The following is a 137779-nucleotide window of genomic DNA, read 5'->3' on the forward strand; positions in this document are numbered from 1 at the left end:
AGGCTGCAGGGAGAGGAGCGGGGGCCCTGCACAGAGCAGCTGGCTCGAGCAAACCTGGGATCTTGCCAACCTGATAAGCAGGTAAAACACACCACTCCTGAAGGCTGCACTCATCCAGCTGAAAAAAGCACCATCTCCAGCTGAAGAAAAGAGCTTTTCCATGGACACCTTCTGCGCTTTGGTAGTTTTTATGATCCATTTCATTGTTCACCTGCCTGCGGTCCTTGATAGAGGGAGGAGGACGGCAACAACCTCTGCAGAACTCAAGGTTGGACAAAGGAGGCTATAAAAATTTCTTCCAAATCAGCAGGATGAGAGCACCCTCCAGAACCAGCCTACAAAACCATTCCAGGCAGGATACAAACATTAGGTGTTCCTCCCCAAACAGGGATGGGGATTCACTGGCAAGACAGGACTGAGCCACCTCTTGAGATCTCACCCGTGTCCACAAAGACCATCACCCCCTCAGCAGAGACCACTCTGCTTGCTCCACTCACATCCAGCCTTGAAACAAAAATCTCTGGACCTTTTCCCACTTCCAAACAGCAGATCAAGTCCCTCCCTCTCCTTACACCTAGATGTGAAGGAACTCTAGGAACAGCTTTATTTTAAATGGATTTCAAGAGAAGGCTGTTAACTACAGTTAACCTTGGGATCTTATCCAGCACTATTAGCCACAGGCAGCAGGCTGGCACTGACCATGCTCCAGCTCCCCTGCCTGTCTTGGAGCAAGGAGAGGTGGAGCAGGGCCCTGGGAAGGGTGAAGAGCATCTGCCACCTTCATGGCAGAGCTGACCCCACCGCTCCTGTGGGTGCAGATTGATGGGGGGGGGGGTCTTGTGCAGCTACAGCTGACACCAAGCACGTCAGTGTGACAGGCTGGTGTCCCACCATCCCCTATCTAACACCCCAGAGCACATCTCCTCCATCATTTCAGCTGCTGCAGACAGACCCCAAGCCTTGCTGCTGGCTTCAATTTGGGGAGGGCTGCCCCCGCCGTGCACAGGGTTCAAATAACAGCAGAAGCACCGGCAGGCTGTTGGGAGAAGTCCTCCCAAGGACAGTGACAGCCAGCCAAATACATGTAAATTCAAGTATTGCCCCTAAAGTCTGGCTGCTTATCTAACAGCTCCGAAAGCCACAGAGCCACCCCATCCACCCTCGCGGGGAGCTCTGGGGGTACGCAGAGAGATCCCCGGAGGGGGACGCAGGGAGCTGAGCAGTGCAGGACGGCTCTCCCGACCCGCCATGGAGCAGGGTTGTGCGTTTTCACCCCAGGCAAGCCCAGCGTTGGCAGGACGGGCTCTGCACCGATTCCCAGTGCCCAGCCAGCACCAGTTTTCCCTGGTCTGCTCTCTGGGTTGGCTGCTTTCCCTTCCCAAACCCTGCCTGCACCTCTCCATCCCAGAACAGGGAAGGAAGGAGTTAAAATGCTGTCACTACCATCACACTAGGGAGAGGACCGGCTTCTCCCTGGCTTCTCCCTGGCTTCAGCAAGGGGAGACTCACAGCTCCCCCATTTCACACGTCCTGCAGGCCATCACCTATTCACATGCATCCTTGCCTCCAGGGTCTCTTTTTGGAGAGAAGCTTGACAGGAGACACATGCACCGGGCACACTGTTCTTCGCTGGCATGGAGTTGGACACTTCAGGCGTCAGACCAGGCTTGGCTCTTGGGAAGGTTTTCCTTTCCAGCATACGGATAAGTTGGAAGATTCAAATCTTCAGCACGTGGACAACCGAGATGCAGCAGGGCCAGGCGCGTGGATATTTGAGTTTTACCTGCACAAGTACAGATGCTTTTTCCTCCCCCCAACATTCGCCCAGCGTGCTGTGCGTTTTAGTCGAAGCAGTTGCATTTATTTGCAGGCTCTGCTGATAACTTGGTGTGAGCTGTAGGTCTACAGCCGAGGGGAGGGAATGCAGCGGCAGCTGTGGAGGGATGAACATTGGTCCCCGCACAGAGGGGACACAGTAGCTGTAGACTACAGTAGCTCCAATTTCACCGAGGGTCAGGATATGCTGTTCAGCACGTCTTGGGGCAGCTCCTCCTTCCTGATAACCACTGCCCCAACCATGCAACACAAAGTCAGTAGTGAATAGTGTCCGATGAGGTATTTCTACAGATTTTGAAGCTTAGTTATTAGTTTCATCTGGAAGCCAAATCCTTTTTAAAAAACATACTTTTTCTCCAAGACCAAAACTGAGGCCAGAGGTGATGGTGAAGAAAGGGAAGGCATGATTTGTTAGCACCCTTCGTAGCAACACTTGGCAGAGGCAGACAATCAGAATTTTCCCAGGCTGCTTTAAGATCCACGCGACTGTATCTAATTCAAGGACATATATCATTCTGCAGGGCAAGACCAAAGTCTTAGCAGCTCCTGAGTGACTGCAGCCAGCTCACAGGGCACTGACCTCAGATCTGCAGACCCGGGCCACAGACAACATTGCATTTTCAGACCACACTGTTGCAGGATGGAGTGTTTCTTTCACTCGGGTTGAGAGCACAGGAACACTTGCTCATTTACATACAGGAGGAAAGATGCTTCTCCAGACTTCTCAGCATCACTTCAGCCAAACTTTAAACTTCACCATGAAATGCAAACTCTTTGCAGTTGCTGCAGTGGATGAAACAGCAGACCAGCATTTGAAAGGGTGGGGAGTGGGGTATTTCAGCCAGTGCCAAGCCCAGAAACACAGCAAGAGCTACCACCTCTCTCGGCTTTACTGTTTCTGAACTGCTGTGGTTCCGTGGACATCCCAGGGAGAGGAGGAAGCAGCAAGCAAGCTCGCAGAGATCAGATGCCGTTCCAGGAGAACCCTCAGTTATCTGCTCCTTGCTCTGAGTCTCCCCAGAGATGCCTCTTAATGCCCCAGCAACTCCTAATCAAGATCCTTCACAGCTCAACAGAAAGCCACTTCATTCACAGCTTCTGGAGACAACCAGAGAAAGGCTAAAAGTGCACATCCCACGGCTCTGCAAGACCGAGATCCCTGTAGCAACTACCTTTGGTCCATGGACTGCTGCAACAGTTACAGCAACAGCTTTGCCACCTTCCTTCCACTTATCACAGGGGTTCAGCAAAATCTTCCAGTGTTTGCTAAGGGAACGATGCCACCTCGGAGGAGCAGCCCTTGTTTCCCCAGTGCAGCAGCAACCATTCCCTTTGGCTGAATGCTCCATGACATCCAAATGGCTCACATGCTCTTCCTTCCTTGGGCCCAACTTAAAAGCATATAGGACCACCCTGCAAATCCAGTTGGAGAGCTCAGCTGCCCAAGACTAGGTTTGGCCCTCTTCTCCCAAATCCTAGAAAGCAGGGGAGCTGTGCAGCTGCCCGCTGTTCAGAGCTCCATGCTTCCCAGAGGTTATTCCACACAGCTGCACATCATTCTGGCTCAGTCTGCCTCCAAGCAGCTCTGCGGCTGCATCCCCTCTCAGTGAGGACCAAAGAACAGTCTTGCCATAATGCCTAGAGCAGATGATCTTCTTAGAAAGTCCCCTTCTCTCTCCCCACCTTGAAGTTTCCAAGGGAGGATAAAAAAATTCAGCTGATCATAAGACAGTATTTCTCATGCTGAAAAAAAAAAAAAAAAGAGACGACATCAAAAATAAAACTTTCAAAAAGTTGTAAATAGTGCCATGACATTCTTTGTTCTTCAAGGAGTCCATGAGCTGGGCTCAGCTGTCTCCGAGACCCCTCTCCCTCAAGGCAGGAGCTGAGGCTCTTGTTCCCATTCTGCTGTGCTTCTTAGGAGTCTTGAACCCTCTTCTCTGTACAAAAGAGCTTGAGAGCAGAAGCGGCACCGCAGAAGCAGGCTTCACCGTCGTGTGCCTCCTTCCCACCACAGCCTGACTTGGGCTACAGGATGGCAACAGTCAAATTCCTGGTGGGGAAGAGAGAGGGGAGAGGGATCAAACAGCCCACTTGATGTGGCAGGATCTGCCCCAGACTGCAGCTGGTTTGGCACGAGAGTGAGCACAGGTTTGTGTAGGCACAAATACGCACAAGAAAGTAGCAGAAGCCTTGTTCCCCTCCCCAAGGAAAGTTGGGCAATGGTAAAAGACCACGGAGTGAATAGCCATGACTTCTTCGGGAGGGTTTTGTGTTTTCTTTGCAACAAGAGGGAACAGAGTGATTTACGTTTGACCCCATGGGCCAGGGCACGGACCAGCGGCACACACGTACCATCAGTGACAGCAACAAGATGGGTGAGGCAGCCTCGCTACGTGGAGGATTCGGTCTCCTGCTTCTGTTTGGAGATGAGCTGAGCTTCCTTCAGCGACAGATACACCTCCTCTTGCGGGTCGTAGTAGTAGAACTTGCGGATGTAGGAGATCAGGGGCCTGGGGAAGGAATGGGCAGAAGCTTTAACCCCGAGCCACAAGCGCACCAGCCTCCACAAAGGATAACCAGAACCTCTCCCCCAGCCCACCCAGCACTGTCACCTCCAGCAGAAACAGCAGCTGGTACCCCAAGGCTGTGGCATGGGCAGATAACACCTCACTCCTGAGCTCGTCATCACTCCCGCACGCATCCCTACACACCACGGGACATTTATCTTGCTGTCCCAAGGCTGAAGAATTCAACTATTCCCTCCCAGAGCCCTTGCTACAGATACAGACACCTTCTCACTGCCTGCTGTGGCAAGGGTCAGGGAGGAAACCAGAGAGACTCATCCCCAGGCCAGTCCTCGAGACTTACTTGGGCAGCGGGAGGTCAGGGATGTGATCTATTCGGACCAACTGCCTGATCCGAAAGCGGCAAAGGTGCTGAAGGGATTTGACATTGCTGAACCTGGAGACTGGATACAGGAGCTGGACAGGCGTTGGAGGAAGACCTTTGGGAAAAAGCAATATTGGAGACAAGTGTTAGATTAGAAAGGAGCCACTGATTCAGAAAGTAAAAGCTGGCTCTCGGGAACAGGAGCTCTCTGCAAGGCTGTGTTTGACAGCACATCTTCCCAGGAGCCCGCTGCTTTGGAGTCGCTTGGGACTGGGGAGCCAAACCTTCCAGGGGCGATACCCCTTTGGCTGCAAAATATCTCCAGCCTTCCTCACAAGGCAACAGCAGTTCTGATGTCATGGGGTGACTGTGGAAAAGCAGATCCTGGGACATTGCAAGCTCCTAACCACCCCCCCCCTCTCCCAGGACTAGTAGACGAAGCATCACTTCATACTGGGAAGCAACAGGCTTTTGAAAGGGTGCAGAAGAAAGCCAAAGGAGAAGGCAGGCAGCATGACCAGTGCGTAGGTTTTGCTCTGCACAACCCTTTGGGTAGTTCTAGCGAGGCATTAAAAAGCTGGGGGATTTGGTCAGCTCAAGCTGTGCCAGAGTTGCTCATTCTTGGGGTCACGAGGCTGGGCACAAAGGCAGAGGCGGCAGCAGCTTCGCTCGAGCCAGCTCCCCACGCAGGGAGCAACCTCGCAGGGCTGAAAGTGAGTTGCATCCAGCTGTCGCCCCCCCCCCCGCCCAACCTCCTCCTCCCCCAAAGTTAAGAGCAACAATCGAGCCCACAGATCCAAGAGGTCGGCAGGAGCAGTAGGAAGGATCTTCGGGAGCTGGGTTCATTCACAGCACAAGGTTTTATCTGTCTTTACAGAAGGATTCAAAGCTAGTTACACTCTAACCCCCTCCTGCTGGCTTGTCTCTGAGGGCAATGGAGTGAAAGGAGAAAAGGGAAAGCTCTTCACACTAAGATGGGCTCAAAACTGCTCCAGGCAGCTCAGGAAGCTGTGAGCCAGCTTTTGAGAAACCAAAGAACAGCAATCAATTGAAGGCTGGATTCTCCCCCCCACCCTTATTCTCCTACCAAAAAGGAATTAGCCTCTGGGAGCTCAGCCAGCAACTACAGGGACGCAGCACGAGCTCTGCACACTGTGCTAGCCACATGCCTCACTGCCAGGAGCCAGATGCGAGCTGGAAACAGCCCCCTCCTCTGAGCAGCAGTTAACATTTCAGCAGGAGAAGAGCACTAACGAGCACACTGGGGAGATGCAGATCCTAAATGTTCTCCTGCTAAAGATCAGGCATCAGTGTGAGACTTTGTTTTTCAAGGATCAAGGCACAGCGACTCTAAGAAGCGCCCAGGTCCAATGCTGCACCCAGATGCAGAGGTGCAGGATCCAGAGCCAGCAGAACAGCTGGCTGGCAGCTCAGCGCGGGGACCAGGCAGCAAGGGACTCCTCAGCAGGTGCACAGGGCTGTTTGGGAGGGATATTTTCTTTTTTGATGATATTTTTCTAGAGCAAGTCCTTTCTAAGGTATTTGCCTGGAGTCCTAAGCCCTCAAAGCCCTGTTCTCATGGGGAAGAGATCTCAGGATCAGAAAGGTAAAGTATGTTTAAGTTGAAAGGATTTTTTGAAGGTAGGGTACATTGCAAAACCAGCTTTACATCCCTCTCCTCCCCAAAGCACAGCCACGTTATAAATCAGCTTTCCAGTTATTGGCAGTGTCTGCAGCAGAGGGCAACACTGAACAGATCTGGGCTGTGAGTCCAGCGCTGCTAGGAACCCTGAAGAGGGAACACCCCATCCCTCCTCCCCTCCAGCCTCTTCTAGACCAGAAACTCTTTGGGCTGAATCCTCTCCATGCTGCAGTGTCACAGAGAGGTCGCTGTCACCATCAGGGCCTGCAGGCATGATAGCAATATGGATAGGGAGCAAGTTTACTATAATTTCACTTGCAGATTTACCACAGCAATCCTCACGCTCTTCTCAGCCCTGCCCCTCTCTGCTTCACTGCCGTCACCCATCTCACCACGGCAGCGCTCCCATTCCTGCTCTGTTTTGTTCAAAAGCATCACTACTTATCTGCCCTCCAAATTCTGGCCCCCACTGTTGCTCCCTTACAAGTAAGGGGCATATTTGCCTATTTGGCAGACTCTTCCCTTCCTTTCACACTGGATTTTTTGACTAGCTTTCTCATACACCAGGACAGATGAGCGAAAACCAGAAAAAAATAGATACAGAAGATAATGGTCCAGTTGCCTGCCCAGATTTAGCAGGAGGGAGATGTGAGCCCATTTAAGCAACCAGAGTTTGATGGATGGGGAAACAAGCACTCTGCAATCCCAACAGCATGCAATCAAACATGCTTCAACAAAGCTGCACTAACACTCCCTCCTCATTTGCAAGCACCTGCCTGCTGATGGGTTCTGGCATCACAGGCCCCCCCAGGGACTCTGAATCTACAGTATCTATCCCTTGAGGCTCACTTTGAGCTCACACTTGGAAACGCTCCCACACACTCAGCTTAATGTCTCTCCCCCTGACAGCCCCAGGTGGGTCTCAGCTAAAGAAGAACTGAGAAACTACAAAGCATGGAGTGGTTCGTAAGAACAGCAGTACTGAGACTGGGGGAGGGAAGAAAGCAGGGTTTTAGTAGCCAAATAATTGCTTGTTGAGGGAGTAGCTTTCCAGTCTCCAGCTCCATTTGTCATAGTGTGAGATGGTATCATGTTTCCATGCTCCTGGGAAGAAAGGTTTGGGAAGTCTCATTACCACCACAAGTAAGTGGTGCTGCTGCTGAGTGAGAGATCTTCTCCGCAGAATCCTTCTGAGAAGTCAGTGGGCAAGGATGCAGACCAGGGCACTGAGCACAGCTGACCAAAGCCACATTAAACTGGCTCTCTGGGACAGACCAGCAGCTAATCACAGAGCAAAACATCCCCCAGACTCAGAGTGGGAGACTCACCTGGAACCCTGGATCGGAGAAAGTAGAGGAACTTTCCGTTTTTGGAGTGCATGATTGCTCTCTTTATGAACTCCACCACAGACTGGCAGCGGTCTTCAAACTTGGGATGGCACCACAGGCTGAAGGTCCCTTCCAACAGAACAGAAAAGGTTTCACATTATAGCAGCACTGGCGGCAAGAGGAGACATTTAGTCATGAGTCTGATATTCTCAAAGACCAGGTGAATGCCCCGGGCTGACTACTTCTCATAGAGTTGGGACAAGGCAGGGCACTAAGAGGAAACACCAGTGGCACCAGCTTGCAAGGATGCTGTTCCACTGGAACCAGTGCTCTCCAAGAGCTGAGGATACGCAGAAAGACATGACAACGTGACCACTGTAACCCAAGCATGGCCACAAGTCATGCTTGCCTGAACTTGTAAACAGCCTGCAACGACTGCTGGGTCTAAACTTAAACTATCAAAACATTGTTTAACAGAGCATTAGCAGATGCCACTGCTCCTCCGCAGTATCCCATCAACAGCACTCCCAAAGAAAGCTAGCACATCAGAGCAGTTAAGTCCACACATAGAGGTATGTAAAAACAGTGATCCAGGTGCTGAAGTCCTCTTCTGCAAGCCCTATGGCTGTCAAGGAGCGTTTATTTCAAAGCAGGCACGGGAGCAGCTTCATGTTCTTGCCATCTGTTTCAAACACCTTAATTCAAGTTGCTGTCAAGCTAGAACCAGGGTCAAGATACACTGACGTAGTCCTCCCTGTAGTGCCACTGGACACTACGTATGCTTTGAGCTCAAGTGGCAAACAATGAAACCAGAGATGGGCAACACAGGGAAAGCAGGCCCTCTAACCTGTTTACCGATCTCTAAGTAGGTTAAGTTTAAGCCTCAAGTCAGACCAGTCTCACAATCTCTTTGTGCTGCAACCAGACAGCCCCTCCTTGCACCAAAATGCAGCCATTTATCCCCTCTTACCTGCCAAAACGCTGCCTCCATCCCCCTCCATCCCCCCTGTATCTCTCTTTCTACCTGCAGATTTCACAGTGCTCTGGCGAGAGCCAACACAGAGTAGAGCTTCACTAGGAAGAGGAAAATGGGAAAACAAGGGCTCTGTTTAGGACGGAGCCCATGAGGAGCCAGACCCAGGCTCACGCCTGCAGTGGGACAGATTCCAGCAAGAGGTGTGGGACATCACTCATCTGTACAAGCACTGTAACCCAAAGCTAGAAAGGCAGCAGAGTGACTTTGAAAACACCCTGCATCCATGTAACAAGCTTGTGCTAAGGAGAAGGGATAGCCAAATCAGTGGTACCCAGTACATATTTCAGGCCAGGGAGTTTTTGGAGGAGCAGCTACCCCGGCAGCATCACAGGCTCCGCAGCACCAACCTGTTACAGAAAAACTAGAGGAAGCAGCTCTGTAGGATCTCCAGCACTCACAGCTTTCTGTAGGTTGGACAGCAACCAGCAATATAGGGGCTATATACAGCCCACAAAATTTAAACCACACCTCCTCTCCCCACAGCTAGGTCTGGTAGGCTTGACTGGGAAAAGACACCTCTCACCCCTGCCATGGGCCAGTTTGGGAGCAGTGAAGTGGGTTAGCACCTGCTAAACATCCAGGATCAGCAAGTACAAAAATAAGTAATTCTTCTTGGGAATCTCAGATCTGAATGAGCCCTTAAAACTGGCCAGTAGATAGATGCAAAGGACAAAGCACAAACACCAGCCTCCTCAGCTCACCTAAAAAAAGATAAAGAAATTCTGGTTTCTTCCTCTCATCTACCTGAAACCTGAAGGTCAAGCATTTATCTCTTTACCATTCCCTCAGCCTCACCATTTGTCATCTTCATTGGTTTATCAAAGTGCTCAGGTCTGCAGTTTTCCACGCTGCCGCAGCACATTCAGCACGAGGCAGCCAGTCCTGGGGGGAGCACAGGGCTGCCAATGCAGACCAAAGCGCTGCACCCAAAAATGAAGTCCTTGATGCTGTGCCACGCCTGGCAGCACTGCTGTAGGGAAGGTGGCAGCACCAACCTTCATCTGCGCAGCGAGGAGGACAGCTTGAGGAAAGGGAAGGACACCTGGCTAAGGAAGCTCTGAGAATGGACATATCCCGGCCCCAAAATAAGAAACCAGACCAGCAGCAAGAGAAGTTTGCTCCAAAGCTCAATCACGAAAAAGTATCCACTGTACAGGCAGCCTCACATCTCCTCCAGCTGCAAGAGCTTCTCGTAATTTCTATAACAACAGGGTGATGAAAATCCTTCCGTCTTACGCAATGGTCAGGGACAGGGGAACTGGCTCTAGACAGGCTAGAATTAATGCTGGGGTGTCTTTCCATCAGAGGGGCTCAAGACTAGAAGTGCTGCCAGATTTCACTAGCAGAGGTGGAAGACGACAACAGTGGCATTCCTTGGGCAAGGGCAAAAAGGAGAAAAAGATGAGTTTTGCTCTGAAAGGTTGCAAACCACTATTTTCTGCAGCAGGTCGGCTGCGAAGCCTCTGAACCCATTATTTGCAGGCACATTTAATGACAGGGCTCTACAGGCAGCTGTTATTACAGCTTGCCCACTGGTTACAGGGCAGCTTCCCCTCCGGCGCATTGAGCCTCTTGGGCATTTTACTCGGCCTGAGGACAGCTGTCCGTACAAGGGTTCAATACAGAAAACCACATGTGAAGATGAGCAGACAAAGCATGTGGGGTGAGGTGAGAAGCAGCCCATGCAGGAGGGTGACCACAGCAGGAAGAGAGAGCGTGAACAGTATGCCAGGAGTTCTCGGAATAAAAACCCACCACAGTGGAGCTAAAGCCTCGGTCTGGTACCGACCGCAGCTGGTACCACTGCCGAGCATCCCTCGGGTGGGGGCGGGGAGGGAACAAAGCAAGGTGACAAGCCGCGACATCAAGAGATCACTTCTCATTTCACGGGGAAGCAGGCTTCGTTTTGGGTAGCACTGACAGCTACGGATGATGGCTCTTGCTGTACATCATCTCTCAGTGACACGGGATCCCAAAGACCTTGCCATCATCAGTTTCTTTGAGTCCAGTTTTCCAAAACAAGGCCAGAGGGCAGGCACAGGGAACTCTTATACGCCCCAATTTTTCAGAGCTATAAGGACAGTCACTGCTTGAGGCACAAGGAGCAAAGTCAAATGCAGTTTCTAAGGCCTCTTGCAGAATCTCAACACAAGAGCAAGGACATGTTGCTGCTGCTTGCCCTCTTTTGCCAGCTCTGCGCCCAGAGCACTGTTTTGGGACCTTGAGATCAGACTGGTCCCCAGCCACAGGCCCCCGCTGTCAGCAGCATCCCCAGAACCGCCCCTGGCTCTTACCTCTGTAGTGCTCCATCCTGGTGTGATGGGTGATGCCCTGCGACCGAAAGCTGAGGCTCAGGATGTAGCGGGGGTCAGAACTGTCTCGGACCAGAAAGGACCCATCTGGCTTTCCCTTCAGCTTCATCTCTGCGTCCTCCCAGTTCATCGGTCCCCAGTACCATCCACACTAGGAAAAGAGACAGCCAGAACATCAGCAGATGCTAGCGAGAAAGATTTTATCAGCAACCAAACGCAATACGATTTGTTCTTATTAATTCCCTTTAAATGCCAAAATGGAAGTGCCTGGTTGTACCCACTCCGGAGTATGGATGGTTAGGACTCGTTGCTCCAGGATGAGAGCACACCATCACATCCCTTACCACCCAGAAGTGGCGTAAGAACAGATGAGACTATACCACCTCTTGCATGCACAACAAAATGCTTTTCTAGACTCAAAGACCTCACTGGGAGAAAGGCAGGAGGTTTTTTTTAGTCCTATCCTAATCTTATACTCCAGCTCTGTGAAAGGGATGATCAGTCCCCAAAACCAGAGCCTAGACCCACAGTCTTTTCCTTCTGTCTGCCACTCCCACCCCCTACGTTACCGTTACCTTCTCCAGCTCTCGCAAGCTGGCTGCAAAGCTGCTGGAGTCCGGGCGGTAGAGCGGACACTGCAGGTGCGGGGCGGGCTGGCCGGGCATCGCCTCCATCGGCCTCAGCGGGACAATCCGTGGGAAGGCGTCTGCAGAGGGAGAGACGGCCCGGGCCATGGTCACCCGCAGGGAGCTCACCCCAAGAACGAGTCGCCCCGTCCCCCTCGCACGGCTCTAGAGGTCAGGGCAGGAGGGGTAGAGCTGCAGCGTGGAGAAGGAAGCTGGGCTGACCGATGGAAGGACAACGTCCTTGTGAAGGACACAGCGGGAGTCACTACCTGGCTCTTCCAAGGTGACTAACTCAGTGCCTTCACCTGCTATTTCCTTATGCTAGCTCGGAGGGAAGGCAAGGGTAGTGCCAGGCAGCACAGACTGGAAGGAACACACATCCTGAAAAAGGGGCAGTTAAAGCTCTCTGGGTCCTGAAGGAAACCAAAAGCAAAAGGATAAATGCACAGGAAACATCCTCGTGTGCCATTCAGCCGGAGTGCATACCAGGCTCGCTGTCAAAGCTGGGGCTTCTGCACTGAACCCTGCTCCCACAGCTCTTTCCAACACTGCTGATGCTCAGTAACACGTTATCTGACGCAGCGCAAATCGGGGTGGGCTGCGCTTCTGCTGAGCCCAAGAGGAACCAGAGAAAACGGGAGATGCTGAATCGAGGATAAAGCTGGTGCAATCATGAGCTTCAGCAAAACTACTGTGGGCAAGATGAGCCACACCACATGGAAACCAGAGCCTTGACACAACAGTGCCTGTGCACTCAGCAGCGCAGGACCGCATGTCCCTGAGCGGGCAATGCAGGCAGCACTGTTGCTGTTAAAGCCCAGATTGCAGCCTGAAAGTTTACCAAGAAAACCCCCAAAGTCCAGATCCCTGAAGGGAAAGCCAGAGCCTTGCTACTAAAGCTAAGCTGACCTGGGGCATGGGGCGGAGGAGGCGGAGGCAGAGGGAAAGACTGCAGGGAGGAGCCCATTGGACCCACTAGGACAGATGTAGGCAGCGTCCCACTGATATCATCTAGGAGAGAACAGAGGCAAGAAAGATTCAGAAAACAGGAAAGCGAGCGAGCTCTGCGCCGACAAGCACCTGACAACACGGCCCGAGCAAACCAGTACTTGGCGCTGCCTGGAGAAGCAAAGATGGAGCTTCCCACGGGCAGCTCACCACCCTCCTCTCGCTTCTGAGTGCGGGTGGCTGCTGCTGCTTCACACCAGCTCAAGAGCCTCGCACACGCATGCTCACACACACTCATAGAGTGAAGGAGTCCATTTTCCAGCCCAGATAGCTCCTCGCATGCAGCTTGCAGCGCAAGACAAGCATTTACAGGAGGCTTCAGAGACCCGGCACACAGGACGTGCAGTTTAAAGTGCTGCTCGCTAAGGCTGACTCTACCCATCCTAAGATGCTCCTGCTCAGAGGAACCTCCTCCAGAGGAGGATGTGGAGCAGCTAAGCCAAGCCCCTGGTGCAGCAGCCTCCCAGGGAGCCTCCGCTTCCACCGACTAGAGCACACAGAAAGGAACCAGCCTCCTGGGCAATAGGTAGGAAGGGGGGAAATTCTCCAAAAGCAGCAGAAATACTACAAAACCAGCATGTTACCTCCCACCTCACATTGCTCCACCACAGCCCTCCCCTCCTGGTTGATCTAAGAGAAAGACTGAAGCTTTCAATGGACAGGAAAAAATCCTCTGCCAGGGAAGCGTGAGCAGGTATGTTACAGGGTCAGATGAGCAGGCAGCAAGCCCGCTGCCGGGGACCCTCAAGACGCTCCTCCGCCATCCCTGCAAGGGCAGACGGGCAGTTCCTACTCTCCCGTGGGGATGCATGGCAAAGGATGCTCTCCAGGACGGTACCTAGCAGGCTGAGGCTTCTTCGTGGTGGAGGTGGTGGAGTCGGAGGGTGAGGGGAGGTCAGTCCTCGCTGAGAGATGTCCACATCCACCAGTGACACTGTTTCACCTGGAGGTTGGTGGAGCAAGACTGTTAGTATTGCACTTTCTACAGGGCATGCAGAGGCTGAGCATGGGGAGGCAGGGGGAGAGGGGAAGGGTCAGTAACCTCTGCAGGGTTTGGAAGATGATCTCATTAGCTGTTTTCAAATCGAGTTTCCATGCTGCACTGCTTTGGAGACACTGATCAACTCCGCTACCACAGCCCAAAGGTCAGGCAGAAGGGAATGACACCCGTACGCGTGCCTGAACCCCATCTGAGTCCAGCACCAGGAGGACATGATGAGGAAGGCACTGCGTGACCTTTTCAGCAGGGATTTCACATATCAAGCAGAGCTCATCAATGGTGCACAGCGCTGGTACTTTGTATAACGCTTGGGTAATGGTTTCACAGGTCTGCGTTGCACCTGCTGGCACAGGACTCCAAGATAACACTCCTACTAATACCAGTCTGAGTTTGCCTACAAATGCCTTAGATAATCAAACAGAAATACCTTTTAGCCCAAAGGCCATGAGTGTACCAGCTCTTAAAATTAGTAAGAGGGAGCTGGACAGGCTTTTACATTAAATAACTGGAATTCACTGAAGCCTGAAGGCTTTGGATCCAGGATACTGCTTGGGGAAAATAATGACAAAAACTAAGATGTCTAACTTAAAACCAGAAAAGCTTAAAATTAGTCTGAAGTCATGGGAGAGAAATGAAGCCATTAAATCAAGGTCAAAGGATCAGCTTCAGTACTGGACTGATACAGAGTCAAAAGGAAAACACCTAAATCCCAAAGAGAGACCCCTAAGTGATGCTACCACAGCCAAGGCATTTTTTCCCCCCAAAAAAATCAGTCTAACCAGGCTCTGATGAACTACCAACACTGAAACCAAATCATCCCAAACACAAGGACAATGAAATCTGGCTGCCTTAGATTTCAATTCCTGTGGGCAGAGGAACTCCTCTTCTGCTCCAGATACCATACACAGCATCACCCACCTCTCGGTAAGTACCTGACAACATATTTACCACACATTACACAGGACAATATTGACTCAGCTTCCTTCTGCTTTTAAAAGTCCTGTCTATTAATAAGTGATGTGAAGAGGAGTATTTAGGGTTGGTTATTATCCGAGGTACCTTCTCCCTGGGGGACTTATGGGTGTGAGTGCACACACATGCGCACAGCCATTCTTTCATTTCCACACCCTAAAAATAAAGTAGCTGGGCTGCATTCATCTTATACAAACAAAAAGAAAAGACAACCAGACTAAGACGAGTTGCAGTAACTCAGCTTTCAAATCCTTCTCAACGCGGCAGGAGCTGCAACAGCAGGCTGTGGTGGACTTATGGAGGCAGCACTTCCGAGAGGTGCCCGAGGAGAGGTTAGGAAAGGCGAAGACAGCCTTCCCAAAGACCTTCGCTCACCCCACACACTAACCTGAAAGCAAATCACCAAGAAACTCATGCAAGTTGGGCCAGGCAGTTGAATTCTGGACCACTTTGGTGGTCCCAGTCTCAGAAAATCCCCTAAACAGCAGCCATTAAAGAAACCAAGACTTCAGCAGTGTAAGACTGGAGAAGTCAAGAGCAAACCAAAGCAATTAAAATCCAGATATTTACTTTGGGGACACTTCCATGGTCTTTGCAAAGGAAAAACTCCTATGAGGGCATTGCCGCTATTCCACCAACTGGCAAAAATTGACATAAGTAATTTTAAAAATAGTTAATAGGATACACTAACAATTAATCAAATCAACCTCCCAAATTTAAAGCAAAAACTTGTCACCTCCAGGTTCTCCTCTGTAGTTTCTTTTGAGGAAAAGCAGCTCTGCACTCACATCCACGTACCCCTATTAGCGGCACACAGAATTACGGTTTTTATACTCACAATTTCCCCTAGCAACAGCTGACAAAGCAGTAGAAGCAGCTTTTGCTTTCACCAGCCTTGATTTGCTAAATAAACACACATGACACTTAAAGGACGCCAGTCACATCACACAAGGAGCATGTTCTCTGCATGCTGCCCTGCTATCAGGACATCAGCTGAAGGCATGTGGGAATGGAGACAGAACAAGCATCACTGCAGCTGAATTACCCCCAAGTGACTCCACTTCTGCAAGAGCTGAATGAGCTACAAGAAACCGCAGCAGCAGATCAGCAGCTTCCAGTTACTAGTTTCAGGCAAGTCAAACAAATGCTCTGCCTTGAAGGTCACTTCTCTGAAATTTAAACCAGTTCTCAGTGCGACTTCACCACTGCTCTCCAAAGAGGGCTTTGCCCTACCCAGGAACACAAACCACACACCAGCTCCTGCACCGAGCTCTCCAGCCGCTCTCCACTATCAAACACGTACAACCAGCAGCAAGAGGAGGCTTTCAGCTCTACCCACCGGCTTTTCCTAAGGCAGCTATCACTACACAATCACATTTTGATTCCTTTGCTCTGCAATAAGACCCTCAACATGAATTTATTTTGAATCTGACCTGCATAACAAGCCACATAAAACCCCACAGAGCTGATAAATGCTCACTTGTGACCTGAGATTCCTACTCACTCAAGTCTTGAGACGGTATTCTTCCAAGAAAGCCCCAAGCCCTGTGGCTAGGACTGTTTTGACTATGAGCCCACACCACAGGAGGCACATGACCATGACTAGGAGCTTTTCAGTACTACAGCTTTCAGCCACCAGCAGAGCAGGACTTCCCCCTCACACCATTTATAAACCATCCAACTTCCAACCCCCAGCAGAAAAGGGAAGGTCAGAAACCAGCAGGATGTGGGGAAAGGGGGGAAACATGCAGAAGAAGAAGGTGGTGTTCCACAAAAGAGGTTTCAATTTCCACAGCTGTCATGCAGCAGAGCCGCTGACGTTGCTGTGCAGTCCAGGTGGGAAGCGGGGCTTGGTCTTAGCCCCTCTCAAACCACGGGAGGGGAACACCAAACTGCACTTGCTCTACAGGGGATTTTTCCAAACCACTTGGATGCAAACAGCCCTGCGTGGAGGAAGGACCTTCGCCTCCGAGAGCTCAACTCAAACTTGGGTTTCAACAGGAGGAATTGCAAAGTGCTGACATGCAACAGCCACGTTTTTTACAGCTCCTGTTGTTCAGGGTTTGAGGCCAAGCAGGACAGAGGAACTCTTCACAGAGATCCTGGTTTGCACGTGGAGGCAACATTCAGCATCTATCGTTAAGCACACACTGCTCTTTTCATGGCAAAGTTAAACACCATACTGTAAGTCTTTCAGATACTTACCTGTGAAGAGGGGGCTGAACACAACCGGGGAAAAGGCACTTTGAGTTCTTGTCAGTCTGTGTTTCCTATTGGAAATAAGAAAAACATCGTTAGTAGAGATGGGGAGACCTGGTGCATCCCCACAGAAGAAAACATGGTCTGATATTCTCAAACCAGGAGAGCCTTCACCATTCTTCACAGAAGCTCGAGACAGCTCAATGCCATGTCCTAGAGCACTCGTAGAGCAGTGCTTCGGCTTAAGTAGGGCAGTCAACCAGTAAAGCTAGGTCTCCGTCCTGCTACGAAGCAAATCTCTAACTAGGTAATTAATAAAGCCTTTGGAAGGAAAAACCCCAAGCAAGTATGGTAACCAGAGCCAAGAAGCTGTTTCACAACAGACGTCACGCTATTTCTCTGGATCAGGCATTGCCAAATGCCTTCGACAAACAGGTTGGGTCCCTGTGCAATTAGGGGTTGTGCCTAGAGCGAGCGCATCAAATACCCTCGCGCTGTGTTTGGAGGACACCATCTCCCCAGAGGGTTTCAAAATGCAGGTGAAGGGTAGGCGAGCTAAACCTGGAGCCGTCGAGATAGATGGAAACAGCTAAAAACGCACCTCTGATGAGGACCCAGGAATACCAGCAATTTCTGTGAAGCTTGCTTTCCAAACCAGCAGTTTTATAACAACAATGCTGTAGCCAGCCCTGTGCTCTCCCCACACAAAACCACTCCTTCCAGCACATTCTCTACTGCAATGCTAAAGGGCTTTACCCACGTCTTCGCAGAGAAAATGCTGGTAAACTGAGGCACAGAGTATGGCACCCCCAGGACCTGAATCTGTGGTTGAGGTGAGTAGAGAAATGCATCCCTGGTGCCAGAAACTCACTCCCACCTGAGAGGAGAGCACAAGAACAAAGCTGAGCACAAGCACAACTCTCATGTGCCACAGTCTGACAAAGGTCTTTCCAGCATCCACAGTATGTCACGCAACACCCATTCCAGCACTGGGCAGTCCATATCAGTCTGCAGGTCTGTACTGGGTCAGACAAGGTTACCCCAAATTAAATAGCGCAACTTCACTGTGCTGGCCAGAGAAACTGGTCCCGTTGCATTCAGGCAAGTGACTGCACCACCAAGATCTAGAGGAACTCAAAGGTCAGCTCTACTCACCACCCAGAAGAACACCCCACTCCCACTGCAAGCCAGCTGTTACAAGGCTGACACTGTTCCTCTTGGATGTCTTCCTCACTCTCCAACCTCCTCCCAGCAAGCGGTGGACCCTGAACCTCAAGCCTGTCTTGTGCTTCAGACCCCAGCTCTGCTCGCAGCCTCCTGCGAAACCTGGACAACGCTTCAGAGAAAACCAGCTCTGAGCAAGGACTGCCGCCCTTCAGGAAGGATTGCACCCAGCAGATGCAACTCAACCACCCCACAGGGAGAAGAAACCTGAGCTCCGGTCTCATATTGCCGTGCACTGAAGAGCCCTGGGAACGCAGAGCAGATGGGTGCCCTCAGCTTCTCACAGGGCAGACCAAGCGGTTCTCTTGTTTGTGTCCAGACACACCACTGGGTCACACAGCTGTGAATAAATGTTTAATACTATAAGTTTGCAAATAAACATACTAAGAACACTCAGCATCCTGATATATAAAACCCCATTAAAATGTTTGGAAGTGTTTAATTTTAAGTCTCTCACACCTATTTGAGGTTGGATTTTCTTCCCCAAAGGAGAACAATTTGCCAATTATCAGCCACACATGCACACACAAAATTACACTTCTGGACTAATATCAACTAACCTTATAATATAGTAACAGCTCTGTTCCCACCCACTAAGCCAGACGGAAAGGAGCATTGCTGGCATTTTGCGGTTACCAAAACAGCTACAGTTTATGCCAACATTTTACAGCCATCGATTTCTGAGATTTCTCATTTCTAGCAAGCTCACATCAGCAGCAGGGTGAGAGCAAGAAACGATTCACATGGACTGAATTGTCTAATTCCCAACTCAGTCTTCGCCAAAACAACGTACTTCCATACTTCTTCCTCCTGCCCTCAAGTTCTGCAGCATCCAAACAATGCTGAAACCCACATAGAAGTAATTATGTGTGACCGGTACGTGAACACTGCCGCATCAGATCGGCGCAGCCCTGCAGAGCTGGAGAAAGCCAAAGGTGGACACTGCTGTTCAGGAATGTCATGGACAGATTCTGCATGGAGTCGTGCACACAAAACTGAGAAACCCCTCGAGCTCCAGCAAATAAGGACTTGCAGGGTCAGTTACCCCCCAGTTCTGCAATAGCTGTGGCTACTGCCTTAGCAGTTGGTGCTTCCCATGGTGCTGCCTTCACTCATCCCAAGGCACTGTCCCGTTAACACTAATGCGAGTCTTACCCAGCCACCCAGGCTGGCTACATGCTACTTTATGCATGTAATACTACGGAGACACGTTAAAAACCCAAGGTCACCAACACAGCTTACTTACAAGACTTGGGTACCAACCTGGCAAGCGATCTGCAGCAGATGCCGGCTGCAGCTCAGATACGCCTGCGCCCGTCCATCTGCAGAACCAGTGCCTAACCCTGTCCCCTTTCCCTCCGATTACCTCTGCAGTACAAATTGCTTCCAGAAAAGAGCAGTTTCACTGATATAACCTTTAAATATCAACATCCAAGCCCTGGGTGAGAAGCCGTGCGTTGGTATCTCCACATTTAGTTTCTTAGCCTCTTGCAGCTCAGCAAAGCCCAACTATTGATTTTTAGATAATGGGGCTGGTTTCCTTCCTAACTGCTGCTGGAGGCAGGAGGTCCTCCAGGACTGGCAGCACGATGGGAAGCTTGGGCAGCAACTCCAAATACCAGGAATTCTGCTTCTTGCAGATGTTTAAAAGAAGAGCCAGACTAGGTAACACCCACCACAGACCAAGGGAGCACCCTTCACCACCAGCCCGCAGAAAGACTTGCAAGTCAGGAACAAGAGCTCGATAGCAAGATGAGCCATGAATTAACCCAAAAGTTGCTCTCGGCCCACCTCATCAGCCACAAGCGACTGCAGCAGCGACTCATGGTGAATGCCAGATCCATCCTATATTAATGGGGGCCACACATTGGGAGGCAACAACCTCCAGCTCTTAGCAGAGCCAAGGAAGGGTCGTCTGTCCTGTGTCCCCCCCTGCCAAGTCAACCAATGAAGATGGGTGCAAAGTAGCAGACAGCATTCACTAGCGCAGCATTAAGTCTAGCAAAGACCACGGCAGAAAATCGAGTCACTGCACTACTGCACTATCTCCAAACCAAGGGACCAGAACAACTGGGAGGAAAGGAAACAAAAAGCAGCATCTGCTGAGGCCAAACATTCCCTTCCCAGCAAGCCCAGCTTAGCTAAACTGTGTCTAACCTGCTCATGAGAGTATGGGCATCCCAGCATCCCGAACCACTCGTCCTCGCTGACAAGAGCGGGGCCAGACCTCTGGGGTCAGCAGGAACCGTCCCATCCACACGCCGCCTCCCGGCAGGAGAGATGCCAGCACCGAGCACACCCGCCCTGCATGCCACCAGCACAGGAGCTGTGCTCCACAGGAGCAAAAAGCATCGTTCAAATAATCCAGCCCTCGTCAGCAGGAGGGGACTCCTGGAACTGGAAGCAGCAAAGTTGTCCCTGAACCACAAGAGTTGCTGCATCAGGCACCTTGAAGTAACCTTTGTTAAAATATCACCTAATTAGTGTGGTGGAGTTGCACGAGAAGTGACCATTAAACTCCCTGACCAGAGGGAAGACCCGGGCAGCAATACAGTGCTTCTCTGCTCCCAACCTGCTAAGACATGACTGCCAACTCTCCATCGCCTAATCCCAGCGCTGGGAGGTCCCAAGGACTCCTCGCTCTTGTCAAGCGCAAAGACCGAATAAACCACAAGCCCATTAGCAAAACATTATGTCATTACAGGCAACTCGGCTCGCTACCGTTTGAGGCCCATTTAGTCATTTGTGGGGAATGAAGCCGTTGTATAAAACGGCTTCACCACCCCATATGCAAAAGCAAGGCTCCTCACGGGCACACGAGCTCTAGGGAGGACTCAAACACCCTGACCTGCTACAGGGCTGGCAGCTGACACAGGAGCTGAGGCTGCCCCATCTCAGAAGCCATCCTCTGCTCCAAAGGGAAGGTAATTTTGGCCTCTGGTACAGCCTGGCTGCCTTTTGGACTGCCAAAGTGCCCAGTGACCACAAGCCAGTCCTGTGGGTCACACCTGACCCAAGGTCAGCATCCTCAGAGCAAGCCTGGAGAAAGTTTCCTGCTCACCCATCAACAGGTCTTCAGCTGCACTGAGGACGCAACACACCCCAAAAGCCTTACACGAGGCTAATTAACCCCGCAGGGAAAGGACTGTGCTGTAATACTCGGAGTCCATTCAATTATTTAATGCTGCTCCCGGGCTGGCTGCACAGACCTTGGGCAGGCTCTCCTTGCCTCCTCCACGAGGAATTTCAGTTCTGTTGCTGGAAATGCTACAGAAAGTGGTTTCTGGAGCACAGGAGGCCCACCCCGACCAGAGCCTGAGCAGCGGGTACAGATCAGCCCTTTACTCTCCCCAGCTCATGTCTTCTGCTTAAACACGAGGCTGGAGCAGGGCAAGCAGCCAAGGAGTGCCGGAGCCAACAGAACAGGGAGCGGAGTGCGGGGTTCTCACACCAATAGGTCCCAGAATTTGTCCCTCCAGCCTAAAGCAAGACCCAGTCAACCCCTGGCTGCCAACGCTTCCCTCCAGCCATGTCCTGCCGTGGAGCACCGGGAGAGCACGGGGGAAGTAGAGCCCCTGCGGCAGCACCCACCACCACCGAGGCCAGAGCCTGACTGTGATGCTCAAAAGCCTCAGGAAATCATTCTGCAAGACACAGAAGGGCAAAAGGAAATGCCAGCCCCTTGGGTCTCAGCACAGTGTCACCAGAGGCTGCTCCCGGGGCACACCACTTCCTCGCTCGGCCAGCGCCTGCAGCATCCTGGGGCTCCAGCAGCTCCTCTGAGCCACCCGCCACCTCACCAGTCCTGCTCCCAGATGTTTCTCCACCATCTCCTTTCGGGATGCAGGGCCCAGAGCAGCGTGTTCCTCCTCTGCTTGCCTCTCCTGGGCTCACCAACCCCATGTGAAAGACGAGGCCTCGGCAGCCGCTCAGAAAAGGTCTGAGCCCACCTCTGAGCCGATGGACAGCCGCGGTGCCCACCTGCGGGACAGCACCCGTGCCTCGAGGCTCACCCTCCACCTCCAGCAAGGTGTCACGGCACCGGCACCCCTTCTCCCCCTGCACCGTGGGGCCACACCATTGCACACCCGGCTTTCACGCCGCGCTTGGCACCAACCCCAAGGTCTCCCGGCTGCCACCACCGCAGGCGGCTGTCCCCCGCAAACCCTGTCCTGCCACCCCAAACCCCCCCCACTCCCAGGCCAGGGGGGCAGCCCCCCCACCCAGCTCAGCCCCTGGGGCCGGGGATCCCCCCCACACACACACCCCTCCACCCCCTTCCCCGTACCTGCCCGCCTCCTGCTCTCGGCCGCGGGCCCCGCAGACGTCGGTCAGGCTGCCGGCGGAGACGGGCAGCTCCCCGGTGCGCCGGCCCTCGGCGGCAGCGGCGGCGGCGGCGTCCCCGGTGGCCGAGCCGCCGCTGCAGCTCTTGGTACGGAAGAGACGGCTGAGGCGGATCTTCAGCGAACCCTTCCTGGCGCCGGGGCCGGCTCCCCCGGGGGCAACGGCGGGCGGCGGCGGCGGCGCGGGTCCGGTGGCTCCTCTCCCGGCGGCGCGGGCTGCTCCGCGGCCGGGAGAACCGGGCTCCTCCTCGGAGCAGCTCCCGGTCTCGTCGGGCTCCAACGCTTCCAGCACCAGTAACGCGTCGCTGGTCTCCTCGGCGGCTGGCCCGGCGGGCGGCGGCGGCGGACCGAGGCACGGGCAGGGGCAGCCCGCCGGTCCCTTCGCCCCCAGCCCGGCCGGCCGCAGCCCCAGGGCCGCCAGCTGAAGCTCCAGCCCACCCGGCGGCGCGGTCCCCCACCTCGCCGCCGCCTTGGGCTCCAGAGCGCAACGGTGCCGCGGGCAAAGCAGCTCGCCGCCGCCCGCCGGGCCCCCGCCGCCGCCGCCGCCGCCTCCCGCCGCCGGGCCGCCCTCCTCGCCGGGCCGCCCCTCCGCCGCGTTGCGGAACACCATCAGCTGAGGCGGAGGTCGCGGACCCCGCAAGGCTCCGCCACCCGGTAACGAAGCAACCGGTAGCCGTCCGCCACCGGGGCCCAACGACCCAGCGACCGCCGCGCCGGTAACGGCACCGCCCGCCGCCGCGCCCGCCTCCGGGCCGGCCCCGTAGCCCAGCAGGCGGCTGAGCACCCGGTAGGAGGCCGCGGCGGCCGCCGCCGCCTCCCCTTCCCGCAGTTCGGCGCGTTGCATGGCTACGGTCGCCGCATGGCTCACCGGGACCGGACCGGACCGGACCGGGCCGGGCCCGGCCGCCGCCTCCCTCACAGGGCCGCCGCCGCCGCCACGGCGCCCTCCCTCCTCCGCGGCGACGGCCGCGAGCCGCCACGCCCCCCCACTTCCGCCGCCGGCCCCGGCCACGCCCCTCGCGCCGTTAGCCACGCCTTCCCGTCGGGTGTAGCCACGCCCAGTGCTGAGGCCCCGCCCCCCCCGCGCCCCCTCTTCCCCCGTCCACTTCACGTGGAGCACCGCGGCCGTGGGGATCCCGCACCCACGGGCGGCCCCGGGGCTGGCGGGGCGGGGGGGGGCACACACACGGTTGGTGGGGACGGTGGGGCAGCGGTGGCGGTCGGGGCGTCGGGAGATGCAGCCCCGGCTGCGAGGCAGGGGACTCTTTCTTCCCACTCCCTCCGCCCCCCCAGGGACAGCGGGGTGAGGTAGGGGAAACTGAGGCACGGGCGCCCGGCACCTTCGTCCAGCGAGCCCTGCATGGCTCTTGCACAGCTCTTGCACGGCTCTTGCATGGCTCTTGCACGGCTCTTGCACGGCTCTTGCACGGCTCTTGCACAGTTCTTGCACGGTTCTAGCACGGCTCTTGCACGGCTCTTGCACGGCTTTTGCATAGCTCTTGCACGGTTCTTGCACAGCTCTTGCATGGCTCTTGCATGGCTTTTGCACAGCTCTTGCACGGCTCTTGCACAGCTTTTGCAGAGCTCTTGCACGGTTCTGGCAGGCAGCACGCCCCACTGGAGGAGAGGGGATGGGGACCAGCTCCCCCCACACCTGCCTGGAGGCTGGTGAAGAGGGAAGTCACCGTTGCTTGAGGCGTGGGGGGACCGGGGAGTTGAGCAGCTTCCCGTGCCTCAGTTTCCCCCCCTGCAACCAGGACACCATCTCCCAGCTTGGGAGGGGGGGGAACGAGACCGTGCTCGTGCGCACCCCCTTACCGCACTCGCCACCCTCAGCCCCGCAGGGACATCCCGCCTGTGTGCCATCCACCCCCCCATTTCCATCCCATGGCCGGGGGGGGGCCGGGCACTGCGGGATTGAAAGCCGGGACCATATGGGGAACCAGCGGGTGACCTGCTCTCCCCCCTCCCTCCCTCGCCCCGGCTGCCGAGGGGGCCGCGGGGAGGGGGATGCCGGGAGGAAAATTCCCAGCCCCGTTGCCATGGCTTCCCATCAGGATGCGCTTGCATCACGGCCAGCCCAAGGGGGTCAGGGTGCGGGGGTCCCCGCGGAGCTCAGGGCGGGGGGCTCCCCGGCAGGGTGGCTCGCCCAAGCGGGAGCGCGGGGGCGAGCGGAGGACGGGGTTGGGAGGGGGGTGCTCTGGGCAGACAGCACCAGCAGATGAACACGTTTTGGAGCCGGTGACGTCTGCTCCGGCATCGCCGAGGGAAGAAAACAGGCGGCAGAGCGTGAGTCCGGCCCTGCGGAGCAGAGCTGGCTCCCGGCCGGCTCGGGCATCGTGCCCGCCATGCCTGACCCGGGCCGGCCGGTGGGGCCGCGGGGGGCCGGGGGGCTCTGCTGAGCCCCCGGCCATGGGGCCGTGGCGGTGGTCGCTGCTCTGGTGCTTACACGTGGCGCTGGTCCGCGGCACCGTCCTCGCGGGGGGCCAGAACTCGCGAGAAAGACCCCCGCGGCCGGCGGGATGGTCCCCGGCCCCGTCATCCTCCTGGGCACCCACGCCGGAGCCGGGATCGTCGAGGGACCCCGAGGGCTCGGCGGCGGCGTTGGCTTTCCTGCAGACGGGCGATGCGCAGAGGCTGGCCCGGGCCAACTGCAGCCGGGGTGTCGCGGCGGGGGCAGCGGGTCCCGGCCCCCCCCCCGGCGCTACGTTCCGCCTTGCGTGCCGCCCCCGAGGCGCTGGCCCACGCCGCCAATTTCCTCAACATGCTCTTCCAGACCAACGACATCCGCGAAGCCAGCGTGGCCGAGGACGTGGAGTGGTACCAGGCGCTGGTCCGCAGCCTGGCAGAGGGGCACCCGTGGGTGCGCCGGGCGGTCCTCGCCCTCGACGCCCACCCGCTGGCCGCCAAGCCCCGGCTGATGCTTCAGGCTACCAAAGGGGACGGTGAGATCCTGCTGCAGGACGTCTCCGCCACCGCTCCCGGCCTCGGAAACCTCAGCTGGGACAACGAGTGGTTCAACTCCTTCAAGTCCCAGCGGAACCCCGTCCTCCGCAAGCGGGTGCTCAGCAATGACCTGCGCAGCATGGAGACCCCCAAGTGGCAGCGGGGCGACAGCTACGTGGGGGAGCCGGGCCACGTGCGGTGGTCCCCCCCGTTCCTCGAGTGCCGGGACGGCAGGTTCCTGCCCGCCTGGGCGGTCACGCTCTCCTCCGCTTTCTACGGGCTCAAGCCAGACCTTAGCCCTGAGTTCAAGTAAGTGGTACCTGGAGGGGTTTGGGGGGTGGGTAGGGGGGGTGTAAGAGTGTTGGGGGGGGTACCCCGTGTGCACGCTGGGGGGTGCAGCGGGAAGCATCGCCCTGGGGCGCAGGTAGCGCGGTACAGGGTGTTGGCAGCGTGACAGCCCCCCGCCTGCGTCCCCGTGCGCGTGTGCGCGCGTGGGTATTTGCACGTCCACAGGCGCGGACCTGACCCCTGTCCCCCCTCGGTCATCGCCGTGCTGCCCACCTCGGGCTGCCACCCCCAGAACCCCCTACCACAGCCGCACCGGGGGGGGGGGGTGAGCTGCGCTGGGGCCCCTCCTCTGAACTGGGGGGCATCCCTGGGCTGGTGGGTCCCTGCTGCACCCCAGTACCCCCGCGGGAGGAGCCACGGCGGGACGCACTGGGAAGCGAAGGGGACAACTGGCTTTTGTTCCGGAGAGGGGACGTGACCCCATTTCCAAGGGGGAAGCCGTGTCCCCCTCAGGGCACCCAGGGAAGAGGGTTGGTCCCGCAGGGCAAGGGATGAGGGACGGCACGCAGGGACCATCCCAGCAGCTCTATTTCCCAATGGGTTGCATTAAAGCCCCTCTTGAGAGGCAGAATTCACACCCAGAGGCTGCTACCCCTGCCCCTGTCCCAGCCCCAACCTCCCCCAGACACGGCTCCAAGGGGGGACATCCCTGACCGGGGCTCGGGGGACGTTGCTGACACCTCGCGTTGCCCAACTAGTGCGTGTACCAGCACCCGCCACCCCCGTGGCTGCGTCCTCCCCCGTTGCCCGTCCCAGAGGCAGCGATGGGACACGGCGACGCTGGGTTGGGGGGGGGCACGGGGAGGCCCCCCCCGGGGCTGACCCCCGTCCCTCTGCACAGGGGCGTCGTGCGGGTGGACATTGAGCTGCGGGACGTGGCCATCGACCAGTGCGCCAGCGGGCCGGGCTGGTTCGCGGACACGCACCGCTGCGACCTCAACAGCACCCAGGTATCGGCCGCCGGCACCCTGTACCCCATCCCCTCGCCTGGCAGGGCTGGGGGTCCCCCGCACCGAACCGACCCTGTCCCCCCAGCCGGGCTGTCCCTGCCGCGTGTCCCTCCCTCCGGGCTGAGCTTTATCCTCTCCCAGCCGATCCATCTGCTTCGTTCAGCTGCTCTCGGCACCGCAGCCGAGGGGTTTATTGTGCAAATCTTCCTTCCCCGCTGCCAGCGGCAGTGTGTGACCTGGCTGCTCCTTGCCCGGGCACCGCGGGGACGGCCGGGCTCCAGGGGCTGGCAGCCGGTGAGCAAACCACCCTGACCAGTAGCCCCCAATGCCCTCCAGAGGTGCCCACCCAGGCGAGCCGGTGATGCCCGAGCGTGTTTCAGGGCTCGGCATGACCGGCAGCATTCCTAACCAGGGCAAACCCCGCAGCCCCCCATCTCAGTGCGGATTGGGGTCCCACCCTGAAGACAAAAAGCTGTCCCCAAGTGGGAAAGGCGTCACCAGTTTCTCTTTCCTGCCAGTGACCCACGGGCGATGCCCTCCGCAGGGACGGGCTCTGCTCCCAGGCATCTCTCCAAAAAAACAACAATACCCAGAAAAGCTGCCAGCCCAGCCCATTCGGGGCAGGATCTGGCCGTGGGGGATTAGGGCAGCAGTGCCCTGCCTGCCGCTGCCGTCACGGCCGGGCAGGATTAGTGCGCTCTGCTGCATTAGGTGTCCATTTAGGTTTTAGGGAGGGATTTGGGGGCCAAGCTTTGGCTTTTAATTCTTAAATGTTTAACCACTGATTCCTCCTGGGCGTGGGGGAGGACGGCGCGGGGTCAGGTACCCGTGAGCCGGGGGCTGCTGGAGCCCATGGTGCAGGGAGGGATGCGGGACCGCGGGGAGCATACGGGGTGCAGGATGAGCCCTCGCCCTTCCGTGCGTCTCAGCCTGTCTCCTTCAGTGTGTCCCCCAGGAGAGCCGTGGCTTCGTCCTCGGGAGGTACTTGTGCCGGTGCAAGCCGGGTTTTTACGGGGCCGGCGGAGCTGCCAGCGGTGCCCGGGCAGGTGGGTGCCGTTCCCGGTCCCGGGGTCCCCATTTCACCCAGTGACACATGGCTACGGGAGTGGGGTCCAGGGCCTTGGGAAGCCCAAGCACGTGCCCTGGCAAGGAAAGCACCGCCAAGCCTGGGACACGGTGATTTCACCTGGCCATCGCTCTGTCCCCAGGGACGGCGGGGAGCGCGGCGGGGGCGGATGGGGGGTCCCGGCTGGCGTGCCGGCCCTGCCGCCAGGGATGCACCACCTGCGAGGACGACATGCCCTGCCTGATCCAGGAGGACCGGGCGCTGCGGGCAGCCATCCTCTCCTGCCAAGCCTGCTGCATGCTGGCCGTCTTCCTCAGCATGCTCATCTCCTACCACTTCCGACGGAGCAAGGCAAGGCATCCCCGGGTCCTCCCCCTCCGCCTGCACCCCCTGCCCTGCTCCCTTCCCATCCCCAAACCCCACAGTCTCAGGGGGGGCTCTCAGGGACGGGGGGAATGTCACAGCAGCGGGAAGGATGTCACAGCCCGGCACGTTCGGGGGGATCTCCCTGCCCTGGCTCCATCCCCTCCGGGCACTGGCTGAGGCTCCCGGCTGCACCCTCACGCCTCTGTCCCTGCAGAGGATCCGGGCGTCGGGAGTTGTCCTCCTGGAGATGATCCTTTTCGGGTCCCTCCTCCTCTACTTCCCCGTGAGTATCCAGCCAGCCCTGGGGGCTGAAAACCTCTGGGCTGGGGTTTAAGAGCGTTTGCAGCCTGGCCAGCTGCCCCCCGGGTGAAGGCGTCGAGCTGGCCCCAAGGAGGTCACGGGCACAACTATGCCTAATTGTTAATTTTGCTGGCATGGCCCCCGTCAGCTGCGGTATAAACCTTCTCGGGAAACCAAATCCCTTTTCTCTTGCTGGCTGCGGGAACTAATCCCTGCCCAAATCCCCTCTCCCTCCCGCAAGAGCTGCGGCGGATGCTATAGAGCCAAGGGGGAAGGGCGGCAGCGGGGCTGGCCCAAAAGCGGGTGGTTTCCCAAGTCTCCGGTGTTTTGCCGTCCCCCCCGGCAGGCGGGATCCAGCCCCGTGCTGCCCGCCGAGCCCTCTCTCCCGCTGCCCCAGGTATTCATCCTGTACTTCAAGCCGAGCATCTTCCGCTGCATCGTCCTGCGCTGGGTGCGCATGCTCGGCTTCGCCATCGTCTACGGCACCATCACCCTCAAGCTGTACAGGTAGCCGGGATGGGGAGGGGGGGGGCTGGATTCTTGGGACCCCCAAAGCAGGGACCGGCTGGGGGCTCACCCCTCCGCACCTCGCAGGGTGCTGAAGGTGTTCCTGTCCCGCACGGCCCAGCGGGTGCCCTACGTGTCGAGCCAGCGGGTGCTGAAGATGCTGGGGCTGATCCTGCTCCTGGTGCTGTGGTTCCTGGCAGCCTGGACCATCGGGATGCTGGAGAACGTCGACAAGAACATCCCGCTGGTGATCCGCACCCAGACCGCCCGCGGGCTCCACTTCTACATCTGCGGCCACGACCGCTGGGATTACATGATGGTGATCGGTGAGACCAGCCCCCACGGTGTCCCGGGGGGTCCCCACAGCCCCAGGACCCCATCCCGTAAAGGCGGCGTGTGGGGTTTTCATTTCTTTGTCCATTTAATCTGCCTGGAGCCTGCAAGCAGGGCTGGGGTGCCTGAGCTGCCTCCCACCCTCTCCTCTGAGCATCCCCAGGACTCGCCCTGGCGCAGGGTAAATCACCCGGTGCAGGCGGCAAGTCCTGGTGGCCTTTAGGCAAGCTGTGCCGGAGGATGCTCTGCGCCAGACCCGGCTCTGATTGCGGCACGTGCCGACAGCAGCCGGGGTGAACGTGCTGGGCTGGATGCGCCCCAAGGCAGGGAGGTCCCGGTGCACAGCAGCACCCACCCCGCAGCTCAGCACCCGTCGCTGCCACCCAGGAAAACACGCCAACAGCAGGAGGGTGATGGGGCTGGATGCTCAGCATCGCTCTCCCTGCTCTCTCCAACAGCCGAAATGCTGTTTCTGCTCTGGGGCAGCTTCCTTTGCTACGCCACGCGCACCGTGCCCTCCGCCTTCCACGAGCCCCGCTACATGGGGATCGCGCTCCACAACGAGCTCATGATCTCGGCCACCTTCCACGTGGTCAGGTAGGGTGCGGGGCTGCGAGGGGGCTGGGAACCCAGATTCCCGTCCCCATCGATGCGGAGGAACCAGCAGCAAATCCCTGAAGCCAGCGGATTCCCTGCATGGGTCCCCGGGCAAGGTGGATGCTGCGGGGTCTGGAGGTGTGAAGGGGGGGCTGCGGGCTCCTCAGCAGGACCCGGCGCTGCCCTCCTCGCCCCTTCCAGGTTCATCATGGTCCCATCGCTGCACCCCGACTGGACCCTGCTGCTCTTCTTCGCTCACACCCACAGCACCATCACCATGACGCTGGCGCTGGTCTTCATCCCGAAGGTAACGCTCGGCCCGGGGATGCGGGGAAGAAGGGGCTGGGGTTCCCCGGCGTTTCAGGGACCCCTCGACGAACTCGCCCCTCACGACCCCCAGTTCCTGCACGCCGGCTCGCCGCTGCGGGAGGAGATCGCGGCCGAGGTCTACGAGGACGAGCTGGACATGCGGCGCTCGGGCTCCTGCTTGAACAGCAGCATCGCGTCCGCCTGGAGCGAGCACAGTCTTGACCCCGATGACATTCGGGTGGGTGGCACACTCAGGACCTTCTTTTGACGCTAGCTATGCAGCCCCGCGCAGAGTAAGAGGTGCCTTTTGCAATCTTTCTCTTGATGCAAAGCAGAAGGGGGGGGGGGAGAAGGGGGTGCAGGGTGAACCGCCACCGGCCACGGGGGGGGGGGGAAACCTGCTGCGTCCCCTGGGTCGGAGGGACGGGCAGCGCAGGGGCTTGGGGACATGGGGACAGCCTGGCTCTAGGGGCCAAGCGGGGGCTTTGTGGGGTCGTCCCAGCCGCAGCGCCCGTGCAGTCCCATCGTACGTGCTCTCCTCTCTCCCCTCTCTCTGCCGCGTCCCCCCCGCAACCCGCGGCGCGCAGGAGGAGCTGAAGAAGCTTTACTCCCAGCTGGAGGTGCACAAGAGGCGGAAGATGGCAGCCAACAACCCCCACCTCCCCAAGAAGCGCAGCTCCCGCCGCAGCTTGGGCCGCTCCATCGCGCGCCGCGTCGCCGAGCTGCCCGAGGCCGCGGCACGCCGTAGCGGCGGAGGGGAGCGGGCGGGCACCCCGGCACGCCGCGGTTCCTCGGCCAAGCGGCTCCCCGACGCCGGCGGCGCCAGCCTACGGATGCGGGATGACGGTTCCCGGCGCCGCGCCGCGGCCCCGCGCAAGTCCCGCGGCGCCGAGGGTCCTGCGCAGGAGCCCCGGGAAGGCTCGCCCATCCCCGGTCCCCACGGGGAACCCACGCCGGGGAGGAAGATGATGGCGGAGACGACCTCGGACCGATCCGACAGCGAGTCCCTCGATGCCGCCCCGCTCATGTGCAAGTCAGCCAGCGCCCACAACCTGGCGGGGCACGGGCAGCAGCCCCCCTCGCCCCGCGCAGCCCCTTTGCAGAAGTCGCTCAGCGTCGTCGCCGGTGCGCGGGAAGAGGCCCTGCTCGCCGCCAGCCGAGCTGCGCAGCAGGAGCGGTACGCCAGCCGGCACCTCTCTGCCCGGTCCTCGGAGCGCCCCACGGACCAGGGGGTCCCCGAGAAAGCCGAGAAGCCCCAAATCCCCGGTGCAGCTGATGCCCTCCTGCCAGCCAGCTCCAGCCCCGCCGAGGGATGCCCCCAGAAGGACGCGTCCACCCCGGGCGACGGCAAGGTGCAGAAGCACATCACCTACGCGCCCATCAAGAGCATCAGCATCGACGGCTCCCACCTCCCGGGGCGGGTGCGGGTGGCGGTGAGGAGGACCCCGCCGCCACCCCCGGTCCGCTACCAGAGCCTGGGGCAGCACGCCGCGCCGGCCGGTGACAGCCCGGAGCCAGCGGAGCTGCCTGCGGATTCCCCGGCACGGGCGGGAGAGCCAGAGAGGACACCGGAGGGATCTGCGGAGGAAAAGCTGGGGCGTGCGTCCCCCCCGGCGGGGAAGGGCAGGCTGGTGACCTCAGCCTCCATCCCGGCACAGGTCTGCCCCTGGGAGCTGGTCCAGGAGGAGATCCTGAGCCAGAAGCAAAAAGCTGCCGAAGCAGCAGACGCGGGGACCCCCGGTGACACAGCGGCCACCCCCTCCAGCCTCAAGCCATCCTCCCAGAAGACCTCCCTCCGGGGCTTGGGACTGGCCATGAAAGCCTTCAATCGCTCCAGGGGGAAAAGCATCCTGAGGGGGAAGAGGGAGGGTGAGGGGAGCCTCAGGAAGAAGGGGCGCGAGTGGGAGGGGGGCAGCAGGAGGGAGAGGCCCGGCCTGGCAGAGATGTCAGTTGTGTCCCTCGGGGGGATTAGCCGAGACCCTGCCGCCAAAAGCCCCGAATGGAGCAGGCAGAGGCCCGGCAGCGAGCCCACCGCCCGCCCGTGGCAGGGGGACGCGGTCCCCTGCCAGCACAACAACAATGCCGGCACCGCCTGGGAAGCTGCAGGCTGGGGGGACGGTGGGACAGAAGGACAGTGGGACAGCCCAGCCCCGGGGACAGGCGATGGTGAGGATCTGGCAGAGAAGCCCAGCGCTCTGCAGGGGGATGGAGATGCTGGTGGGGGCCCAGAGCCACCCTCAGGGGGGCACAAAGTCCTACTCGGTGTTGGCCGCCAAGAAGGAGCCGAATATCCCCAGGAAACCCCGGCGGTGGCCGGCAGTGGGAAAACACAGATATGTCCCCAGCCAGGGGCCAAGGTTCCCGTGGCAGAGCTGGGAAAGGATGCTCCTGCAGCCGTCGTGAGGTTGATCACACCAAAGGAACGGGGGGCCAGGCCAGATGAAGGGCTTGAGGAGAGCAGCAGGTCCCTCCATCCCCAGGACCGCACAGAGGTGGAGTGGCCACATGCAAAACCCATCGCGAGCAGCCCCCACCCGTCCACCACCGGTGTGGAGAGAGCGGCTGCTGAGAAGTTGAGGGCTGAGGTTTGTTCCCGGGAAGCCCCGGGCATCCCAGCGGGAAGAGGAGCCTTGCTGCGTCAGGAGGCAATTGCTTCCCGGGAGGAGAGAGGGGTCCCACCGGGCGAGGAGAGCCCAGCCAAGGTGCTGGAGAAGGGGAGCAGCCAGCCTGAGCCCCTCAGTCCCGGGGGGAGCTGGGGCACCGAGAGGGTCCCCCCAAGGAGCCGGAGCGCAGAAGTGGCCCCGGCTGCAGTGGGGAAAGCCAGCAGGGCAGCGGGCAGGCAGGCAGAGGTCTGTCCTGGGGAAACTCGGGCAGATTCCAGCATTAAAATAGAAATCTGCCCCTGGGAAGAGAGCGGGGGTGAGCACCGGGGGCCGGGCAGAGCCCCGGGGAAGGGCAGCAGTGAGGTGGATGCTGGCTACCCCAGGGAAGAGCTGGGCATGGAGAAACCACTAGCAAAAAGCCCAGAGCTGCTGAAAGTGGCTTTGGAGAAGTCAAGCAGTGTGGAGGGCAGGAGGGCTGAGGTTTGTCCGTGGGAGACCGGGGACGGGGGAAGGACTGTCAGAGCAGAAATCTGCCCCTGGGACGTGGAGGGGGCTCAGCTGGAGAAAGAGAGGCAGGAAGGAGAGAGCATCAGACCAAAATCACTGGGTTTGCTGAGAGCACAGAAGAGCCGGAGCAGCCTGCAAGTGCCCAGCCAGCCCTGGGGCAGCACCAGCAGCGAAGAACCCCCATCGAAACCTGCTCCCAAAAGCTCTGAGCTTTGCTTAGACGGAACAGCCTTATCCGATGCAGGAAAATTAGATGATGGTAAAATTTCCCAAATGAAGAAAGGGATTTCCCCGCAGAGAGCGGCCCTGAGCGGCACTGGAGAGACAGCTCTGGCTGCAGACAAGGGGAGCAGCCAGCGGGGATCTTCCCACCCCGGGGAAGGTGCGGAGCAGCCTGGCACAGGGCTCACAGCAAAAAGCCCAGCTCTGCCCAAAACATCATTGACGCAAGCAGGAACCATTGACAGCAAAAAGGCCAACATTTGTCCGTGGGAAGTGGAAGATGAGCCTCTTGCTAAAACAGAAATCTGCCCTTGGGAAGAGCCTGCAGCTCCACTGGGGAAGGAGAGACAGAGTCAGGACACACATGGGACTTCCAAAGGGAAAAACAAACCAGGATCTGGAGGACTTGAAGATATCAAAGCAAAACTGGCAGAGATGGGTGGCCATGGGTCAGAGCGCAGGGACACCGGGATCTTTGCAAAGCTCATTAGGAAAAGCCTAGAGAATTCAAAAGCTGAGTCCAAGAAATCCCAGAGCGTGGAGAGCATAATGGAGGAGGTCTGTCCCTGGGAGAGCTTGGGCACAGAGCAGCTCGCAGAAAAACCCCATGTCAGGAGCCCAGCGCTGCCCAAATCACCTTCAAAGAAATCCCAGAGCGTGGAGAGCCTGAAGGCAGAGGTCTGTCCTTGGGAGGTTCAGGAGGTTGAATCCACTGATAAAGCAGAAATCTGCCCCTGGGAGACGGCTGCACCTCCCTCCGATCAACCAAAGGCAAAGCTGGGTGCTGGGGGGGGTTCAAAGGGGGACAAGCGCATCACGCGCCAGGCAGCGCTTGCCAGCCCAGTGAGATCCCTGGAGAAGGGCAGCAGCGAGCGAGAGGCCGTGTGTCCCTGGGAGAGCTTGGGCACGGAGCAGCACCCAGAAAAACCCCGCGCCGGGAGCCCAGCGCTGCCCAAATCGCCTTCAAAGAAATCCCAGAGCGTGGAGAGCCTGAAGGCAGAGGTCTGTCCTTGGGAGGTTCAGGAGGTTGAAGCCAGTGATAAAGCAGAAGTCTGCCCCTGGGAAACGGCTGCTCCACCATTAAGTAAAGAGAAATCAAGACAGGACAAAGATGTTCTGTCCATAGCGAGCAAAAGCCCTTCTACAAGTCATGGCCTCTGCAAAGAGGTTGGAGACAGCACGTCTGGAAAGAAGGAGAAAGCAAGCAGGGACCATGAGTCCATCTGCCCCTGGGAGACCCTGGGCACAGAGCAGCTCCCAGCAAAACCCCGCGCCGGGAGCCCAGCGCTGCCCAAATCGCCTTCAAAGAAGTCCCAGAGCGTGGAGAGCCTGAAGGCAGAGGTCTGTCCTTGGGAGGTTCAGGAGGTTGAAGCCAGTGATAAAGCAGAAATCTGCCCCTGGGAGACGGCTGCTTCACCAAGTAAAGAGAAATCAAGACAGGACAAAGATGCTCTGTCCACAGCGAGCAAAAGCCCTTCTACAAGTCATGGCCTCTGCAAAGAGGTTGGAGACAGCACGTCTGGAAAGAAGGAGAAAGCAAGCAGGGACCGTGAGTCCATCTGCCCCTGGGAGACCCTGGGCACAGAGCAGCTCCCAGAAAAATCCAGCACTGGGAGGCCAGCGCTGCCCAAATCGCCTTCAAAGAAGTCCCAGAGCGTGGAGAGCCTGAAGGCAGAGGTCTGTCCTTGGGAGGTTCAGGAGGTTGAAGCCAGTGATAAAGCAGAAATCTGCCCCTGGGAGACGGCTGCTCCACCAAGTAAAGAGAAATCAAGACAGGACAAAGATGCTCTGTCCATAGCGAGCAAAAGCCCTTCTACAAGTCATGGTCTCTGCAAAGAGGTTGGAGACAGCACGTCTGGAAAGAAGGAGAAAGCAAGCAGGGACCGTGAGTCCATCTGCCCCTGGGAGACCCTGGGCACAGAGCAGCTTGCAGACAAATCCCGCGCCGGGAGCCCAGCGCTGCCCAAATCGCCTTCAAAGAAATCCCAGAGCGTGGAGAGCCTGAAGGCAGAGGTCTGTCCTTGGGAGGTTCAGGAGGTTGAATCCACTGATAAAGCAGAAATCTGCCCCTGGGAGACGGCTGCACCTCCCTCCGATCAACCAAAGGCAAAGCTGGGTGCTGGGGGGGGGTTCAAAGGGGGACAAGCGCATCACGCGCCAGGCAGCGCTTGCCAGCCCAGTGAGATCCCTGGAGAAGGGCAGCAGCGAGCGAGAGGCCGTGTGTCCCTGGGAGAGCTTGGGCACGGAGCAGCACCCAGAAAAACCCCGCGCCGGGAGCCCAGCGCTGCCCAAATCGCCTTCAAAGAAATCCCAGAGCGTGGAGAGCCTGAAGGCAGAGGTCTGTCCTTGGGAGGTTCAGGAGGTTGAAGCCACTGATAAAGCAGAAATCTGCCCCTGGGAAACGGCTGCTCCACCATTAAGTAAAGAGAAATCAAGACAGGACAAAGATGTTCTGTCCATAGCAAGCAAAAGCCCTTCTACAAGTCATGGCCTCTGCAAAGAGGTTGGAGACAGCACATCTGGAAAGAAGGAGAAAGCAAGCAGGGACCGTGAGTCCATCTGCCCCTGGGAGACCCTGGGCACAGAGCAGCTCCCAGAAAAATCCAGCACTGGGAGGCCAGCGCTGCCCAAATCGCCTTCAAAGAAATCCCAGAGCGTGGAGAGCCTGAAGGCAGAGGTCTGTCCTTGGGAGGTTCAGGAGGTTGAAGCCACTGATAAAGCAGAAGTCTGCCCCTGGGAAACGGCTGCTCCACCATTAAGTAAAGAGAAATCAAGACAGGACAAAGATGTTCTGTCCATAGCGAGCAAAAGCCCTTCTACAAGTCATGGCCTCTGCAAAGAGGTTGGAGACAGCACGTCTGGAAAGAAGGAGAAAGCAAGCAGGGACCATGAGTCCATCTGCCCCTGGGAGACCCTGGGCACAGAGCAGCTCCCAGCAAAACCCCGCGCCGGGAGCCCAGCGCTGCCCAAATCGCCTTCAAAGAAGTCCCAGAGCGTGGAGAGCCTGAAGGCAGAGGTCTGTCCTTGGGAGGTTCAGGAGGTTGAAGCCAGTGATAAAGCAGAAATCTGCCCCTGGGAGACGGCTGCTCCACCAAGTAAAGAGAAATCAAGACAGGACAAAGATGCTCTGTCCACAGCGAGCAAAAGCCCTTCTACAAGTCATGGCCTCTGCAAAGAGGTTGGAGACAGCACGTCTGGAAAGAAGGAGAAAGCAAGCAGGGACCGTGAGTCCATCTGCCCCTGGGAGACCCTGGGCACAGAGCAGCTCCCAGCAAAACCCCGCGCCGGGAGCCCAGCGCTGCCCAAATCGCCTTCAAAGAAGTCCCAGAGCGTGGAGAGCCTGAAGGCAGAGGTCTGTCCTTGGGAGGTTCAGGAGGTTGAAGCCACTGATAAAGCAGAAGTCTGCCCCTGGGAAACGGCTGCTCCACCAAGTAAAGAGAAATCAAGACAGGACAAAGATGCTCTGTCCACAGCGAGCAAAAGCCCTTCTACAAGTCATGGTCTCTTGAAAGAGATTGGAGACAGCACGTCTGGAAAGAAGGAGAAAGCAAGCAGGGACCGTGAGTCCATCTGCCCCTGGGAGACCCTGGGCACAGAGCAGCTCCCAGAAAAATCCAGCACTGGGAGGCCAGCGCTGCCCAAATCGCCTTCAAAGAAGTCCCAGAGCGTGGAGAGCCTGAAGGCAGAGGTCTGTCCTTGGGAGGTTCAGGAGGTTGAAGCCAGTGATAAAGCAGAAATCTGCCCCTGGGAGACGGCTGCTCCACCAAGTAAAGAGAAATCAAGACAGGACAAAGATGCTCTGTCCATAGCGAGCAAAAGCCCTTCTACAAGTCATGGTCTCTTGAAAGAGATTGGAGACAGCACGTCTGGAAAGAAGGAGAAAGCAAGCAGGGACCGTGAGTCCATCTGCCCCTGGGAGACCCTGGGCACAGAGCAGCTTGCAGACAAATCCCGCGCCGGGAGCCCAGCGCTGCCCAAATCGCCTTCAAAGAAATCCCAGAGCGTGGAGAGCCTGAAGGCAGAGGTCTGTCCTTGGGAGCTTGAATCCACTGATAAAGCAGAAATCTGCCCCTGGGAGGTGGCTGCACCTCTGCTGGAAGAAGGAGCAGCCCCGGGTAAGGCAAACCTCCCACCAAAAAAAGCAGGTGTCTCCAAACCACCAGAGAAGGGGAGCAGTGAGTGTGAGGCCATCTGCCCCTGGGAGAGCCTGGGCACAGAGGAGCTCTCCCTGAAAACCGCTACAGGGAAAGAGCCATCCAAGAAGTCCGACAGCACAGAGAGCAGGAAATCTGATATTTGCCCCTGGGAAGCGGTAGAGCCCACCGGCTCAGAGAAGGGAAGCTTCAAACCCGGTGTCCACCCACAGGGAGCTGACAGAGCATCCCCCATTGGGATGGGAAAGTCAAAGCTGGTGGCAGGAGCCAGCGCCGTGTCTGCGACAGTCCTGCTGAAAAAATCCAAGGGCAGATCTGACGGCGAGGCTGAGCACAAGCCCCTGTGCCGCATCCTGCCAGGCATCCAGCCCCCACGGAGCCCCAGGGCAGAGCCACTGCCTCGGGGAGCGAGCACGGCTCCCGCGGCGGGCAGCAGCCCCAGCCCAGGCGCTAGCGTAGCTGAAGTTTGTCCCTGGGAAACAGAAGAGGCTCTGCCAGCATCTGACAAGACCAACACAGACACGAGGAAAACCTCCGAGGTGTGTCCATGGGAGGTGGAGAGCATGGATCCCACCCCGACCCTCCACGGGCAGGGCAGAGCTGGGGCAAGCCCCCAAGATGGAGACAGGGGTGTGAGTGAAACCAAAACCGATATCTGCCCATGGGACCACGAGTAGCTCCCTCCGTCCGGCCACCAGCCAGGTGCTGACACAGCTTTCATGAACAGAAAGTCTCGAGCTGAAAGCTGCTGCCTACCTGCACAGCCTGGACAGGGACAGAAGTGTCCACCAAAGCCAACGGCATGGCCACACTCCCAGCAGGCTCCAGTGGTGGCCATCAACCAGCCAGGCTTGGGGACCAACACAGCAAGGGGACAATTAACATCTCCTGCCTTCATCAAAGCACTCAAGCCAGGCAGTAGCCAGCAAACGCCACCCATCATTTACCCACAGGTACTTGGTCCAAGCAGAGCACCCGAATACATTAAAAGACCCACGGTGCCAGCCTCGCTCGTTTCCACCAACACAGCAGACACAAAGCTGCAGCTTGCTAGCTACAGACCCTTGCCCACCAGCTCTCCAGTTGCATGTCCTCCTACCACGCTGGGAGGTTTGTGCCTCCAGCACAGCAAGGAACGGCTTGCCTGGCACCCTGAAATACGCAGTCCCGCAGCCTCAGCAAGCTGGACACTGAAACAAGGGGAGAGTCAAACTAAGGGCAGCAACAATGCGACTGGGAGGAAAACAGCTTTCCAGAGTTCCTGCAGCCCAGCTGATCTCCCCCAGCGCTGCTATCGCCTCCATTTTAAGCCAGGGTAGTTTCTGTAAGCACGGCTAGGACCAGGCAGGTTCCGAAGCCTGGAATAAAGAGCCATTGCTCCCAGCCAGCCCCACAACACATTTTGCTTCTTTGATACAAAGTCCTTTATTTTCAAATGTCCTCTGAAGTCACTGAGCCAGCTACAGGACTTCCACACGCGCAAAGCAAACCCTTCTGCTCCGTTTCAGTCCAGTGATGCCAGCCCCGTGCTTGAACACTGCGCTTTGGCGATGCCCACCACCATCTTTGTTCCATCACCCGACCTGGGTGGGATAAACCAACCTTCGGGCCACTCCACTGCTCTGCTTTTAGAAACCTCCGCATCCACAAAGGCTGAGATAGGTATTCCTGCTACTAACCTCCTCACTGACTAACTTCACGGCACTGCTACACTTCTAACTCTTGCAGCAACTCAGCTGTAAAGGTGTTTGTCTTAACTAACAATACCACTAACTTTTCAAAGCACTTTGTTGTTATTCGTTTCTTCTTCACTCGTACCGTGTGTGCATGTGTGTCTGTTCAGCACGTGTGCAAACATGCCCAGGGCTCACCTTCCCATCACAGGAGAGGTTTTTCCAACACTTCCACTGGCACTAGCAAACCTCCACTTTTACAGCCCATCTGTAGAAGCGCTGGATGCCTTTTGTCATCCCACATGTCAACTTCTCCCTGTATTTGCAAGACCCGTTCCTTTGGGGCAGAGATGCAAACAGACTCCTGTATGACAGAGAAGATGCTGAGATTGCAGAGGCACTACGATCTCCAGAGCATTGGACAGGGGTCCTGGTTTGCCATTACTCCAGCCCACCCACTCCCAAATGCACAAGGGAAGGGAAGCAGCCATAAGCATGGGGAGAAGCCTCAGGGTCAGGAAGGCAGCAGCTGGGAAACAACAAAGCCTCCAGCCTCCCCTGGTTCGTCCCTCTGCTCCACTTAGATGGAAGCAAATAAAAACAGCGACAGCAGAAGTGAAGGTTTTGGTTCTCACTCTGATCTCCACACAAGGCTGGGGCTCAGAGCTCATCCTGCCGTTCCTTTGTCATTTACTTCCACTCTCCTCAAAAAGTGGCGTTGCTGTAGTGTGCTGTCAGTGGTCTTCAGCGCTGAATGTCAAACAATCATCCAATTGTGTAAGTAAGTGTACATACAGAAAATAAAAAGTATTATCTACAGAGTGCACACTTAGCTGATTTATGGGGTGTGGGCAAGACACTAAATATGTTCAAGGAAGAGGTACAACAGAAAGCAGTGAGGCTGTGAAGGAAACCCAGGAACAGAAGTAGTTCAGCTGCAGAGGTTTCAATATTGGCAAAGGAGATGGGGAGCCACACACTGCTAGACTGGAAGGAAAGGCCATTCTCCCAGAAAAGCAGCCACGCCACCAGAAAACACCCTTTTCATTCAGAGCCAGAGCTGAAGAACCTTGTCCATAGGTCTTGGTTGAGGAGTCACATCCATACCTGCTTGTAAGCTGCCTCAGTCACACCAGACACAAACCAGGCAGCTCACACTAATTTATTTTAGCTCCTAGCCCAGCTCGCATATGCTGGAGCACTGAATCTCTCTTCAGCTCATGAATGAAGCGTAGGCAGAAGGCTCAATATAGTAGGTTCTTTCAGGAAAGGCAGACAGATTGTGACACCCCTCTGATTTCCAAAAAGATGAAAGGGATTCCATCACTGGCTCCTCTCCTAACGGAGCATAAAGATGATATTCTGCCCTTTCAAAAGAACATCATTCACAAGAAACACTGAACAACTCTGCAAGCATAAGGAGCCATAACTCTTTTACAGCACACTCTGTAAAATCTCTTTCAAGGAAGGAAAAAGACCCCACACTTGACTCTTGCAAGCTCTGGAAAATGGCTGAGTTAAAAAGCAAGACAAGGTTGAAAAAGAAAATGCTTTGGTTTTTGATGACTAGTATTTTGCTCTGTGACTAGAAGTAAATGGAACTTATCTGAGCAAAACAGAGCAAGAACAGATCAGCAGACTCACTGGCTTACTCCCAGCCATGGAAAAAGGCAATCTCTGTGTATGTTGTTTTCCCGACCCACACAGCCTGCAAAACCAGGGGACCCGATGCGAATGTCATCATGTCCACAGGATGGTGCCAGCCACTCACTAACAACATCCTATCGCTGAATCCATGAGCGTCTGTAACAAATGCACCAAAACCCATCAGCTATGAGAAATGCTGCCTTTCAAGAAGGCATTGGTTGACACGAACGCTGACCTTAGGAGTCAATTTTATTAAATTATCACTGCTGTGCTGCAGCCCCTTTGGGAAGCTTGGCCATTAACAAACACCCATTCAGCAGGAGTCCAACTGCAGTACCCACCCGGAAGAATTTTATTTAAAGCGTGCTTGCTGCTCGTCCCTGTTTTCTGTTAAAAAAAAGAAGCCTGGGAATCAGTTCAGAGATGGAAGGAGGATGGGAAAAGAAAGTGCCAACACCTACTGCTGCAAGTTTTAATGAAAGCCCACCAGGTCTATAACACTTCCCATGGAAGCACCAAATATCCCATGTCTGGACAGACTCCTGCTGCCAAGGACTCTCACAACACAAGTTCAGGACAGAGATTAGCCTAGAGGGCGGTCCTGAAGACAACAGGCTTCTCGTCTTCACAGAAACACAGAGAGGGTTAAGCTGCAGCACGCTAAGTCTACTTGGACAGAGTAAAGCTCTTCTCAGAGCTCATCTGAATCCCTGTCCCAGGCCCCTCTTGCTCCTTTAAAGACAACTTCTTAGTGACTGGAGTCCATTTCTGAAGCCGCTTTGTTTGTTGACTGCTCACTGGAAAGGCACAGTCATATCCAACCCGCTACCTCCCAGACATTCTCCACTTCTTCCCTTCAGGGTTGTTTGCACTGCTGCCTCTGTAGAGGCTCTGGAACTTCCTACTTTGTTTCTTCATACTCTTGTGAGGGATCCAAGGTTGGGCCAGGAATCATCACCGTCTGAAAAATCCAGGAACAAAATCAGCACGACGCAGAGCTGCTCTGAACTGCTGTAACAGGAATTCTTCCTGTTACAGAGCGTGAGAAAGGGTGAGCAGGGAGTTCTGGCACCGCAAAGGCCTCACACAGGAAGGTGACCAGATGGCAGCAGCATGGGGGAGGACACAGGGGGGGAATGGGATGACATGCCTTGTACTACACTATAGTTCTCACTTCCTTCGTCTCTAGGACCTGTTTTTAGTAACACAGGAAGACAGAGCACCTGCATCACTTTGCCAGGCTATGTGCAGGGAGCAGTAACCCCCTAAATTATCACATATGTGTCAAATGCCCTCAGCCTCCTATTACAGGCTGATAACACCACATTAATAAATAGGTCTGCTTGCAGATTAATCCACCATTTTCCTGTTACAGGAAGCTCAGCTTTGGTTTTGTCCAGAACTAACTAGGGATCTATGCTTCACAGGCACAGACCGCCATGCTGGTGCCTTTTCCTGGTGGCATTACCTTAACAATGGGGTCCTTCGGTGGAGCCCACTCTGGAACGATCTTGCCATGCATCCTCCATGTGCCATATGGGTTGACCAAATACCTCTCAAACACGACATACTCCAAAACGTCCTTGGGCACCTGCTCCCCACCATACATCAGCCGCCCAAAGCGGTCATAGATTGCCAGAATCTGTAAAAAGAGCCAAGAAATGTATCTTGGGCTGGAAGCAGGTTGGAGTCAGTTGGGAAACAGAAGGGGCATGAGGGGATGTACCTGCCGTGTGTGCATCCGCACTGTCACCTGGCCATACAGGTTGCCTCGATTCACAATGCTGTTGCATCGAACATGAACCACTCTTGGAGGCTCCAGCGACTCCACAAAACTCCACCGGATGGTCCTGTACCTGTTCCCACGGACCATTTCCTATAAAGAAAAAAAGTAAACACCAACTTAATTAGGAATGAATGACAAGCAAACTACTATATACAATGAAGCATTGATTCATTAGCTATTACTTAGACTTGTGCTTTCCCTCCCAGCTCTGTCTTTACTGTATCCAGAAAAAAATGAGACAGACAATCAGGTTTAGAGAGCCTTAAGGACCATGGAAGAGACCAAGGACACGCTACATGCAGATAAACACTTACCGGGTAGCACCGCTCTGTCACCAGGGAGTGAAGTTTCTGCTTGTTAAAACTGCAAGTGAAACACACCTGGTTACTTGAATACACATATTGTAAAGAGGCTTACTCACAAATTCCTGCTTCCCCAGAAGACACACAATCTACTGGCAAAAAAGAAAAAGCAAAATACTCAGCTGTGATCTCAGCACGAAATCAGAACGTGAACGCAAGCTGGCTGACAAAACTTCAGGGAAAGACACAACAACATCCTTTGGAAGCCAGTTATGACCCAAATGTTTTATTGATGTTTGGAATTGTAACCAAGAATGATGCAGTTTTGAAATCTGTTCTATTACTGGAAAGCGGAGCACGCCAATGGAGTATCATTTCATAGCCAAACAACTTCCTGCAGCGTGATTCTGAACAGCACCAACCACCCACTCATCTGCTGATAACACCAGTGGTGCAACAGCTCATCTCCCTTGCAAGTCAGATCAAGATGAATTTTCTGCAACCTGCTCTTCATTATCAAAAGCAAGAGGGTACTGACCAAATCTCCAGCAGTCTACTCTTCACAGAGACCAGGGGCAGAAAAAGATAAAGACCTTGTTGCAGAGGAGGTACAAGGATTAGAAAGACAAGGAAGAAAAACAGACCATATAAGCAAAGAGAAGCAGGTCCTACACAACTGCATCAGTCAGAGAAGGGGTCTTACTTTGCCAGGCAATTATGAGCTTCAATAAATATCTCCTGCGCCTTCTCTGGGAAGGTTTTAGTGCTGAAATCTGGATCATGATCTTTTACCTTCCGCAGACTGAAAAGACAAAAAGAGCTCTACAGTAAGTAAAGAACAACTTGGAACCATCTTGCATGTTTCAGATGATGACAGCGATCTTATCTGGTTCAAGCCCAGCTTTTACCAGAGAGCAACTGAGAACTGGAGACTCCCCACTGAGACATAACCTCTAGGTGCTCGTAAAACAGACAATAGTGCTGCAAACCCAGAGAATCCTCAAGAAAATGAGTGCACACTGTATCCATTCACACCAGGACGTGCCTTGCATTCATTCCCACACCGGGGACTCCTGATTAAGTGGTACAACAGCAACAGTGGAAGAAGCAGGTAGAAAACAAAACATGCCATCTCACCACTGCAAGACAGAACTGAGCAAAACTTCTGCACTACAGACTAATTAAAAAGGAGGTACGTACGCTAGCTGGGAGGCAGCAGTCTGCCTCAGCTTCTCCACCTTTTGCTTCAGCCCATCTTTGGACAGGGAAGTCAAGCGGGCATCGCCCTCAGGAGGGACATAAGGGTCTATAATATCAGCTGCAGGAGAGAGGAGAAAGGTCAGGGGGAGGCTCAAAAACAGCACAATGAAATAAACAAAGAGGCAGCACCTTAGCTGCCGGGGGCTGGAATAGTAGGATTCCTCACTGCAAACATTTGTAAGATGAAATATGAGCAGCCAAAGAATCGCTAGTCTAACACAGCCTGTCAGCAGTGACAGGTGCCTGCTATCTGCTCTCCTCGTCCATATGGCCCAGGATAGGAGAAGACAACATGTTCAGCAGCAGGGAACGTGACCTCCCTTGCTATTCCCTGTCCCTAGGTACGAAGGGGCCAACAGCCTGACACACTTCAAAGGTAAAGCAGGGCAGCTGCTACCCCTCACCAGCAAGCAGAGTGCATAGTTCAGTCTATTGCAGACTGCATGGTCACACCGCTTAGGCTAAGTGCTCCATGCTGCTACTTTGCATTAGTTTTGCCCTTGAGAAGAGACAAAGCAAGCTTTCTACCACCTGTGCAGGCCAAGTAGAAAGTCCGTTCTATATGTTCCTCAGGAAATACTGTCCCCGAAGACCTGAGTCTCTTCTCCTTCTCTTCAGGGGACAGTTCCCTGGCCCATTCAGGGACATAAAATCTCTTCTTCTTCGTTCTCACTGGGACAACAAGACAGGCCGGAGCCGCTCCAGCAGGGCGGAGCATGGACTCCGCAGTCTAAGGAAGAGAAATAACAAAGCCACGGAGTTAGCCCAACGGCCAAGAAACACCACCAACATCTTGATTTATTTCCCTCCACATCTCCCAAACGCAGAGCAGCCGTACACCTAACGCCACTACTGGTAGCCCTCCCTGTCCCAGGACCCTCCCCATATTCCCTCGTCCCTGACTCCCCACATCCCTTATCCCGTAGATCCCCAGCCCGTTCCCCTCCGTCCCTCCTAACCCCGCTCCCGGGCCCCACCTGCCACCACACCCGCAGGCCCAGCCTGCCCCAGCCCGTCTTCATGGCGGCCGCCATCTTTCCCACCGCGCAGCCCGCCGGGATGTGGGAGGGGCCGAAGAGGGGAGGGGCGGGGCCGAAGCGTGCCGCGCGCGGAGGGGGCGGGGCCGGCGGGAGCCCGCGCCGCGGCGGCGAGTGGAAAATTCCATCGGCTGCGGAGCGGGAGGGGGGGGGGGGGGCCGAGGGGAGGCTCCGCCCACGAGCGCGCGGCGGCGCGGGCGGCGCGCGGCGGGGCGACCGCGGCGGCTGGTGCAGTGCGGGGCGGGGGGGGGGGGGGGGGTCCGGTGTCCTGCAGCGGGCTCCAGGACCCCCCTTCGTGAACCGAGAAAGGGGGTGCGGGGTCCCCCCCCAGTGCCCACATGCGACAGGCGAGAGACCCCCCCGCACCGCCCCATGCAGGGGGTGCTGGGGGGGGTCGCACCCACTTGTGTGCCCCCCTCCCCAGACCTGCAGACCCCCCCCCCCCTCCGGTCTCCCCGGGGACCTGCGCAGCCCCCCCGGTAGCTCAGCTCGGCACCGGGCGCAGCAGCAGTCGGTGCCCGATGCTTTTGGTGTTGCAGCAACACGCGGGGGCTGCCGGTGGCGGGGGGGGGGGGGGGGGTGCTCGGGGACGAGGGTCCCACCCGAATGTCCCACGGGACAGCCTGGCACAGCGGGATGCAGCAGCTCCGGGGGTGGAGCACCGATGTCCTCAAACAAACCACACTTAGCCCAAATCCTGTTCCCTTGAAATTCCAGCTCCCGGAGCCCCAGGGACACCCCGGGGGATGCTCAGCACCCACCCACGGCTGCAGGGTGAGGCCCTGCTCCGTCTTGCAGCCCCAAAGGCAAACACGGCATGGGGGTGCGAACCCCCGGGGTGGCCCCACGGGAGCGGGGGGCTCGTTGGGAGGCTCCGGGCTTCGCTCGCTCCGCCTGGCCGTGCTCCCAGTTTGCTTTGGGGACTGTTGATCTTGGCTACGAGGAAGCGTTGCTCCATCGGACAGCTTGGTTAATGTGTAGTGACGGCTCCACTGTGCCCGAGACCGTTGATCCCAGCCCACGCTGTTATCTGTGAGCAGGGCGAGCCGGGAGCGGCCCCGCGGGGCTGTCCCGGGGGGCACGGGGGGAGCCAGGCACCCCTGGGTGGGGGGACTGCATGCACATCCCAGCAACGGCTTCGAAAGTCTGGCATGATGCTCGTGGGGGCTCAAAAACAGGAGAGGGGGGATCCTCTCCCTGCTGCACGCCCGGGAGGAAAACTGGAGCCGGTTCCCCCTCTGGAAAACAGGGCTGAAGCCCCGGGGCCACGGAGCCGGTCCCGGAGCAGCCGGGGCTGAGTCACTGGCCCCAGCACCCCACAGCCTTGGTGCTTTCCCACGGCTCGGGCCTCGTGGGGCTGGATTTTCCCAACCCGTCCGGCTTTCCCGGCTGCAGAGCTGCCCCGTGATGCCATCTCAGCCGGTTTTACCACCGTGGGCAGCCGTTTCAGGGCTCTGGCAGCCCCCTGGGGCCACGTCCTCGCCATGGGGGGGGCTGCTGGGGAGCACAGCCCAGGACCATCCCTGCCTGCTGCGGTTTGGGATGGGGCTCGCCCCAGCAGCAGTGGCCTCTGGAGACATCACTCGATGGTGTCCCCAGCCCGCATGTGATCTTCCCCTTGCAAAACCACCACGCGGGGATTTGACACGTCGGAGAGCAAGATCCAGGGCTGGGATTTGGAGGGACCTGAGCATAAGCAGAAGTGGGACGTGCTCAGCACCCGCCCAAAGCTGAGCTGTCCGCACCAGCTCCAGGCTGGGGCTTGGCCACGTTTGCCTCCATCCTTGTGCAACTCGCCCCAGGTACATGGCGAGGTGGGAGGGCGACGGGCAGACCTGCACGCAATGCGTCGCCATGCAGCGAGAGGGGGAAGCGATGCAAAATGCCTCCCAACCCCCCCCCAGGAACAGCCCGTGGAGCAAGAGGCCCCGGGAGCCACTTTGCAGCTTCGAGCGCGCCGTTGTCCCTGTGCTCCCGAATACCAGAGATTCCTGCCCTAAGCCGCCGGCCCAGACCTGCGAGGCAGGATTAGCCGGTGCCCTCCGGCTGCTCCCGCTCTCGGCAGGAATGGCAAAAACTCTGGCAAAAGAGAGAAGAAAAGAAAAGCCTCTCTCGGGATCTTTCTTTTTTTATTCCCCTTTTTTCCCCTTGTTTTCCTAATTAAAATGGTGCACTGACAGCGGTTGGTGGCTGCAGAGTCTCTGGGCTAATTACAGCTCCTGGCTTCCACCCCGTCCGTTTGTCCCCAGGCCCTCCCCAGTCTGGCACTGCAGGAGAACCCGGTTTGGTCGGGACACGGCGGAGGAGGCGGCTTCCCCCCGGCTTTCTCGGTGGAGGCTCGCTCTTTCTTCCTTTCTTTCTTTCTGGATTCTTGCTGACAGCAGCATCTGTCATCTAACAATATCTCTCGCGCGGACCAGCAGCCGCAGAAGGCACCCGGAGACCTTTTCCGAGCACGAGCCCTGCGGCCGGCGTGGCCACGGAGCCACCGCGCTGCTCCCAGCGCCGGGTGCGCACCAGGAGGGCACCCAGTGACCCGCGTAACCATCGGGAACGGGAATTAAAGCTCAGAAGAGACAATCCCCTCCACCTCCCTCCCGCGGTGGCGAGCAGCTCTGCTCCAGGAATAGGTTTATCCTGCTCCTGACCTTGCTGCTTGCCCAGCCGTGGCTTTGCCCGAGGAGAATCACCCGTGGCCACGAGCTGTGCCAGGGCATCGAAAGCGGAGGCGAGGCAGGAGGAGAAGGGCTTTTTGCTCCCGTGAGGTCTCTCGGCGTGACTGTGGCACGGCTGACCTTCTTCTCCCCGCCGGCCGGCCGCGGTGGCCTCGGGGTATCCCCAGCCTGGCACGGCCGGGCTGAGTCCTCCTCCCTCCAGCCTGGTTGGAAATCACGTACGGAGGCTCCCGACCCAACCCACGCCGAACCGCGGGGTCACCGCTCCAGCCCTTCCCTCGCTGCGGGGGGAGACGGGACTTTCCCCCCAGCACCCCCCGGGCATCGCAGGCGTCAGCTCGCTTGCAACAACAACGATGAAACTTTCCCAGGTCCCAGCACCGACACGTCCCCATGTGGGGCTCGCATCACCCCGTCTGCCCGTGTCCGCGTGTCCCGCGGGGCTTCGCACCCCACCGAGGCGTTGGGAAGGGATGGTGGCGGGAGCAAGGGGAGGGCGGCAGCTGTCGGAACCCCCCCTGCGCGGCTCCAGCTGTTTCCTTGTCTCCCTTCCCCTCCTCGGGGCTCTGCAACACAATGCGGCCCCGCAGAAGCCCCAGATGAACCCAGGCTCATCAGCCGTTTGGTTTTTATAACGACGTGCTAAGAGCTGTCTGTACTTTCTCCGTGCCCCAGTTCGTGCTGCCGGCTCCTCCAGGTCTCAGCGAATCCCCGTTCTCTCTCTCGCTCGGCGCTAACTTATATTTTAAACAGCGAGGTACCACTTTTAGCAAAAATAAATCTCTTTGGGGAGGGGAGAAAAAAAAAAAGGACCAATTGCCTTTTCTAGTGGTGGAAGGCAATTAATGATTTCCTGCCTCTGCAAGCTGTGCTTCCTTCTTAAAACAAGGGAGGTTGTGGGAGGTTGTGGCCCCCACGAAGACGCAGCACGCTTCCTTTCGGGGGGGCTGAGACTTAACCGGGTCCGTTTTTTCACGCCGTATGGAGCCAGGCAGGAGGCAGCGGCTGAGTTGCTGGATCTCAGATTGCCGCCGCAGGTCCCGGGGCCGAGAGCAGGGCTGGGCTGTGGCTCTCACCCCACAAGCTGGGTGCGGGGAAAGCCACCGTGGCTGCCGGCGCAGGCTCCCCTCTTCCAGAGGAATTCAATTTTTCGCCTTTCTTTTTTCCCATATAAAGTCTTTATTAAGAATTTTTAAACTTCCTGCTGGTGTTTGTCACAAACCCAAACAGCCATCCAACATCACCCACTTGGGACATTTATTACCCTGTAAATACTGTTCGCTGTATTGTGTACATAGCTTTTTAAGACGGATTCCTTACATAGCATCTTTCACGAGCCCCAGCGATGCTCTGCAGCGCTGCTGACCTCGGGGCGAGCAAGAAAAGCCCCAAAGGGCTGCAGTACCCCGGGGTGGGCAGCAGCGGCTGCTTGGCCATGGGAAACGGCAGAGGAACCCCTTTCTGCTCAAGAGCTTCAGAGGTGTGGGTTTTTTTTTTTTACTTACGAGGATGTGAGCCTGGCCACGAAGGGCTGCACATGTGTCGGCAGCCCTGGGGTTTTACCGGGAGCCCTGCAACACCCAGGTTTCACCTTGATGCTGCGGTTCAAGCACAAGGAGGAGGAGGAGAGCGGCCGTTAGCTCAGGGTGAGGAGAAAAGCAAGCCCACGTAGCTGTCCGGACAGGTAAACGAAGCCTGGAGGACAGGACACCTTCTCTCCGCTCCACACGTGCACATTGCTGTCTTCTCGGCTGCAAAGTCCGAGAGGTTTAAGCTGATCTCCCGATTTTTTAACGCTGGAGGTTAGCGATAGTTAGACCCCAAGCTCCGCGAACAGCCGCTGCCTTATCTGGACATGGGGAGCACAGAGGTGACCAAACCCAGGGAGAAAGGGACCTGCGTCCTCCAGATACAAGGGCCACATGCTGCGCGGGTGCTCGGAGGACTGGACAGGGCGAAGAGCAGCCCGGGAAAAAACCCAAATTCGCACGGTGCGCACAGCGTGCCGCTGGCATGGGAACTGCCGGCCGCTCAGTGCTGGGAAAAAGTAATCAATAAAAAAAGTATTCCGTGGAGAACTAACAGAAAAAAAAAAAAACCTCAGGACACAACATATCGGAGCTCGTTAAACATTGGCAGAGGCGAGTCTCAGCTCGGATCTGGGCTGCTGCGGGCGGTCGGGTGCTGCCGCGTAACGCCACGGAGCAGCAGTGACAAGTCCCACGCCGGAGGCCAGCTCTGCGGCGGAGAACAGCCCGGCGGGATGCGTTCCTGGAAAACGTGGGACCAAACAGACTCTGGATGGTCTCTGAGCCGTGAGGAGACCGGGCCCTGTCCCGCCGGCGGGGGACAGAGCTGCCGCCGTGCCGTGCCCTTGGCACCAGGGTCTCGCTGGACCCGAGCATGGGTGACCATGCCAGACCCCCCGGTACCGGGTGCCCCCGTTAACGCGGTGCACCGTGCCAGACCCCCGGTACCTGGAACCCCTGTTAATGGGGTGCACCGTGCCAGAGCCCCCTAGGCTGGGTGTTGCGGGAGCCCCTAATTAACGGGGTGCACCGTGCCAGACCCCCCCCGGTACCAGGAACCCCGTTAACGGGGTGCACCATGCCAGACCCCCCGGTATCGGGTGCCCCCATTAACGGGGTGCACTGTGCCAGACCCCCCGGTACCAGGAACCCCGTTAACGGGGTGCACCATGCGAGACACCCCCGGTACCGGGTGCCTCCGTTAACGGGGTGCACCGTGCCAGACCCCCCCCGGTACCAGGAACCCCGTTAACGGGGTGCACCGTGCCAGACTCCCCGGTATCGGGTGCCCCCATTAACGGGGTGCACTGTGCCAGACCCCCCGGTACCAGGAACCCCGTTAACGGGGTGCACCATGCGAGACACCCCCGGTACCGGGTGCCCTCCGTTAACGGGGTGCACCGTGCCAGACCCCCCCCGGTACCAGGAACCCCGTTAACGGGGTGCACCGTGCCAGACCCCCCGGTATCGGGTGCCCCCATTAACGGGGTGCACCGTGCCAGACCCCCCGGTACCAGGAACCCCGTTAACGGGGTGCACCGTGCCAGACCCCCCCGGTACCGGGACACCCCAGCTCGAGCCCCTCTCCCCGCACCACCCGGCGCACGGGGCGGGCGGGGGGGGGGGTGTGGGCGGAGCCAGGCGGGAGGGAGGGACGGACGCACGCGCACTGCCCCGCGCCGCTTACGCAACGCGCTCGCGCCGCTCTACGTGCGCGGCCGCGTGGCGCCGCCGCGCGCACGCGCACGCGCGGTTCCTCCTCCTCCTCCTCCTCCTCCTCCTCCTCCTCCTCCTTTCTCCCACCCCCCCCCACTACCACCACCACCCCCCTTCCTCCGCTCACCCCCCCCCCGCCGCCTCGTGCCGGGAGCGCGCGCGCGCGTCCCCGCCCTTCCCTCCTCCTCCTCCTCCTCCTCCTCCTCCTCCCGCCGCCGCTCGCCCGCTCTCCTCTCTCTCTGTCTATCTCTCTCTCTCTCCCGGTGTGTCGGTTGTGGGGCCGCCGCGTCGCCGGCAGGAAGCCTCCCCGCTCCCGCCTCCGCTCCCGCTCCGCCGCCCCCCCCCCCTCTTCTATCCACCCGCCCCCGCCTTCCCCCCCCCCCCCCCGCCCCCGACTCCCCCGCCGCCCCGCCGCGGGGGGGCGCAGCCCCGCACCCCCTGCCGCCGCCCCGCCATGCCGGAGAAGCGGCCCTTCGAGCGGCTGCCCGCCGACGTGTCCCCCATCAACTACGGACTCTGCCTCAAGCCCGACCTCATCGACTTCACCTTCGAGGGCAAGCTGGAGGCCGCCGTGCAGGTAGGGCCCCGGCCCGGCCCCTCCTTCTACCCCCGCCGGGCCCTGAGGGGACCCTTCCCTCAGCCCGCTCCTCCCGCCACCGGGCCCTGAGGGAGCCCCGTCAGCCCGCCGGGCCCGGCCCCCGCCTTCCCTCCCTCAGCCGGGCCCTGAGGGAGCCCGATCCACATTCCCCCCCCCCCCCCCCCGCCCTTTTCCCCTTCCCCTCCTCGCCGCCGGGCCCTGAGGGCCTCCCCCCTTCCCCGTCAGCCCGCCGGGGCCCGGCCCTCAGCGCGGTGGAGCCGGCCGGGCAGGTGCAGGGAGGCCGCTCGGAACTGCTCCCCCCGCCTCTCCCCGCGGTCTCCGCCCTCCCTTTCCATTCAGCCTATACATATATATGTATATATACCCCCCCACACACACCCCCCTCGAGGCCAGGCGTCGGGGAAGGGGCGAGGGCAGCCCGCGGGCCCCGCCCTGCCCCGCTCCGGGCCCCGGGAGGAGCGGGAGCGGCCGGGGAAGGGCTGGGGGGGGGCCTCGCCCCGCCGCTGCGGGCCCCCCCCGGCTCCCCCTCGGGCTGGGGGGGGGGTGCCCGGCCCGCTCCCTCCCTCCCTCCCGCCCCGGCTCGGACAGTCGTCGGTTCTTCTTCCCGCCTGCCCGCTACCAAAAGTCTGTATGTGGGGTTTGGCGCGGAGCGGTGGGAACCGTGGATATCTATCCCCGGCTTCCCCCAAATCCGTAGTGAGCACCCTGTTCCTGTTTTCAGCCTCCAGCGTGCTGCTTTTATCTATATCCAGCCATTCAGATGGCTCGGGATTTTGCTGGAAAGACAAACTACCACATATGCCATTAAATGAGAACTCCCCCGGTGTAGTACGGTAAGCTGGTAGGCCTCAGTGACATGAAAAGCTTGAAGTCAGTGAAGCGAGAGGCTTGATTAACAGTGGGAAGGGGTGTGCAAACTAAAACCGGCGGGTCTTCTGCCTTTTCTGAAAGGCAAAAGCTTCCCCATGTTCGTGCTCCAAAGCCAGAATGTTTGATGAAAGCCCTGAAGTCTCATAGTCATTCTCAGGCTGCTGTGCCAAGATTTCCTGAATTTGCTTTCATGTCTTTCCTTGTGCGATGATTTGAAATAGATACAGAACTGTAAGGGCTTACTGGACTTCTTCTTAAAATGGGATGACTGTATTGAGAGCTCAAAAAAATTTGAGGGAGATTTTAAATACCGAGATGTGTACAGATTTAAATCTTGGTCTAAAGAGGTGGTTAAAACCTTGTTTTAAAATGAGGTAACATCAGGGCAATAAAACTGCTGCATCTGAAGCACAGGTACAGAAGAGAGCGAGTGCCTCACTGGGCAAGCGTCTGGTGTCTGTGGAAGTTGGGGAGGGCAAAAGGCTGTGGATGATAGTGAATCTTGTGACTTTTGCGACCTGGAGGAAGATAACCAGAGATGAGTAAGTTTGTGTCATGTGGAAGAAATATTGAACACGTAAATCGCCTTGCAGATTTTGTTCTAGCTCGTGTCCTCAGGCTGCTGCTGTCCTTGGGGTCTCGGTTTGATGGCGCATCAGCCTGGGTGAAAATGCTAGCTTGAGAAATTCCCAGTCTCTTCCGTCTTAATCCTAGCCACCTATTCCTGTCTTCGCACCCAAGTTGCTGCTCCTCAGTCCCGTTACAGCTGTGGGGCTGTGCTGCAAATGGGATCACTGAAATCATCCAGGTTAAAAATAACACTCGGGGGGAGGGGAGTCGTGGCTTTTTAAGCCAGCATTGCTACCGAGGAGAGAGTCGTATTGAACGGCAGCCTTGGAAAATTCATTTAAATCCAGGAATAACGAGGATTGAGCTTGTGGAGATGGTAGTTGGTTTGCAGATTTTAGTCCTGTTGAGATGTTTTTAATAACATTTGCTGTTCAGGGGATTGCTCAATTAATTCCTAGAGCAATGGATAGCACCTGACAATGCGAAATTCTGGACTTTCCTACCGGCTGAGGGCATGTGTTAAGGAAGAACACTGATCTGGCAGGGTCAAGGTTGTAAAAAACTCTTGTTCACATCATGGTGAGCTGATCTGATGTTCTCGTGGTAGAGAGAATTAAAAAAATACAGGGCAAGGTTTTTAAAACATATCTAAAGTATATATCTTTATTTTTTAATAACTTTTATCAACCATAGACCAAAGAATCATGAGGCCAAATCCCAGCTGCATGCAAGCAAGTACAGGAGAGGTGCAGGAAGGTGTATGGGTGAGTGTTCACGTGCTTGTCTCGAGTTGGCAATCTGGAGAAGTTTGCTGTGGCTGCCAGTGTCCAAAGCGTGGTAAAGGCACATTACAGAAAATTAGAGGGTAACTATTCTGCACCTTAATGGAGAGAAGAACAACCAGCTCGCCTACAGTACTAGGTGGACAGGATACTTTTGTACAAGGGAATGGCTTGCTTAAGAATATGCTAACATTTACTAGTTGTTTGTTATTGAGCTGGGACTGAATCTAGAAAATAAAAAATAATTTGTGTGCTTTTGGATCTAATTGGTTCAATGGACCTGTTGGCCATTTCTGCTAGCAGCTTGTAATAAGGTGGAGTGGAGCTCATCAGAGGCATTCTGTTTTCAGCGGCTTTGGCATACATTGTACAGTCGTCGAGGTAAAAGTGATTTTATGTTAAGACACAAACTTTGGATTTTCCAGATTTTGGGTAGGGAAATACATACACTGCCTCCTCTTGAAGATCCAGGTATCATTTTTTATAACCAATCAAGAATAATTATTAGTCCCTCTGCTCCATTCCAGTATGATAATGGCTGGACAAGCAATAATCCACATCAAGTACTTAAACCAGTGATGCTTTCTGACCTGCAGGGTGAGTACTGAAACTTTGACACCAGAATAAATCACGATTAACCACAAAATTAGGAAAATTTTTCATTATGTACATCAGAAGTGTTTGTTTGCTTTGTTATTTTTGCATCTTTACTAGCAAACTGGAATCAGTGAAGGCTGTGATATTTAGTCAAGATACTACAAGTAAACACTTGATCAGTCAGTTTGTGTTTCTCGCTCACAGCCATTAAATAGGATTTGGCAGCCCTCTGTGTAGAATTTTGGTAAGTCTTTCGACTTGAGCACCAAGCACTGAAGAAATGTTAAATAACCTTGCAGTCCTGGCTTTGGGGCAGTACACTTGTGTTGGCTTTTGTACATTTAAGTAACTTAACAAAACATTTTGTCTTTATGCTACAATAATAAATGTTACACTTATATGGCTCCTTCAAAGAAGCTTCTGAGGATAAAGCCTTTTATGATTAAAAAGATAAGGCTGTTGCTTCAGTGTCAGCAGTGAGCAGGTGGATTTCAAAGCCTTAAAAAGAAATGATACGTGTTTGTAGTTTATTGTGACACTTTTAGATTTCAGGTTAGGGAATTGGCCCTCTGTCTAGTATTTGTTGTTTCTTGATAGAGGAACGATACTGAAATCTGTCTCTTGATAGTTTAATTTCGTAACCTTTTGAAGTTGTGCTTGTTGAGTATCTGGTAACCTATACATTAAGTTTTGTCTGGTTACTTGAGATTTTCAAATAATGTAATTTGTGGTCATATGAATATTTTTGAAGTCTGCAGAGTTGTGTAACAATTATATAAACTGACAGTATATAATTACCATTTATCACAGTTAAAAACCCAAAAGTCCTTAAATGAACTATATCACAAGGAACCCTTATCACAGCTAGGACAAAACATGGTTGTGGGAGAATCGGGCGCTGTGTGTTGGTAGCAGATCTGGCACTGAAATAGTCGCCTGCTCACAATCCTGTGATCACTCTGTCAGTTGTATCATCTTTTAGCATTTTAAACTGTTGATTTGTTGGGTGTGTGGGCTTGTTTCTGAATGAGCACAATTAAGGTTGGTTTTTTTTTTTTGGTGGAAATAGTTCATCTACTTTATTCATCTGTTAGCTTGAGATTTAATTATTATAACCCTGATTCTCAGGGTCTAGTTATCAGTGCAGTGCACTCGTATTACTCAGTGTCTAGGTCAACTTTTTTCCATTCTGCTTTTGACTCCTGGGAGGCCTAACCGAGGGCTGGAACAAAGAGGGGATGTGTGGCCGTTCTGTTCTTCAGCATCATGCTGAAAAGGCAAACATGAGTAACTAGCAACAGAAACAAACATCTGGCTCCCAAAGTTCAACAGTTGTTTTAAGCTTCTAAATGGAAGTTCTTAACGCTGTCATGGCTCCAAACGATCACCTGTGCGGTGCAGGGTGTAGGTGCAGAGCTTCAGGAAGGTGCATGGTTGTCTTCTAACTTCCTGGTACTTACCTCTATATAACTACCTTCTTTGAAGCCTGTTGTGTGGTGATTCATTTCTTTCATTGCAAACTACAGTGAGGGGTTTCTTGGTTGCAAAGCAACCTATCTTTACTTTAAAGAATTTACAGCCTGAGGTAGATGGCTCTTAAACATCTTTCACAGTCCCTTTAATGTCTTAAGGATACTGTTATATTTAGCAATGTTTAACCTGTATCTGTTGCTTTTTATAGGTTAATTACGCAGTATCTGCTAGACTAAAGAAATGTGTAGTCGTCTGATCCTGCTGCATGCCAGTTAAAGATTAATTGTGACACTCTTGTATGTAAACCTTGAAAAATTAAGCTTAATGGGTGTAGTATTTGTGCTTAGTATCTCCTGGGGGGGGGGGGGAAGTTGTCTAGTGTAAATATATGGTCATGTTACCTAGCATTGTAACTTAAGTTTCCAGCACATCTGAATTTGAGTGTTAAAGGCACCATGCTGAGTGTTCAAGTCTGGTGCTTCAAAGTCAGGACCTTGGGGCTCTGTGTACCCTTATGCCACCAGCTTCAAAAATAGGAATGCCTTTGCTCTTCTCCCCCACAGAAAGGCCTCTCAGTTCTGTAATTCATAAGGCTAAGATGATTGCATTGATCATAGCCACAAAGGGATTTACTTGTCTGTGTGAATTTGACACTTCTGAAGTATGTGTGACTGCTACCGATGAATGTAGTTGGATGCTCTTTGGAATGAAGTGAATTTTTCCAGTGGGCCAATTAGTCGTGGCATTGGTAATTTCACTACTTGGCTACCATAATTTGCTCGATTAATAGAAGTCTTTATTCCTTTTCTCATTGAAGTTTTGAATTCTTTTTAAAAAGATACATCCTAGAACACGACTGTAGTAATTTTAGTTGTCTATTTTTAGAGAGTAAAATGCTAAAAACATACATGCTTGTTATAATGCTACATTTAGGAAAGCACGCTGAAGCCGAGTGACAAGATTTTAATTATCTAGTCTTATAAATGGCTCTAGAGAATTAGTTTTGACTATAGAAGATGTCTTTTGGTGTACCTCATCCTGTATTTCAGGTAGGCTGTCGTTCTGCTGAAGCCATTCAAATTCTTGTTTCTAATGTCCTAAAAAGGTTTTTCCACCAAGTCCTTTCCTGCTCTGATAACCTCTGAAAATCAAAAGCTTTACAGCATCTTCGCGTCCTATTTGGCAGAGCCAAATAATTAGCCTTTTTAGCTCTTCTTCCATCAAATGATGTTACCTTGGAGAACTTTTGGGGGGAACTTAAGCTGTTATCTCCTATTGGGTGAGATTTTCCTTCCAGAAACAAACACTGAGCATGAATGTGGATGTGTAGGGGGTTGGGAAGTGTGTGTCATCTTAGTCTAACGGCAGGTTGCCAACACAGTTAAAATGTCTTAAAAGGTCTGCTGTTTTTTTGCAGAGCAGACCTCCTTGTGGTATCTGTGTCTGGCTAATCTCAATAGGTGTTTGAATTCTGATTAATGTTAGTAGAGTTTCATCAAAAGCAACAGGTTTAAAGTTTGGAAACGTTCCTTCGTTCTGGATATTGGTCTTAGTTCATCTGCTGCTTTTAAGCATGTCACCCTTATGGCAAAGCTACTTTCATTGTGGGCATTTGTAGCTTGCTCTTGCCTTGATTAGCCTCTTCTTGTTGAAGAGTAAATTTATTATATTATAGAGCAAGGTGAAGCAGGGTGACAGTTCGTGTATATACTGCTTTGTAATTGTTATACCTTACTTGGTGAGATGCTTCTTTTGCCTTTTAATATGATTGGATTCATGAAAAGCACTGCATGAGCAGAATATCTGTCTTCCAGAACATAGTATTAGCAGAAACGTAAAAGCAGTTTCAAGGTATCGCTTACAGTAAAACACATTCATTCATCTTCATGATATAGGTAGAGTCGGTAAGCATTAGGCTACAGGTTCTTGTGAGATAAAATGGTCCTAAGTTAAGTATGCTGGATGGCTTACAGTTTTGGTTTTGTTCTTACAGGTGTGTCTGTACTTCATTATTTTTAGTGGATCAGAGGGAGGAGGCTTTCATGCTAGAGTCTGTGTGCCAACATGAAAACTTTTTTTTTCCCTCACTGAATTAAATTATGAGCGCCTCAGAAGTGTGCTGTACAGTACACTGTCAGTATTCATATCAGTGAGCTGAATTTTGTCCTTCATTTTTTGGGAGTTGGAGGGTAAACGTTTTTTAGCCTACTGGTTCACTCAGTCCCTTTAAATGTTTTCTAGTATGTTGCACTCTTTTGTAAAACTGACTTGATATTTGTAGGAGGTAAGAAAAAAAATAAAAATAGGGAATTGCCTTTCTAAGCAGCCTCTGAAATTGTCTCTGCTTAAACCTAAACTTTCTTATTTTGTGGGCACAGTGCTACACTGAAAATTCTTCCGTCCTCAGAAGACGTTGTTTTTTAAAGATCAAGCCTATTGTTAAACCCAGTATTGTCTGCAATTTGGACAGCTCTTTATGCATCTTGGATTTGTAGATTGAATAAAGGTCTCTACTAGACATTTATAAAAAGCTTTCTCATTCTGATTTTTCTGTGTTTTAGAAGACCTTGAAAAACCCCAAACCCTAATATTGTGATGAAAATTGTTGAGCTTTGATCTTAGGTTTTGGGAAATGTTGTAATCCTTTAGTTTCATGTACAGCAAATTGAAAAAGAAAAAAAGATTTCAGATTGTATCTTTACTAGAAGCATCAAATCTAACCTGTGTCACTTTAGTTGTTACATTTGCTCGTTTTATGCTTTGCAAACATGTTGTTTGTAGAATCAGGTTAAGTTTATTAGGTAACATTGTTTTGGTTTTATTACCATAAAGAGGCAACATGGTGAAAACAACATAGCTCTTCTGCACTGTTTTGTAGGACACACTACTGCAGGGTGACTGACAAGCAGGATTTGGAAAGGTTCACTAATAGTTACTCTTGTCAAAAAGTATAAGCCCTTACGTAATATTTATTATACAAACAATTCTGTTAATAGGAATAAGCCGTAGACATTTGCTTCAGAAGCAAAGTTGGTGACTAAGGTTGGAAAGAAACTTCTGAGTTAGGTTTGTCTTGTGTTAACCATCCACCATGGGGGTTGGCTTTCCTTGGATTATCTGGTATTAGCCCTTTGGTTAACAGATTATTAGACTAGATAGACCGTTCTTGTGATGTGGGTATGCCTATTAAGTTATACATTTAAATTTCTTAAACCTCTCTTATCACTGACTAGACTTGAATTTGTTTTTAATGTACACAATGACTAAGGAACCATTCCTTCAGCGAGCCTAGGTAGAACGGCTTAGGACTGAATATCTGCTTCTGTTTACTCATCTTGTATAGATACCAGCTCCTTTATGGCAGAGTGGTAAGTGTCTGCTTCAACTGTGACACTTCAGCTTATTATTTCGGCTTTACTTGTAATAAATGCATTTACACTCAGATGCTTGAATGGTGAGCTGGCATGCACATGCAGAGCACTTAGCTGATTTCGCTACAGGGGTGAAGGAGCTCTTGATTCCTGGGAACCAGTTTCCATCACAAAGAGGTCCAGCTGGTTCTTGCTGCGTTCAAACATGGATAGCTAGAGTGATGGGTACAGGTGTTAATAGGGCATTTTGGGGTTATAATAGTGAAAAACCAATAAAGGCATATCAGTCCTTATGCTTTAAGAAACTTACTGTCTGGGGTAGGAAGCAGTTCCTTTGTACATATGTTAAACCCTAGCTGGCTGTTATAGGAATTCTTGCTCCTTTATTTAAAGAACTGGTGTTGTCTACTGTCAGACATTGTATCCCGGACTAGCAGGATTACCAGCTTGATCCAGTGTGATGATTCTAGTGGTTTCAGCCGTAAGTTTCTAAATAATTCCTAGTTTAATTCCCAAATATTTTACCCCTTTGTAATTAATTGATATTTAATTTGAATTCCTCTGTATTCAAGCTTTTGCATCCAAATAGAAAGCTGGCACAGTGAGACAGTTTATTACTACGCTGGGAGCTGGCCACTTGTTAAATAAAGCAAAGTGTGTGTAGCCAAGAGCTGGCAGAAGGAAAGCTTTCAGGAAAATGTAAAGGCGAATTTCTTGGCAGATGTTTTTAACCTAGGAAGTTCTTATAGTGTTGACAGTTTAGAACACAGTACTGTAGGTTGTATTTCTGATCATCTCTGAAAGATGTAAGTTTGCGTTCAAAGGCTTTGACTATAGTCTCCTGTAGGTCATCTCTAAAAGGAAGCTTACAGGCTCTCTATCTATTTTTATTGGTCTTGGATTCCCAGGCATGTACAAGGGCCCTATTGTCAAGCTTTCATACCAATTTTTAACAGGCAGTTCATTCCCTTAAATAATTTACAGTGTTGATAAGTAGGCCTAGATGGCTTGAACATGATTCAAGTACGCATGTTCCGGAACAATTGAGAGCATCAGTGGAATACCTTTTTCTTTTTTACCACTCTTAAACACTAAATTTTACTTCAGACACTTGATGGTGGAAGGGGTTTTAGATTAAAGGGAGGTGGGAATGCCTACCTACCTAAGGGAGCTCAAGGGAGTAGGGAACACTGTTTCTTCCTGATGCTCATAAAATTTCTCTTCCAGGTGAAACAGGCAACCAACCAAATTGTGATGAACTGTGCTGACATCGACATTATTACAGCTTCCTATGCGCCAGAAGGAGACGAAGGTAGGATTGCTTTTTCACTAGAGTTTTTACGTGTTAATCCATTTCATTTCTGACGTGAGGTGCTCTTGCCAACAGTTAACTTTGATTGCAAAATTACGTAATAGTTTGATAAGCTAACCTACCCCTAGAAGCACAAAATTAATTATCTAACCTTTATTCTCTTCTCATCACTATCATTTGCATTACATTTAAAAAAGTTACCACAGGCTTCCATGAAATCTACGTTCTACTCCATCATGCCTAAGTGTTGTAGGCAAAAGGATGTTTGGCTGTTTTTACATTATTATTTATCTTTATACCAGATAACTGTGTAAGAATATGATCTGTAGCTATGGTCTTCGCAGTATTGACAAAATCTCTGACAAGGGTTTAGATAAGGAATGCATCAATAATGGCCTAGAGTAGGAAATACTCATTGGGAAAGGATTTGGAAAAGTACAGAAGACACTTAATTGACATTTAGGAGGATGTTCCGAGTGTAGGGCAACGTGGAAAAAGGTGACTGTGTGGAGCAGACAATGACTGGGAATCCAGTTCAGTGAAAGGCTGGAAGTTAATGGAGAAATCAAAGCAGCAGTACCTGTTTGTAAGGCACAGTTATAGTAGTTGACGTCTTCCCCAATTATATTTTGAGGAGATTTAGCAGACACAAAAAAAACTTTTAGCAACTGAAGCATGAAATGATTGAGGTGTGGAAAATAAGCTCCTTGAAACAGAGCGATGGTCTAACAGTGTGCAAAGCCTTTGTAGTTTTCTTATGGAGCCTTTGCTGTTTCACGCACAGTAGCTATTTGGTCCACTGTGTACGACTGTTTCTTAAGTCCTTCGGACGACAAAAGGGACAACAAAAGGCTCTGCGGAGCCTCCCTTTCTATATGGAAAATGCCACAATGATGTCATGAAGCACTTTGTTGAAACCATGATTGTGAATTAAAGGAATGATCTCGATGAATAGGAGAAAGGTGTTCCTTTGATTAGGTTTAAACTTCTCTAGTATGCTTATGCAACAGCTGAAGGAAGTTGGAGAGAAGGGCTGTTTGTGCGAAAACCTAAAGAAGAAAAGAAGTCTTAATTTTCTGGACTGGATTTGGTAGGGACAATTCCAGTTCATGTTGCAGTGATGTTATCCTATGGCTAATAGATTTGTATGTGGCAAGTGGAATATCTGCAATGAGTCTTTGCATTTAAATTGGTTTGACTTTTTTTTATCTTTAATATAGTATTAAAGAAACCAGAGGGCTTCTTAAATGCAGTTGAGAGCAGCCAAGCGGTGCTTAGGTGGATGGGGAGCTCTGTCCTGAGGAAGTAGCATTTGGCGGGTGTGTTGTGGAAAAGTAGAGCTCACTGCAGGAAGTGCAGTCACAGCGAGAGAGGGCGGCAGAGAAGAGTATTATTACCAAAGAGCTTGGAGTCTGGCCACTGAGTTTCGATAGTGAAAGAATAGAGCGCTATTTCCTATGTGCTTGATTCGGGCTCCTGGGTTGTACCCTGGCGCTCCATTCCTGCGTGCCTTTCACACGCTGCCGTTAGTGATCTTTAGCTGATTGGATGCACTGTGTTGCTAAGCACTGCTGGAGTTATTTCTTATACTGAGTAATGAGGTGATAACAAGAGTGGTAGTAACAGCAGAGTGTGTATGGAGTCTGTTCCACCTACCACCCTGCCATAGGGCCAAACCACCTATCAATTTTTTATTTTGTCATTGAGAAAATGAAAATAAATGGAAAAGGTACCTAGGAATAAAGTTTCTTTCCAGTCAAATCAGGAAAAATACATTAGAATAGAGAGGATTGTATCGTAACTGTTGTATCATAAATACTTGAGGTGCAGTTTTATTGCATGTTTACTATAATTAGACTCAGGCTTCATGGGGTTAAAACATATCTTTCAGTTTGGTAAACTGCCAACTAGTATAATGGCTTTGGAAGTAAAATTGCATGAAACTGGCAGGCTATTTGCTGGCACCTGTTGATACAGATCAAGTCGGTCTTACTAATGCTTCTATTGTGCACAGCTTTTGGATGGTAATTGTATAACTGGTCTCAAAAACAGAGTACAAAATATAGTCCAATGAACCAACAGAAATATCAGCCAGATCGTTTGGATTTAGTTACTTAAGCGAGCCTTGTACCGATTGCCTATATAGTATATTTGAAAATGAGTGAGACGTTAGTGGTGTTTTCTCCTTTAAAGGCTCTAGTGAAGAATTGTTACCTCTTTTAGTTCTGTACCTCAGTGGGGAAGAATTTGTCTCACGCTTGTCTGTAAATGTGAGGCAAAAGATAATCAGTCACTTATCTTCTTTCAAGTGTGGTTCTGTTCCGAAAAGTAGCTGTGTGAAAAGGAGACCTCCTTGTTCAACAGATAACATTTCCCTTGTTTATGGAGCTGATCTGTTGACTTTTGTGCAGAATAGTTTATTCTTTTCCTAATAATTCTTGTTAATCTTGAGTACCTACTACACTGTGGCTTGTACAACAACAGAAATCTTAGCTAGAACTGTGGGCCATGTTTTCCCTCCGCTTGTATTCACTCTTCTAAAGATGGATACAGCAGAGGGTAGAACTTGGTCTTTGGAACTTTAATGCAGATTTGCAGGGAAATCAGATTATTGCCCAATATTTGACAGGAAGCTGAGGGAGGATCTCTGAAGCTTTAAAGTCAAAGTAAAAAATTTTGCTGTGTAATCCACAATTGAGTGATAGTGAATAATAAACCAGGAGAGATTGATTACGCAGTACTTTGGAGTAGAAAAATTCTGTTTCAACATAAAACTAGTGTAGTGATTCTAACTGGAGGTTGTGGATTTGCCGTTTGTGCCAGGTATGCTGTAATGGAACAAAGCTACTCAGAAGACTGAGTTTTTTGTTGCTGAAGTTATGACTGCCTCTTCCCACTAATCATAATGAGCAATTGTTTTGTTTTTTCCAGAAGCTACTTTTTAGCATTTGTAGTCAAATGTTTATAGTGCAGCCTTAATGTTTAGGGGTGCACATACTGTACTAGCATCGTCCAAATGGTTGACTTTGCTCAGCTAAATGAAGAACTGAAACGGCATTCCTAAGCAAGTTGGTTCTTAATTTAAATTTTAGGGGATTGAGTTTCATACTTACAGAATGCTAAGTCATTTGAACTTCCTGCGAATCTCTCTTTAAGGAGTTGTGAAATTGTAATGGAGTCATAATCAGTGAATTACATTGTCTTTAGCTTGGAAAGCTTTTCAGTTACTGTGGCATCTAAAGCAGCTTCTTGAATTTAGAGATGCTTGGAGGGTAGTAGTTGGCAATTTTGCATAGAAAATTACAAGCAACCATAGTGATGTTTGTTTAGCAGACATAATCAAGTGAACTTTGATTTGTGCTTCAACCTTTAAAAGGTTTTAAGGCCAGAACTCATTATTTTAGTCTTTTCCTTCCTAGCATGGTAGGGACAAGCTTGGATGCTAGTGCTAGATGCTGGTTACACCAGAGCCTCAGCTGATGTTTGAAAACAACAAAAGACCACTAGCACTTATGGAAAGCTAAGCAATGTGACGCAAGTGTATCTAAGCAGTGCTTTCCCTTGGCCTGGGAGCACTACAGTTTCATGATGATTGTAAGGCAGTCTTGAAGTCATGCTGCTGTGGAAAGGGGCAATGACGCTTGTCCTCACTCCATTCCTTCTCTTGGCATTCATGTTTGTACAGTTGAGCAGCCATGTAGATCAGGAAAATGCACTGGCTGAAAACTGCCTCTACAAGGCGGGAAGAAAAAAGGCAGCTTGGAGACAGATCGTCTTCCTGATCCTGATGATTGTATGTGAATGCCAGTGGAAGGAAGGGAATGGGAACATGCAGCTGGGGCCAGGTGGGACAAATGGGACTACTGTCTCTGCCTGTAGCAGACTAGATTTGTCGAAGCCAGTTGTGAAACCTTTCTTTGTAGAAAAGCTCATCTTCATCCTTTCTTCTGGAGACAACTTCATGTTGACAGAATTTTTAATGGTAGTTTTTTTAAGGAGGCCTGGGCTTCATTGGCATGGACAGTTTGGGAATATCTGGTAGGCAAGAATACTCAGAAGACTCCTTTAAAGGATTTTACAACCACTGGTTTGAAACACATGGAAAGATGTGAAAGGGCTTGAAAGCATTAGCATTCTCAGGAATTGCATCGGCATGGTTCAGTGGCTAACACCGAAGGAGGACAGTGTATGCTGTGTCAACATGTAGATGTTTTAAGCTAACGCATTTAATTTGCAGGTAGAGTAGGCAGAGTGCACACAGTCACTGCAGCTCAGTTGATGACCGCAAGTTCATTAAGCCACCGTACCTTAATTGCCTGTGACTTCCCCATGCCACGGAATGAGGGCTACTTGAAAAAATTCCAACTCTTGCACTTGGCTTTGTCTTCACTTTGAAATGCATGCACATTTGACATTGCTTAAAACCTTTGGCTAGGTTCCACGTTTATAAGCATGTAATACAGAAATTGGGATCATTAATTGATGTATCCATCTGGTTTACTGTGCAATTTCAGGAAGTACTCTGTAGAAGGACTGTAGTTTATTTAAAATGCTATTGTAAAATTTGATATGTAGTGCTTTGAGTTTGGGAGGGTTGCTAGATCTGATTTTTATGCCTTTTTTCCAAAGACATGGAGCACTAGCAGCCTTTTATTTTCTCATGCAACTTGGTCCAGACTGTGTACTAATGTGCTAGTGATTAACTTGCAACCTTGCAGTGCCAAACTCTCCAAAGTTAGTAGGCTGCCAAAATTGTGTTGTTCTCTTCAGGAGCTTTTGTATTCAACACTGTTAGGAATTCAGACAGCCTTTTACTGCAATTACATCTTTGTTATAAGCAGTTCTCTTAAACTCTTAACAAAAAGTATTGTTGATGGTTTTCCATGGTTCTTTTGCTCTGGATTAAATTATTGGCACTGAATAGTTAGTTTAAAAAAAAAAAGTAACTTTGAATCTTTCATTTATATTCTGCTGTTTCAGAAATTGATATATAAGCAGCTGCTTTGAGAATTACAAAAAATTGCGGGAGTTGAGCACGGAAAGACGCTCTTCTAGATACCCAATTCCGCAATGAGTACATGTCTTGTGAAACTGTAAACGAATATTACCTTTTGTTTGAGATGTACTCTTGCCATTGCTTTTAAGTGTTCGTCAGAGGCTAGTTGTCACGGCAAGTGGGGCAGTCCTGGGGTATCACAAGACTCTCGGCCTCCTTTAGTGGAGATTGTGATCAGTGTGTGCTGGGAGTGCACCGCATTGCTCATGAGATGGCTGCTTCCAGCCTATTTAAACTATAACTTGTTTAAACATTGTTTCTAACCTTAGGGTAATTGGGATCTAATACTGTAAAATTAAGGTTGAAAAGCTCTTTGAAACAAGGTTGCTTTCTGCAATGTGTTAATATGCTTTCTCAGGCTGTTGCAGGGGAAAAAAACCTGAGGGTCTTCACCTTCTTCTACCACTGGTAATGTTTACCTGTGTCTTTCCTATGCCTTTACTAGTACAGGTTAAAAAGGTTATAAAGTAGCGGAGCTACAGATTCAAATACACTTAGGAGGACTTCACATTTGGGAGAGGAGGGGAGGGAAACTTGATATTCATTGTCAACTTTTGGCAGAAGATCTGCATAACATGCATTCTTCTGTATTTCTCAGTTTCAGTAGGTTAGAACTATGATCTTGAAGTCATGGTATTGTTTGTCTCTGGTATCAGATTGTTTCCATTAGAAGTTGTAAAAAGATAAAAATGTTTTTGGTTTGCTGTGGTCATTTTAAAATGCATGGAGGGGGGGAGTGTTTCTGCATTCTTGTACTGATCTTTATCAGACGTTTCTCAGGTTTTCATTTAGCCTCTTGACCACAGGCTGACAGCTCAGCATCTGCAGGTTGTTCAGCAGCAGGATTCCTCCCAGGCAGGCTAACATAAATTTCCAACAGGTATTCAGCCCATCCTTCCCTCTGACCGAGGTCACTAACATGCTATTGCAGAACAGCAGGTTTGTTGTCTGTTGGACTCTAAACGGGGTCAAAATTCATTGGATCTAAACGATGTAGTCAGCAATCAGCTCCACACTGTTGCTGGGAAGCCCACTTCCAGACTAGTATGTTGCATGTTAGCATTGTTCCCCTGAATATCTTCTCTCCAACTCTCTTATAATGTCTGCTTTTCTGCCTCTATTCCCCAGAGTTATAAGAAGAAAAGCTAAACCTTTACTTCTTGTTGCTCATTGCCCAACGCTTGCTGGCATTTTGATGTCCTTGGCATGTGTTCTATTTAAATGGTCTAACTCATCCCTTTTACAGTTGATTTTAAAAATCTTGGAACTCCTCAGTGCAGACTAGTAGTGTAAAGTTCTTCTACTTGATCATGTAAAGAATTTTTTTCTTGAATTTGTTTCTGTACTGTATTTTTTCTTACAGCTAGAATTGTTTTATTGTAAGCATTTGTGTATTATGTACCCTAGCATGGTGGTTAACTCTGATTAAATGCTGAGCAGAGCACTGTGAAACCAGTAGTTAAGACTAATGCATTCATGCAGTTTCTGCATTTATGTTCTCTGTGAGCAGAGGTTGGTATTAACTCTGACTTAAGGCTGAAATCATACTATTCCAGAATAAATAGCACTTTCAATTTTATAAAAATAAAAACATGTCTCCAGTTACTTTTGTCACATATGGAACAACTTAGCTGAACATCTTGCAAGTGTGCTTAGGCTGCCTATGAAACCGAATACCTGGATTCTTGTAGTGATACTTGAGCATGGAAGACAGGTCATTCTGTAAATTAAATAGTTGTTTCAAACAAGCTTTGTCATTCAGAATTCCATGTAATGAAGAAGTTGGTATAGTGATACATTTTTCCTTTAGGATGTTCACCTCTATGTATCACAGCACTTCCCAATATTCTTTTTTGTCCTTTCTTCTGTGACCATTCAAAACTAGTACAGTAGATAACTGAAGCTATTTACTGAATCTTTCTTCCTAGGTCAATTTTGAAAGTACCTGAAAAGGTTGCTAGACCCTTGCTAGCATTTCAATCTCCTATGTGTGTTTCCACTTCGATTTAAGGGATGTAAGTGGGATGGGACAGGCAGCTTGTGCTAGGAATGGTGTTAATTTAAACCGGTCTGTGTGTTTCCCATATCTTTCAAAACTATACTGAATTGCCAAGTGTTTATTATATTTATAAATCTGGAATTGTACATCAGTATGTCTGCATAGAAAGGTGTAGTGCTTACCAAGTTTGGTGGTTCAGGATGCTGATGTGTGGTAGAAAGCATTGCTAATTCGTTTTGGTGCAGATTTGCATTTCTTAAAGATAGCTGGTTATTGTGGTGGTTGAGTATAGAGTGACAAAGGTAGCAGAACTTGCAAAGTGAGGTCTTATGTAGCTATTTTAGATTTTTGTTGTTGTTGTTGTTGTTGTTGAAGGAGCATAGATGTACATCACTTTGGATGCAGTGAGTGGGACTTGATGAATTAGGAAGGAAGAAGCAACACCAGGTGTTCTCTCTTGGCTCTGCTAACTCTAAGCTCCAGGACAGTTTTAATTCCTGTGTACTGATTCCCTCCCCCCATCTATCCAGCTTGGCCTCATAGTTCGGATGTTTGCATCTACAAATAGATCCAATGCTATGTAAATGCCATACTGCTTCATATTCTGGTTGATTTTGTATGCCCTTGCTGAATGGTATATAAACTCCAAAGTGAGGTCCACAAATTAGTTAAATAAATCATAAGCATCCTGTTTGGAATAATTAATAAGAATCCTGCTGCAGTGATGTAAACATTTAATATTGAGGGGAAGTTTTGTGCGATTTGTCAGGATTGTAGTAGTTGTTACCAGCATTGCTGGTGGTGTACAGGATACTGCTCTTGCTTCAAGTTTGCAATTTTAACAGTACAGCTTTCATTACTTGGCACAGCTGAAGACTTCCCTGCCATGTACGAGTGCAACGTTCTGATGGACAGGATGTATGGCAGAGGTAGAAGGAGCACGGAGGTGGTGCTTTGAGTTTGTGGCTGTATAGTCTGATGTAAATGTGGTAGATTTATTTGTCTGAAGCAAGATAATATAACATGGAACTCTGACAATGGGTGGCATTTCTTTGGTTGCTTGCATTTATACCATTCTAGATTACTCAGTCTTCATTGATTTGTTCAGTAACTACAGCATGTTGTTGGATTCAGCCGATTCAGTTAACTTTAAATGTTCATGAGTTACAAAAACATCTCTGGTGCTTCTTTCGAACAAAGTAGTCTGTTTTTCTGTTTCAGAGGTACATGCCACAGGGTTCAACTATCAAAATGAGGATGAAAAGGTTACTCTCTCCTTTCCCAGTACTCTTCAGAAGGGTAAGAGCTATTTTCATGCCTTCTGCTTGCTTCAACCATGTGTTTGAGACGTTTGCACTTGAAAAAGCTGGAGTAGGACAGCTCTGTCTTCCCTGAGGTTTCTGACTGTGAATGTAGTGCTCCCTAGGGAGTCTGTCCAGTATAAGTCATTTTGTGAGCCTCTGGAATTGAAAATGTTGTTTTGCTAATGGTGATGTTTGCTTCCAACACCTGAGGTGACTCTAATTATTTACCTGCTATTGGGAGTTAGGCTCAGAAGCTCTTTATGTTAGCTACTGATGATCTGTTTCCCTCTTACCAAGAATGAGCTAATCTGAATTACTGCAGTATTTTCCTAGGCATGAATGTACTAATTCTTCTGAAACTGCTACAGCTTTTTGCTCTGAGGAGTTTGTTGATTGAAACTCAGATCCTCAGTTTGAATAAAGCAGTTTTATTTCATGTTGACAAATACAAATATAAAGATTCTAGGGTGATAAAACTTTAGTGTTTCATTCTGTGGGATATTGGCATGCTGCCTCTCCGATCAAGATCAGGTTTCCCCTTTTGCACTGAGACATCAAGGGCAGAATAAATCCTGAGACTAATTGACTTACAAGCTTGAACGCAGCCAGTGCTCCATCTTGGCTTTTGTAGTAGGTTATTATTACTTAGTAGCCATCCTATATTTTTACAAACTTTACTCAAAGGTAAGGATTGTAGGATCGGACTTCTCAAACAGCTTAAGGTAGGTCTGTCTTGGTTATTGCATTGTGTTTAGAAGATGAGAATGAATACTGCAGCAGTCTCTGATCTCCGATCAATGCTAAAATGCTATGGTGAGTCTGGCTTTGTGTGCATTGGTCTGCTGGAGCTTATTTTATGTAAGCAGGGTGAAGGGTTTGAGGGAGGCTGGCAAAAAAGTGATGGGTGGAGATGAATTAAAGGGACGCCTTATTTCAGAAGGGCAGTGGGCCAGCTGAGTAGCCTGGCCTGAAGGTCCAGACCAAATAAATGTTCTGTTTGGCACATGCCAATAACAATGTCCCATCTGTTTCTGTTACAGGGACAGGGACGCTAAAGATAGACTTTGTAGGGGAGCTGAATGATAAAATGAAAGGTTTTTACCGAAGTAAATATACCACCCCTACTGGAGACACACGCTATGCTGCTGTCACTCAGTTTGAGGTATGGGCTATATTTTTGTTTTGAGGGAATGTCATTCTTAATATAGGATTTATGCTTAGAAGCAGCAAAGACACAATTTCCTAGCTTTAGCTATACCCTCTGGGTAAATTTCAAAAATCCGTATTTATTTGCTTCTTGCTTTTAGTGTGGATGGGTAATACTAAAAGCAGCCTTTATATTGCGACTTCAAGGTCAGTAAATTCTGGATCTGGCAAATTCCCCAGCCAGGGATCATCCTGATGTGTGATGCATCGTATATATACAATAACTGCCATGTTTAAGAACAGCTATTTATTTAGATGTGGTCAAATACCTCTGTATAACTTTCCTTCATGAAGTGTATTAATTTTTTTAATAGGACACTCTGCCTTTATCTCAGTATCTTAATGACATCCAAAATGTAAGCCAGATTCTGTCTCAAGTATTATGTAAAGCCTGGACATAATGACAGAATTTTATACCATATTGTAATTTCATAGTTATCTGCCTGGTTACGTAAAAACATGGAGTACTTACCTCATACAAATAGAACATTTCTTGAGTGCAGTCTGCTGATGGAATATAAATAGGTGGTCTTGTGTGTATGGTCTGTGAACGCCTGGGTGCCCTCTCTGTTTTCACATGACTGAGCTTTGCTCCTGTCATGACTCTGCTAAATTTTGCTCAGACTGTAGAATTCCATCACAGCACAGAGTGCTTTTCAGCTGCATTTTTTTTTTTTTAAACCGAGAGTGGAATAAGTAAGAATAAAATGCTCTAATGCAGAGGTCAAGAGTGCCAGTGAAGAGACTCTACACCTGACTAGTCATCATTCATCCAACTTCTTGCCTGTAAAATATGCTGAATTTTTGTGTGTGTTTTATTGCCACAATCTCTTGTGATTTATTTGTTTAATGCTCTTACTTTCTTCAGGCCACTGATGCTCGCAGAGCTTTCCCTTGCTGGGATGAGCCTGCTATTAAGGCAACATTTGATATTTCTTTGGTGGTTCCTAAAGACAGAGTAGCTTTGTCAAATATGGTAAGTTCTTGATGTGTGAGTAAACACTGTTTTAAATAAAGCTGTAATAGCGCCAGCTGATTATTTGATAGTTAATAGTGTGCATCGGTAACACACAGAATTAGGAATATAGGCTGTCTTGCTAGCTATTCCTAAGCATCAATAAATTGAGAGAGCTTATAAAAAGATGATATTGTGATGTCAGATACTAGCACAAAACCTAAACAGGTTGTACGAACCACAGTGGTGGTGGTTTAAAAAAAAAAAAAAAAAAAAAAGTCTTAGCATATGTCAAGCCACGTGCTGCTTGATTAAGAGTGACTGGGAAAAAAAATAAGCCTTTGTGTGTTTATATAGCTGTTACAGCTACATAAGCACTTGAGATAAATAAGCATGTTTTCTGCTCTAGAGAATTTCTGACCAGAACTGGGATAAAATGTGCAAGTAGAAGTACCTCTGCCACAAATACAAGTGGGCATTTTCAGGTTGCTACTTTAAATATGGTGCACATATTTCTAGATTATGTTGGTGGAGAAGAGCAAGTCAGTTTAAAAACAGACTTTTTATTCTAGTAGCTAACTCTCATAGTTAACCTGTAAAGTCTAGCATTGTCCAGTGACCACATGGTTGTGGTTTCTGTTTCAGAATTTGAAGTGAAAACCTGATGCCTTACTGGGATGTGGGTAATACTGTCTTTGAAGGACAGCAGCTGATAGCTGATGTATTCAGCTGCCTTTGCAGTAATGGAATGTAACTTATAAAAGTACACCGCCATGTGTGATAGGGCATTTTTAGTTAGGAGATGAACTACATTGTGGTCTGTATTTTAAAATCATAAAAGAAGTCCTTTCATTTTAAATGCATGACTCGTAATGATGGAATAGTTAGCCAAATGTATTGTGTAATACAGTTTCACTTCCATGAAACTAACTGATTCCCTTTCATGTTGAAAGAATGTCATTGACCGGAAGCCCTACCCAGATGATGAAAATCTGGTGGAAGTGAAGTTTGCTCGCACCCCTATAATGTCAACGTATCTTGTAGCGTTTGTGGTGGGAGAATATGACTTCGTAGAGGCCAGGTCCCTCGATGGCGTCTTAGTGCGTGTTTACACTCCTGTTGGCAAAGCAGAACAAGGAAAGTTTGCGTTAGAGGTAAATGCACTCAGGGTGACTTCGTTATTGCTGTAGTGATCTCCGAAAGGCTGGACATAGCTGACTCCTCTGTTCAATCACCTAAATCCATGCAAAGCTTGTGAGGCTGTTTTTTGCTTTAATGGCTTGGAGAGACTGGGCTTGATATTAAACAGAATTTCAGTTGTGGACACACTAATGTCTGTAATGACAAAAACATACGGGTTAATTCAGTTCTGATTTGGTGATACAGACTTTGGTCCAAAGATGATGAGAAGTACTGAAGGGTAGGCTACAGCCTGGGAGAAAAAGGGGATGGGAGTCTTCCAAACCATTGTGCTCTGGAAGCTGGGAATGGGGCTTCCAGAAGAAATCTTGTGTATGCTGCTTTCTTAGGCTAGTGTCAGTCATAAATTTTCAAGTTTTACCAGTTGTTCCACGTGAACATAACATTTCTCTTCTTATTTCTTACAGGTTGCTGCTAAAACTCTGCCTTTTTATAAGGACTACTTCAATGTTCCTTACCCTCTTCCTAAAATTGATCTCATAGCTATTGCAGACTTTGCTGCTGGTAAAGTAACTCACTTTATTGATGAACTGTATTTTATTTGAATTTTAAACATTTAGGAAGAGGTGTGTATCAATATCAATAAACCTTTGTATTTATTTTATAAAGGTGCCATGGAGAACTGGGGCCTTGTTACTTATAGGTATGCTGTTAAAATACTGTCTTTCCCCCTCTTTGTTCACTAATTCTTGGAAGTAATTGGCTTAGTTTTAGGGAGCTGTAATTATTGGGTATCATCCCAAATAAGACTGAGTAAATACCTTCAACTCTTGCTTCGGTTTGGATAATTTTGACTTCTGCAGCAGCGTGCATTATTGTACAAATCTTAGGAAGGCAAGAACGAGCTATTACAACTACTGTCCAAGGGCGTGAGATTTTTAAGTGTCTGGCAGCACTGCCTGTTCTACAAGAGAACTTTCTTGGCCCCTTTTTTCCCCTGTAAAAGTTACATGCTTACTGACACAGCTGGAAGAGTTTCTGATTTTATGTTGTAGGCAAGTTGGTAAATTTAGCAACCACAGTATAACCATGTGGATGTGAGTAAATAGAAAATATTAACTTGCCTTCCTTTTCAGTTTTTTTTTTCTTCATCTGATCAAGCTTTTGTACTTTTGCTTGATATTATTATATTATCTGTGCTCATTGTTAGAATGTTTTTCCTTCATTTTGTGCAACATTGGTCTTGTAAGCTTTGGACTTTAAACCCTGAAACAGTTTCTGCTAAACTTTTAATTTGGCCTTAAAAAATTGAAACGGAAATTTGAGCCCAGGTTTAAAATCTACTTGTCTGCTTATCGCAATTCCGAAATCTGATATTTTACTCCCTGTGGAAAAAAAATATTTGTCCTGGATGAGTAGAATTTTTGGAAGCCTTTCTTAATTGTGCTGTTAATTACCCCCACCCACCCTTATGCTCAGTTTGGCACGCTTGCTTTATCCCTTTGGGGACAGAAGGCTGGCATAATCTGCAGGCACCATCTATGTTTTGAGATGCACGTTTTTCCCCTTTGAGTTGCAGCAGTCCAGAAGTCCTTTCTGACTGACCCACTAAGTCCTGATCGTGACAGGGGTGTTCATAGCAGAAGGTTGTGTGCCTGACCTAGGGAGCACTTGTTGTGTGTATGCGTGTGTGCACGTGTGCCCTGTGTGGAGAATCTTGTGCATCCGCAGTGGCGAGTGTAACACAGCTGGTTGTGCACTTGGAAGAGTTGGAATTCTTTTGGGGAGGAGGGAGGCAGAGAAGAGTTGCTGTGCATACATCATGAAGTGCAAAGGGAGTTACAGTTAAGGTTCCTAGATTATGTAGGTGAGCTATTTTATAAATAAAGGATAAACTTTCTTGTTCCTGCCTGGGTTTTTGCACTTGTCTTCTTGCATGCCATAAGGAATTATTGCTCCAAAGCATTCCAACAGCTGTGGAACTTATCAAAATAATTTAATGTCTAAACTGAAATAGCTTTTGATTTTTTTCAGTTGTACTGATCACCTTTTAGCTTGCTTAGGTAATTTAACCTGCTTTTGATTGTGTTTTTTCCGTAGGCATGTACCACTCTATTCAGTTATCTTTCTCTCTTAAATACAGGGAGACTGCATTGCTCATTGACCCCAAAAATTCCTGTTCTTCTTCTCGCCAATGGGTTGCTCTGGTTGTAGGACATGAACTCGCTCATCAGTGGTTTGGAAACCTTGTGACCATGGTATCTAACAGTTACAAGTTATTCTAGTTTTCTTTGACATGTGCTTCATATCATGTGTGTGTTCAAGTGCCCCTTAATAGCAGGCATGCTATCTTTAAAATAAAAAATTTAAATAATTAAGTAGTGCTTTATTCCCACTTTCTTCTTTACTAGTGTGTTCTTTAGAAGTTTAGAAGTCCTAGACCTTGTTCTGTGTGAAGTAATGTTCGGTTGTTTGAATATAGTCCTAGTTAGAGTTGAGCAGGTATTCCATGGAAATGATTTTGGCTAGTCAGCTTACTTAGAAGAAATAATCCACTGTTTTCCTTTCAGGTGGGCATGATTCACTCATCAGGCTTTTATACCAAGCAGGCCTATCACTGCCAGCTCAGCATTGCAAATTGTTCTAGTCCAGTAGCTGAAAAGTTGCTCAGTAGTAACTCATATGAATTACTTCGGATATATGGGGAGCCAGCTGTCTGAATCGTTTGATATTTAAGTCATTTTGGTGGGAATAAAAGCATATGTGAGGCAGCAAGACTGAAATCTGTAAATAAATTCCATTTAGTGCTAAAAACTGAAACCTGCATCTGTCAGAGCTTCTGCTGTTAACAAATGGTTTCAGCTTACTCTGTTAATTAGATCTGACATTCCTTTTCCCAAAACCCTGCAAACAGATGCTTGAATCCAAATATTTCACAGGTTAAGAAGTTACTTGTATTCTAAGAAACCAGTGTGTTTGGTGAAAAAAGCATGGCTTCTGGAGCCCCAAATCAACATTGTTCTGGTCTTTTGGCTGCTTAAATTAAGTGTGAGTGGATGAAGGAAAAAAGCCAGTGTAAATATTAATTATAACACTAAACAAAGTTTGTCAAACTTTTCTACAGTGCTGCGCCTCTTAAGATCTAATCAGCTGTGTCCATTCCTGTTTGTGGTAGCACAAGTAGCTTCCATGTGAGAGCAACGCAATATTTAAATGCAAAAGTAATATTAAAGTTGTATATTTTTAGCTTTTAGTACAGTTGAGCAGCTGGAGGCAAGGAGAGCTAGCATCATGTGGCTAGACAACACTGTAGGATGCCAGCTAGTGCCTTAGAGACCGTTAGTGACCCACAAACCATTCGTGGTCCTTCTGACCGTTGAGAACTGTGGCAGTAAGCTTGAGAAAGTATCATTTACAAGAATCTCTAAAATTCACATCGAATTAGCTTTTTATTTTGCTTTTGAAGTTCTAGGTCTTCCAAAAATTTTCTTTGGTTATTATTTTATATTCTGTGATGCAAATGTGAAATATGAAAAGACATTCCAGTGTTACTTCTCAATTTCCAGAAAGTCATCTTTTTCTCCTCTATAATCTAAGGTGCATGCAGCCCAGCAGAAAGCCTCAGTAGCATCACTGGTTTAGTTTGCCAGTACTAGATCTTATTGGCTGGCACAATATGGTAGTTCTTCTGTAGCAAAGATAAATGAAATAAGAACACTTCCAAGGGAAGAAATAGATTGATGAGCAATTAGGTTGCCGGAGGAATAAGGGGGAAAAACAGGGAGGTGAAAAGATTTAGAAGTCCAGCCTAATTGCCCAAGAATCTATTTTGCAGTTGTATTAATCCTTTGGCACCAATCTGTACGTATTGGAACCTTGTCTTGGAAACAGATGCAATCAGAAATGTAAAAGAAAATTGGATAGTCTCCACTCTAAAAATAAAGCGGGCCTTATCTGTGTAGAGTTTCAGTAACAGCGTTCCTTATTGAAATTCCACCCTCCCTGGGGTAAATGTTTCATTCATAGTAGAAGCAGTCGTTCTTTGTAGAACAGCTTACTGGACCGATTCTACATCCTGTTCAGTTTCTTCTGCTTAAGGGCCCATATCATCATAGCCATGCTCTTCTGTGTTAACCGCCCCATTTACATTTAAAGAATGGTTGGTAAGCGCAGTTATGGAAAAGGGTATTTTCTTCCTCAGTATCCATAGCTTGTTTCCTTACCTCTCCTACTTCAGTTAAATATTAGAAGTGAAAGGAAGAATTTTAAAATTTCAATGTAACATTCTTATCTTAAAAAAACAAAGCCCACCTTTGGCTGGTGAGAAACGATTTTTAACTGTTTACTAGATTTCAGGTTTCCATAGTCTAAAACACTTCTTCAGATTCCAGGTTTTCTCCTTTATGTAAGCATACTCGTTAGCAAAAAAAGAAACCCAAAAGCAAACAAAATCAGTCTTCTGCAGCTGCTGCTATTCAGTTTGGAAAAGACAGTGTTGTTGTGTTGCCCACAATTCTGCTCTTTACTGAACCGTGGCCTTGCATGTCACTGACTCTTTTCCCTAATCCAGGTAACACTCATGGCTGTTCCCTCAGTGGCTCTGCTCTGACCTCTAGTCTAGTCTCTGGGAATTTCATTTGTACTTGATGCAGTTCTCCTCCATGGAGAGTTTCTAAAACTTAAGACAAGGGCAACACAGTTATTGAGTGCCGATTCTTCTTGGGCTGATGACTTTATAGAGAGGTATACTTACAAGTATTACCTGTTTCTCTGGTTTGCACTAAACTAGGCCATTAGCAGCTTATCTTTCCTGCAAACTTATTGTTGATTAAGTGAAGCTGTTGGAATTTTGTTCTTTATTCTGCCTTCTTATCTTTCCAGGAATGGTGGACCCATCTCTGGCTGAATGAAGGATTTGCCTCCTGGATTGAGTACCTATGTGTAGATCACTGTTTCCCAGAGTACGATATTTGGACGCAGTTTGTTTCTGCTGATTACACACGAGCTCAAGAGCTCGATGCCTTAGACAACAGTCATCCTATTGAAGTAAGTTCTGTCTTTGCTTTTGATTGTCTCCTTTTTTTCTTGTCAGCTGTGTGTAAGCTTTTTTCCTATTAAGAAAAGAGAGGACTTTGCAGTCATTCCTGATGCAAAGGAAAATCTAAGGTTGCATTTACACTTTGTGGATTTTCCTCTACTTGAATTAGTATCTCAGAAGTGAGGTTTGAGGGTCTGATGATGGCTCCTTCTGGAGTTTTTCTGCTCTACTGACTTGAAAGGGCAAAGCTGTGATCAAAACTCATCATTATTTGTGTTTTGTTTTGGTTTCTGATCAAAGCGGGTAGTTTTCTGGCCCTTGAGCACAGTGAAGTAGCACTGACTTACTCCAGTGCTCAACAACATAAACCAAAGTGCAGTATAGCCCAGAGCCCAAGCTACCAAACTTTGCTGGGCTTGTACTGGTTTCCATCTGAGGCCACCTTAGGTATCTCTGCATCACACTCACAGTTCTGGGAGTATGATACAGACAGTCTTGAAATAAGTAGGATCTAGCTGGGCTTGCTGCTTTGGAAGCAAGACAGTAGTTCAATGATGAAGAGAAGGCAGCAGCAGCAGCAGCAGTGAGCTCAGTTACAGAAAAACTGGGAGCTGTGCTAAAAGAAAACTCCCTTTTAATTTCTAGAGATCACCATGGCCAAATTTTCCGATGGCTTAAGAAATGTTTGATGTAGTAGGTGTTGGGAAATTATCTTGCTTTGTACAACAGGTCATTTTAGAGTGACTTACTTGTTGAGTGCATTTCCTGAGTATGTATTGTTCACTGTCCCAGAATTAAACAAGTTCCACTGGTTTTTTTGCTTTTGGGTAAGTGTTAACCAAAGGATTGATGCAAGATCCCCAAGTCTATTTGATTAAATATCAAAACCTAACTTTGACCTATAAACCAATTCTAACCCAGCCATATGTCAATAAGTTTAATTGGCTGGGTGCAGAGATTCCACTAAGACAGTTTAGTGATGGATATGCATGCACTTTCTTCAGTGAGAGAAGTCAGCTTCTTAAACACTAGAACAAGCGAAATCAAAATCTTACGGCAGTTAAAATTGTTCTCACTGTTAATTATCCTGTTTACCACAGGTTAGTGTTGGCCATCCATCCGAAGTAGATGAAATATTCGATGCTATTTCTTACAGCAAGGGAGCATCTGTAATCCGAATGCTACATGACTACATTGGTGATGAGGTAAAAAGATAGTTGTTAAAAAAGCCAGATGTAGATTGTCAAATCTTTTTATAGTTAAAAATACCGTTTGTAAAAAAATTTAAATCTGTGTATTCTATATTTTGAAAACTTTTTCCAATTTGTATTTGGGCTCTGTTTGAACTTACCTAGGAGAAATAAGATAGTGGGAAAATATGGAAGGAGTTACAGATGTACATATTGATCCTAAGATTCCTCAGCCGATTCTTGAATATAAATGCAGCGCGGAGGGAGGATAGGAAAGACCTCCTTTCTGGTGCCATTACATATGTATGTTGTATGTATGTTCCCAGGACTTTCGGAAAGGAATGAATTTATATTTAACGAAGTTCCAGCAGAAGAATGCCGCTACAGGTAACTGGTGGTTATTATATGCTTTTAAGAAAAGTAATTTCTGGAGGCAAGCTTGTTAGTGCTAAAGTGATGGATTTTTAAACAGCTGTTTTTCCACTTGAGATAACTGAAATGCAAAGAAATAATTGGCTTGTTTTCAGTTTCATACAATGTGTCCCCTGCACAGCCAAAATTCAGCATCCTCTAGGGGTTCTCTATCTCAGGAGTGTGTGGCTGAGGTAATCTGAAATGGCTGCATTTACCGTTGATAACCACATCTGTGTAGTAATCTAATTTAGAAATAGAGTATGTTGATTTGCCAAGTAAGCCTTTTGCAAGCTTCCTTTTGCAGTATTGATTGCCTGTGTGATTAAACAGTTCAAAGTCTTGTCTGACATCTCACAGTGCTTTCTTAAACCTTTTTTGTGTATCAGGCATAAATGTGGAAGTGGAACATTATGCTCTATCAGCCAAAACCAGTCCATGTTGTTCGGTCAGCCCTTTTGGCATAATATATGAAAAACTTAAGAAGATTCTTCTGTTTACCATTTTGAATATTTAATGCTAATTTTTATTATACTTTATCACAATGTGTATTGATTGCATTTTTTTAGTAGTGAAGAAGCTTTCTTCTCCCCCCTCTCTTTCTCTCTCTCTCTCTCTCTCCCCCATGAGCGGTTTAAACTATTTCCTTTTTCTTGCCTATCATCTGTTACAATTCAATAAAAATACATCCCTAAACATGAAGGGCAAACTGGAGTAACAATACAGCCTCCCACCCTCTAGTGCCCATATAGTGTCCTTAATAGCATCTGACATGTCAAGATTCTGGGAGTCCTTAGTCAGGCTTTTCTTCTACAGAGGATCTCTGGGAAAGCCTGGAAAAAGCTAGTGGGAAGCCTATTGCTGCTGTGATGAATACATGGACCAAACAAATGGGATTTCCGCTCATTTATGTGGAAGCTGAACAGGTAAATATATAACTGTGTGTTTTTCAGCACTTCAGAAATTCTGCCTTTAGCTGTGTTTTAGGATCATATTTAGTAGTATCCAATTATTTTAAAAATTCTCTTTGATCAGGAGGCAATACAATGGGTTGTTTTGTTTAGTGACAGTTCTGTTTCTGAAGGGAGGGGAAGTGCAGCTCACTTGAGGAACCTAGTGCAAAGCGATATGGAGTTATTCCACAAGCGCTCTAGATCATGTGCTTGGAGTTTGCTGACATAGGCCGTTTGCTCTTTGTGTGTGAAATGTGTGTTGGGGGGAGGGAATATCTGACTTAGCTCCCCTTGCCACACCTTTTGCTTCTCACTCCAGTTCAATTATGCTTATTCTACAAGATTGCAGGGTGAGTGAGGATTACTGGTCTGACCTCAGCTTCTAGCAACAAATTCAGATGAGAAATAGGGCATGTCTGTTTTAACAGTAACAGTGATTAATGCATGGGAATGATTCTTGAGGTGGCTCCTTTTTCTGGAGGAGAATACAAGTTACTCCATTTAACAGAGGGCACATGAATGTATTGTGATATACAGAAGCTGAGATTAGCTGTCTGATAATTTCTCTCTCTCTCCCTCTTCTTCTTCTTCCCCCCCCCCCCCCCCCCCCCCCAGCAAGAAGATGACAAAGTGTTGAAATTAGTCCAGAAGAAATTCTGTGCCAGTGGACCATATACTGGTAAGATGAGTGCTAAGAGCAGGAATGGAGTGTTTGTTGATTTTCATGCAATGGCAGCAATTTTGAGAGATGAAACAGCTGCACTGCAGAGCAGGCAGGTGTTCTGCTTCGATTCAGGTTTTTAAGTATTTGTTAAAACTGTAGAAAATCTAAGGTTGAACGCTCTCACACATGTGGTTTCTGTGTCCTCCTTGCATGGAGAACGGCATTCGTCTGCAGTCTTTGGCTCAGTTTTCATACTGAGATGCTTCTCTTCTGATGTCCAGTTTAAGGCCAGTGCTGCCATCTGAGGAGCTCTGTAAACTGCTGGTTTTATAGTAGTGCTGGAAAAAAATGCCTCATATGGAAGCCAGCTCTATCTTAAGACAGATTTCACCCATCTTCCATGCTTACAGAAATTATTTTAAATGTTTGGCTTGAAAGGTGATTTAGAGATTCTTGGTTTTTTTAACTCTAGAACTGCCGTTTTCCTTCAGATTTGTGCCTTTTTAAATTTAAGTAGCCTTGCTTAAACTGCTGCTGAAACTTGATTGAACATCAGGCAGATCTTCTGAGTGTTGCATGCATACTTCTTTTTCCTTAGGCCTTCCTTTTTACTGTTTCTTCTTTTAGGGGAGGATTTCCCCATGTGGATGGTCCCCATAAGTATTTGTACAAGTGATGACCCCACCTGTGCCAAAATGCAAATATTGATGGACAAACCAGAGCTCACCTTGGTTTTGAAAGACATCAAACCAGACCAGTGGGTGAAGGTGAGTTGTCACAAAGGAGAACATAATACTGGGAATAAGTTTGATTGTCACTGTAATGTTCCCTTGCATTTAATTTTCCTCTTTTTTTTTTTTTTTTTTTTTTTTTTTTTTTTTTTCTTTCTTCCCCCTCCTCTCCTTGCAATATTGTATTTCTTATGGAGGGGCCTCTCTGTGCTGCTATTGAATATTGGCTCCTCTCTATAATGCTTGCTTAGTGCAGCCCTTTGCCTTCCAAGAGTACTCTAGACAATGTAAACTTGAACCTTTTAGGAGTCCTAGCTTGGAAAAACCAGTGTGCAATTAGAGGCAGCTTTTGAGTTGAAATGTGGTGGCTTTTTTGGTATCCCATGGCAACCACAGTTTAGTTAAAGTCCATCCTGAGCAAAAATAGTCCTGTTTATTTTTCATTAGTGTGAAGGTTTTCTACTGGCTATTGCCAGACAAGTACAAATCTGTAAGTGAAAAAAAATCACTGTTGAGGTCTACTGCAGACACCAGTCAAACTGAATTTAAAAATTGAAAGACAGCAACTGGCTGGGACTATTGCTGTATGAGCTACTGAGGTTGAAGAGTAATTGTTTCTAAGCTGGAGCTGTATTCTGAGATGTGACTCTGTGAAATAACATTAAGGGTTAGTCTCTCTGAATATTAATCAAATCTTCCCATTTAACAAACATGGGCATTCCAGCTGTCAGGCCTGCATATTCTCTTGAATCACCATATGTATCTGGGTCCTCCCTGGTAACGAAAAGGGGCATGAAATGAACAATTCTGAAAATGCCCTGTCTAAATGAGGGTAAAATTTGATATTTCTGCCTGAGAAGGCAACAATCCAGCTCAGTCCAAGGTGAATTTGTAGGACTGCTGGCCGTGAAGTTGTCAGTCTGTGAGGTTTTGAGTTAGTGCCACAGTCCTGAGGATTGGTAGTTGGACCGACCAAAACCAGAGCAGCAGCAAATGGGGTGACTTTCTGATGAGCTCAGCAATGTTTTTGTTTTATGTCAGGTACTATTGTTCAATCAGCCACAATATTTGACCATGTACACTAAAATGCTAGTAGGTAGTAGGGTGTAGCTAGTGTAGTTAATCAAGCTTACTGACCATGACTTGCTTTTATGCTGGGCAGAGGTGCTTGCTCCCCTTTCTTAAGAAAATGGCTCTATCAAAATTGAATGGAGCAGGTTGTGGGAGGCAAGTTACAAAAGTTAAGATTCTAGCACCTGCAGTCTCCTGCATTTTGTCGTCTTGGTGCATGACTACCCTTATTTAAGTTAGGATTTACCCCTAGAAGAGAAGTTTCTCTTTTCTCCTTGCTCCTAGTTTTAACTCTAGCCTCTGTTTCCTTATGCCAGCTCGCTCCTGTCTTCCATACCTCTTAGAGAGCATTTCTTCTTTGAGATCTTTAGTCTTTCTCCCTTATGATTTGTTTTTTCTTTTTATTTAAATGATAGTGACTGAGCTGCAATGCTTTGAGAAATTTCTAGTGGTCCAAAAAAATAAAAAGCATTTCCTTATTTGTTCCTTAGTTTTAATTTTTTACTCTTTTGGTACTTTTCAGTTAAACCTTGGAACAGTAGGGTTTTACCGTACTCAGTATAGCCCCGACATGCTGGAGAGTTTAATACCAGCCATCAGAGACCTCTCCCTACCCCCTGTGGACAGGCTTGGCCTGCAGAATGATCTTTTCTCTCTGGTAAGCAACCCTTTGCTATTCTGTCTAATGATGAGAGCTACAGTAACTGCAGAAATCGGTGTCTGAAGAGTCAGTCTCAGTTTCTGGAGGCAAAGTGCCTTTGGGATTACTGCATACATCTAGCTATTAATTAGCTTGACAAGTTCTAACTTGTATTACAAGACTTAAAACCTATGGAAGCAGTCTGCCTATAACTCCTGTCACGCTGTTCTCTGTAGGGGTGTTTTATATATGTATATATATACAATTTTTTACAAAATTGTTTTGAGAACTTGCTTTCTTTTTACTTATCAAAATAAGGGTATTTTAATGACCCCCTCAGTGACTTTATCAAATGCTATCAGCACCATGTGCTTTATTCAGTTGGGCTTGTTATAACTGTCCTCCACTGGAGGAGGTGGCTGTTTGGGATTCTTACTGTTTAAAAGCAAGGGATTACCCCCAAAGCAGTTGTTGCTAGCCCTGAACAATTAGTTACTGTACTCTGTATTTCAGATTGTACTTTCTTATTCTTGCCAGTCAGCAAGTATATGGAAACTTTTAAAAATGTGGGTTTGATACCCTGCCTCACTAGCTTCAAAGCTTGTAACTCTTGTCATGGCTTTGTTGAAGGGGTTTGAAACTGTAGCCTAAGTCATTTCCCAAATATTGCAAGACTAATGGGACAAAAAAAATTGAGCAAATCATGTAAGAACATTGTGTTAAGACTCCTGTTTTGATTTCAGGTTTAATCATGTTTTTATCACAGGTGAATATAGCTTAGATAATAAAAATTGATCTTCACCTCTTTTCCGGTACCATAAATTACTGGTCTGGTTCCAAATTAACAAAAATCTGAGCAATCTGGTTGGAGATACCTACTGTAGCTATTATCAACTGCACTAAGCACAGAAGTATTTTCATGACACTGTGAAGCAGTTAATATAAAATTTTCCTGGCAGAGGTGGAAAGGCAGTACTTCTTATACTAATCTACGGGAAGCAGGAAGCAGAAATGACTTCTGCAGTTTTACACTCTCAATTTAAAGAGCAAAAATTAAATCTCTAAATCTTTACAGTTTTTAGTTAAAATAAGATTTGGGTGGGTGTAGTATCTGGCTGAGAATAACTCTGGGGGTTTGCTTTTTCTTGCCAGCATTGCTGCAATTTTGTTAAGTCACTTAATCTCCTTGCCTGTTTCTTGTTTGCAAAATGTGCTTATAATTATATAGCTGTCTCCTTGTAAAGTGCTTACCTGTGTGTAAAAAGCATTGTGTGCCATGAGCAGACAGCTAAGGTGCTTTGACTAGTGTTAACTCACCTTGGCAGAGCCCCACAACAGAGAAAATAGTTTATATGCAGGCTGTGCAAACTGAACAGGGAGGACTGTAAAATAATGTGATGAGCCATTTATTAAATGTCTTAATTCTGTTTGGAAGTAAGATTAATCTGTGTCTTTTCCTCTCCCAGGCCCGAGCTGGAATCATTAGCACTGTAGAGGTTCTAAAAGTCATGGAAGCTTTTGTGAATGAGCCCAATTATACTGTGTGGAGCGACCTCAGCTGTAACCTGGGGATTCTTTCAACTCTCTTGTCCCACACAGACTTCTATGAGGAAATCCAGGTGTTCGTGAAAGATGTCTTTTCACCAATAGGGGAGAGACTGGGATGGGATCCCAAACCTGGAGAGGGTAGGAAACTTATGCTGTGAAATCCAGTAGTGGGTTTGGAAAACTCACGTGTAAATAAGCCATCAAGATTTTGGGAAATGGGAGAGAAGGGAGGAAGAGGAATCTGAAGTAGGCATTCAGGGATATTTTTGTATTTAAAAACAGACAGACAAACACAAAACCGCCAAACAACCCTCTGTTATCAGGCACAAGTTAAAATGGTAAAACTTTTCCCTACCTGGTCACTTACTGATAAAAATTCTCTGCTTTAGCTTTGCATCTATCGGAGTGCATGAAACTTATTAGACTACAAGGTTGGAAAGCCATGTACGTGCATGTTTACTTGTCCTAGTCAGTCCTGTTGTGGACGCAAATGGTTAATATTACTGACTTAGCTCAGGTTACAGGCCTAGCCTGTTGTGTTTGGGCCAGAATCATCTTCTCCTAACCCTCTTGCTGTAAAAAAAAAATCAATGTATTCTCCAGCTGGCACCAAGGAGGGTGAGAAAAGGCCTAGTTTCTCTAGATACGCTGAAGCATGTGGAAGGATTGTTATACAGCTCTGTCCTGATCACTCTAGGTGGAAGAACACTTAAATTAATTGCTGAATTGTGTCTCCAAATAATTATTCTTTTCCTCCTACTCGCTGATTAGGTCATCTAGATGCCCTTCTGAGAGGTCTGGTCTTGGGCAAACTAGGAAAAGCTGGGCACAAGGCAACATTAGAAGAAGCCCGACGCCGATTTAAGGACCATGTGGAAGGAAAACATATGCTGTCAGCTGATCTGAGGAGTCCTGTAGGTTACTGTAAATTTTGGTTCCCAAAAGACTGTCCCCACTCACTTAGCACTGTGTGCACTGAACTCTTGTATTTCCAAGAATAGGGAAGCCAGTGTCAAGGTATGAGACCGACTGGTTTTGGCAGAGGTGGTGGGAGCTTGGATAAGTCCAGTTATGAAGAAAATGATACTGGGGAGCATGGTACAAACATCTCTCGGTTTCTTGAATCAAGTAAGCCTCATCTGTTGTGGCCAATACTTAGTCATAACTAATAAGCTCAGCTGTACACCCACTTTGACTGCCACAGAACAACTCTGGTCTCTAGATTGTTTTGGGTTTTCAAGACTATTCAAGTGCGGTGCTGAACCTGAGCTGATGTCCACTCATTTACATCCATCCGTGACCAGTCTATGTCCTGCAGGTTTAAAAGCACTGTGGTAAACTGCAGGGATTGTGGAAGAGCTCTGCAGGTGTCAGCTTGGCCCTGCAGAGCACAAAGTCTAACTATGGTAGATACGGATTGAGTGTATGTGAAGTATTCACTAGCTGGGTGTTGTGTGGTACAAAGATTTCTTGTTCTGGTGTTTTGCTGTGGTTGAAATTACCAAAATTATGCTGAAATTGAGGAAGAGGTAAAGGAGTTGATGCATCTTTAAAATCCAGTCTTAAAACATAGAAGGGATCAGTGCTGGTATCTTCCAGATCTGTTCACTTGTCTTAAATCTACCCCAAATATGTAGAAATTGACTGTTGCACTTCTAAAATTGTGGTTTTTGAAGGACCTTGCTTGTTTATGCTCTATCTTAGGTATATGTAACTATTTTGAAGCATGGAGATAGTACTGCTTTAGACACTATGCTGAAGGTGAGTCCACACTCCGTTGTTAACACTGCCATCTTATGCAATGAAAAGCTAAATATTCCACCCTACAAGTTCCTCTCAGACATAGTTTATCTGCACACTGGCTCAATCCGATGTTTTACAGATTATGTGAACACTAGGGCTTCATTGTGTTCCTTAGTCCGTGGGTAGTGTGAAATTGCCACCTAGTGGATTGTTGCATCTCTCATTTTGGGATTATTTTTCACTGCTTGGAGGCACGGTCCTACTTGACCTTATATAAACAGTGGTGAAGATCAGTTTATTACTAATGGTACTTTCTGCTGATGTACGTGTAATGAGGTCCCTAATGTGGATAGCTGCAGGTTGATTCATTAACAAGTTCAATTTGTCACATATTGGGCTTGAAGACTAATCTAGCAGCTCTAACATATACAGCAAGCTCAGTAATGCTAGGTAAGAAGTCAGCATTTAATACCATGCGTTAATATTATTCACTTTGGTTTTGAAGCTTCACAAGCAAGCAGACATGCAGGAGGAGAAGAACCGAATTGAACGAGTTCTTGGAGCCATCTCTCAACCAGAACTGATTCAAAAAGTTCTCACCTTTGCACTTTCAGTAAGTTATTGGAAAAAGCTGCTGCTTCCTTACCTTGTGAGAATGACAAGTGCGCACAAATAATGTGCTAGAATAGGAGCAGTAGTCTTAACGATTAAATCTTTGAGTTGTATCTTAAAGTTTGGAGGGGGCGGAAGCTATCATTGACAGATTCAGCATAGAAAAGCATAAGGCAAATTCAGCATAGAAATGTATAAAGCCAACATGCTATATTTGTTCAAACAGTCTTGAATACTTGTCTACACTTTCCTCTTCAGGAAGAGGTACGTCCGCAGGACACGGTATCTGTTATTGGTGGAGTAGCTGGAGGCAGCAAGCAGGGGAGGAAAGCTGCTTGGAAATTTGTAAGGGACAATTGGGAGGAACTTTATAATCGATACCAAGGTGGATTCTTAATATCCAGACTAATAAAGGTACGTGCAGCTGTGAGAAAAGTCCTGTTCACATACATGACCAAAACTAAACTCTTACATATGAAATGCTAAATGCTTACCCTTGGTTAATATTTTTTTCCTTCAGCTAACAGTGGATGGATTTGCAAATGATAAAATGGCCTCAGAAGTTAAGGTAAGAAATTTTAGTTAAAGAAGTGATTAACATCACCTGTGACAAACATTGTATGCTCTAGACTGTAAGCACCTAATGGAAGAGCCATGAGTTTCTATGAGGCTTTTGTTTTTGAACAGTGGCTCTGCCTCTATTTTGACTGTTGCCTAGTCCCTGAATTGCACTGCTTTAGGTTGAGTTATTTTATTGAAATGTCTTAAATTAGCAGTTTCACAAAGTAATGTGCAACTTCTAGTGGTTTCTGTTTCATTTGTTTCACCATTTAAACTTTTGTAAACTCCAGCACAGTTTGTGGCAATGGTTTTGAGACTCCCCAAGAGACAACCTTTAAAGATAATTGTAGCAAAATTTGTAGTTGTTACAACTTCCATAGTAAGCTGAGGCTTTTACACCACCACTTCGTTCCTCCCCAGACTGATATGGCATGTTTGGGGCTGACTGCACTAGCACCCAGGGACTCCTGGGGGAATTAATTGGCTAAATTCCATACTATAGGTCCAAGTTTTATGTGGTCATGTGTGCTGTGTACTAAGAGCAAGACTTTGATACAAGGCAGGTTAATGTGTTTGGAGAGAGTCTGTCTTGAAGTCGGTGGCTCAAGATGATGTGATTTCATTACTGCACTCAAGTATCCCCTCTGACTTGGGAGTGTAGGCACTGCTCTTGGTAGAGTTTTGAGAATGTGTGTATGTTTTTTTATTTACTCTTTGCCTGCACTTTTACAGGGACTCCTTCTTGGAAGAAGAAACTTAAATATATGGCCCTTAATTATCACTTTCCTGTTAGGAAAATACTTGGGAGGAATTCTTATTTCAAAGATAAACTGAGCCATGAGCTCTATCTATCTTTTTATCATCTAGTGATCTCTTCTTAGAAAAGATATAGTAGCATAAGTGATTTTACAGAGAAATCCTGCACTGTAGTTAATTTTTTTTCTTAAAGAACACTTTGCAAAACTTTTACCAGAACAATCATCCCTAACTAAATCATAACTACTTTCCAGGAGAACTTCCTGAGACAGTATACCTAGCTTTTATCTGGAGTACTTACTGTGTCTGAGTGTCGATGTCACCTTGTAGCATACATCAGTGTGAGGTGATCTGCCAAATACTGGGAAAAACCTGCTTGTATGAAGATGGGGGATGACTCCCTGCTATGCCGGTTTACTCTACCCTTTAACCAATTGTGAAGTGCAAAGTCACAGGAGCCTCTGGTGCAGTTTCTTCAGCTTCAGCTATTTGCAGGGGATCGATATTGTTGATTCTGGAGGAAGAAATGTGAGACTACTCAGCAAAACTCTTGAGTGCTGTTGGTGCTTGGAGGTCATTATGCTGCTTGGAAAGAGGCCTAGGTAGAATGCTAAGAAATTTGATACCTAGACAAATGCTTTAGCAAAATGGCCTTAAGCTTCTGTTAGTGTCTTCTTCCAAGTATCCAGAAATACACACTTGATTTGCTGCTTGTTTGTTGCCTCCCAATGAGGGACTGAATGCATCTCTTCAAGTGCCGCTTGCTGTCCCTGGCAGCAAGGACAGTACAGGACAGGAGGCAGTGTTTGGGCTAGTTCATAGAAAGCTACCGTGGCTTTCCTTTAGCAGAGAAATGGAGGCATTTTGCTGTTCCCACTCTGTACTTGGGATTACACTTCTTGCAAACTCAGCAAGCACCCTACAAATTTTTCAGGGTCTGTGATGTTGGTGAGAGCAGATAGCAGGAACTGTAGCCAGACAAGGAACATAATTCACCAAAGCATTTCTATTTAATCTAGGGAATCTGGCAACTTAAAAATATAATCTTGTCTATGCCTGTTTATACCCTTATGGATGGTTGTGTGCTTTTTATACAGGCCTTCTTTGAGAGTCACCCAGCTCCATCGGCAGAACGCACTGTCCAGCAGTGCTGTGAAAATATTCTGCTGAATGCAGCTTGGCTGAAGCGGGACGCCGAGAACATCCACCAATATTTTCTGCAGCGCAAGGCCCCACCAGCCATGGTGTGAATCTGTGCATGCCACTGCTGCAGTCCTGCTGCCGCCTCATGGGGAGAGGGAGGAGCTACCCAACAGCTGATTCATATGCCAAGAATTTGGAGTCTTTTTCTCAAACCAATGGGGATTGGACAATGAATGTAGTTAACTGGTTCCTGCTCACACTCCAGATTTAAATTCTATTAAAATTATCAGCAATTCAGCAAAAAAAAAAAAAAAAGAGAGAAAAATCTGTAAATATGATAGTAATAAAATAGAGCATAACAAAACTGTGAAACTTCCTCAAGCCTTGTCAGTGGTTAAAATATTTAACACCCCCCTCCTGACACTCTTATTGACAGATGTCTGTTTTTTACACCTTCCCCCAGCCCTCCCCAAAAAAAAGGAAACCAGTGGTTTCTAGGTCAGTGGAATTTTGTGGAGAGTCTGGGGCAAGAATGGGTTAATGCCTCTGAGCGTTGTGTGGAACAGGTCACTTGGAAAGGCAGGTAGCTGGTATAACATAGAGTCTGTGCATCATTCTAAGTGCAAGGTTTTGGGGAGATGTTCCTGCAACCCCCCCCAATCCAAGGATAGTAGGTCCCCTCCCTTTTGTGTTACCTCTCAGCAAAAAGAAAAATGTTCTGTTGCTCTTCGGTTTTTCTCCTTGGTTCCACTTGCTGATGTCCTTCTTAGAGATAATGGAATTGTAAGGAAACATCTTTCATAGCCACATTAAATAAGAGAAAGATTCATGCAATTTTTTTTTTTCTTACTAAATTGCACCCTCAAAATGCATGCAAATGAGGAGATAACTACTGTGTGACTGGTTCTCCTGGCTGCTGTTAGGGCAGGTCTCTTCTATTCAAGACACCGTTATTTGTCTAAAAGATCCAGCTTGTTCAATCTCCTCATGGCCGTAGCAACACTAGCTTTTCGTTCCTTTCTGTGATGTTGATGGTAATTTGATTCAGAAGCCTTAAATTAGTGATGACTGGCGTGATGATGAAGTCTAAGCTGTGTGCCATCATTTACTTCACAAAGCAGTGTGGTCTACTAACCAGACACAACACCCTCTAATACAAAGGTTGGAGTTCCATATATATATATATTTTTTTTTTCTTTAACAGGAATTCGTATTTGGTGTGGCTTAACTGTATTTCAGAAGGTCATCAGACTAACTGTCAGACTGCTTCCCTGAAACATTTTTGTGCTATTGTTTAAAAAAAAAAAAAAAAAATTAAAACAGTTGGCGTTAATAAAAATGTCAATGTGAAATTCATGTCCTGATCTTGTGTTCTGTTTGAAGCCTGAAAGAGTGTTGCTGCTTTCAAAGGACCTAAACCTCTGAGGGAACAGCGGAGGTCACGTGTCGATGGTGTCTTTAACAGCCCCAAGGAAACCCTTGTTCTCAGCCTTCTCCTCTTCTGCTATCAGTGCTAGGTCTTAGGGCAGCTGAATGAGCACATACCGTACTGATCGTAAGTAGATTTTGTGTAATCTGAATAAAGATTGTAGTCAAGCACTAAAGAACTAACCAGGACAGAATTTTGAAGGTAAAGGAAAGGGAAAATAATTGTGAATAAGCAAATTTCTATTAAACGAACACCTGAAAAGTTGAGGGACTCTGCAAGTGGAAATAGTATTGTGCAGATGCTGCTGATGCCAACAGCGATGAGCCAGGGCCGGGATACACACCAGAATGGGCAAGTTTGTAGTTAGCGGAGGCGCAGTGCTCTTGAACAGTATCGCATGGGTTGGTATCCCTATGGCTAGTGTGGCTATGTGGTCAGAAATGAGACTGAAACAGGAATTCTGTTTGTCCTGAGTCATATCTGTTAACTTGACTGATGTTTTTTCCTGCTGTCAGCACTGCAGAGCCAATGTAATTTCAGAAGAGTAAGCTGGTTTCTCTTCTGCTTCTTGCACATTGACAAAATAACATGCAAAGTTGTGATTCCAGCATGACTGGTGATGTATGAAATGAGAAGTACTGTAGCTGCAAGTTGAGGTGATCTTGTTTTGACTTTAAACAATGCAAATGACATGCAAGCAGTTGAAGGAGAGCGGCAAAAATAACAAGCTTGTGGTCAGTGAGCAAACTGAATAGTCTCAGCAGACTGACTAGTCCTAGTCTCTTCTGCATGCAAAGAAAGTAGATTTTAATTCTTCATGAAAGTAAGTTTGGGATTTGTCCACTTAATGTGAGATCTTTTTTTTCCATTGGAGACAAACTGATGCTCAGGAAAGGGTCAGGACAAGAACAGCAAGAGTTACTGTGGATGAGGAAAGAGATGAAATGGGGCTCACATGATGATTAGCAAGGATATTGTCCGTAAGAATTGAGTGTATTTGCTAGGGCTGTTGAGGGTGCAGTGTCCCAGCACACATCAGGGATACCTAAATGATACAGAAGCTAGCTTTTAACAAGGACTCCACTGTATCTATTCAGGTTAAGCATGTTTGAAGAAATCTTGATATATGCTTTCTTCCCTCTCAGGCAGTTTCATTGGTTTCTGTGTCTTAGATAAAGACCTAAACTATGTAGGTAATAGTGGTGTCCTTTATTCCTAGTACAGGCTTATAATGGAAATAAAAGCAATATAAGTTTTCCCAGCAGCAGTAGGAGGAGTTTGCCTCCATGTCTCTTCTATCACTGTCAGGCGTAATGAGATGGTCCTGCCTGGATGAGTCCTGGTGATTGAGTGATGACAAAAGTCTGCATTGAATCTGGCTCACAAAAACATTGGTGTGAAAATCTCCTTCAACGTCTGGAACAGAAAGGTTTTCTTAACGATTAAACTTACTATGTGCACCCACTTCTTCACTGAGAGGGTGGTCAGTCACTGGACCAGGCTCCCCACAGAAGTGGTCACGGCACCAAGCCTGTCAGAGATCAAGGAGAGTCTGGATGATGCTCTTAGTCATATGGGTCAGTTTTAGGTAGTCTGTGAGGAGCAGGAAGTTGGACTTGATGACCCTTATGGGTCCCTTCCAACTTGAGATACTCTATTTGTTGCTCCTTTAACTTACTTTTTTGATACAATGCTAGTACCTGGCTTTAATCTTGGCACTTACAAGTGAGTAACCTTGTCCTTTTGCCTTCTGTTTGCCTCCCTATGCCCCCCTCCAACAAAACCACAAAAAGCTTTCTTTAGTGAGCATCCTTCTGCCTAGGAGGCAGCACAGTTGTTCCCAAATAGACAATGTGTGTTGTTGTTACCTTGCCCTTCTCTTGTTCTTCATAGATTTAGGTAAACTTATGGAAACAGTACTTGTTGCAGACCTCTGGTTTTTGTTGCAGACAGGTTGGCTGTGCTGTGTCCAAGGTACTGCCTTCCCATAAAGCTTCCCCTTTAAAGAAGTAGGAGCTTGATTCCTGCCAAGGTGGAACATTGGTCTGATGAAACATGGATTGATACAGCCAGTTTGCAAGTCAGGCTTTTGCCTGGTGAGCTGTCTTACTGCTGTGCCAAAGCTGTTCGCTTGAATTTCAGGTGATCAGGCTTGGGACAGCTGCTGCCCTTACTGCAGGGGCTGCTTCCTGCTCATGTGTCAACTGAGGCAGTGGTTTATGAAGAAAAATGTATTAAAGCAATGTAAATTTCTTGGTCTTGAGCACAGGATGCATGAGTGATTCGTGCAATGTTCTTTTAGCCTTGAGATTAAAGGGTTAATTCATATTTTAAAATCATTTCTGAAACAAATCCATGCTGCAGATTGTTGGGGGCTTGGAGGAAGGGGGCATGGTTGGGGGACAGTTCATTTTTTACCTGTCCTTTTTTTAAATTGTCTCCCTAATCATCTTGCCTTGGTTGTGATTAGGTGTAGCAGCCTTGGCTAGGTGGATCTTCAGTTTGAGATGTGTCCTTTTTTCCTACCCCATCAGTCTTAGATAACTGAATCTGAGTTTTAAGGAAATCTCAGCATGTTCATTTGTTTGCTTCTCTTAGCAGGGGCAGTAAAAATAATAAAAGCAGTTGAAATCTAGTCGGTGTTGGTTGCGACTGGAAGCTGATACAAAGCCAGTTTGACACTGAGCCAGTATGGAATGGTCAGGCACCTGCACTGCGTTTGGCCCCATGACACTGAAATGCGGAGCTTCAAATAAGCTGGAAATTGAGTTTTTGAAATTGTTTTTGGGAACACTTACAGTGGGCGGAGAACTGGTGGCCTCCTGCCCTGCCATTGCTGACGCAGATCCAGTCCTGCCACTGACACAGCCAGGTTTGCTCGGAAAGCGTCCCCTCCATTTAAAAAAATAGTAATCGCACGTGTGAACTCTCCAAAGCAATTTGGAAAAGGCAAGTTTTGTAATAACAAAAATATACATTCCTATATATAGTCATTGCTTTGATATTTGCAAGACTTACACGTGGGATAGAATAATATTTAGTCTGTCAGGGAAAAAGGCACAAGCTTGCCAGGCGGATGTGGAATTAGCTGGGAAAGTTTCGGAATCCAGTTTACTCTCCAAAAATACCCAGGTTTCAGACCAAAATTTTATCTAGCGTAAGGGGAACTGCAGCATCTGGAAAGACTTATTATTTGCTTCCCCAAACACCAGGCTCTCTTCCCAAACATACTTGCATTAAGAATATGCTCCGTCTTTTAAATTAGAGTAAAATTAAATGGTGTACAGCAAAAAAAATAAGCCTGTGAACCCTTTGAAAAACAATCAAAAACCCAGCAAAACCCTAAGCTTGACTTCCCAAATCCTTCTCCAACGTGTACCTACTTGTTTCTGTACAGGGTCATAAGATGCAGTGACGTCTTGGTGTTATCCACCATTGACTGTCCCTGTGATTAGTTGTTACATCGCTGTGTTTCAGCGACTTTACACCCATGTCCTTGTTAAAGGTACCTTAACCCATGCAAAATACCTGTACGACTGAAAATGCTCTGTGACAGGCGATGGATAAATGAGTCTTGGCCACCAGGATCAGGACAAGGCTCACGGCAGCCATAGGATTGATACCAGCTTGAGTGAAGCCGCCTTGTATTGCCAAGTGGATTCTGGTTAGTGAAGGAGGATCATGTGTGGCTTGTCCTTCAGTGACAATGTCAACATGAGCATCCTTCCACCCCCCAGTGAAGGAAGGACCAAGCAGTAACGAGCGATCAAAAATCGGGCTGAGCAGTGGCTGGCTCAGTGAGCTCCATTTGGGCTCTTTCAGACTTTCAGTACAGGAGAGCTCCATTTGCTGTGCTAAATTTGTGGTTTAAGGTTAAAATTACTCATGTTCAAGTGAAAATGTGTGGGGAAAATACACGTATGTGCCAAAACTCAGAGCCAAAGAGGATAGTGTGCTGTGCTCCACCGTAATCCTTTTCACTGGGTTGATGTTGTGGACTCATTAACTTTTCTTTTACAGGGACCCAAACAAGGAAAGAAAAGTGAGGTTATTTTAAGACTGAACATAACCAAAGTGCTTGGAAATAATTCCCTCTAAGCAAGGAAGACCAGGTGAGTGTCTCTGCTCAGCCTTGTGTAACTTAGTCATCTGTGCCGGCTGGATTTCATCCAGGCTTTTTTTCAAAACTGGATTTCATCACCTGACTGTTAGGAAAATGCATTTTTTCTTTGCAGCACCTAAGTCAGCCTTTGGGCTGCTCCAGCAGGGTGAGATGGAGCGCACAGAAATCCACCATATTGCTGCAATTCAGGATTAGAGAAGCGTGGAGTGTTAAGCAGCCTTTAACGTTTTGCTTCCTACAGCGGAAGGGCCGCACCTGGGGCACGTGTTGTCCTTTCAAAGCACATGTGGTTGCTCATGTAAACAATCTTATTCTGGATTCCTGTGTAACTTCTTAAATCTGGTGTCATCTAAACTCTGCTTGATTTACAGTGGTTCCTTAGAGGTTTCCACTGAACTCCAAGCTCTGGACATATATAAAATCACAGATAGTTCCTGTCCCTTGGAATTTCTCTGTATGTAGGATTTTCTGAGAAACCTGAAGGTAGTGAGCAGCCTCGATAGACTCGGGAAGGGGAACCTGGTCACCTAGCTTGTTCTATCTATTTCGCTTGCCGAAATAACCCCCCAGTACCCTGTCTCTAGAGTCAGCAGCTTTTCAGCATTTCTCTCCCAGTTTCTGTAGTCAGTTTATGAAAACAGGAGATGATATAAGCCTCTGTAATGTGAATGCTGAGTATGCCATTTATGGCAATGAGGAGAAAAACAGTGCATCTAGCTCAAGTTTACAGCTCCAGCCCAGGCACTACCAGAGCGAGCTGATTCCGCAGTCTCGCTTATCCTGATTTTACACTGGGTTTTCGGGCTTTCATTGCTACCAAGGCCAGATTTGTAGAAAATTCTTTAGTCCTTCTCTCTCTCCCTGTCTTTCCTATGGGAGCAGTCCCCAAGGAAAGTCATCCTGGTCAGCAACGTGGAAGGGTTGCAGTGGTCAGTGAAACTGCACTTGCTGAAGGACTGCACGCTTCTGGGTTGCGTCCTAGAGCTTAGGGCTGGGGAGGGGAATAGGGAAGCAGTTTGGAGCAGGACAGGGTTCAGCTAATCCCAGCAGCAAACTGCAGCTGTGTACCAGGCTCCTCTGTTCCTGTCTGGTCTCCTCCCTGCTGGGGATTAGCTGCAAGAGAGTGAATTTCACCTGATTTCAACCCAAATGCTGCTCAGTGAGTTGACTTTGATCTGCTAGCGGAGGCGTACTACAGAGTGACGAAGAGGGCTGTACATGAAGTGAACTCCATTACTTCAGGCTGAATAACGTGTCCGTTCTGTTCCATGAGTCAAGCTGTAAATAATAATTGGTCTTAAACAAGTCAACGATGTGAAGTGTTTACCACTCTGCCCGTCCAGGCTCCTCCGCTGGTGCAGATTTACCAGGGAGCGGCACCCCTCTCTCCTCCTGCTAGCACCGCGTGCCGTGGTCACGCTGTCGGTGCCTCCGCATCCTGCGCTCCTTTACTGTCTTATCTCAGACATCTCAAAGGTTTGCAGTCACCAGTGAATGCAGTCCCCGTCCACCTTCCAGAGGTTAGTCTCAGGTTTGTTTTTCCAGCTGGAGTGGCTGAGAGAAGTGCAGGCAAGACACCGTAAGAACATGCAACAAGATGATGGCAGCAGGACAAACAGAATTCAAATCCTGATGTATGGACCTTTTTTAGCCCTGCTTGTAACTGCATTAAACCTGCCAGCATTGATACTTAATACTCCTCATCCAGAGATCCCAAAGCACTTTACAAAAGAAGCTGATCCAGATCAGTCCCCATTTTAAAATCTGAGACTCAAGGAATAGGTAGGCAAAAGAAGTTCTCCGAGATTCTCCTGCAGGCCGCTGGCAGAGGTAGGGACAGTATCTAGGTCTCCTGAGCCCCAGAGTACCGGTCCGTCCCTGTAACCTGAATTTCTTTAGGGGAATGATGAATCTTTTTTGTGTTGCACAGCTATGGGCGAGTCCACTTCCTCAGCAATGAGTAAGACCAGTCTTCAGGGGCCAGCACTTGTTTTGCCCTGCACCATAACACTTTCCTCGGGTTTGTGGAGGGAAACAGTAGTAGTGTGGGACAGGAAGGCCTGGAGACATCAAGGATGAGTTAGACTGTTTTTCCCCATCTTCCGCTTCCAGCTGGATAGGGGAGGGAAGCCTGCTTGGGATTTCAGCTCACAGGAGGAAGCAGCGGTGGTGATGCTGGCCTCTGGAAGCTGCTCCACCTCTGTGTGTCCTGGGCTGGAGAAGGTCACGCAGCACCTGAAGCCTGATGTACCTTTCCTGCAGCCGGTTGATAAATGCAGTTGTTTGCAACTGGAATGACAGTGTGCCTTTAGCTGCAGGACTGACTCTGTGTATGGTGCAGGAATGTGACTGTCAGGACAGTCCGTCATGCTCATCATGTTGACTATTCCCAAGTATTCGTAACTCGAGAGTTTTCCCCTGCTGCGGTCAGCTAAACTTCCCCCCTTCCCCTCATTTACCCGCTCAGAGACGGTGGCATTCGATCGGATCCCATTTCTGGAGTGCGTCCCTTTCCCAGGAAACCAAAATATATTCAGAGCAGAGAATGATTAATGGAAGAAATATGACTGCCAGGGAAGAGCAGAGCCTAACGCACGTCTGCCTGGAGCAGAGCTCGCCTCTCCCACGGCAGCAGTGCCCTTCCCGGCATCCTCGGACTCCTGCCCGCAGGAGGAGAGGACGGGGCTGGGTCGCCAGGTAATTGTCCCTTCTCCCTGTGGCCTTGGGATTTATTTAGTCCCACAATACAGCCTGATTGTGTTACTAATTGCTCTCTCCTGGTGAGCAAGCTAGAGCCCTGCAAGTCACAGAGACAGCCTTGACTGGGCTTTAATTATTCAGTTACACCTTTGTTCTGCCCTGCTTTTTTTTTTTTTTTTCTCCCAGGTGTTCATTTTAACTTTTTTTTTTTTCCTTCCCCCTCTAATATCCTGCATCCTGGGGGATTTGGGTCCGGCCTTCCCTGCCCTCGGATGTGCGGCTCTGTCACCCCTTTGGTGGGGCCAGACAGGGGTGCAGAGGGACCCCCCCCCCCCCCCCCGCCCCGAGTCCCGCGGGGAGGACGGATGAGGGGTCTCGGTGCCGGTACCGGTACGGTGGCAGCCACCCAGGGACGGTACCGGCGGGGCTGTCTCCTTGGGGAACAGTTAAAATATATAAACCAGCGTGGGGGCCCTTCACGGTGGCGCGGTACGGCTCTACCCTCTCTCCCCGCCCGGCACCGTTCAACCACGGCTACCGGCACAACACCGGTTCCTGCGGGATGCCCGGCCCAGCTCGGCTCTCCGGGTCCGCGGCAGGGCAGCAGCCCGTTCCGCCTTCTCCTCCTTTACACCTTGCGGCGTTAAACTTGACGGCAGTTTCGGCGGCGACGCGAAAGCCGGTCGGTTTCCCTCCCAGGGATCCGTTCCCCGGTCGGGGCCCTGCACGTGGTTTCCCCCTGGGGCCGGCTCCGGGGGAAGCAAGTGTTCCCCACGGCTGCTGCGGGCGGAGCAGCCTCCGGGGCCGCGGTCGGGCCGGGAACCGCCGGTACCGGTAGCCGGTACCGGTTCCCGCCCCCGCCCGCGGCACGGACCCCCACGTGGCCGCCTCCCCCAGCACCGCCTGAGCGCCCTTCCCGGCACCGTCCAATCAACGCGAGCATCGCCGGAAACCCCGCCTCCTATCTTCCTCCCCGTTACCCGCCAATGACCGCACCCCGCCCTTCCTCACCAATGGGAGCGAGAGCCGATGGAGACCGTCGACCAATGAGAGAAACGATACTGGGGCGGCGGGCCCCCGGCTGATATCCCTCCGCCGCCCGCCCTCCCGCCCCGCGCTCGGTGTGCGCGCGCGCGCCCGCCCCGCTCGCGCGGCCCTTTTCTCCCTCCGCCCGCAGCAGCAGGAGCCGCCGCCGCCGCCCGCCGTGCCCCCCCCCCTCCCCTTCCCGCCCCGCCAGGCCTTACCGAGCGGGATCCCTCCCTCGGCCCCGTCCGGAGGGCAGGACCCGTCTTTCTTCCTTTCCCCTCCCTCCCCGGCCCCGGCCCGCCCCGCTTTTCCCACCCTCCTCCCTTCCCCGACCCCCCCCCCCCCCTTCCCCTCCTCCCTTCCCCGCCGGCGCCGGAGCCGCCACGCCGCCGCCATGGAGCTCATCACCATCCTGGAGAAGACGGTCTCGCCGGGTAGGGCGCGGGCGGCGGCGGCCTGAGGGAGGGAGGGAAGAGGGTGGGTAGGCCCGGCGGGGCGGGGGCCGCGTATTCCCTGAGGCGGCGGCGGCGGCGGCCCCCCGGGCCCCGGGAGGGCGTGGGCGGTGGCGGGGAAAAGGCCTCGGGGGTGGGAACCGGGGAGAAGCGGCTCGGCCGCCGTGTCCGCCGGTCGGCGCCTGAGGGCCGGGCGGTTGGGCCCCGCGCGCCCGCTGACTGACGCCGGTTCCCCCCCCCCCCCCCCCCCTTCCCTTTCCTCCCCCGGTTTCCCCTCCGCAGACCGCTCCGAGCTCGAGGCGGCGCAGAAGTTCCTGGAACAGGCGGCCATCGAGAACCTGGTGAGCGCGTAGGGAACGGAACCGGGGCGGGCGGGCGGGGGGGGGGGGGGGGGGCGGCGACGGGACCGGGACCGGTGGCGGGCGCTCCCCCCCCCCCCCCTCCCCTCCCTGCCCCGCCCTCCCGGCCAGGCCGAACCGCCATGGAGCGCAACCTACCCTGCCCGCGCCCGGCCGCCGCGTTCCCGGCCAATAGCAACGCTTCCTCCGTCTTTCATCAACCAATAGGAACGCGGCGCCGGGAAAAAGGGGCAGCGCCGGTTGCGGGAGCGGCCGCGGGCCATGTGCGGCCGCGGCCATCGCTGCCCCGGGCGCCGCCCGGCCCCGCGGCCTTCCCCGCTTGTACCCCCCCCCGTCCGCCAGCCGCCCCCGGGCCCCCTTCTCCCTCCATCGGCCTTATATCCTCCGCTTAGAAGGGCAGGCGGGTGGGTGGTGGGACGGGAGAACCGGAGCAGGCCCCCCCCCGGAGCCCCGCCAGCCCGGGGAAAGCGGGGGGGGGGAGGGTGAGGGGGGGGGGAGGTCAGGGGCTTGTGGTTTTATCCCGAGGGAAGGGAGCTACGCTGGGGAGCCGGGAAGCTGGGCCTGGAGTTTTCCCCGTGACCTTCTTAAACAAAAAAAATAAAAAAAAAAATTTTTAAAAAAGGCAAAAAAAAAAACCCCTAAAAAGAAAAAAAAAAAAGAAAAAAAAACCCCAAACCTCACGTCTCATCCGTGTGCTGGAACCGGGGCGGCGCGGGGAAGTTGAACTCTCGGGCGGTGGAGTAGGATTTTTGCTTAGTCAAGGTGTGGTGCTGCAGCCGCTGCCGGCCCTCGGAGGGGAAGGGTCCGCGGCGGCACCGGGAGGGCGGCTGGTGTCCCGGGGGGTGTTGGGTCCCGGCCTTTCAGTGGTGTGGTCGTCACAGGTGCGTTCTCATCGCAAGCAAAACTGGCATCCTCCATTTTTTTTTTAAGTGGTTGCATATACTGGTCTCCACTGGTGTGAACTGGGGAAGTCACAGAGTCTTTATTTCTGTTGCTCCGTTTGAAGGTGTGCGAGATGCCCCTCAGAACCAGAATTGACGTAGCCTTTGTGCCAAATGTCAGTTTTGAGTCAAAATTCTCTGAATTGCTGTTTGTTAAGTCTTAGGATTCCCCCCCCCCCCCCCCAGTTAGACCGAAGCTTTCTGGGCTGTGTTACGTGAAGTATTTCAGGGTGATGTGCTTGAGCTGCTCATGATCCTGGGTTTCAGGCTTTTGAAAGAGCTGAGGGAGACACTAATTTTTCAAGGTTTCATTTATACTTGCTGCCTTGCCAGAGCCACATAAAGGCAGCAAGCAGAGGAAGCGGAGCTTATGCTGAGGCTAAAAATTTGTGCCCTGGCCTGGAATGGGAACGTGGGACGGTTCAGCCTGGGGAAAGGCAGGGGTTGAGGAGCTCCACGTAGGCTGCAAGGGCAGCTCATGGCTCGGCTTTGCAGGGGGGTGAGGCAGGAGAGTGAGGATGTGGGATGGAGGGCTGTTCCCATTGCAGTACGTGGTGGGTGGGAAGAGTTCCAGCTGGCCCAGGGAGAGGGAAGGGGTTGAGATGGGAAGGGGTAGGAGGTACGGGGTCGGGAGAGAAGTTCTGCGCCCGGGGCCACAGCCGAGCACCCGGAGCTGGAAGTGATCTCCCAGTTAGTTAATGGAGATGCACCCGCAGAGCGGCTTGTTCTTCCTCGTCCTCCCCCTCCTCCTCCCTGTAGTTAATTTAGACCCTTTTCTGAGATTTTCATTGACACTTCTGTGGGTGTGGGAGCTGAGGTCGTACGCATTTGCTTTGAGTCTCAAGTCTGGAAGGCTTAATGTAATGCTTCTCATTTTTAGCTAGAATTATTCTTAAAGCTCCAGGAAAAGACAATTTTTTTTTGCTAATTTATGAGTGAGAAATCCAAGGACGCTTCTTCACCTTTGAATTTTAGTACAGTTTTCTTCTCAAACGTGGCAGCAACACTTTTATTTTGTCCTGTGAACTTTTTTTGAATGACTCCTCGCTTCTGATAAAATCAGTATATAAAACGTGAGCAATCTTGACGGTTGGGAAGTGGTTCAGTGTAGTATATTTGTTGGGGTTTCATCTATTGCATTAAAATTTCAGAGTATCTCTAATGGCTTATGCTCATCAGTTTAAGTTGTCCCACATCTTTGTTTCCAAATTCTGCAGTTTGAATGTTGAAAAGTACTGGATAGCCCAACTAAAATTTTTTTTTTTTGAAGAGCTGCGCTTGGTCATTGAAAATGTGGAGTCCAAGATACTGGACTTATTCTGTTTCTGTTGAACTTTTGGAAGTTAAGTGAGTTTTAAAAATGGCTTTTTGGTGCACTAAAATCTTTGAATGTACCTTAAGTTCTGTTACAGAGATTATAGAAATGGGTTATGCATAACTGTATGTTAAACGTTTTCAGGAAAACCATGCTCCTGCTTGATGTGAAACAGTTTTGAACCTGGTGCAGCTGTTTCCACTATTTCCTAGAAAGGTTTTCTTAGTAGGCAAAATGCTTCACAGGGCCAGCGAAATGAAAAAGCTTCACTGCTGAAACTTTAGCTGTATCTTGTACACAGCGGAAGTCTCTGAAATGTAAAGCTGTCAAATCAGGAAAGGATTTAAATGCGGAGGCATTTCTCACTAGCTCTCACCAAAAGCAAGTGGCACGAATGTCAGGTATTTTTATCCACACGTATGCCCTTTTTGTGACGGGTAGTCTTGATATATGTCTATGCACCTTTGATTGCAGAGAAGGAAGTTTGTGATCTTGCAAACCTATTTGTAATGCACCAAAGGAGCATCTGATTTCACATTTTAGCAATTCCTGTGTTAGATTATAGTTTGGGTGTTTGCCTCGAAGCAAGGAAATAAGTAGCAGAGAGTTACTCTTCACCATGTTTGATATCCATCCAGAAAACACATATCTTGGCATACAACCTGAGTAGTTTATTTAAAGGAATACTTAAAGCAGGCAGGAGCACGGAAGGTAACAGTCTCTCAAGTAAGCTAAAAAAAAAAAATCCAGCAAAGTCAATGCCAACTTACGTCGCTTTCCAGCGGTTCTAATTAGGAGCTTAACGCCCATAATCTCGGGATAGAGCCGCCGTCGGTGCACAGTGGTGGCGGTTTGCTGTAGGCCTGGTAGAGAAGGAGCTTCAGTGAGTCGTGGTCTCATTTTGCTGGGTGATTGGGGTTTTTTGGTTGGTTTTTTTTTTTTTTCTCTTGTTAGTGGGGAGGTGCAGGCAGGGGTGGGTGCAGGCAGGTGCGGGCAGGCAGGCAGGCGTGGGTGCTGAGCCCTCCTTTCTCCCCAGCCGACCTTCCTGGTGGAACTGTCCAGAGTGCTGGCAAACCCCGGCAACAGCCAAGTTGCCCGTGTGGCGGCCGGCTTGCAGATCAAGAACTCCCTGACATCCAAGGACCCCGACATCAAGGCCCAGTACCAACAAAGATGGCTCGCGATCGACGCCAATGCCCGCAGGGAAGTGAAGAACTATGTAAGTTTTGTGACTTTTGGTTTTCCGCCTGTTGTTTTCTTGTGTTGGGGGGATGAGCGATGAATGTCTTGTCCGTCCTTTTCCACCTGAAGAATCTTCCGTTGGCTGGCTGCTCCCTTTCATGAGACAAGCAATGTCATCTGCACTTGCTTGGGTGCTTCGTTGCTTCTAGCATGTTTAATCTGTAGAATTATTAGGGTAAAAATCCAAACAGGTATGAGGCTGCTGCTTTTAAATTCACACCTGTAAAGACTTATACAAGGAGCCTCTGAATAGTCTTGTGTGACTGCGGGAGCTAATGGGGATGGCTTCCCCACTGGGTGATTGCAACTGGGTTGGTGTTTGCTTTTTCTTATACTTGAACAGCTTCATCAACTGTTTTACAATCCACATTAACCTCTTTGAAGCATACTCTGTTGGAACATGTGTGTTTACACGAGGCCTAGCAAATTTTAAGAGTAGAATATGGTAAAAAATTTGCAAGTTCCGAATAGGAAATTATATTCTTAAATTTTCACACAGATGGGGAATTTGCCTGATGACTCCTGTGCTCTTTGATAGTTGAAGTTCAGGACTTGCAATGGCAGAACTGGTGGCTTAGTGTTTTTTGGCTGATGGGAACAAAGGTGTATTTGGATGTGCGCAGGGTTATGTAATTGATGCGAGTTGGCCATACACTTTATATGATGTTTTTGTGTTAATAAAATCTGTATATAGCGGAACAAGGTTGGGTGAGTGATGAAGATACAACTTTAGTCTTTTATTTACATTGATGATAGCTAAGGGGGAACTTATACTGTAAACAGGAGCCGTCATATGGTGTACTGAAGCTAACACAACCAGTTTATTACTGTTTTCAGTCAAGTAACATTAGAAATATAGCAATTGTTAAGTGGATATATGGAAAATGAAGACATGTAACTGGAAATGCTGAAACAAATGCATGCCCCCTTTTTTTTTAAGAATCATGTTATTGAGGTATACAAAAAAAATCATTCTTCTGATTACAATTAAAAAGAGAGAAAATTATTCGGTCCTATTCAGATTATCTTGGCATAAACAGTCTGGTATTTGCGGGGGGACTTTTAAACCACAGTTTGTTTAGCTTTTGCAATTTTGCTTTATAATACAAGCGGGGAGGAATTGTTCAGTGAGTCATTGTTGCACGTTATGGCACATAGCATTGTGTATGGGATTTAAAGGATGTGGTAGAAGTACGTGTAATCACACAGCTGTATCTCACTTCCTGAAAGGGGCAGCCATGGCCAAGTTCATTTCAAATGTTATTTGTCCGTGGTCACGGCCTCGTCTGCAGCGGGAGAAAGCAGAACAAGCCAACTGCTTTATTGGGGAAGGGGTGTGTTTGGAATAACATCAAGCAAAGACTGGAGTGGAAAGCAGCGCTTGTCTCTCTTTGGTCACTGACATCAAACCGTCGCCTGCTAATCTCTCCCGCAGGTTTTGCAGACGTTGGGTACAGAAACATACAGGCCCAGCTCAGCCTCCCAGTGCGTGGCTGGCATCGCGTGTGCGGAGATCCCCATGAACCAGTGGCCCGAACTCATTCCCCAGTTGGTAGCGAACGTTACGAATCAGCACAGTACGGAGCACATGAAAGAGTCAACATTGGAGGCCATTGGATACATCTGTCAGGATATCGTGAGTATATTTTAAATACTATTTTAAGTATTATTGTGAGTATATTTTAAGTGCTGGCCCAGCCTCTCCCCAGCACCTTTTCTCTTCCAGCCTTTCCTTTCTCACACCACTATATCTAGTAGGCTGTAGTGCTTCCTTGTGGCTGTCTTTTAATACTTCTCCCGAGGATGTCTGTGTGCTGACAGAACTATGGGCAGTAAACACGCGAGGATGGTGTCTGAAAGGACTGACCCGCTTTCGCAGCACAAATCCAGGTCATCTTTCGTAAGGTGCAGATTTGAGTCTCTATGTCGCTGCGGTCATATGATGGTGAGAGGTGCTGTTATAAAACTTCAGCTGAACGTCCAGTTGTGTAAAACGTTACAGATGAGTGATAAGCGTTTGATTCCTTTCTGTGTTGGGGAAACCTGACAGCTACCCTCGTCTTGTGTGAGGAGTCCCTTTATTCTTAATTTAGGAATTCTTGATGCACAGACAAGAATATTTAGCTCTTCGAGGCACCTTCTACAAAGGTCTCAGGGTTTTATCAGTGTAGCTTGCAGTATTGCAATGTGTTGCAGCCAGTATCTGATGTGAACTGCTTGCAAAAACCCTGTGTGCTGTCTGACCTACCACTGAAAAACAAAATTAGCTGCTGCTTTTTTGGTGCCACTGAATGCCTTAGACAATGTACGTGTGGCATGTCGCTGGCAGAAAGAGAAATCTTCTGTTTGGTGCTTTCATCGGGCTGCAGGGGATTGGTTTCACTGGGGAGGTGGGTTGCTTCGTGGAGGGTCAATGAAATAAAGAGGAATTCTACAGCTCTACAGGGGAGTGCTCCAGGTCAAGCGTTGTTTGTTGCAAGGCTGGAGCGCGTGTTTGATGTTTCTTTGGGTGGTATGTATCGTTGACCTCTGGATTTTTGGATGCCCTGGCTTGCTCACTGAGTGTTTTGTAACCAAGATCCCTCTTAGAGTTTTGTAGTTTGTCGGTCGCATTGTGACACAGTTCGTGACCGTAGTTTGGGAATCTACTGCTGGATAAATTCTGATGTAACAATTAATACAGTTATTTGGGGATCTTGCAGTCTTTAAATTTACCATGAATTAAGATTAATCTGTAGTCTATGTTCACAGCTTTCTTCTTTAAGCCTTGAGTGCTCAACTGTTACCTGTCCTTGCTACTGGTCCAGGCAATGTATCTTTGCCGTTTGTCTAAAAAAGATTGGCAGCTTTACCAGTAGAAATCTTGACCACAACTGCTGGCTTAGACCTCTGCCCAGTATATAAAGGAATTGGAAATCAGTTTTTAACTTGCTAATTGAATGAAGTCAAGTAGTCTGAAGCTTGTTGGCCTATTAGTTGAAACAGTGGAGTTTATTTGGCATTTATGACTTGAATATCTGGAGTATTTATGCTCAGTTCAGTCTTCTCTTTCCTGTCCCAGAAGCTGTAAAGACGTGGTGGTGTATGAATTCCTTGTACTTGTGTTCTGGTTCTCCCAGGGAGCAGAGGGCTTCTTGGCCTTCATGCCTTGAAACTTCTACTTGTAGATTTCAGGGTCAAACTTAGCTTTCTCCATATTAAAGTACCCTCTGTTTGGCTGGCAAATAACATTATCAACCCCTCTTTTAGGATCCAGAGCAGCTTCAGGACAAATCCAATGAGATCCTGACAGCCATCATCCAGGGAATGAGAAAGGAAGAGCCCAGCAACAATGTGAAGCTAGCAGCTACTAATGCACTCCTGAACTCTTTGGAATTCACCAAAGCAAACTTTGACAAAGAGGTGAGGGGGTAACGATTCTTGGCCTAAAATGCAAGAGCTGAATCCACGGTCTATGATGAGAAATCATGCACCACGCTGAGTTTTGATGCATAATTATGTTGCAACTGAGACTTGGATTCGTTTCTGTAAATCCGGTATGTTCTTGTTGTAATGCAGAAATACTGTAGAAATCTTCACAGATTCATCAATGGAAGGGAAGCATCATTGACTTTTTTTGGATAAATTTGAACTGACCTTAGAGTTTAGCCTATTAGATGCTCTGCTTCCTAATCAAACTCTACTCTATAATGCCGCTGTAAGCGTACAAGCTTGGATCAGCACTTTCTTTCAAGTGGTGTGGCAGCAATCCAGATTTAACTTTGCCTCTGAAAATTGTTGGGGGAGGAAGGCCTGTAAGAGTCTTCCGAATAGGGGCCTCAGAATGAGATTCTTTTCAGAACAGACAAATCTATTGATTTTTCTTTTCCTTCTTGGATTAAGTCTATCCTCTAGGCCTCTACCAGGGAGAGTATGGGGAAGACAGAATTAATATTGAAGGTCTTTTAATGAAAACTTTCCCCAGTCAACTATTCAGTAGAAATTGATGGGGATCAGCTAGAGTCATTCAGGATTTGAGATGGGAGGTGCATGATCCATTCAGACTGTATTTCTGTTGGGCTTCTGTACTGTAAATAGGCTGGGCATAAGTCTGTTCCTTCCTACTGAAATGCAAGGATCCACGTACTGCCCCTCAAGAAATTTATGTCCTCAGTTTTGAGGTTTCTTGAAGCAATTGCTGAAATAGTTCAGGAGATAGCAGGATTTTTTTCTTCCCCCCTCCCCAAAAAGCTAGTGTCTTTAGTTCTGCTGTATTTTTCTATTTTGGACAGCCTGTTGAGCAGTTTTTAAAATGGAAGCTTGGGATTCCTGTTTTGGGGAAGAAATGATTTAAAATACTGCAGCAAATAGTAACCTGTACTGTTCCTTGATCTTTAGAAGTGCTGCATGAGTGAATGTACTAGTCCAGACTCAAAATACATCCTCCGTAGGAAGGCTTGCAAAGACTTTAATGCTTTTGTAAGGCAGTTCTAATGCTCTTTTATTTCTTCTTCTAGTCTGAAAGGCACTTTATTATGCAAGTAGTCTGTGAAGCAACACAGTGTCCAGATACAAGGGTGAGTGAAACTAAATGCTTGATTTGTCACCGCACCTTTCTGGGGAAGCGGCTAGAACCTCTAGCATCAACAAAACGGTTGAAAAGTGTTACATGAAATAAGTGGTATTCTGTTAAATGATGGGTGCCCATGTAAGTACTCAAAATGAGATTTATGCTTAAAGTTAGAAGTAGTAAACTACTAGGAGGATTTAAGTTGCTGCTTATGAAAGACCTTATTGGGTCTGGAGTAAACTAAATCAGCAGAAAAGCTGGGTTATTAATGAGCGGTAGGCTACAACTGTGCTTGGTTTTCAAAGCACTCAGAAAGGTCACCTCTTTGATCCATTTTCTACTCTGACAGGTACGAGTGGCTGCCTTACAGAATTTGGTGAAGATAATGTCCCTTTATTATCAGTATATGGAGACATACATGGGTCCTGCGCTTTTTGCTGTGAGTACTCGGGCTTCTCATGTAATTTGTCTGATTGTCTGATCTTCCTGTACTCCTTTGTCCTAATCCAAGAGGAAAAGTTATCTTGCATTCCTGATTTGTTTTTTTTCCTTTGGCTGTGACTGCATGCTGTGAATCCTTCTAGCAAAATCCATAAATCCAACATCAGGTGTTTCAGACTCAAAAAGTCAGGACAGTGCAGATTGCTTGACTTGCTCTGCAGTCCTCCTGAGGTGCTGATAGCTGATAAACTTCCAAATGAGGAGATTGTTTTCAAGAACAGTAGCTCTAATGTGGCATCTGATTTCAGACAATCTTGAATCTCATACCAGTTGGCCAAAAGTTGGGGCACCTATTTCAGGAGAAATAACTTGCTAAAACATCCTTCTCTCCCCTCCTTTCTTTTCATGTTTCTAAAGATAACTATTGAAGCAATGAAAAGTGACATAGATGAGGTGGCTCTACAGGGGATAGAGTTCTGGTCAAACGTCTGTGATGAGGAGATGGACCTGGCTATAGAGGCGTCTGAGGTGAGCTCGCAAGTGACCGCTGAAAAGCGGCGAATGCCCGTGATCGTCTATTTGGGAATGCTGATCTCGTGTCTTTGTATTGTGTCTGAAAGTCCTCCTGTTCTCCCAAGTGGAATAGTGTAGGAGAGCTCATCTGAGGCCCTTGTGTGGCGGTCGTGGGTCCGTGATGAGACACCATGCACCACTCTGATGTGATGTGATGCATGTCTGTGACAGAAGCTGAGACCTGAGGCTGCACGAAGCCCATGAGGCTTGTTGACTCTGTGGGTATTACGTGTGCTGCAGACGTTAGCACAGTGTTGTGGTACCCAGCTTAGTTTTTAGCGGATAGCTTGGGTGCTAGCAGTTGTCTTACCCAAGGCTCAGCTATGGTTAATTTATTCTGCTGTTCAAGGTAAATGCGAAGCTTGTAGACAAGGTTGCATAAGGGCCGCCATTTGGAATTCCCTTTAATAACTCTTTGGGTTATTTTGTAGGCTCTGTAGCCTAAAGTAAAGTTCTTAGTGTAGCTTGAATATAACCCCTTTTGCTTACTAGATTAGATTAGGACGAACTGCCTTTTTAAGCGAGCAAAATCCTTTTAATGCCAGCCTGGCTGGGAGTTGAAACTACTTGAGATAAAGATTCTCTGACAGGTTTGATGAGAACACGCTGCGACGTATAAGTGCTAGTTTTCTGCAAATGGTACCTGACAGCTACCTGATTTCTTCTTAGCATTCAAAAGTCAACTCAAGCTACTCCTGTAAGGTTAACCTAAACGCACATTAAGCATGTATGCTAGGCACAATATAATACCAGAAAATTCTCAGTATCATGAAGATCTTTGAGCTGTTGCTTCATAAAGATGGCATCTTGAATTGTTGAGATATACATACCGCATTGAAGGGAGAGCATTTCTTGAATTACCTGCTGTCTTGGGAGGCCTAGTGGACCCTGTTATGCTGATGTGTAAGATTTTTGGGGTCTGTTACAGGCGTGAGGGACTGACTTAGTCCTACCCCAGTGCGCAAAAAGATTGATCACGTTCTATATAATACATTATTTATGAGTTAAGTATAAAATTATGGGATGAAATAAAAGTAATCGTTATCCCTTACAATGGATAGAGCTGGAGATGAATTTGGGGTATTGTTCTGCATGCAGATGCTGTTTGCATAAATTTGCTGTGGAGATCAATAATAGCTTAAACTTTGAAGGGCTCTAGATGAATCATATCCATCTTTAAAAGTAGCTAAATATATATTTGTGTTGAATGCCCAAGAAAGCAAGGATAGCAAGGATAAAAGGACAGTCAGCAGCACGTAGGTTTAGTTTATATGCTGAAGATCTTTTGCGGCTTCTGCTTGGGGTCGCTTGTTAATTATACATAACTGCAAACTGAAAATATTTATATTTGTACCATGTGAGAAAGGGCTCTATATGTGTATGGAATGGCAAATTGAACTTGCTTATTGAATATTTAACTGGAATTGGTGCAGGGTGTCCTTGAAGTTCCTGTGTGTTATGGTAACTTAAAGTTTGTGTTGAAGGAGAAGAAAGCATGCAAAAGACAATTTGTATCTACTGGAGTTCATAATTCAGACCTCATGCCTATATATCCACTGAGAATCATTTTGATACCTTTTTTTCTAGGCAGCAGAGCAAGGAAGGCCTCCAGAGCACACTAGCAAATTTTATGCGAAGGGAGCACTACAGTATTTGGTCCCAATTCTAACACAAACATTAACAAAACAGGTGAGTTGCAAAATCCTTGCTGCATGTCAAAAAATATGTACTATGCCTACTTTCGGGTTCTGGGACAGTGATGCTACTGTTGCATGGAGGAGCAAATTGTCAGTGGTGGTCATTGCTCCCTTGCATAGGTGACTTCTTGATACACTAGGTCTCAAAGGTGCTTTAGGTCCCCTCAGGTAGTTTTTAATGGTGTGCTTGTTCAGAGCACCTGTAGTGGCAGTCCTTGGTCTGTGATGAGACATCATGCACCACTCTGAATGATGCATCGTTTTTTAGGGCTGAGACTGTGAGACTGTGTGCAGTGTCTTTTTTTATGCTGAATTCTGTCAACTCATGCTTGTATTTATGGTTTCTGAAGAGGTTTGATAGTTATCTGTGTTCCTAACGAAATGTTTGTGAAATTAAAACCAATATACAGTCTCTGCGTCATTAGGGATCCAATTTCTAGAATTCTTGAGGCTTACTTTTTGAACTGTGAAGTCCATGTTTATTTAGTACCTATTAAGCACTTCACAGGGACTTGTTTGGACTGTGTTTCACAGTCTAATCAAAATTAATGGAATAACTTGCTACAGCAGGTCTAATTATAAAATAAAACTGTTAATTAAGCCATACAGGATGGAGTTCATTTGCCTTACTGCAATGAACTGGGAAAATGCTTGGTGTTCTTAGTGAATCCAGGGAATTGTTTCCCTGTTTGTTTTGTATCACTGTCCGCTTGGATGCGGAGAGTTAAATTGCAGGAGTTTCTAAAGTGCTTGTTAAAACAGGAAAGATAAAACAGATAAGAGAATCACAGGTACACAGCTTCAAAGGAATTTTGTAAGTGGCTGAGCTAACAGTTGTGGGGAAGAAGCTATTTAACTGGTACAGCGGGCCACTCTGTGAGGTGATGGCATGGATCAAAGGAACAAAATCTCAACCTAGATGAGAGAGCAGCAGTTTGGAAGATGTATGAGGCTACTGTAGGTGCGTCAGTAAAGAGCTAGCAACCTTACAGCAGGATGGAAAGGTACAGATGATGCAAGTAACACAGGTTGCCTCTCTGTCAGAGATGTAGCTAGTCCTTCCAGACCTGAATTAATTTCTAAATAGAACACTTGGTAGTAAGGCAGTGTTACTTGCAGTAGATCCAACAGGATGCCACTGCCTGTGAGTGGTAAGTAATATTTTCCCCTAGACTGACCAGGGGTGCTGTTTTCCTCCTAGGATGAAAACGATGATGATGATGACTGGAATCCCTGCAAAGCAGCAGGAGTCTGCCTCATGCTCCTGGCAACCTGCTGTGAAGATGACATTGTTCCTCATGTGCTGCCCTTTATTAAAGAACACATTAAAAATCCAGATTGGCGATACAGAGATGCAGCTGTGATGGCTTTTGGGTGCATTTTGGAAGGACCAGAGCCTAACCAGCTCAAACCACTAGTCATACAGGTAAGATTCATTGTGTTTTCTTGGAGGCTTGTAGAGCAAAAACTTTGATTCATTTGGAGGAGGACACCTGCTTTGCATATGGTTCTTAATCTGAGGAAAAGCAAAAGGATGCCACATTTTAATCATGTTTTAGAGAGATTTGGTAGGGCTAGGGCAGGTAGTTTGGTTGCATAGCTCTGAATCACGGGTATATGCAGGACTTCAGAATACCTGACTCCAGGTGCCTCGGTTCTCAAGTCTTACGCCTGGGAAATAACTTTATGAATCTCAAAATGCGAGAACAATGGCCTAGGTGGATCTAGACTGTCCTCCTCTCTCCAATCTATCACTAGCTGGTAGAGAATACATTAAAATCAGAAACAGTGGTAAATTTGTATTTCCACTTATTGCATATGATCACATCTTTCTCCTGACTGTGATTATGTTCTAGGCAATGCCAACTTTAATAGAACTAATGAAGGACCCCAGTGTTGTGGTTCGAGACACAACTGCTTGGACTGTGGGCAGGATCTGTGAGATGCTTCCTGAAGCTGCCATCAATGACATTTACCTCGCTCCACTGCTGCAGTGTCTGATGGAGGGCCTGAGCGCTGAGCCCAGAGTGGCCTCCAATGTGTGCTGGGTAAGGCAGTTCCTTTGCTGTTGGACATATGATAAGTTTCTGTCAACAAGGGGAATGCAGCTCATATTCATATATATGAATACACACACATACATATATATACTTGCACACTTAAATGGATTTCAGAGATGACTCAGTGCTTTGGTCATCCAGCATGCGCAACTGTTGTTAACTGTAAGTTACCTCAAGTCTGTTTTGTGGCTGTGGTAGGAAAGAGTAAAGGAAGAAATGGATTTTAAGGAGAAAAATGCTAGTATTCACTGAGTGTAGAAGTTGCCTTTGGTTTGAAAATGCTGTGGAAACTGTCCTTGATAACAGATGTGATAGCTGTTTAGCAAAGGCATGCTGGATTTAGCTTTTATCTTGGGGGCAGCTGGATTGCCTTCTTAATCTTAAGGAAAAGACAAGATACCTTGTTTCCCATCACCTAAGCCTGCTTCTGCAGTGGTTCCAGAACTAAATTGAGGGGCATGAGATTTTTTTTGTTCACTTACAGAGCTGCAGTCCCTTGGGTTGGTTTGCTAACTTCAGTTGTATCGTCGTCTTGATGCACGTCTACTACCAAGTAGCATATCTGATCTTTCACTATAAAGAAGATGTGTCCCTTACTGCCTTTTAAGAGAGCTGCTTAATAAGATTTGAGCTAGAGATGAGTATTTGCATGTCAAAAGAAGTTTTAGAAATGACAGAATTTGTTCTCTTAGTATTCCAGAGGTTTGAAGACATCTAGTCAGCACAGAAGCTTTTCCCCGATACGCTGATCCTGACAAAAGTCCATGTAGCTGTGGCTTTTGTCTTCTGAAGATGATGACTACTATATGTTTTTAGATTGAAATGAAAATCAGGAGGCTTTCAACTCTTCTAATCCACCTGTCTCTCAGAGCAGTTACGGTTGCTCTGCAGTTGGGAATTTGAGCAGTCCGCAGCCTTGTCTAAACCAGGATTTTAACTTGTGATGATGGTGCCAGGATAGTGGGTAGAATCTGTTAATACCCTGCAAGGTTCAAGCAATCTGCCTTTATTCAGTTTGATTCTTGACACTACCAGTTGTTGAGACCGGTAACGCTGTACAGACATCTGTCTGCAGACAGTGTGATTGCCTTGCATGTTAATGTTATGTTTTAAGTCTTTGAAATTTTCATCACTGTTGCACCAAAGTTAGGTGCGGGAAACAATTAGCTGTTCATGAAGGGAGCTGTTAATCCGGCACGTTTGGGGCTTTTTTTGTTGGAATGAAAACTGTTAGAATACATGTTTCTGGACTTGTGAGGGTAAACTCTTTTGAGTAATAGCAACGGTTGTTCTGTGTTTCAGGCCTTCTCAAGTCTTGCTGAAGCTGCCTATGAAGCTGCAGATGTAGCTGATGATCAGGAAGAACCAGCAACCTACTGCTTATCCTCTTCATTTGAGCTAATAGTTCAGAAACTTCTGGAGACTGCAGATAGGTAACACTAAACCAGCTGGCTTAAGCTCTACAAAGATGCTTTTTTTTTTTTTTTTATTATTACTTCAGGCTGTTGGTCCTCTTTCTCTTGCAGCTTAGATCTGAATGGTGTTTTTCAGAACCAGGCTTTTTTGGTATCACATGGAATATAGAATGCTGATCCCCAGGAAGAAAGCTATTCACACAAAATAATTTCTCAATATTTTGTCCATATCTACTTTTAATAAGTCTGGTGTTTCCTCCAAGAGTGCCACTTCCATATTCTACTTTGAAGTCTCTGAGCACAGTTTAAGACTGTGCACATCTTTGTACAGTAGTCATAAGACTCTTCAAGGTTGGCTACAAGGCCACTGAATAATTAGGATTGCAGCAAGATGTAATTAGAAATCTGTGTGTATCGTACAGTTCGTTTTACTGTGATTGTTTTATGCTGTGGTTGTTGCTGTAGTGTTACATCCATTTACATTAGCACCAGGTACTCCCAGAAGAGCTGAGGACCTAGTTAGGCCAGATACTGTCCTTTTCCCAACTAAGTTGAAATATAAATAGACGAGGCAAAATATTTTCCTCAGTTCTGCAGATGCAAAAATAAGGGTAATGCTGAAGTCATATTCTGCCTTGAAGGTCGCATAAATCTTGACAGCTCAGAGTTCAATCCTTGGATCAGTTCAATCGTCAGTTGAAGCCTTTTGCTGGAGGACTGCTGCTTCTTAAGCGGTGTCTCTGTCTGAACAGTTCAAAGTCTAAACTCTTCCTGTCTAATTTACATCCAACCAGAAGTGTAGCGTCTAGCTCAAGGCTCTGAAGCCCATCAGTCATCTTAGCATAGATCTCAGCTGTCTTTATTTCAAATTTAACACCCTCACCAACATCTTGGAGGGATGTCAGAGAAGTAGTAATATATGCTGCTCACCTCTTGAGACCATCCCTTCCCAGGCAGGATAATGGGACACTGGAAGATGTGGGTCTGAGGCTTTTTCTGCTCCTGTACTTGCTGCCAGTGACTGAAGATATTGGAAGTCATTATTAATAGCAAATGAAAAAATGTTCCAAAAGTGGCTTCACAAATCTCATTTACTTTCAAGTCTTGGAATATGGGAATGCAAGTGCTTCTGCTTGTCACAACACTAAAATTTAGCTGTTACCAATTTACTTAAAAAAAAAAAAAAAAACAACAAACCACCCAAAACTAAAAAAACCCCAGTCTGTTTCTAAGGAAGCCTGAGCACTGGGAACTGCAAATTTATTCCTTCTGTTACAGGCCTGATGGACACCAGAATAACTTGAGGAGTTCTGCATATGAATCTCTGATGGAAATAGTGAAAAACAGTGCCAAGGACTGTTACCCTGCTGTCCAAAAGACAACTCTGGTCATCATGGAACGACTTCAGCAAGTGCTGCAGATGGAGGTAGGTAAACCTGAATTTTAAACCTCCATTACGGTAAGGGGTTTAAGGAAACTAAGTTGCTGTGATGTTGCTGTTGTGCTGTGGCTTCATCTGGTGTAGAAAAATGAGTTTTGTTGCTGGCTGCATATATTATGGTATGATATGTTTTTATTTTTTTTTATAGATAGGTAGATATATTAAGCTTCTGAACAGTACCTCTTGTCTTAAATCTGAAGAAACGAATATTTAAAAGTGAATCTGCAACTCATAGTGCTGTCAAAATCTGCTGGGTTTGCGTGGACTGAGATGCAGGCTTTTCACATGTGGGGTTTTGTTCTTTTTCAGTCTCATATCCAGAGCACTTCTGACAGAATCCAGTTCAATGATCTTCAGTCTCTTCTTTGTGCTACTCTACAGGTAAGTTCCTGTCTCCTGTGTTTGTGGTTATGGGAGAGAGGTGGTTTTGGAGACATTTCTGTGCCCCTGAGGATGCAGACGTGGTCCTCTTGATGAGATCTGAATGGGGAAATTGGATCTTGTGTCCCAGCTGACACGTGGGAGGTGATACAAGGTTCAGAAGGCTTCGGTAGAGTACGACTTAGAAAATTTAGGGCAATATGAATAAAGAACGCTGTACGTGGCATGTTAAAGATTGTATTTGCTTTCAGATTGGCTGTTATGTTTGCTACAGGCTGAACAGTTGCTTTGGTTGGCACAGAAAAAAACTCCATAACGGCTTTAATTCGTTCATCTGCCTCTTGTGGTTGGTGTTCTTATTTAAAATGGCACTAATTAAAATGCACTGAGTGTCCTTGAAATTAAACATCTGGTAGTGAACAGCCCATGTGACTTAGAGTACTAGTGCATTTCAGTTCCTTGCTTAGTTCTACAAAGTCCACTGAAAACAGCCACTTTTTTCCCCAAAAAACTGCTCAGGAGATTCACCAGACCATCCTTCTGAAATACATGGTATTTGATATTGAAGCTTTCCTGTTTGCACTGCAGGAAGGGTGGTACTGTGCTGTCATGCCTAGCTTAGTTACAAAGTGCTGCTTGAAAACTCTGTAATAGATGTAGATTGAGCATCAGTGCAGCTCAGAAGAAAGGAGCGTGTGACAGGGTACTGTGTAATCTGAAATAAAAGCAGAGCAGAGTATCTATCTCAGATTTATTCCTTTGTTGGGTGGTGTTACCTGTTCTCTGCAGTTTGGTTCTTCCATTCCTATTAGTCCAGGAAAGGGAGCCTTTTCCTCACCTGTTGCCAACAGCCTGTTTCTGTTGGGTTTTGCTTCCCGTTCTCTTAAGCGAGTTTAGGAGGTCTTCTGGGTGTTGTCTCCAGGTTGTTTTGAGATATCATAAATTCATCCTTCTTGTTCAAAAGCCCATAGCATCAGCTGTTAATTTCACTCTCCAATTTTTAGGGTAATTTCTCAAATAATAGGTAGATGGGAATAATCTGTCCTTACGGCGGGCTTTAATGGGGAGACTTCAATATCTAGAATCTCTCCTTTTGGCACAATGTGATCACTGCTCTCTTCCAGGACAGCTTTGTTTGCCTGTGGGAAGTGTAGTTACAGGTGGAATTAAACTGCTAGTTTTAATCTGTAAATGTGTGTTTCTTCATTATTGTAAAATCTGAACCTTAAGTACTTAAAGTAGCAGCAGCAGATACTTAAATACCACCAAGTAAAAGTCAGCAAAGAGACTTTTTTCAGTGTTACATAGTCAAATACACTATTTTCTTACATACTTTTTCTCTTCTGCTGGAAGTACAATTATGAACATCCAGCAGAAGAAAAACATTTGTTAATATTTAAAAAGAATGAGAAAATCAAGACCAATTATTTGAACAGTCAAAGTCAAATCTCTTTGGCGTCACTCAGTTTGAAGAATCAGACTTGAAATAATTATTTTCCTCTGCAGGTTAAGGAATCAGTCTTTCTCTTTTCATAGGAAATGCAAATTTATTTTAAATAAGGATACATCAAAGCTGTGTTCTGTAGTTCACATGCTGTCAGAACTGTACAGTAGGAGCAGAGCATAGGTTAAGCTCAGGTATTTACCTGGGGTCTTTCCTTGGCCTTCTGCTCACTGTAATGTGCTGGATAACAGAGAGCACATGTGTGCTCACCAGCCTGCTCTGCTTGTATGTAAGGCTGCCTCTGCTCTCTCCAGAAATCAGTTTTGCTTTTCAAACACCTCAGTGCTAAATGCATTCCTGTAAACGTATTTTTGCATTGGTGGTATGTTAATTTGTTCTCCATTCATCGTGGGTAGGAGAGGTTTAACTGCAGTTAGCAGTAAGGACATGCTTATGTCGTAGTTTAACAACCAGCATTTCTAAAGCTTAATTCTGTGGTTTAGAAGCAAAGCTTACGTGCAACCCATACTTGGCAGCAAGAGATTGTGGTCACATTGCTGTGATGGAAACGGGCTTTTTTTATAGGGCCAAATTTGGGCTGGTCGCACTTAATGCCAGCTTACAAATGGAAAGCCCGGAGAATAGCCTATGCAGCAGGAAAGGTAAATTCAGCTCGTTCTGTAGCTGGAAAATTGAATGCAGCTAAAGTGAATGGGACTTTGCGCTTGCACTGACAAAGCATATTTTTGCAGCAACAGAGTTCAAACAGCAGCTTCCTTTTAGCAGCCCAATGTGCTGGGCTGGAGCTAGCGCAGAGGATGTAAAGGCACGATTCAGCCTCGCATAGATGGAAGTAGTTACAATCTCTTTCTCCTTTCCCACCCAGAATGTCCTCCGGAAGGTCCAACACCAGGATGCTTTGCAGATCTCTGACGTGGTGATGGCATCTCTGCTGAGAATGTTCCAGAGCACAGCGGGCTCGGGGGGTGTGCAGGAGGATGCCTTGATGGCAGTCAGCACCCTGGTAGAAGGTCAGTATTGCACTGCAGAGCGAGGTTGTGTTCAGGGGGAGGCAGAGCTGGGGCAGAACTGGTTTGCTGCTTTCTCTTTTTGACTATACGGTGAAAAACATTAGTTCCTGGTTTGCTTGAGGTATAGTTTTGACCACACATCTCACCACACTTATCTGTGAAGCTGAGACTGGCTGGTTATGCTAGACTGTGTTTTGTGAATGAATGGTTTGTTTTCCATTAATAATGTAGCTACAATGCAAATTCTGCCAGAAAGAAAACCCTAGTGCTACCTTATATAGTGTCTGGCACAATGGGAACCTGGTCTCTGTGCTGCTGCAGGACAGTTTTAACGTTATCTTAATGATTTATACTGGTTGCTGCCTGTGACCCATGGTTGTTTCGTGGCATTTTGTCAGTGGTGGATTTACAGTCATTGTTCCTGTTTAAAAGAAATCACAGTGGCAAAGATCAGTGTTAGAGTGGGTCAGAATGGGTGAAGTAAAATAAAATTTGGGTTGTGGTATTCCAGGCACTTTGAGCTTCATGGTTCAGGTTTAGAAGGTGGTGGCTGTGGCATCATCTGGAGCTCTAGGAACACACTCTGCTGTCAAGTGAGTGTGAAAGTTGAGGTGCTGTTGAAAGTCTGTATGTAACCGCATTGCCTAACACTCCTGCCTTATCTCTAATAAAAGCCATGCCATGATATGGAAGTGGTTCTTTGGGGAGATCAGTTTGTCGAGAGGCTCCTTTGAGTCTCCCTTTTTTCCTGAGGCTGTTATCCTGGCTAGCCTGTGAGGGTCTGAGCAGGTGACAGGACCTATTTCTAGTAGAAGTATGTGCCTGATCAAGAACACAGGACATCTTGTAAGTGCAGCAGGGTTAGTTTGGGCTTTTTGGAGTAGCCCCTTCCCACACTAGCGTGTTTTGGACTGCAGGTCTTTGGTGGATACCCCTCTGACTGCTCTTGGGAATGTTTAGTGAGATTGCCCGAGGATCCTGGGGAAGTGAATGAAAAGGCTGAGTGGGATCATTGCAAGCTAACCAGCAAGTAAAAATGAAAGTGTGTATCCTCTTGGGACAAAGGCCTTTTCACTTTTGGATAGATAAGTCTGCATGCATGGTCTTAGTAATGCAAGTGACTTGGAGAAGTTCACACAGAAGAGCAGAAATATTTTACTTCAAATAGTGCTTAAATATAAACGTACTGAAGAGGGCCCTGCTTGAACTGCACAGCTCTGAAGAGGTCGAGCAGCTGTTTCCAAATGGAAGATGTTACAGCTGATATGGCAGTAAAGCAATGGGAAAAGGTGTAGACTTTTCAGCTGATGCAAAGCAACATAACAGTGCCAAACCCTGTCTAAAGCGTGCTGCCCTGTCCCTCTCCCTCTCATGGGTCTGCTCAGTCAGGAAGATCTCGACATCCTTTCTGAACACAGGAGGGGGTTGTCTGTCTTCAAAGGCCTGCAAGGAACTGAGCGCTTTCAAATCTGTGTAGTCCAGATAGACACATTTCACTGATGCTCAGTTTTTGTGTGATGTCTAGTGGAGAACTGATTTGTTGTGCTTCTGTGGAACATACAGGTACTGGTTTGGGGTGGAATATAATGGTGGGGTTCTGTTTTGTTGAACTCCAGAAAATAGGTTGTAGGTTGGGATCTTTTTTTCTAACCAGAATATTTTCCATGCACAGTCTTAGGTGGAGAGTTTCTGAAGTACATGGATGCCTTCAAACCATTCCTTGGCATTGGACTGAAGAACTATGCTGAGTACCAGGTAGAGGTCAAACCAGGCAGCCCTGTGTTCACAATCTCTAAATTCTCATCTGCTCACAGATGCTGAGTTCAGCAGGTGTGCATCTGTAAAATACCACAGCTTCTGGTGATGAAACCAAAATTGGAGTCCCATAGACTTTTCTCTAATTACTGGCTGCATGCACAAATTTAGATTCTCTTCTATTTAATTCAGCAGAAGGCCTTCATTGACTTGACACCTGTGTTTTCACAGTGGCTGCATATTAGTTGGCCTTGATGAGGAAAGAGGTTGCTACTGGCTGTGAATTTCCATTAGAAGGTCAAGTCATGGTACTCACCGTGGGGTGGATGTTTAGACCACCCGGCTGCTGAATTTGGTAGTGTTTGTTCAGACCAAGTACCTGTCACTTTGTTGGCATCTGGATCTCTTGCCCTCCCCGTTGGTGAAGCAAGTTCAGCTCTTTGCAGCTTTGTGACATAAATGGTTAACGAAGCAGGGACTCATCAGCTGCTCTATGAGGGTCGTTATTCTCGGTGGTTTAATGGCTGCAGACTCACCACTACTTAGTGCTTTAATAAGCTGAAGCTGAAAGGATAGGGTGGAAGACTGACTCACTAGGTGGGTGTCTTACTTGCTGTTCTATTTGCAGGTTTGTCTGGCTGCAGTGGGCCTGGTTGGTGACTTATGCAGAGCCCTGCAATCCAACATCTTGCCTTTTTGTGATGAGGTTATGCAGCTGCTCTTGGAGAACTTGGGGGTGAGTGTTTACCTTCTCATTAGCCAGTTAGTAACAGTTGGCTTGCACACTGAGAAGAAAGTGGGAGGTGGGAGAAGCAGAAGTGTTAGGCATGCTCTGAAGATCTTGTGTTTGACAACTATCTTGCTTACTATTTGAATGGAATCCAAATTTATTGGGGGTAAGGATTTACATTTCAAGTAAATTCTTAATTTATTAGCTCCTCCCCCATTAAAAAGAAGTGCAACTGAATGTTATGATGCCGAAATCTCTTCCAGAATGAAAACGTTCATAGGTCTGTGAAGCCTCAGATTCTCTCAGTGTTTGGCGATATTGCCCTTGCCATTGGAGGAGAATTTAAGAAGTACCTAGATGTTGTACTGAATACCCTCCAGCAGGCTTCCCAAGCGCAGGTTGATAAGGTAAGCCAGTGGTGCATGCTTCGGTTCCTTCATTAAAATCATAAACGAGTAAGGGCTCTGCACATGTCAGCGGGGGCATTGCTGAAGTATGCTTTCCTGTTGCCTTTCCAGTCTGACTATGACATGGTGGATTACCTGAACGAGTTGAGGGAGGGCTGCCTGGAAGCTTACACTGGCATCATCCAAGGATTGAAAGGAGACCAAGAAAACGTTCATCGTGAGTACTCTTGTCCTGCTGTGGTGGTTCTGTGCCTGAAATGACAAAGGGAGATAGGAAGAACTCTGCTTAGACAAGCTGTTTCACGGTTGTTATCATGTCCATGGGCATATCCGTGTTCATTCCCTTCTGTGTGGGAGTGAACGCTCTGCTGCCATGAGCAGTGAATGGGTTTCGAGCCCTTCACTAACTGGTTCCTTCTTCTCTGGCAGTTTTTCCCCTCCTTATCTCAGAGAGCTCTTCTGGGGTCAGAATCTTCCTGTTTGGGGGTATACTGGAATCCCTTTTAAAGGACAGACTATTAAACACAAACTGTGTTTCACCCTGCTATAATAAAGCTGTTTTCTTTCAGCGGATGTGATGCTGGTGCAGCCCAGAGTAGAATTTATTCTGTCTTACATTGACCACATTGCTGGAGATGAGGATCACACCGATGGAGTAGTGGCATGTGCTGCTGGACTGATAGGGTAAGCATCCTGATCCTATTTCAACTGACAGCACGCTCATTAGATAGATAAAAATCTTTGTACAACAGCCTTAATATTTAAAGCTACATTTTTATGACTGTCGGAAGTATTTAACATCAGTTCTGGGTTTTTACAGTCTAGTGTTGGATGTTTAACCCAAGGTGTGAAGTGGTTACGCAGGTGAGGTCCTTTAACTGACAGGGTGAAAACCAGTAGGTAGAAGTGAAAGTTGGATGTGTGTTACAGAAATTGCAGATCTAGGATTTTTCAAGGATGACCTGGGCTTAAAAAAAAAAACACCCCACCCTCAATTCCCCGAGTATGGAGGAACTCAGGTCAGGGTGTTTTAATCTTTTCTACTGCGTTTAGGGAGAGCTGATGGGAACATCAGGGAGATCAGTCTTTGGACAGGAGATTGAATGCCTCCGGTTAGTCACAATTTCAGAAAACTGTTCAGCTCTCCTCCTGCTGAAATTAGTGACCATATGCAGCATTTTAAAAAGGACATTAGCTGTGAGTCAGATTTCTTTTTGCTAGCAAGAGCTGATCAGAGCGGTACTGGCACATCTGTTTGTGGCACTCAGCCTCAAAGCCTCTCTTTCTTCTTCAGGGATTTGTGTACAGCATTTGGAAAAGATGTACTGAAATTAGTAGAAGCTAGACCCATGATACATGAACTGCTAACTGAAGGAAGAAGATCCAAGACGAACAAAACAAAAACCCTCGCTACCTGGGCGACTAAAGAACTGAGAAAACTGAAGAATCAAGCTTGGTAAGGGATTACACCCACCTCCTTTTCATGTTGCATAATTATGAAATTGGCTAAACTCCTGAGTCTGAAAGAGATGCTTCGCAAAAGCCTTGTTCTCTAGGTGGTTTCTCATTTATTTTTCTGTAAACAAGCCCCATCTGTGGTCTTGTATATCAGAACAAATACAAACTGAGAAACGTGGTGAACTGCTTGGCTTTCACAAGACCAGATGCAGACTGGAGGGCTTCTTGCATTGTGAAATGTGTCAGCCTTGCTAGTCGGGGATGATCCTGCACTCCTCCAAACGCAGTGTAATTGAAGCCTGTTGACTCCTCAGTCCTACCCGGAGCTCGAGGAGTGTCTGGGCAGCGCTCTTAGTCATGGTTTAGTTTTAGGTAGTCCTGTGAGGAGCAGGGAGTTGGACGCGATGATCCTTATGGGTCCCTTCCAACTTGAGATACTCTGCGAGTCTATGATTCTACCAAAGCACCTTTTAAAAGGAGCGGGTTGTACAGAGGGGCACGAATGATGTATTGGGAGAGTAAGTCTGTTACTGCTTTGTCACTCCACCTTGAGAAGTTCCTTTGTATCCCTATTATTTCTCTTTTGGTTCTGCAAAGTCAATTTTTTCCACTCTGCTGCTAGTCTTATCTCCCAAACGTGGAGTTTTGTGGTTTGGGAGTTTTTTTGATGGACTCTTTTTGCTTGCAGATCTGTTACCATTGGGATGACACCTGAGACCCCCACTGGAAATCTCCAATCTTTTGAAAAAACCCGGAAGTGAGGAGTGTGCACGGATGCTGAATGTTTGGGAATGAGAGGATGAGTGAGTGAGGCTTGAAACACACCACATTGAAAATCCCGCCACAGCAACAGCAGCAGCGCTGTTAGCGAGCTGAGCACTGACTTGCGTAGAAAAACCTGGCATCAGCCATCTTCGGGAAGAGGGAACGACTGATTTCTGTCTGAGTAACGAGCAAGTCTCTTCTTCTGACAGACCAGGACTAGCTTCTCTGTCGTGGCCGGCGCAGAAGGGGAACGGCCGGTTTGGAGGAGAGGAAACTGGGTTCAACTGTGGTGCTCTTTGTCTGAGGTCTGGCTTTGGCTGCTGGAGAGAGATGGAGCCTGGGTCTCCAGCCGCCTGCTGTAACCTTTGCCGCACGATGCTGTCGGTGCATGGGATAAAAGGAGGGGGTGAAGGATTTTCAGTCTAGGAGTGAGTGTGTGTGAATGAGGCGGTATCCACATTCTCAACTTCAAGTCATTGCAGTTTATCTTTTCCCAAAAAAAGGGTTAGCTGTTGCATTTCATAAACTAACCGAAGTTCAGTCTACTGATGCAGCATAAGAGATGTAAAAAAGAAAAGAGGAAAAAAAAAAAAAAAAAGAAAAAAAAAGGAAAGTCGCTCTTTAGGGCTTTTTATTTTAGGGAAACACTGACGAATGTTCAGAGCTCCCATTCTGAGTGACGCTTTTCATGATCTTGTTTCATCAAAGCGCCTTTCCTTCCTTAATATTGTTCAACTGTGAATGTAGAAATGGGGGAAAAACAAAACTCTTGCGTTAGAGGGAATAGAAATAAATTGTCAAACAAGATTTCAGGCTTAAAAAAAAAAAAAAAAAACAACAAAAAAAAAACCACACAAAAAACATTAAGTGCTCCGAATTGGCAGTGAGAACGCAAAGGGAAAGATCTCTCCTGACTTGTACTGTAGCAGCCCGAACACCCACAAAAATTGTGCCAAAGAGTTGAAAAACAAAATAAAACTTCAGGTAATATTTTGGATTGCAAAATGAGGATAAATTCAATGTTCAAACAGAATCTGATAAAATGCCATTTGGAAACTGCTTGGCCTTTTGTGCTCTTTATTTGATCAAATTTAATGTGGTATTGGTCTCTTGCTGCACTTCAAAAACAAAAAAAGGAAAAAAGAAATTTATATAAAATATATATATACTGACTTGAGCTTACACAAGACGGCACTTGTAAAAGGTTATATTTTTCCACTGCAGTTGAAGATTAATAAAATGGTGTCAAACATTCCCCAATACTTCCTTTTTGTATTCTTGGTCTTTCCAGTAAAAGGGGAACCCATTAATGATTTTTTTTTTTTTCCCCAATAGAGTAGTAACAGTCTGATGGGCAACTCAGAAATGAATTGGCTGTTTACTGCTTCCCTAATCATGCAATGTCTATTTTCACATGAAGGATCAGAATCTCTCGTTTCCTCATAAATGAGACTTTTGCTTTTGAGGAATAGTCCCTTGCTTATCCTAGATTGTCAGCAATAAGCCAAGAAAAAAACGGAGGAGGTGCAGGGTTTTGAGACTATTTTTCATTTCATTTTTCTTAATGCAGCTGTTGATACTACCAGCATTTGAATCTGCAGTTTAACATGGGCATTTTTAAAAGCTGCTTGTGGGAGGGAGAGTAGAAAACCTTAGCCAGTATTTTTTTTTCTTTTTTTTTTTTTCTTTTTTTTTTTCTTTTTTTTTCTGAAAAGCAGGCAAGTATCTGCTTTATTCCCCAATTTCCTTTTCCCGGTCTGATCCTAGGATCCATTACAATGGAGTCCACTTTCGTTGCCCATCTGCACTGCAGCATCCACAATAGCTCTTGTACAGGGTATCAGATATGTGCCTTTCAGTGCTGGGTTCAGATTGCAGTCGAAGTGCCGACTTTGAACCAGTGTACAAAAAATAAAATAAAATAAAATAAATCCCAGGTGTTTAGAGGAGAGGAGGAGCTCTGTGAACTGGGAGAGCCAGCCAGCTCCGGAGCACGGACTAGGGAGAGGCCTGGGTCACATTTCTAGTAATGCCTTTTCTTTTTATTTTGTTTCTCGAGGTGGGGTGGGATTTCCTAAAAAAAAAAAAATATAAAAAAAGAAAAAGCCATTCCTGAAGTTGGGGAGGGGGCGTGGAGGGAAGAAATCTGATCATTCCTCAGTGCTACCTGTTTCTGTCCTGTGTGGCTGTTCAGCTGTAGACAGCAGGAGAATAAAGTACACTGAGACAGTAGTGGAAACAAACCTTGTGTCTGTCCTGTTTGTTTTGGGGCTTTTTTGTTGGGGGTTTTTTGGTTTTGTTTCAGGGAACCAGTTCTCAAAAGCAATTGCAGCGGCACAGGCTTTACGTGAGCGATGTAGCAGTGAGCAGGAGCTGGTCTGTGCCCTGTGCCCCCCCCGTGCTGTTGTCACTTAATCCTGTTAACTGCTGGCTGTAGAGGGAGGGCCAAATACCTATTTTATACACTTTTTTTTTTTTTTTTTGAAGAGCTGGTTTCACTGCTTGGCAGATTTAATTAATAGAGTAAATCCTTGATTATTTTATTTTTTTCTTCCTCTGAGTGCCATTTCAGTACTAGAATCAAAATGCACTTGTCTCAGCAGAGCCTGCCTCAGCTGGCAGCCCGGGCTGGGCATCGCTTGCCGGAGACGTGGGGCTGCTTGGGAGGGCTGCGAAGGTGTTGTCGCAAGCGGTAGCTCTGCTCTGGCACTTCGTGTCTTGTCCTTCCCTTCTAAACTAATCTCTCAGTGCAGGTGGGGGAAAAGCTTAATCTCTATAAGTTGCCCGTTCGTGCAGTCCTGAAATTTTAGCTCCGAACCAAGTTCCTTTATTAACTTAATTTTGTCAATTTGTCAGTCGTACCTAGCGAAGGAACCGGCGCTTCTGTGCTCGTCTGCCTTCTTGATAGCAAAGACTTTAACCCGCCGTGACATGCCAGCGCCGTCACCGCATCACCTCCCTGCCGGCTGCTCCCACTCGGTAATAACAATGGGAAAGGACCCAATTACTAACAAATCGGTAGGACTGATTTATTTACCTTCTAAATAATAATTAAAAAAAAAAAAAAAGCCGCTTTATTTTTGTTTTCCTTACTTTTTTTTTTTTTTTTTTTTTTTTTTTGCTGCTTCATTTTCCCAGAGCCCGCCGCGTCTCCTCCTGCCAGCATTCTTCCCCCGCCGCGGTGGCTCGGAGAGACTGTGTGGGTGTGCGCTCAATGAGTGACGATCGCCCGTTTCCTCTTTGGGGGAGCCGGAGGTGACAGCAGTGTGTCATCAGCCATATGTGCCACTCCGGCACCCGAGGATAGCAGGGCCGTGCAGAACTATTTCTGGGAGCAGGAGCTCGGTCTCTTCTCCCGACGCTGGATTTTATTGTTTAGCATCTTTCTGGCGATGGGTGGCTCGAGGTGAGCGGGCTGATGTGTCGAGCTCCCCGGGGACGGCTGCGTCCCTATAGCGAGAGGAGAAAAACCCAATTTCCCTGCAGTCTTGTGGGGGGGAAAAACCAACCAGCAACTTGATTTTCTAGCCTCAGAGGTGATACCGTGGCCCCGGTGCCCTCCTGCAAAGGGCTGCTGTAGCTCGCAGTCGCTGTCTGGCACCGCCGGCACTTGCTGAATGCAGCAGTTTCCCACCCGTGGGGGTGGCACGATGGCAGTGCAGGGGGACAGGGCGGTCAGCGTGACCCTTGAGCTGGTGTCACTGCTCTGGAATGAAACTTTCCAGCTAAGGAGACCTTAATTTTATAGCGCTTTTTTTTTTTTTTTTTTTTTGAACCCTGTTGTTGAGGTGCTGGCTGCGAGCGGAGTGGGTGGTTTTGCACGCTGCAGTCCGTGTGTCAGCTACTGGGGAGCGCTGGAGGAAACCACGTTTTCCTGCGATGGGGAGCATCCCCCCTGCGAAACCCAGGCACTGCGTGGCTACAACGGCATCGCTCGTGTACCCTCACCCGGCAGGCACACGGAGCTTTCCTGCCACAACCAAAATACCGGGGAGCCTAGATGAGAGACATCCAGCCTCCCTGCCGCGAGCGCCCAGGAGCTGGATGTGCCGCGGGTGCTGAGCCAGGATCAGCACGATCATGGAAAGGTTGTTCAGGTCAGGGACGGGCTCCGGCACGGGGACTTTTGCAGGGCTTTATGCTCTCTAGTCACGGGATGCAGCTTTCCCCCGCTTATACTCCCCTGTATCCTCCTCCACTTGCTCCCGTGGCCAGGACAGGGGATCAGGCGGTAGCAGGGTTGTGCGAGGACTCGCAGCCTTTCACACGCGTCCTGCCAGGCTGATATTGAGCCTACGGCGAGAAACGGCACGGACGCGGAGTTCCACTGCTGCAGCTCTCCGGTGCCGGCTAACGCGATGGTTTGCTATGTCCGTGCGTGCAGCTGCCTCTGTGTTTTAGCAAAGTCGCTCCGTGCTCGGAGCCGTGGCTTTTGGGGAGCCCGGAGTGTGCCGTGCCAGTCCCAGCATTCGCCGGGTGCCGATGCGAGCACCGGGCTGGGAACGTTACTGCAGCCTTTGCACAGGGGTGAGCACCTCGGTGAGGGTGCTCAGGGTATGGAGCGGGTGCTCAGACACCCCCGGGGAGCCCGAGGATGCCTCCAGCCCACCCAGGGATGCCTCGCGTGGGTAGGAGACGAGCCGAGTGCTGGCTTTTTGAACACGTGGGGCTCTTTCAAGCCAGCGCTGTTCCACAGCGGGGCCAGATAAGCCAAGTGGGAAACGGTCGGAGGTTTTCCACCCTTCGTGGCCGCGTGGCAGGACAAGGAGGTTCTCGCCGTAAAGTTGTCTCTGTGCCGCTCTAGCCCCTCTGCTCGCAATAGCACTTCCACAACCGTGTCTGCGGCTGCTGGTGGGAATGGAGTTTTGTGTTCCTTGTGTTAGATCCTGTTTGTGAGCAGGAACCGCTGGATGAATTCGCCGCTCGGCCTGGTGGCGGTGGGAGCTGATGGGGTGGAAGGGAATGCCTCAGCCAGCTGCAGGCCAATGCTGCTGGGCATCACTGGGGGGGGATTTTAAGTGTCCCCTGCCAAAAGGCAGCCAGGCTAATTTTTTTCATTGGTAATAACCGAGGAGCCCAACACTGCCTCCACTACAGGTGCGATAAATAATTTTGCTCAGGCTAGTGAAGCCTTTGATTGAAGGATCTGACAGGCTCCTTTGTTCCTTCTGAAGGTGGTTAATGGGGGTAACAAGTGAGAGACCATCACTGAGGATGATGAAGGTGATGTTTTGGGGTTCGACTGATGTTTCTGTCACAGCTCAGGCCTTGTGCGAACCCAGGGAATTTGCAGCCTCCGAGTAACACGGGCTGTTCATGCAGGCTGGGGCTCAGGAGAGATTGCTCTTCCCCTGCCTGCCTTCCCCTGCTCTCCATCATTCCCTGCCGTGGGCACTGTGGAAGCGCACTGATTAGCCGAGACCTCGAGCGTACCCAAAATGCATTAGAGTTAAATAATTCAGTTAGGGAGTTAAGATGGGGATCTGGAAGAGAAGCAGGCATGAGAGATGCTTGGAAATGCAGGGAGAGGCAGCCCGCAGCCGCAGGGCGAAAGCACGGCCGGGCAGCAGGGAAGGGAGCACGAGGGACCGTCCTTGGCAGGCAGCGGAGGCACGCGTCGTATTGAGGGGGGATGGAGAAACGTGGTTTTGAGCAGAATTTTGAAGTAGCTGAGAAGCTGGCGGAGCTCCTGGGCAGGGAGGAGGGTGCTGGTGTTTGCCGCGAGCAAAGCCAAGCGATGAAAAGGCAAAGTCTGATGGCGTGGGGTGAGTGCCCGCATCCCTGCCCGCATCCCTGCCCACCGGTGCCGTTACAGTGCGGGCAGGTGCCTTTGGCTTCAGGCTCGACTGCCCGGGGCAGCCGGCGAGCAGGACCACTGCAGAACAAATGACTTGTGATCGCTTTGCCTGGTGAGTTCGTGCACGGACGCTGCTGGGAAGTAGGGATTTTACCTGGTTTTGCAATAATTACTGTGAAAGCTGGCTGTAAACGCGGCTTTAGAGCTCTTCCTGTCACTCTGGGCGTTGCGTCTCTCAACCACCGCACCCCAAATGTCTGGGGGTGCTGCAAGCCTGCCCTTGCCATCGGGACCTTCGCTCGGCAGGGTGAGGCCGATCTCCAGCAGCTCCCAGAGGCAGCAGCGAGGGCGGATGAGGGACCTTCCCTGACACTGCTCTCGGCTTAAAACTTTGCAGAAACTATTGGGAGGAGGGGAAAAGGCCACAGAGGGGGGATGCATTGCGGTCCTCTCACCTCCCGCCACCAGCATCCCTGCTGCGCCGGGGCGGCTGCTGGGGAAACCACAGGGGAAGAGCTGCAGCCTCGGGAAGAGCAGAGCATCCCACAGGACGGTCGGGCTGGATCCGCCTTTGCCCATAACCGCAGTCCCAGACGGTGCGTTGGCTGTGGGGGTGCAATGAGGACCCCAAATCCCAGGGTCTGGCTTACGTGGGTGACGATTGCAGGAGCTTGGATCGCTCGTCCTGCCTCCAAAGTCTCCCTCTGCCTTCCTCCTCCCTGCAGCTGACCCTGCCACAGCTCCCGGGATGGCTGCAAGGCTTGTCCTTAATGCACACTGAACTTGTGCCCCGTCCCCTGCGTGCAGCCCCTCTGGGGGGGGCCTCGGGGGGGCCATTGGGCCGTGTCCCTCCACCCGCTGCTCCCCGCTGGGCTGCGCATCCCTGGCCCGACGCCTGCCTCCATCGCAGGCACGCAGGGTTGCGGCCGTGCTGTTTTCTTTGCGTCAAAATTAACTTCGAACCTGATGGAAAACCTTAATTTGCACTTCAAAGTGCTTTGCAGCAATCTGCCAGCGTGAGCAAAGCCGGAGCTGGCACTCGGGATTTTTTCCGGGGCCCTGTTTGCGGCAGAGCCTGGCCCCACGGCTCCTGCCTGCCCCTGCCTGCCCCTGCCTGCACCCCTTTAATTCCCGCAGGGTCACCGGTGCTCTCCTGCCTTTCAGCCCAGCCCTGCGACCCCCGAGAACTGTTTTTCTTCTCCAGGCCACGCACCAAAGGCAACACGCCGATTCCCCGGCAGAAATTCAGATGGAAACGGTCGCGCTTTACTCGCCGAAGCCTCGGAGCAGCCCGGTGCCCGCCTGCCGTCGGCCTCCCAAAACCTCCTGGGCCTTCACGTCGTGTTTTCGGCTCCACAACCCCCAGCGCAGCCCCCGGCTCCTGCTCCGGCCGTGGGAACCGGCATCTCGGCATCCCATGAGCGGTACCCACCGATGCCAACCTGGGCTGGGCGAGGGTCCGGCTGTGCCGCCGCTCCGCACGCTGAATCACCGCCGCATCCCAGGCTCCATCCAAGTGATGATACAGCTGCGCTAAACATAGTGCTGGGAAGCAGGGGGGGGGTTTCTAGGATGGGGGCCCCCATGGGAGCTCCCTTTGGGTCTCCGAGGGGGGGGGGACAGGGGCTGGCTGAAGCCAAGCGCCGTCTTTGCCTGGTTTTGCACCGACACCTTTTCCCCCCACCCGGCACGAGCTCTCGCGTGATGGAGGCAGATGGCCGGGGCGCAGGATCGCGCCGTGCTCATGTCTCCCAGCTCGCCTCTGCTGCCGGTGCCTGGGCAGGAGCGAAGACCCCCCCCCCTTCCTTGCCCCCCCCCTCCCCGGTCACCATCCCTGGGGCTCCGCTTCCCCCCTGGATCCTCCGGTGGGGTGGGATGAGGCCTTGGCAGGGATGCTCGCGCCGTCAGGTTCATCCGGCGCCGTGGGTCTGTCCGGCCACGTCTTGGGGTCTGTGGGTGCCAGGCTGGCAGCGAGCCCCCCACCCCGGGGGGGGCCGCAGGGGTCTGTGCCCCCGGAGCACAGAACTCACCAGCGGAGCCCCCGGCAGCAGCGGCGCCGGCGAAAGGAGAGCAGCTATTAATAACCCTGCGCAGCAAAGGGGAAAAAAAATGTAATTCCATAATGGAAGCAGCTCCGAGAGAACAATTCAGGGAATAAAATGTTCTGGGGGGGGGGGGGGGGGGAAGGCGAGCCCAGCCCCCACGGCTTATGGCTGCAGCTCAGCTCTGCCATCGCGCCCCCCCCCCCCCCCCCGCGGGGGGCTGCCCGGGAAGGGAGAAGCCCCCCGGGGTCAGCCCTGCTGGTGGAGGGGGGGGGGGGTCCGGTCCCGTTTGCCCCCCCCCGGCCCCGGGGTAAGGCGGGGGGGGGGGGCTACAGGGGGCCGGGGGTCCAAGCGTGTGTGTGTCTGTGTGTCCGTCCGTGTGTGTGTGTTTCCCCCCCCCCCCCCCGGGACCCGCCGGGCCCCGGTAAGGGGGGGGGGGGGGGGGGGGGGCCAAGCCCCGGGGGCGGCACCGGCGCGTGGCGGGGGGAGGGGCTGGCGGCCGCCCGGTGCCCACGTGGTTTCGCGGTGTCTCCGGAGCGGAAGAAACGGCGGCCGGGGCCGGGGCTGCGGCGGGGGCGGCCGGGACCGACACCGACACCGACACCGACACCGACACCGACACCGACACCGGCACCGGCACCGGCACCGGCCGGGGCGGGGAAGGAGCCGCATCCCGGCGGGCACCGCCGCATCGCATCGCCTCGCCGGTGAGTGCGGGGCCTGGGCCGGGGCCGGTGAAGAAGAAGAGGAGGAGGAGGAGGAGGAGGAGGAGGAGGAGGAGGGGGGGGGGGTGGAACCGGGCCGCCCCCGCCCTACCCGGGCCTGCCTCCTCCCGCCCCATCGCCTCCCGTTTCCCCACTCCCCCCCCGCCGCCACCCGCACCCGCGGCTCCATCCCCGGTTCCGCCCCGGACCCCTCCTGCTCCTCCGACACCCCCCCCCGGGGTGTTGCGGCACCGGGCCGGGCCGGGGACGCTCGGGGTGGGTTTACCGGAGACACCGGGGCTGCAGCAGGCCGGGCTCACAACCCCCCCCCCCCCCCCGAAATCCCCCCAAACCGGTGCCCGCGACCCCCCCACCCCGGGCTCAGCCACCTCCCCCGGGCCCCGCTCCCGGGGTCGGGGGGCACGCTCGCTCCCGACCCCCTTTGCACCCCGGTTTGCACCGCGACCACGGCATCGCACTCCCTGTCCCCCCCCCCCAGCAGCAGGGAAAGCACCCAGGGAGGTTTCAGCAATGAGGAGGGGGCTTGTCCCAGTCGCAGGACCCCCCCCCCCAGGCTCTGGGGGGGGGGGGCTGCACTGGGCTGCACTGGAGCTCAGTCCTACTAAGTGCATCCTCCCAGATGCGCCCCCCCCGAGTAGGGTTGTGTTGGGGGGCCAGGCAGCTGCACGGTGCCTCCCCCCCCCCCCCCCCCGCAAAATGCCACCTGGGTGCCGGCATCCCGGTGGCACCCGCTGCCCGGTACGGCCGTTCCCATCTCCATCCCCGCTGCTGCGGCGGGGCGGTGAGCTGCCGCTTGCCGGCCGAGCCTTCCCGCGACGTCCCGGTGCTGGGGAGCTGCAGCCCCGTTTTTGTTCTCTTTAAAGGCATTTGTAGGCCTCGAGGAGGGGCTGACCGCTGGGAACGTGGAGGGAGCGTAGCCGGTACGGTGCCGTGGAGACCTCCGCCGTTGCCCCTGGAGCCTAATGATAGCGCCGCCATCTCCCGCTGACCCTCTCGTGGCTGATCCCCTGAGCGCCTGCCCACCGCGGCTCCCTGCCTGCGCTGCCGACGCCTGAGACACGCGTGCCTGCGCCGCAGCCCTGCCCAGCCCGCGCCGACTCGCCCCGCGCCCGGGGCCCGCTGCAAGGCAGGTGTCACAGTATGCTAAAGATGGGGAAACTGAGGCACGGTTTGGGGAGCGGCAGGGCCGGGTCGGGGGACTCTGGGCCAGGCTGCGGGTGCAGAGCCGGTGCCAGGCCCTGCGTGTCAGGGAGGGAGAGGGTCCCATCCCTGCTCAGCACTGGGGGGTCCCCCTCCACCCCCAGGTAGGGGTCTGGGCACCCACCGGCCCCACGACTCCTGGAGTCTTGCATTGAGGGGGTCACCAGGGGTTTGGGGAATCTCATCTTGGCTTATGGGGGTGCCTCGGTTTCCCCAGGGGCGATGATGATGATGACGGTGCCCCCCCTGCTCGAGCAGAGGTGTGTCCCCTCCATCGCTGCCCTGGGGGGGGGACGTTTAACGCCCTCACGGGAGGGGACAGAGGAGGGGTTGTGGTGCTGGGGGGGTTGTCTGCATTTGATGCTCCTCGTCCCAGCAGAGGCTGCGACAACCCACCACTGCCAGACCCCGCCGCGCTGGGGCTGTGGGAGCAGCCGGGGGGGGGGGTCTGCGCCCCGGGGCAGAGCGGGACTGGGGGTACCGGTGGGCCGGGCTGGCCCCAGGCTCCAGCAGCGGTTTCGGGGGGCCGGGCTGTCCCCCTTCCGTCACCCTGCAGAAATCGCCTCCCGCTCCCGGCTTTGTGCTATGAATTATTTGTGCGGCGGCGGTTCCCGGGTGTCTGCCCGAACCGGCGAGGCCGCGTGCGGCCGGCGGCCACCCCGGTGCCCGTGGGGTCCCCGGCCGGGACGAGGGGACAGTGCCAAAGCACCGCGTGTGCGTGCCGGGGCTCAGCACCGCAGTCCCTGCCTCCTCACCGGCTTGAGGCGTGTTTTCCCCACCGGGCCGGCTGTGCCAAATAGCCGGGGAGCCGTGGCAGAGCCACCGGCGGCAGCGGCTTTTGGGAGCCTCGACCGCTCAAAATCCTCATACCGGGGACAAATCCCGCAGCACCGGGCGGTGCGGCAGAGCGGGCCGGGCAGGATGAGGCCGGGTTGGGGACCGCGCCGTGAGAGGCAGGTGGCTCCCCGGGGGGTGAGCGGCAGCACCGGTATATAGGGCACGGCGCGGGCTGCGTGCCGCCGCGGAGGCGTGGGAGGGTGGGAAGCAGCTCGCGTGCGGGGCGGGAGGCAGCGGCACCGGCCGCTATTTCTGGCGCTCGCTCCCCGGGGGGACACGGGGAAAGTCACCGCGTCCCCCCCGGGGATGCTCTGCCAGGGATGCTCTCTGCCGTCCTGGCTGCCGCCCTTATCCCGGGCGGTGACGGCTATGGCTGCGGGGGGGCTGCCGGGACCCCTGTTTCCCCCCCACCTTTACCCGGCGGGGGCAAAGGCGATTGCCTGGCCGGTGTCCCCCCACCACCCCGGGGGACGCCGCGGGGTTGGAGCTGCTGCCGGTGGCGGCTCCCGGGATTGTCCGTCCTCCATCGCCCTTTGCCGTTGGGACATGACAAGCTCCTGCAGACCCCGCTCTGTCCCCAGGACTTGGCCGGGCTCGGGGGGGGGGCTAATCCATACCTCCCCCTGTCCCAGGCCGGATCCTGCACCCAGCGTCCCCGCAGCCCAGCCTGCTCCGGGGGCTTCGGGGTGCCCCTGGCCGGGTTCATCCCTGCCACGGGGTCACTGGTGTCTGTCTGTCTGTCCCCGTCTCCATCCCAGGCAGGACATGGACTCCATGTTCGAGGACGACATCAGTATCCTGACGCAGGAGGCGCTGGGGCCGGACGAGGACTGGCTCGACAGCCCCAACACCGACCTCTCGGGCGAGATGTGCTCGGCCTCCCACTTTGCCCTCATCACCGCCTACGACGACATCAAGAACCGGCTGACGGGGTTGGAGAGGGAGAACTCCACGCTCAAGCGCCGGCTCAAGATGTACGAGGTCAAGGTGAGGAGCTTAGGGGGGACCGGGATTGGGGGGGGGGGTGGTGTCACTGGGCCGGGGGGTCCCCGCTGACACCTCTGCCCCGCGGCCGCAGTACCCGCTGATCGGCGAATTCGGGGAAGAGCACATCTTCTCCCTCTACGAGGCCAAGGAGACGTCGCTGCTCAAGAGCGAGAAGGCGTCGCTGCAGCAGCAGCTCAACCAGTTCCAGCACGAGGTGAGCGGGGCCGGTGGGGCCGGGGGACGCGGGGGGTCCCCGAGCCGCCCACCCACCCCTGCCTGCCTCCCCGGCAGCTGCAGAAAAGCAAAGAGCGGGAAGAGCAGCTGGAGGAGATGATCCAGGCCTACGAGAAGCTGTGCGTGGAGAAAGCTGACCTGGAGACCGAGCTGGGCGAGATGGTGGGTGCCAGCGGGGACCGGTGCCTGGGGACGTCGGGGACCCCTTCCCCGCTCTGTGACGGCAGCCGAGCGGATCGTTTCTCCATCCCGTGGGGCTGAGGACTCGGTGGGGATGCAGGGCTGGGGGGGCTGTGGCTGCTCGCTCCCCGTTACGATCATGTCGGGGGTTGTAGCGATGCACGTGGCTCGGCTTTATCCCTGTCTCTTCCCATTCCCGCCCTGCCAAGGGATGCTCCCAGCTCTGTCGCAGCGCGTGTCCCTGTCCTGGCGCCGTGTTCCCGGCATTGACCGGGCATCCCGGGCATCCCCGGCTTCCCTCACCCCGTCTGGCACGATGCTCTGCCAGCCTGGGGTGCCACCCCCCCCGCCGTGCCACCCTCTTCTGGGCTGCCCACGTGCCGGGGACAGATCCCATCACCCTGCCATGACGGCTACCGGCAACGTGGGGACCCCGAGTGCCGGGTCTGCCTGCCGGGGCGGGGGGGGGGGGGGCGGCAGGATGAACCCCACGGAGGCGATGCGGGGCTCAGCCCTCTCCCCCGGCAGCGGGCGCTGGTGGAGACGCACCTGAGCCGCATCCGGAGCCTGGAGCAGCAGCTACGGCAGCGCGACGCCGGCACCTTCCCCGGGCTGGGTGCCCCGTTGCCGGGCCAGGACGTGCCTTTCCTCGCCCTGCACCCCAACCCTGGCTTGACCCACGGTGAGCTGCCCCCCCTTTCCCACCCCATGGGACCCCCCCCGCTCCCCCAACTCCGGCGGGGTAGCCCGGGCACCGTGCCGGGGGCTGAGCCGTGCTTTGCCCGCAGTGCTGGAACGTGCCGGGGGCTGGCAGAGCCGGGGGCTGGAGGCGACGGGGCGGCTGGAGGCCGAGTTGGAGGCGGCGCGGCAGGAGACCCAGCGTGCCCAGCACCGCGAGGAGCATCTCAAGGCCGAGTGCGAGCGGCTGCAGGCGGAGCTGAAGCACCTGCAGGATACCCGGGAGCAGGTACGGGGCAGGATCCGGCCGTGCGGGACCCCCGCGTCGCCGGTGGGTGGGGGTCTGGGTGCTGATGGGATGTCTGCTCTCCCCAGGACCAGTCGGAGCGGGACATGGCCTGGGTGAAGAAGGTGGGCGACGACCAGTAAGTGCCGGGGTGGACTGGGGCGAGGGCTGGGTTGCGGCGGGGGGGGTCCCCACCCTGGCAGGGAGGGATGGGGGCACGCGGGACTCTCTGCGGGGGCTTCACGTCCAGGGTGTCTTTGGGGGACGGAATGTCCCTTTGGGCAGGGTCCTTGGGGGGGCTTCCCCCCATTGAAGTGCTGCAGGGCAGGTGGGATCCTGCACCCCAAAAGCACCCACTGCACCCCAGGACTTTGAACTGGGCTCCAGGCGTGGGGCGGCCACAAGTCCGGTGTCCGGCACCGTACAGTCTGCGCGGTGCCGGCTCGGTGAGTGTGCCGCTGCCTCCAGAGGGCACTGATGGCTTATGGCTGCCGCACAGCACCCGGCAATCACCGCACAGCACCGAGCCGTGCCACGCAGCCGTGCCAGCCTGCGGGACACCGGGCTGTGGCACGTCCAGGCTGCTCAGAACCACTGGCTGCCCCTCGTCCGACTCTGCCAGAGTATTCCTTTTTTTGTAATGGTGTAACTGGGTGCAGAGCCATCGCCGTGCCGGTGCTGGCAGACCCTCCTCCGGCCCTCGCGCCTCTTCCCGGTCTCCCCCTCGCTACGGCCGTGAGCTCCGGGGGCTCCGTCAGGGCACCCCCCGCACCGCCTGGTGCTGGGACGGTGACCGAGCAGCTCGGATTTGGGGGTTTGGGACAAGACACCCCCAAATCTGGGGAGGGTTGATAGGAGCTGGGGGAGACGGCGTGGCTGTGCCAGGGCAAGGGCTGCTTCCCATGGCCGGACCCCCAACCCTCCCCGGGGCCGACCCTGGCATCGGGGTGGGCAAAGCAGCTCCGGGCTGGTGCTGAGACTTTTTCCCTAAAAGCAGCCGCCCGTAACCTGTTTAATTAGGCAACGGCCTCGTTACCCCGCTATCCTCACCCGTTCAGCCTTGTTACCCCGCTATCCTCACCCGTTCAGCCTCACGCATGCGGGGCTGCCGGGATGCGGCAGCGGGACTTCACACCCGTGTCCCCCCCCCCCACCGTGTGTCCCCCCCCCATACTGTGATGCCGGGCAGGACACGCCGGGCTGGCATAGCGGCTCCTCCGGGCACGTCGGGCTGTGCCGGGCGGTGATGCGCCGGGGCCGGCAGCCCGTGCCAAGCTGTGGACAGATAAAAGTTGACGCGTGGGGACTGGCCCAGCACGGGGCTGGGAAGGTGCCGGGGTGTTGGGGGGGGGGGGGGGGGTCCCCCTCCTTTTTTCCTGAGGTGTTGGATGTTTTTGCCGCTTCTTGTCTCCCCGGCGTAAATCAGTGCGCGGGGCTTGGGGGGGGCCGGCCGCATCCACGCTGGCATCCCTGGGGGCTGCGACCGGGTGGCTGCTGCCCCGTCTCTGCCACGCATCCCGGGGGGGGTCCCTCG

The 137779-nt window shown here is 50.2% G+C and overlaps 7 protein-coding genes across 15 annotated transcripts in view; 4 read left to right on the forward strand and 3 right to left on the reverse strand.

Annotated features, from left to right (window-relative positions):
* Positions 1–296: 296 nt before the first annotated feature.
* Positions 297–23390, reverse strand: SOCS7 (suppressor of cytokine signaling 7). 4 transcript variants are annotated; one of them, XM_030022953.1, is made up of 10 exons: positions 22364–23390; positions 16858–16922; positions 13519–13623; positions 12582–12683; positions 11622–11752; positions 11029–11197; positions 7699–7827; positions 4708–4843; positions 4192–4349; positions 297–3579 (listed from the first exon to the last, which is right to left on the reverse strand). In XM_030022953.1, exons 1-9 carry the CDS (start codon positions 23260–23262, stop codon positions 4229–4231), a joined length of 1857 nt encoding a protein of 618 aa, XP_029878813.1. In that variant the 5' UTR covers positions 23263–23390; the 3' UTR covers positions 297–3579; positions 4192–4228. The 4 variants fall into 4 exon arrangements, with proteins under 4 accessions (XP_029878813.1, XP_029878812.1, XP_029878814.1 ...); XM_030022952.1 differs by having other exon boundaries at positions 297–3889; XM_030022954.1 differs by lacking the exon at positions 12582–12683 and having other exon boundaries at positions 297–3889.
* Positions 23391–24593: 1203 nt separating this feature from the next.
* Positions 24594–40118, forward strand: GPR179 (G protein-coupled receptor 179). Its single transcript, XM_030022493.2, is given in 15 exon segments — positions 24594–25118; positions 25120–25673; positions 26554–26662; positions 27606–27708; positions 27871–28079; positions 28309–28377; positions 28792–28901; positions 28989–29227; positions 29693–29831; positions 30033–30138; positions 30232–30378; positions 30728–34828; positions 35174–35500; positions 35826–36839; positions 37185–40118. Coding segments are annotated over 15 exon segments (8634 nt in total). The 5' UTR covers positions 24594–24830; the 3' UTR covers positions 38304–40118.
* A 1059-nt stretch (positions 40119–41177) lies between these two features.
* MRPL45 (mitochondrial ribosomal protein L45) lies at positions 41178–45378 on the reverse strand. Its single transcript, XM_030022494.2, has 8 exons — positions 45272–45378; positions 44826–45024; positions 44235–44352; positions 43738–43836; positions 43047–43095; positions 42673–42822; positions 42415–42588; positions 41178–41907 (listed from the first exon to the last, which is right to left on the reverse strand). Exons 1-8 carry the CDS (start codon positions 45326–45328, stop codon positions 41848–41850), a joined length of 906 nt encoding a protein of 301 aa, XP_029878354.1. The 5' UTR covers positions 45329–45378; the 3' UTR covers positions 41178–41847.
* A 6064-nt stretch (positions 45379–51442) lies between these two features.
* On the forward strand, positions 51443–90897 carry NPEPPS (aminopeptidase puromycin sensitive). 2 transcript variants are annotated; one of them, XM_041125043.1, is made up of 24 exons: positions 51745–51828; positions 52571–52682; positions 60740–60824; positions 69101–69178; positions 70224–70345; positions 71258–71365; positions 72298–72498; positions 72952–73048; positions 73154–73187; positions 74628–74742; positions 77366–77530; positions 78623–78727; positions 79039–79099; positions 79940–80049; positions 80692–80755; positions 81368–81507; positions 83066–83200; positions 84649–84868; positions 85502–85644; positions 86435–86491; positions 86979–87086; positions 87344–87499; positions 87606–87653; positions 89500–90897. In XM_041125043.1, the coding sequence occupies exons 3-24, from the start codon at positions 60767–60769 to the stop codon at positions 89650–89652; spliced, it is 2478 nt and encodes an 825-aa protein (XP_040980977.1). In that variant the 5' UTR covers positions 51745–51828; positions 52571–52682; positions 60740–60766; the 3' UTR covers positions 89653–90897. The 2 variants fall into 2 exon arrangements, with proteins under 2 accessions (XP_029878359.1, XP_040980977.1); XM_030022499.2 differs by lacking the exon at positions 52571–52682 and having other exon boundaries at positions 51443–51828.
* An 8102-nt stretch (positions 90898–98999) lies between these two features.
* On the forward strand, positions 99000–124533 carry KPNB1 (karyopherin subunit beta 1). 2 transcript variants are annotated; one of them, XM_030022137.2, is made up of 22 exons: positions 99001–99257; positions 99558–99616; positions 102927–103109; positions 104568–104768; positions 106382–106534; positions 107629–107688; positions 108031–108120; positions 108540–108650; positions 110283–110384; positions 111594–111818; positions 112249–112440; positions 113755–113885; positions 115146–115293; positions 115618–115689; positions 118020–118164; positions 119837–119919; positions 120548–120655; positions 120913–121056; positions 121168–121273; positions 121626–121740; positions 122351–122512; positions 123203–124533. In XM_030022137.2, coding segments are annotated over exons 1-22 (2631 nt in total). In that variant the 5' UTR covers positions 99001–99217; the 3' UTR covers positions 123204–124533. The 2 variants fall into 2 exon arrangements, with proteins under 2 accessions (XP_029877996.1, XP_029877997.1); XM_030022136.2 differs by lacking the exon at positions 123203–124533 and having other exon boundaries at positions 99000–99257; positions 122351–122516.
* LOC115344588 lies at positions 121213–132830 on the reverse strand. Of its 3 annotated transcripts, XM_030022143.1 has the most exons (5): positions 132736–132830; positions 131107–131162; positions 130906–131026; positions 130509–130621; positions 121213–121308 (listed from the first exon to the last, which is right to left on the reverse strand). In XM_030022143.1, exons 1-5 carry the CDS (start codon positions 132819–132821, stop codon positions 121235–121237), a joined length of 450 nt encoding a protein of 149 aa, XP_029878003.1. In that variant the 5' UTR covers positions 132822–132830; the 3' UTR covers positions 121213–121234. The 3 variants fall into 3 exon arrangements, with proteins under 3 accessions (XP_029878003.1, XP_029878002.1, XP_029878000.1); XM_030022142.1 differs by lacking the exon at positions 121213–121308 and adding an exon at positions 128667–130039 and having other exon boundaries at positions 130906–131162; XM_030022140.1 differs by lacking the exon at positions 121213–121308 and having other exon boundaries at positions 128667–130621; positions 130906–131162.
* The window catches only part of TBKBP1 (TBK1 binding protein 1), a 12075-nt gene continuing 5908 nt past the window's right edge, over positions 131613–137779 (forward strand). Inside the window, exons 1-8 of one of the 2 annotated variants that reach the window (XM_030022139.2) lie at positions 131613–131825; positions 132707–132973; positions 134643–134867; positions 134959–135081; positions 135165–135263; positions 135810–135963; positions 136070–136248; positions 136335–136384. In XM_030022139.2, coding sequence (XP_029877999.1) covers positions 134646–134867; positions 134959–135081; positions 135165–135263; positions 135810–135963; positions 136070–136248; positions 136335–136384 — 827 coding nt within the window. In that variant the 5' untranslated portion in view covers positions 131613–131825; positions 132707–132973; positions 134643–134645. Of the gene's footprint in view, positions 131826–132706; positions 132974–134642; positions 134868–134958; positions 135082–135158; positions 135264–135809; positions 135964–136069; positions 136249–136334; positions 136385–137779 lie in introns of both variants that reach the window. The other variant, XM_030022138.2, reaches the window with a different exon arrangement.

This window comes from Aquila chrysaetos, chromosome 8 (assembly GCF_900496995.4).
Source record: "Aquila chrysaetos chrysaetos chromosome 8, bAquChr1.4, whole genome shotgun sequence".
Classification (NCBI taxonomy): domain Eukaryota; kingdom Metazoa; phylum Chordata; class Aves; order Accipitriformes; family Accipitridae; genus Aquila; species Aquila chrysaetos.

Coding starts and splice junctions, on each gene's coding strand:
- SOCS7 (XM_030022953.1), bottom strand. CDS start 23,262: ATGCAACGCGCCGAACTGCGGGAAGGGGAGGCGGCGGCGGCCGCCGCG. Junction 11,198..11,621: donor GCTTGCGAGAGCTGGAGAAG/GTAACGGTAACG, acceptor CTCTTTTCCTAG/TGTGGATGGTACTGGGGACC. Junction 4,844..7,698: donor TCTCCGATCCAGGGTTCCAG/GTGAGTCTCCCA, acceptor TTTTTCCCAAAG/GTCTTCCTCCAACGCCTGTC.
- MRPL45 (XM_030022494.2), bottom strand. CDS start 45,328: ATGGCGGCCGCCATGAAGACGGGCTGGGGCAGGCTGGGCCTGCGGGTG. Junction 43,096..43,737: donor GCTCATAATTGCCTGGCAAA/GTAAGACCCCTT, acceptor TTTCACTTGCAG/TTTTAACAAGCAGAAACTTC. Junction 41,908..42,414: donor CGAAGGACCCCATTGTTAAG/GTAATGCCACCA, acceptor TGGATTTTTCAG/ACGGTGATGATTCCTGGCCC.
- NPEPPS (XM_030022499.2), top strand. CDS start 51,706: ATGCCGGAGAAGCGGCCCTTCGAGCGGCTGCCCGCCGACGTGTCCCCC. Junction 51,829..60,739: donor AGCTGGAGGCCGCCGTGCAG/GTAGGGCCCCGG, acceptor TTTCTCTTCCAG/GTGAAACAGGCAACCAACCA. Junction 70,346..71,257: donor CTGCTGTCACTCAGTTTGAG/GTATGGGCTATA, acceptor TACTTTCTTCAG/GCCACTGATGCTCGCAGAGC.
- KPNB1 (XM_030022136.2), top strand. CDS start 99,218: ATGGAGCTCATCACCATCCTGGAGAAGACGGTCTCGCCGG. Junction 99,258..99,557: donor GGAGAAGACGGTCTCGCCGG/GTAGGGCGCGGG, acceptor TCCCCTCCGCAG/ACCGCTCCGAGCTCGAGGCG. Junction 99,617..102,926: donor AGGCGGCCATCGAGAACCTG/GTGAGCGCGTAG, acceptor CTTTCTCCCCAG/CCGACCTTCCTGGTGGAACT.
- LOC115344588 (XM_030022140.1), bottom strand. CDS start 132,821: ATGGCGGCGCTATCATTAGGCTCCAGGGGCAACGGCGGAGGTCTCCAC. Junction 131,163..132,735: donor CTCCCTCCACGTTCCCAGCG/GTCAGCCCCTCC, acceptor TTTGCTGCGCAG/GGTTATTAATAGCTGCTCTC. Junction 130,622..130,905: donor GAAGCGGAGCCCCAGGGATG/GTGACCGGGGAG, acceptor CCTGCTTCCCAG/CACTATGTTTAGCGCAGCTG.